The 109,682-nt window shown below is 39.0% G+C and overlaps 4 protein-coding genes across 4 annotated transcripts; all 4 read left to right on the top strand.

The window, feature by feature from the left end:
• Positions 1-1,804: 1,804 nt before the first annotated feature.
• LOC115623978 (protein couch potato) lies at positions 1,805-81,672 on the top strand (the record flags this gene model as incomplete). Its single annotated transcript, XM_030518549.1, is given in 12 exon segments — positions 1,805-1,867; positions 4,136-4,254; positions 7,313-8,081; positions 8,163-8,837; positions 76,685-76,762; positions 76,833-76,886; positions 76,949-77,011; positions 78,339-78,483; positions 79,346-79,548; positions 80,162-80,514; positions 80,961-80,998; positions 81,206-81,672. Coding segments are annotated over 12 exon segments (3,027 nt in total), but the record flags the coding sequence as incomplete, so codon positions are not given.
• An 11,545-nt stretch (positions 81,673-93,217) lies between these two features.
• LOC115623899 (plancitoxin-1) lies at positions 93,218-94,860 on the top strand. The gene is made up of 2 exons (XM_030518453.1): positions 93,218-93,341; positions 93,779-94,860. The coding sequence occupies exons 1-2, from the start codon at positions 93,235-93,237 to the stop codon at positions 94,770-94,772; spliced, it is 1,101 nt and encodes a 366-aa protein (XP_030374313.1). The 5' UTR covers positions 93,218-93,234; the 3' UTR covers positions 94,773-94,860.
• Positions 94,861-95,240: 380 nt separating this feature from the next.
• On the top strand, positions 95,241-96,776 carry LOC115623657 (SPRY domain-containing protein 7). The gene is made up of 3 exons (XM_030518114.1): positions 95,241-95,451; positions 95,508-96,098; positions 96,154-96,776. The coding sequence occupies exons 1-3, from the start codon at positions 95,343-95,345 to the stop codon at positions 96,249-96,251; spliced, it is 798 nt and encodes a 265-aa protein (XP_030373974.1). The 5' UTR covers positions 95,241-95,342; the 3' UTR covers positions 96,252-96,776.
• Positions 96,777-97,102: 326 nt separating this feature from the next.
• LOC115623656 (tubulin alpha-1 chain) lies at positions 97,103-99,327 on the top strand. The gene is made up of 3 exons (XM_030518113.1): positions 97,103-97,458; positions 97,522-97,825; positions 97,884-99,327. The coding sequence occupies exons 1-3, from the start codon at positions 97,233-97,235 to the stop codon at positions 98,710-98,712; spliced, it is 1,359 nt and encodes a 452-aa protein (XP_030373973.1). The 5' UTR covers positions 97,103-97,232; the 3' UTR covers positions 98,713-99,327.
• Positions 99,328-109,682: the final 10,355 nt, after the last annotated feature.

Raw genomic sequence — 109,682 nt, 5'->3', positions numbered from 1 at the left:
TATATATATATATATATATATATATATATATATATATATATATATATATATATATATATATATATGTGTGTGTGTGGCGCTACATGGCGTATGATGGATTTATGTTTAAGTTGCGTGCAAGCAACTTAATGGATTTTGTAATTTTCAAAAAAATACCGTCGACTGAAAACGAAACGAAAGGCAGGCAGGCAGGCAGGCAGGCAAGGCAAGGCAAGGCATGTTGTTAGAAGGCACTACAAAACAAAACTACAGTCATTTGAAAATGCTACAAACAAACACATACATACTCTTACTCTACATAGACACAGTTACCTTGCGCCAAAAGAACTGGAGCATGCCAAGTTATAAAAATTGTTGCCTGAGCATCATAATATTTTATACATATGTACATATTACAACTCGTGGGGATGACAGCAAGCAGCTGAAGCTGCCGCTAATATTCATGCCCCTCTATATACCATACATACTGTATTTTTATACATATGTAACCAGCAACAAAAAAGTTAAAAATGCAAAACAAACAGACAAGCGAACAGCAAAGCAACCGAACAAACTGAGACGCTTCGCAATTTTCTGCCAAGAACTTAACTTTTTGCACATCTCACATCAAAGTCAGCAGCACAAGACAGTCTGACTGTTGGCTTGCTGGCTGTTCTTATTAAATATTAATTATGATATGTACAATAGCAGCAGCAGCATCAGCAGCCGCAGCAGCACAGCCACACCACCAGCAGCAACAGCAGTAATAACAGTAACAACAACAACAACAAAACAGCAACAGCAGTTGCACAAGTTATGGCCAAAACCACTTTCGGCACTTGGCAGAACAGCCACTAGGCGTGTGCGCTTTCTGCTTCAGTCTACAAGTTTTTATTTTTATTATTATAATATTATTCTTTTTTTTTTTTGTTTTGCGAGCGCATCTCACACGCCCAACGACAAATTTGGATGGGACTGCTGAGCAGGCAGACAACTTTAGAAGTACAGTGTGTTCTCTATAAATGAATTTCAATTTAAAGTGTTACCAGGTTTCTTGAAAATATTTCGAAACGAGTTTGATTCAAACTTATGCTTCTCACTAAAAAAGCCAGATTTATAAATAGAAAAAGGTTGCATTAAAAACTAAAAATAATTTCAACTCTTCATTTCAAATTCGGGCTTAATATTCAAATTTTATTCTCTACTTTGCATAGACTTCTGAGTTTCAAGGCTTGAAAAATATTTTATTTCTTGAAAATCCAGGCATATATTTTACCAGATAAACCATAACCATAAATATTTCTCTTTACAACTTGTAATGCAAAATGCTTCCAAATGAATTAAAAACTCACGCTTAGTGACAAATGAAGTAGATGTTTTCCTTTCAAATACTTATGAATTTTATTCCCTACTTTGCATAGAGTTCCAAGTTTCAAATATATTTTATTTCTTGAAAATCCAGGCATGAATTTTAGATAGTCTCCACTGCTAGATAAACCATTAATTTCAGACGCCATTAATCATGTGTTTTAATGCCAAAATTACCAAAAGTGGAACGGTTATAAAAAGTGTATGACCAATAAATTATCTTCAAATAAGATGCTGAGAGTTGCTCATTTGCTGCTCTCCAGAAACGAATTGTATGATCATCGCTCAAAACGAGAGTACGCATTTGTTGCGCTACTTTATGGCGCCTGATTAAGTTGTCTATCTAAAGCACATACTGTATCTTATTTGCGCTGCTCTCTATCTGTATCTGAGTGCCAAGTTTATGGTTGTCATTGTCGTCGGTGCGGCATTAATTTCGCTTGAGTTGCAATAAGACATGGGGGCTGCTAAGAATGCGAAATCATATGCAGGGCAGCGTAGCGCATCGCATCGCGAGCACGTGGGTGGGCTTCGGGTATTCTGGCCATATAAATGGCATATCTTGTAGCTACTTATGCGTTGCATCCAGTGCGCTCGCAATTAGCAATGCAAAATCTTAAATGAGCGCCATCTACAGCTGTCAGCACACACACACACATACACACAGACACACATAGATACACACAAATCTTGGAATCATCTTTGTTTTTATGGCCGAGTCGGGTTTAGTCTCGCTCGTCATTTCTAACTCATAACTCGTTTTTACTAAACTTGGGCAGCAGGCAAAAAGATGCGAGTGATGAGAACGTGTGTCCACGTGATCGTGGGCGTGCATCGATTAGCATTTGTCTACACACACACACACACACACACACTCACACACAGACACTCACACACAGAGATTGTTGGCATACAAAAATAACAACAACTATAGCTTTGGGCTGCCACTTGTTAATTTGCATACTTGTTGGTGGTGGCGGCGGCAGCTCGCTTGCAAATTATTTTAAATGCTTTGTATTGCTCTTGCAGCGCACATGGGCGGGACTCGGCGAGTTTTATGCTCAATTGCCAGCTAATCGGCCATAGCGCATAAGGTCAAAAGCACCAAACAGTGCTACAATATCTAATCTACTCGAAGATTAATACACTTTAAAAACGTCTTGGCATTCAGTTGCTGTTCGATTTTTCTTCAATTTTCATTTAAATTAAAGCCAACGCAAATCAAACTCCAATCCGTTTTAATACCGATTTTGGAAGAGCTTAGAAGTTTTGGTAAATATAAAATAAACGACAATTCCATGCAGTTCGTAATTAATACTGTTTAATAATGGATGTGGATATTTCACAAAAAAAAGTCTGCAAACTCTTAAAAGCTAACTAATCAGATTTGAACAATCGATAAAACCTGATGTTTTTAATACGATTCTGAAATCAAGCATGTAAGCCTGGTTTTAAACATTTCAACTATCAACCACTCTCCATAAAAACTTCAGAAATTAGACCAAAAAATCTGAGAACTGAGTCTGAACATTTATTTCTTAAAATCCTCATCCGACCATCGTTTTGAAATCGCCCATGTCGTGGACTCAGCTTATCTGTTTCGCAATTGGCCTGAGAAGTGAGAAACACTTTTTTGGGTTAGTGTACTTGTATGAGTAGGTATGGCAACAATGAAACGTGATCCGATCAACACGCCCTGCCAGCTTTTTGCCTTAGCTGCGACCCATTGCGAATCGGGTCAAATACATTATACGTATACTGCATACAAGTAGAAGACCATAGAAGCCCATTTGCATGATTTTTGTTTTCGTTCGTTTTCGCCGCGAGCCAAATTTAACTTGAAAGTTAACAATGAATGGCAGGCAGCGCCCAGCCAGCCGGCTTAGGCTGAAAAATGGGCTTGTAGGTTTGCTCTAAATTCATTTTTGGATTTTCGGCTGCCTAATTAGGCGCACACATTTCCGCACTCTGGGCCCCCAGAGGAGAGGGAAGAGGTCGGGGCTACAAATATATGCAGATAGATCGCTCGCCAGTCTAAAATTAAAACGTATTTGCCATTATAATAATTACATTTAATTATATTTTTATTGCAGCAACAGCAGCAACAACAGCAACAGATTAAGGCAGAGAGCAAAAAAAAAAGACAGAAACGCGCCCAACAACTTCCGTTGTAAATTTTGTTTAGAAAATAACGAATACAAATGGAAATTGTTTAGAAAAATAAGCAGCGAGCCAAGTTGGGATCCGCGGCACTGAGCAGAGCTCAGCAAAGCGTGCGGGAAATTCATTAGCGATATTTATGACTGGTTGCCATTGTTGTTGTTGTTGTTGCAGTAAACTTTTTCAATTTTTTTTCTGACTAATTTCCCATTTGTGTGTGTGTGTGTGTGTAAGCGTGGCAGACTGGCATTGTCATTATAGCGCTGACAGGGCGGGCATTGTATACAGAAATTGTTGCTGTCATTTGTAACTTACTCTTTGTACATAATATTTTGTACAAACTTGCATCAAAGTGAGTCAAAACACACACACACACACACTTTGTGGCTTTATCTGGCTTTTTATAAAGCGCGCTCATCAAATTTGAAAAACTTGTAGCATTAACTGAAAAAATGCAGTGCTTTTTAATATTTTTTTATTGTTAGAGAAATTGGTAGAGCATTGTTCCCTGCACGCGAGATATAATGCTATTTACGTATTTGTGGCTTCAAGCTAGAAGGGAGAGTAGGAGGAATGATCTACTTCTCGGACCAGGGGCATATGGTTCTCTTGATTCACTTAATTTAAGGTGGAAATCATAGCGATATCCAATAATTGTACAGATACCGAATACCTCCTCACATGGAAGATCTACTTCAGTGTGGGCGAGCACAGTCGCTCTGGCCATCTCAACTCCTTTCAAAAATTGTAAACCTTGATTATAGTATTCTTTATAAGAACTTCAAAAGACCTGATTGCAATCGATCTGCTATGATATATTTATATATAAATTACAATGCAGTAGCATTATTTTTCTAAGGCTAAGTAATATATGCATTTTATTTTAATCAATACAGACTTATCAGTGGTGGACTAATAATATATATACGCGTCTTAGTTCGATTATGTATTTATTGTTTATTTTAATTATATTTTCTTATTATAGTTTCTTATGAAATGATGTAACGCTGATTTTCCATCTCAATCTCTGACTAATAAGCTCGCTATAAGTATAATCACACATAGAGTTACATAAAGCTGTTATATTCGATGATTAATGTGGTTTTTATCCTCAAATTTTATAGTTTCGATGCCATTTAAAGCGTCAAGTTATAGGAATAATAAAAACTGCCCCCAATTTGTGCTCATAGTTTGGGGTGCGGCAACAAGTTAATTGTTAAATGCAAATCAATTAAATTTGCACATTAAATAGATATTTGCCCGCAAACACATGTATGCACACACGGACCAATTAATCTAGGCCACAACTTTGGGCTATAAATCTCACTTGGCCAACACAATGGCGTCAAATACAAAGGCGCATATTTAAATGCGAACATGATATGCCGAACGCGCCATGAATGTTTTATGCATGCCACCCCCCCAGCCGCCTTTCGCCTTGCCAGTCTTCTGCTCATAATTTCTATTAATTATAAATCATTTGGGATTAGACGAAGCGTGCTGCTGCTACGGCTCGGGCAGGAGTTCGGGTGGGAGCGAATTATTGCCGTGGCATATTAATTTTGAATTATGATTAAACTTTGCTGCCGCTGTGTAATTAGATGTGTTGGGGGGCCGAGCTGGGCCTACTTTCAGATTTTCCATAGACAGACTGCTATTGCACAATTGGTTTGCTTTCAACTTACTTATCTATGCATATCAGCAGTCACATTATAGAGGGACTGCATCAAATGCGGCATCCTGCTTCAAATTTAACAGGAGACTTACAGATATATGTTTGAGGCTCTTTTACCATATTTCAAGAACCATGTTAGACTGTGTTGCATTTTAAAAGGCCAGGCTTTTCTAGTAACCGCTTTATAGGAAGCCCACCTTCTAATGAAAATAACAAATTGTTTTACTGCTCACATAAATTATGAGTAGATGAGGTTTGAAAAATTGAGGAGCTGTCATTATTTTATGTAATTATTTATGCACAATTTGTTTATCCTGCACTCATCCACTTTCGCTGGAAAATGGCTAAAGGCTCGCAAAGTGCCTGCGAAGCGGGTCTGATTTACTTTGCAGCTGATGGCTGTGCCAAAAACTTTGTTTATTGTTTGTGCGAGTATTGTTTGCTCTTGGCTTCTAAACACTTACGAACAGAAATGAATGCTATCGTTTGCATAATTTGTCATATGAAAAGTGTGGATATCTATCTATCGCATCTTACAGATACAATTCACACGCGGCACATTTATTCTTCACATATTGAGGTGATGCCGATAGCATCGCAACGCAACAGAACGGAGCTGCCTTCGCGTCCTTCGTGTGCAACAGGGCGCCAGCATGATTTCCATATATGTACATAAATATACTCGTACATATGTATACTCTCGTATGTGGATATATGTATCTTTCCGATCTGAACTTTTGCTGCGCTTGCCTTTAGTTATGTGCATATTTTTTGGGCAATGCTATCCAGCTCTGTGGCTTCCCAGCTCTTTCTCTCTGTCTCGCTTTTGTCTGTTTGGCTTATAATAAAATTTCAGTTTGTTGTCAGTTCAATTTGCAAGCTTTTCTTGTCTTACATACTCCTATATATGTATATATATTTATACTTATAGATATGTTTGTGTATTGGCTTTGTGTATTTTCGTTTGTTTGCCTTACGGTTTTGTGTACTCAGATTTTTTTCGCTTCTCGTTGCTACTACTGTTCAGATTTAGTTGACTGCGTAATGGAGTTGTGAAGATTCCTTGCGATAGCCACATACATATTCATATAGACGCTTGGTGTAGCCAGCCATTAGGTGGCATGCAGTGTAAAAAAGTTCAATGCCTTGCACAAAACATGACCCACTCAATTAACATTTTTGTTTATGTTTCTCCTCTTAGAATTTCTTCTTGGAATTTTGCTTACATTCTGTTTACGTTTTATGTTCCATCTGTGCCACAATTTGCCGCTCAAATTTCTTTTACTGCCTTTGCCAGGAATGTTTGCTTTTGATTTATGTAACATTCTGAAAAATTTGAGCGCACACTACGTGACAAAATTATATTGATGGGCTACATTTTGTGGAAAACACCTAAATTGTTGAGCATGAGATGAATGACAAAACAAATACATATGTTGATTAATTTTGTAAGCATTGAATAAATGAAGCCAGCAAAATTGTGCAAACTTTTGAGAAAAGGCTGCGATCCATATAAATCAAACAATACCTTTGAATATTGCCTCGCCCAATCTCTTCAAATATTGAAGTTATTATACAATGCGAAAATCGAGTTATGCTCTCCATTATTGTTTCTTCTATTAGCTTAGTACGAGTACTTAGATTGCCTACTGTGATACACGCATATGCTCGATTGGCTTCTCTCTATAGACGCACACACATGCATATCTGTCTGCCTTCTTTCCGTCTGTATATATATATATATATATATATATATATATATATATATATATATATATATATATATGTTATGCATATCATTTGTCTGCTCCATGTTGCTGCCGTGCTGTGCAAACATTTGCATTATGTTAAATAAACTCGCAAGTATTTTGACAATATCGAAATATTATTTGCATATTCCACATTTTCACAACAATAATTCAAACACAGTGCAAATATTTGCTGAAATTTACGCTCAAATGTGCGGCGGCGGTTTGTTGGGGATGAGTAGGAAAACACTCTGGAAACCATGCATTGAATTTATAATTCACAGCAGGTTTTATCGACATATTTATGTTGATTTTAGGTAATAAAATGTTCTAATAAAAATGTATTATTTTTTGTGTCTTTGCAGTATTATTGAACCGCAAGCATAGCTACCAACCCTCAGCAATTGCTCGGCAGCCCTCACCTGCTCACCATAGCTGACCAGACGCCGTCGTTGTCGCCTCATTTCTTGCTGCCAGCAACATTGACAACCAACAACAGCAACATCATTATTAACCACAATATCAACGGCCACAACATAAACACCCGACTAGCGACCGGCGTGCACACTCCCCCCCAGCAGCAAGTGTTTGAAAAAGCCATCACCATTTCGTCGATTGCGATTAAACGCAGGCCGACGCTGCCGCAAACGCCAGCGAGTGCCCCACAGGTGTTGTCGCCCAAACGCCAGTGCGCCGCTGCCGTCTCAGTGCTGCCCGCGGTTACTCCGGGCGCCGTTGCACATCTGCAATACGAGTACGCTAGCTCCCCGGCCGCCGCCGCCGCTGCTGCAGCCGCCGCCGCAGCAGCTCTTAAGGGACATCAGCTGAGCTTCAATCCGACAGCAGCTGCTGCCGCCCAATTGGCCGCTGCCGCTCATCACGCTGCACATCCCACATCGCAGTTGGCCGCCGCCGTAGCCGCACATCACCAACACCAACAGCAACAACAGCAACAGCAGCAGCAAGCCGTCGTTGCCGCCTACACAGTGCACCAGCAACAACAGTCGACAGCGTCTCACCTCCACACGTCACAGCAGCAGCATCACCAGCAACAGCAACAGCAGCAACAACATCAGCAGCAGCAACAGCGTCTGGCACAGTACAATCAAGCGGCCGCTGCCGCTGCTCTGCTCAATCAGCATCTGCATAACGCCAGCGGAGGAGCCGTTGCTCATCCCGCCGCCGCCGCCGCAGCTGCGGCCGCTGCAGCAGCCGCTGCCGCTGCCCATCAGCAACACGTTGCAGTTTTACAGCAACAGCATCCTACACATTTTGTTAGCAGCGCGCCACAGACGCCTCAATCAGCCTATAGCGGCTATCAGCTGCGACACGCCCACTACGCTCCACAACAGCAGCAACAGCAGCATATATTGTTGAGCAGCAGCAGTAGCAATAGCAGTAACAAGCACACCGGCAACTGCAGCAACAGCAATAACAGTAGCAACAGCAACAACTCAGCGCCCTCGGCTAACAGCAGCGTGCCTGTGGCCAATAATATAACAGCAGTTACCGCAGCACCAACAGCAATAACAACAAGTGTAGGAGCAGAAGCAACAACAACTGCAGCAGCAACCACAACTGCATTGACCGTTGCGACCACACCAACGGCCACAGCAGTCACAGCCGCTGCCGCCACAGGGAGCAGCAACAACAACTCACCAAATAGCTCGCTGCACGAGTCGCACGAATCGAACTCCTCGTCCGCATCGACAACACCCTCGCCGGCAGGCAGTGTGAGCGCCATTGCGGCCACACCCGCTAGCGACAGCAACAATAACAGCAGCAGCAACAACAACACAACCGGCAACAGCAACGCCACAGCCATAATGGAGAATCAAATGGCTTTGGCCCCCCTGGGACTGTCACAGAGCATGGACTCCGTGAACACGGCCAGCAATGAAGAAGAGGTGAGTCCAACTACCAGTTCAAAATGTTCTTTCAAAATTCTATGCGGTTGGCATGGACAAGAAGGAAGGAAAAGGAATTTTAAAAATATTTGGGGTGTTTTAGCCACACTGGATTAGTTTGTCGCTAAAAACTATGCTATACTTTTTCATATTCGAAGCAGCCAGCAACCAACAAATGGCAATCAATTGGGATAGACATGAAAACAAATAAATCCGAAGGCTGCAAAAGTTGTGGACAATAGTCAGAAAGTTTGGCAATAGCACACCCGAAGCAATAATCAAAAGTTTTCATTTTTCGATTAAAAAATGTACAGATAATTGAACGGACAACAAAAGCTTAGAGCTGCTGAAGAGAGAAGAATAAGTCAAGGCATTGCTTACTAAAAAAGCTTTATATTTTAATTTTTGAAAAAAAAAAATTATAAATAACAGTGCCACATAACTTCGATAGTGAAATTGACTTTCTCACGAGCAGTCGACTAAGGAACTTTTGAATATTTAATTTACGTTTTTGAATATTCAGTTAAAATTCCTGAAAGCAACATTCTTGTTGCCAACCCCCTCTTAAAGGTAAATGTATTATTCTAAGGAACAGTTCTTATACATAGTAATAGGGCTGGCATTTCTTCACAAAAGTCGTAATATTTTAAATTTTTCCCCCAACTAGTCTGTGAATTTCAAAATGAAAAATTAAACAAAATTTATTTAACAAAAAAGTTTGAATAATGTTAACAAACGCTTTTGTTCTGCCTTCTTTCATGTATGTACATATATTCACGTAGTAAGAGTACAGCTATAAGGAGCTTATATTCACTCCCTCCCCTGCCTTTTAGCTAAATTGGAGCAATTCTGCGTACAAGTTCCACAAGCAACAAAATTATAATTGAAGGGCGTTTGAACATGAAATCTTTAAGTATTCTGCACACACACACACGCACGCACACAAGTGACGCAGGAGGTTGGAGTTTATTTATGTTAAATTTGTTGTATAAACAATGTCTTGCATATCAATAAACATTCCACATTCGCCATTCACCATTCAAGAAGGTGCAAGTTTCGGGCCGACATGTGGCATAAAAATCAAAATTCAACAGCGAATGGCAGCTCGCAAATCAGAGCCATAGCCATAACCGTAGCTGTATAATCAAGGCAAACATAAGTATTTATGATCGATATGTCGAGTGTGTATATTTACATGTGCACTAACACAAATACAAATTTACTCACACACACACACACACACACTGGGTTGGATGTCAAGAAGCATGCGCTACATCAACTCGCCGCTCGAGCGTGTGAGCTTTTGTGAACAGCTTTTGTTTTTGTGCGCCACCATTTTTGGGGGTTTATGAAAATATAAACCAAGAGCGATACGGGGGCAGGTCCACCCTCTCCACCACTCCACCACTCCACCCTCCATACTCTGCCCACTCTAAGCCTCCCCGTCTTACTCAGTCGGGCAACATCTCTGGGTTTGTTTGTATAAGTGGCATGTGCATCAACAAGCTCGAGGGTGTGGATGCTGCAGCAGTCGCGCCCTACTCATACACACATGTGTGCGAGTGTGTGTGTGTGTGTTTAGGTATAACCCACCCGCTGCTGCCGCCTGCTACTTTTGATTATGCGCCTTGTCTTATGCTACACATATTTCATGCTGCTTCTTTTCATATTTTCTCGCCACTTATACGCAACGTTTTTCTTCTGCAGTTGCGGCCTCTGCCAGCTCTGCTTTCGTGCCCTTTCCCTCAAGCTGTAGGCCCCATGCAGTGCTTAATCCGCCGGCACGTGCAGCGCGCCAGATTTCTGCCGCCCCATGCCCCCCGTTGTTGCAGCGTCTGCTGCTTCTACTGCTTCTGCCTGCATATGCAGGCATGCGTGTTAATTTGAACAGGGTGCCAAGAAAAACAGAGCAAATTTAAGTAAACCGCATCGAGTTTATTTAAATTTATTAGCGAATTAGTTGGCTCGTATTTTGATTGCGAAAAATTCGCAAGTAAAGCTTTAAACAGATATTTCCAATTGTTCGAAACGTTGGATGATTGCGATTTATGTCACCCTATAATAAACCATATATGCATATAGATATGAGCATATGTTTGTACTACATACAACCGAGTTGTTATTTGTTTGTTTGTGTCTGTGTTCATGTCAAGTGGTACGTGGCCTTTCTTAACCAGAACATTTTCCTCGGCTGCCGCTGCTGCAGCTGCTGGTGGTTCCACTTCTTCTCTATCATGTGCTCTTTGGCACAAATCCTACCGAAGCGTTAAATTTGATTTCATCCTTGCCTGCAGAATTCCTTTTGCATTCGTTTTTCCTTCTTCACTCGTCCTTGCTACAATCTTGCTCTTTTTTATTGTATGTTTTGCATTTATGAGCGCGTGATTTTGTAAAATTTATTTTAAAGTCATCTTAATGGCCAGAGTCCCCCCAGCCCACAGCCTTGCCTGCCTCGCCAATTTACATGCTTGTGTACTCGCTTGTGTACCTGCCTGCAACCATTTATCCTCTGGCATTTCGCCATTTTGGTAACATTTATTACCACTGTACTTACTTAGTTGCGAGCCCCGAAAAAGCAGAGAGAGTTGCGAAATTTACGCGATGGCATTTTTCAAAAAAGGAGAAACTGTTTCTTCATGAAACGAAACGAAATGAAATGAATTGGATATATGCATAAGTAAAAGTTGGAGCAGAGTGAGCCAAAAAGGCAACAACCTTGGCTGCTTTACATTTATTTATCATCATCCCTTATGCTGTGTGCTTCCGACGAGCGATGAATAAAACGCATTAAAACGGCGCCTCTTCTCAACCAAACCGAACCAAGCCCAGCCCAGCCCAGTCCAACCCGTCAACTCCCCAAAGCCTGTGCCCGATGCCTTTGGCTCATATGAATGCGCATTAAAAATGCATCAATCACGTGCCTCCAGTTTTGCTGCAGAGGAAGCAGCTTTGGCCAACAAAGCAAAATTGCGAAAGGGTGAAGAATGCATATGAGATATATTTTGATGGCGCAAAATATGCGAAAGGCGCGCAAAGGTGTAGCGAAACTTAAATTAATCAAAATAAATATAAAACGAGACAGCAAGAGACAGCTATATACATATATGTAAATACCTAGACAGAGAGAGAGAGAGAGAGAGAGAGAGAGCGAGGGAGATCAAGAGTCAGAGTCAGGCAATCACAGTTTTCCTGAACTGCAGCAGCAACTTCATTTGTATTTATGAGTGGGCCTTCAACTCTTTCCTAAAGTGGTGCACTCTGTCTCCCTCACTCCAGCGCTCTTCCTCTTCGGTTACCTGCTGTCACTGCATGTCGTTGCATGTCGCCGTGCTTGTGTGTTTTCGTTTGTTGCATGTGTGACAGGCTGCATGAATTATTGATAAGTCAATTAAAAAAGTATGACAGCAACTGATGGCAGTTAAATATTTTACCACGCGCCCAGGCACAGGCAGCCTCCAGAGAGCAAAAAACTGGGGAAGAAAGGCCGGACAAGCAGCAAGAAGTAGCAACAGAAGCAGCAACAGAAGCAGCAGCCTGCCAGCAGCATTTGCTGCCATATTGCATTTCCATTTAAACGCTTTATGCTCACAGCAAACGCAAACAACAACAACAACAGCAGCATGGCATGGCCAATTTCTTGAGCAACAGCTGCCTGGCCAAAAGCGACAACTGACCAACACACTTATGTATGTATGTATGTATGTGCGTGTGTGTGTGTATATACGCACAGCTTAGTTTCGCTTTGATGCAAAATGGCAGCCGCAGTCGCTTTGGGCGACAAGGAGGCCAAGCGAGGTCGAGCGAGTCAAGTGTGTGCAACCTGCCATGTAACAGTGTGTGACACGCACAACAGCGCACACACACACGCGCACACACAAATACATGTATGCATGTGTGTAGTGTATATTTGATTTTATCAAACTGTAACAAAGCAGCCGCTTGGCATCAACTTTGAAACTGCTGTTGCAGTTCAGGCACGAAATGCAAGCCCAGAAAGTTGTGGCAGCACGTCGCCAGGTCCATGATCGTACGGCTTAATGCCTTATATCAATGCACTGTGGAGCATTAGCACCGATTTTAAAAAAATATTATATGCAATCAGAAAAACAAAAACAACGGTTCGATCGATTTATGGTGTAATTGACTTTTTCTTTCTTCAATTAACAATAAACGAAATATATATTGCGCTAAAATACCATTTAACAATAATGATTAACAATATTAATAGTTGTAGAAACGGCATTAAACATTTATATATAAAATCTCTGATCTGTTGATTGTTGTGTGAGTATAAAAACATACAAAAAGAACTTTGAAACACTAGTTCTGAATAGAATTGGAATAAATTGCAAAACAAAGTTGTTTCTGTTCCGAGTATTTCCATTAGTTTTCTACATAACTTTGAATATTTTTTGCTGAAACTAAACTAAAAAGCCTGTTCAACAAAAATTTAAGTGATTTGTATTTTTTCGAGAAATTAGTTGACTCATCGTATCTATTCGTTTTAGTAACAGTTCAACTAGAAGGCTGCATACATTTTCCATTATAATTAGTTTCAATTTTAATGAAGGACACATTTTTGCCTGCTGTTAATAAAATAGTTATTTTCCCCATAGTGCAAGGCGTAAAAATATAGCAAAAGCATATTTAAAATAAACTTAATAAAAGTTGAAACTACTGTGCTGCCTGGCCCTGCGTTTAAGCGTTGCGCACAATTAAACTTTTAACTTTTTGTCGAGTTTTTGGAAAAGAATTTGCCTCGACCTCTGATGCACACACATTTATTTCTGCTGATTTTTTTTTTTTTTCCTTTTTTTGGTTGTCATGTTCTGCAGTTGGCGGAAATTGCCATGTGCCAAAATGGCGAGTTAAAGGTTGGGGGTGGCGGAAGCTGTCAGTTTGGGTGAGTCTCTCTCTCTCTTTCTCTTTAACTCATTGTTGGAGTCCCGACGTGACAGTTTTTGGTTACAGCCTGTCGTCGTTCCCTGTTGTGGCAAGTTGCAGTTGCAATTTTCAGTTTTCTTTTTGACATTTCTCTGTTGTTTGTAGTAAGTGTTGCTGTTTTTGTTGTTGTTGCTGCTGCCCCCATCATGCAAATAAAATAATGGCCAAAGTATAAAAGTTGACTTTTGTGTCAGGACGCTGCAAGCCACAAACAGTTGGTTTAAACAAACAAACAAACAAATAACAAAAGTGCATCAAAAGTTTGCATAACGTAAGGAAAACTTGTTGTAGGGTATTGTTTTTGCACTTACTATTGTTATTGTAGATGCTGCTGCCTCGGCCTGTTAACTGTTGCGTTTTCAAGTTACATCTTTGCAATTGAACATTAAATATATATATAGTATATATATAAATATATTCCTGATGCTCATCTATAATTTGGGGAATATTTCACAACATGCAGCTCAATATTCATTCACGTTCCTCTTCGTCGCATGTCAACATCCTTATTTTCTATTTTATATTTCGCCTGCTTGCATAAAATTGTTTTGCAATATTTATATCTGCCCTGCCTTGACATTTGCCTGGCTGCTGGGCGTTATAAATAAACAAAGAAGGTCCAAAGAGAAAGACAACGAATGTGCGGCGAAATGAAAGCAAAAATAGAAAACCAACTCTGACCCAATGAATTTCTAAACAACTTTTGTCCCCAGCGTAAGCACCAGACTACAAGTATGTGTGAATGGTAGGCGGGAGCATACATTTAAAGTTCCCTACAGTTTTTATTTTTCAACTACCTACTTAGTTAGTTGATTCCATTATATAACATCACTGCAGTAATTTCAATAAAAATATTAGGCAACTAATGCAGATAAAGAAAAGATTTATACATACGAGTATATGGAACTAAATAGTATTTGATTGGTAAGATTTATACACTTCATATACTTGTATGTAAGTATTTGAAGTTAATTTATTTTCTACAGATTTTCCAGTTACGTAAAACAATATATTAGCAATAAGTTGCAATATACTGCCTTCTCAGATATTTAATTTAATAACTTAGGGGCTGAAACTTTTTCAAAAACATAAAATTTATATGCCATCAGTCTTTGTGTCTACTTCACAACTACTTTCTCAAGTAAATTGTGCAAAGGGGCTTCAAATTTTTTGGAACTGCAGGGTTCTGCTGTGTGGGTTGTTGCTTCGTTTGTTTGCCAGCACATCCGACGCGGCCACTAAGTGAAATGTCAACTGAATATATTTGCTTACATACATATATTTGTGTTTATGTGTGTGAGTGTGCGTGTGTGTGTGTTTTTTTTGTAGTTTGGCTTAACCATTTGCGCGTTGTCCTTGCCACAAGGCAGACCAAAACTCAAAGGAGGCAACTTCGTAGCAACTTCTGTTGCCAACCTCAAATGTCAAATAGTGTGTGACAAGGCTTTTAAGCCAGTTGCTAGACTGCAGCTTACAAATTGCTTTACGTGGCTAAACGTCGGTTCCGTTCATTCCAATCAGTTGCCTGCGGCACAAAATGCTTGCATAAATTTCAAAAATAGGAAAGTCAAGTAAAAAGAATAGAAAGCAACACAGAAACTTTCAACTTGACACATAATGGCAACAATGTCCATTTGCACTTAAGGCCAAGCATTGCGATCGAAAAGCAACGAAAGGCGGAAATGCTTGAGCCACAGTTGAGCGCCATTAGCCACAGAAAAGGCCAGCCAGCGTCCAAGTGGCAGCCATTCGAGTTGTTCGAGTTGGCGATGGTGTGCAGCGATAAGCGTTAAGGGGCGAAGGTGTGCCTTGCTCTTAACACCTTCACTCTACACTGCTGGCAGCATTGTCTGCGCTTAATTCAATTTTGCCCAAGACAATTTTCGAGCTAAATGAAATTATTAAAAGGTTCGCGCAGATCCAGTGAGTTCAAGATGTTATCGGAAATAATTTGTGTAGTTAGTAAGTTGATTGTTATGCAGGAATTAAATTGCCATAAAGGAAATTGTGGTCGTTGAACGGATAAAGTGTGCAAATTGCTGGCAATAAGTGAAGAACTAAGCTAACTTTTGTGTGCAGTTCATCAACAGTACTATAATGCCAGTTAAGGTACTCTTTCTATGCAGTTGTCATTTGAACACCAATTAATGAACACCAAGAGACAGAAACTGGCTGTCTATCGGGCTTAACACCGCCTACACCTCTCTCGGCGCATCTCATTATGCATTTAACACGCATTAACCTGCCACGTGCTGCGTGTAATGCAATTAAAAATATTAAAACATAAATTACGTGCGTAAATAATGCAGAAATTAATAGGTTCTGTTTGTCTCGTTGACTGTCTGGACGGGTGGGACGACGCGACCACGCCCTCCAATTTTTAATGCACAGCCAGTGAGCGCAGTCATAACTTTTAATTACCAATGTGCACATTTTGCACGACCGCAGCGTCCACGTCCGCGTCCGCGTCCGCGACAGCTGCAGTTTAATTTCGTCTGTTCTGTGGCTCTGCGGCAGGTGTAATGTCTGTGGAGGAAAGAGCTGCATACCTAGAGGCGTCGCCAGAGAGCAGAGAGCAGCAGCAGAGGCATCATTAATTTCCCTTGACCTCGTTTTACTCAACCGTCCATCCCTTCCTCCTTCTCCTATACCTCTCGGTGCACGCTGTTAATGCACTTCGACGCGTTTTCTTTGCCAGCTCGGCGTGTTAAATTTTTCATTCCCCCCTCCGCCACATCCGCACAAATAATCCTTTGGCGGAAAGCCTTCACGCTTGATGGGCTCAGTGAGATGGCATGTCAAAATCATCGACATGACGCGGCTGTTGCTTTTGTCTTTTAATTTGAGTCACTGCCTCGACACAAGCTCCTTTCCTTCCTCCATCAGCATTTACTTCCCTTCTCCATTCCTCTCCATCCTCATGCCAGAAACCTCAGCACACATTTAAAGCTCATTAGGTGTTGTTAATCTCTATGGCTAGCATGTTGCTGTGGCTGTTTATGACGCACCATAAAATTGGCAACTGCCGTGAAATAGCAAAAACATGCAAACTGTTCATAAATAACAGAAGAACAGAAAATCTAGACCCGCACAGCAGGCGAGTCGTCAGAGCTTTGGGTCAATTTTAGTCCGCTATGGCACATGCGATAATTAAAAATGCTGCTCACTTTAATTAGATGTCGGGCTTGGTGTTTATTCTTGATGCCTGCAAGCCATAAACATTTTTACGCAATTATTTCCATCTCCAGGGAAGGCAGCAGTGTTATTCTTAATATGTACCTCCAGAGACCTATTAACGAACTCTTACAAAAGACATTTCTCGAGTGCTTATTATACAGCTGATTGAACTAAGATGATTATTAAAAAGCATCCACTTTAAAGAAATTTGTTAGAATATCCCAGAAATTATGACAGCTTTTTTAGAAAAAGTATATTACAACAGCTTTCAAACAAACACTCTACGTTTCAGAAAAACGGCAATTTAAGAAATTATTGTTTTCCAAAATGTTGTATTCAAAAACTAATTGTTGCCGTTTATTTTCATATATTTTTCGTTACAAATTATTCAGCCCTGGTCGCCGTTTCCGTTTTGGTCGCCTGTTTGTATGCAATGCGACATCGCCCGCTGCTGTCCACAGCCTTTTTTATGATTATTATAACGTTTTTGTTGTCTCCTTTTTTGGCATTTAATGTTTGGGTGCCAATGGAGGGAGAGGAGAAGAAAAAACTCAGCACCAACTTTATGAACGGTAAATTTTGTGTTGCCACATTGCCATTGTTGCCATTTCCTTTCCATGCCTTTCCATGCCTTTCCATGCCGCTGTTGCCGTTGTTGCTGCTTGAGCCTTGTGTTGTGTCATCATCGACACGCAAGTCAAACAAATCACCAAACAAATAAGTGGGGGGCAGGTACACACAAACAAAAACACACACAAAAACACTCGTACATACAAAAGTTGGAGGTAGTTAAAAAAAAAGAGCGGAAGAGGAGACATGGCCAGCTTGCCTAATAAACATTTGGCCAGAAGCGTCGACAACATTCGGACCCGTGCAAACATGAATTCGTGACCAAACGCTGTTGCTTGCTCAGTTTTTGCTCGCCACAGTTTATAGTCCTGCAGCACCCCGCGCCGCTCCCCCCTCCCAACAGCCGCCTATTTTTTACGTGGAATAATTGAAGTTTTATTTGAGTTGTTGCGCTTTTGTTGTTATTGTTGGTGTTGGTGTTGTTGGGGCAGCAAACATGCCCGAAACTTGGGCGCAAGTTTCACTGAAGTTTTTCACAGCATTCGTGTTGGCTGGTTTGTGTGTTCTTGTTGTTGTTGTGCAGGAAAAAAAGGTTAAAGTTAATTAAATATTTATAGTTGAATGGCCGTCGGAGCGTTCTATCAATTGAAAATTTATAAGCAGGCACAAACGCAGCCCCTGACCCTGGTCCTCTCTCTCCACCTCTCCTGTAACTGTGGCTGAAATTTAATTTACGCTTGCGGTTGATTTTGTTTTTATTTATTTTCACTCAAATTGTAAATTCCGTAAATTACGTGCGGCCAACACTCACGCACACACACACACACAAACACAGATCGTGATGGGCGAGTGGCAAATAAAAGTAGGCAACAACAATTTTATGGGCGCGACAAGCAACCAACAACCAAAACGAATCCTCTGCCGCACGCCCATCATCAGGCACGGCAGCTAATGTGCTAAACATGTTGCTCGTAATGCGGCAGCGACACGCAACATACGCAACAAACGAACGTCCAAGACAAACGACAATGCCGCATGCCACATGTGACTGCCACAACGACATACAGTGTGATATTTTCAGGTAACCATTTGGAAGGATATAATAATAATTTTAAAACCATTTTGGCGTCCATTTTAATTGCCCGTAAAAATTAGATGCTCCTAAATCTTTTTAATGGTAGACATGCAGATGCATTTAATATTGAATTGATTGTTTCAATATTGATTTCTAAAAGTAAGCTTTCTATTTTTCCTTTAATGATGAGACGCGATCGATATGGTTCCTTCCAGTCACTGAGTGACATAAACTATAGCATACTTTTAAGGTACGCTCTTCTGTTCTATATGGGCTAGCACTTTTTAAATACAGACTAAAAAGTCGGCTACTCATTTATATGTATTAGTCCAAAATTGAATAAAACTGAACAAATTAAATATCGTCTGATAACATTAGCAGTGTTTATGGTGTATAAAAATGAGTTTTTTGTGTACTTTGCTTTCCAAATTAGCACACTGTGCACTTGCTGGAGAGGAGATAGTTGTTCTAGCTTCCTTGGCATTTGTCAGTCGGCGCAGATTTTGGCATTCTTGTCTCCGTGTTTACACAGGTCCTCTGAGAGACCGATTTTGACGCCTCCGTCGTGCATGTTTCTTATTGCGGTGTACACTTAGAGACGTTCATTAGTGAGAGTCGCACCCCCTTGTGTCCTGCCACAGAAACCAAAGTGTTGCTGTCCATCATAATTAGGCATTGGTCCCACTGCTTCGAATGCCCAAAACGTCAGTTTACACATGTGTATGATTATACTAGTATTATATGTAGGTATGCAGTGCTCTGACTTTTGTTTACTTTGACAAATCGTGCGCGTTTCGTGTGGGCGTCTGCACATTTTCGTCTCAACATTTTGTATTGTAGAAGCGCTGGGACATGAAATTTTGTTGACAGGGCACATATGTACGCATGTTTATTGTAGATGTATGTATGTGTGAGTATGGTTGCTAGGGCCTGATGCGCAGTTATTCAATTTCGGCTTACATTCAGCAATCACAATCACAATTGCCAATAGCCGAAAGCCGCTGGCCTTGCCAGAAATTATCCCACAGCTATGCGCAGGTAACAAACACCAATCATAAAATATTAAATTCGCACACACGAATGGACAGAACTACACCCATAATATAGTATATACACTCAACGCCCCGCACTGCGTTTGTGACTACACCTACCTAGCAACGAGGGAAGTTTAAAGACATTCGACTTCTGTTTGTGGTCTGCTAAATATTCCTTTTCCCCAAGATACAATATGCTCGTATTATATAAATGTTTATTAGAAAATGCACTTGAAAATAGTACTTACCTAAGCCAAGCCGGGAATGATATTTCGTTACTCCTTTAAGACTGCCAGCAGCATACAGTCACCTGCAAGAAATAGAAGACATAGAGTTCTTAAATGATAAGTCACAGTCCATCGATAGTACACAGTTTTTACAACAACAAAATTTGCATCAAAATGTGTAAAAATGTCAGATCTATTACAACACGTTGAAACAGCCCTCGTGAATAAATAAACAAACGCCAACACACACATACACGTGCAGGTACACACAATTCTCACACTATCGCGCGTTCGCTCAATTTAAGCGGAAACAGGAAATCAACTTTAGGGCGCTTTTGTTTATGGAATTTTTTGTTTGCAGTTAGTAGAGGCCAAAACCAATGCACTCCATACACAACAGCTACAGCTACAGCAACAGCAACAACTACTAGTACAGAAATAACAAAAGCAGTAGTCGCAGCAACAACAGCAACAATAACAGTGCAGCTAAAAAAATATAGCATAGCTTTGGGCGAGCGCCCATATCGCTCGCATTCAGAGAGTTTTCTCGACGCGGCACTGCTCGGCCGCGGCTCGGCTCGGCTCCACTCGTTTCGACTCTAGTATGTTTTGCTTTGCTTTACTTACTTATTTTTCTTTTTATTTGTTTAGCATGCGATTTTTCGCGCTTCAGCAGTGCGTGAGGTTTTTATTTTGGGCAACAACTTTTGATGTTTTATGCAAGAGGCATTCCCCCTCCTCTGCCTGCTGCTTAACACTCCTGTGGGAGCACACAGCGTCATCAATAATGATGTATGTATGTGCGTGAAATTTAAGCTGCCTAGAATGTTTAAAGCAGAACACCCGTGGCCATATTTTTCATCATGCCAGTGCCATTAAATTCAGAATTGAGAACGGTACTCGCTCATTAAACGCAAATTAAACTTCAGCATCGATTTAAGAGCTGTTCATCAAATTGCCCATTGGCGGCTGGTCGACCCAAGCCCTGATCCATAAGCTCTGAGCTCTGAACTGTGAAGTGCTCATGGAAACGCACTCCTTAGTACGAGGAGAGAACTCGTAGTACCTATAATTCATTTCTCCAAAGTGTTCATAGTTCATTTACCTGCTCCACTTCTCTTCGCCATAGTGACGACCAATGAGTTGCCTGCAACTTTTTGCCTCTGCCTTCATTGTCGTTGTTGTTGTTGCTGTCGATGCTGCTTCTGCTGCTGCTGCTGTTAATGCAGCCACAAAAACTTCCTTGAAACGTGAGGATGTTGGGAGCAGGCAGCACAACAAAGAGCAAAAAGAAAAAAACACAAATGGTCAAAAACCATTGAGGCATGATTTTAATAGCTAGGAACATGAAGCAATGAGTGCGCAAAAGTAAAAGGCTTGCGAGGCTCTTTAGCCCCAGCGCCCAGAATAAAGCTCTACCTCACAGTATATATATATATATATATATATATATATATATATGTGGGCAGTAGTGTGTGGACGTTGGGGGATCAGTGAGAGACCGTCGTCGGACGCGTTGAGCAATTCATTTAATTTGCGTTGCATGCAACTTGCTGAGGGCTAAAAGCAGTTGCTATGTTGGGACGGGCTGGGCAGGGCTGGTTGAAAAAGCGAGCGCTTTGGGCATTTAGCTGGCACACTGCACAATGGGTGAAGCTGAAAGGCATTGTAAAAAATTTGAAAAGCTTTAAGCCATTCCAGAATGCACAAGTGTATGAGAATTCACAGCTTAAGTCTTTCCCCTCCACCACTTTCTGGATCCAACCAGTTTTGCACCAAAAAATATAAAGAAATAGAGACAAAGGAAAGGAAATGTATTTAAGTTTAAACATTAAATTCTTAAATCTTAAAATATTTCGTTTCAAAATCGTAAATCAGTTCTTTATTAGAAATGCTTGGGACTATCAAGCCAAGTCCAAACCAATTTAAATGGTATTTTGATTGATTTTTTCCTATAAAGGACATTCAGACATTTCTGCTTTGTTATCAATATTTTCTATTTGAAATGTAGCTTTCACAATAAAAATAAATAATAGCCTCTTCTCTCGATTCTCTTGCCTTTTGTCCCATGTATTAAAATATTACCCAAGTACTTCCGGCTATATCAATAGCAACATCTCCACTGTGCCAGTAACAAAACGCATGTCGTTATGAGTCTAATGTAGCCAACGGCATCGCCTCCGCCACCACCCACTTACTCACCACCAAGACTTGTCTGGAGCTTTTCTTTGCATCCTTTCTTCTTTTTCTTTTTTGCGTTCAACATAAACATAATTTTCTTTTCCGCCCATTTACACGACAAAAGGCGACTGCCAATCCACCCAACTCACAGAAAAAAAGGGCTACAGACCAGGCAGTAAATAAAAAAGAGTCTTTGCCAATCGACAGGAGGCAGAGGCGTGCAAGGCGCCATTGCTCCTCGATTCTGTAAATATGCATAAAGCCGAGCATTGTGGGCAAATAAAAGGGCAAGCATGTAGTCCTTTGTATTGGCAGTCATTAGGATGGAGAAAAAGGTATCGGAGTAAATAGGTTTGTGGGTGTTGGTAGCGTTAAATAATTGTGCTGGTCAACATGGGGTTAAGTATTGCAGCTAGCTGAGTCTTTTGTGTGTGTGGGTGCCTGTATCTGTTGATTCAGCAGTTCTCTGCTCATCGTAATACATTCTGAGCTACTTTATTGGTAGTCCATAACCTTGAGTCATTAATCAGTAAAGGAACTGAAACTGAAAGCTTACAGGAGTTGAGTTCCCAGAAATGAGGCTCAAAAACAATTCCAAATAATTAGAGAAAAGTGTATGAAGAGATGCCTTAAATTTCGTAAGAAAGGCCCCATTTTGTATTAATTAAGTCAGCATTTAAGCCATTTAACTTAATAAAAGCATTATTATAAAGCCTTAGGAGCTAAAAAGAGCGTTTCTTTCATTTAGAGTGAAGAGATGTTTTCCTTTTCGTAATCTATTTTACTTTAAATGGTTTAAGTAAACAAATTGTTCATCTTCTTAACTTAAATTTTAAATACATTTGTTCATATTTAGCTGGAAATGATTGCTTCTCTGAGCAGAGTTTAATTTTGAAACAAGCGTCTTTCGATTGTTAAACTTATTGAGTTCTACTTGATTAGAATATTCAACTAACTACGTATATTTTCTTTCATTTCATTGCAGGTATGTACTTGTTCCTTATTCAAAATGAGCGAAAAAAATAAATTTATATAAGTATGTAAGTATAGACGCTGTGGCGCAGAATATAAATGAAAATAAAAACCAAATGAGCAGTCGTGCATTCGAAGCTATCAAAAAAGTCAATCAAACGTTCATTAGCAAAAACAGAAATTAGGTCATGAAATGTCCATTAAAAATCGTAGACACGCACACACACACACTCACACAGTGGTTAGTACGTATAAGTGTGCACACAAATTATATAGCTCGGCTAATGCACGATATCAGGCATACGGTCTAGTATATAATCGCAGTTAAAACGCAAATGTGAATCAAGTATGTATCCATTTCGATAGCTGTTCTCAGATAACGATAGTCGACCAGCCAGCCAGCCAGCCAGCCAGCCCGCCAGTCAGTCAACAGTTGCCGTAATTACGGTCCAAAATGTCGACATGTCGTGCCCTCTACCAGCTCGTTCCCTAGCCCCCTCCCCCCGCCCAATGCCTCCTCTCTCTTTATCGCGGACAGCATACATGCAAAAATTTTCAATTGTATTTCAAAATGCGACGATGCGTGCGACTCGCCAGTGTCCCACTAATGACGTTTAGAGAGCTAGTCGTCGTCGTTGTTGTTGTCGTCATCGACGTCGCCGTTGCCGGCGTTCGTGCAATTTGGAAACTAAATTGTTCTATTGTATTTAAGTTAATTACTCATGCTAATGCTAATTTACGTCGCAGTCGTCAGCTGAATGGATGTTGTTGTTGCACTTTTTCAGTTCAGTTCGTCGTGTTGTTGTTTCGTTTTCGCTGTTGAAAATTGTCATGGAAATTTATTTCAAACCTGCACTTTGAATTTTCGCAGTTGCTGCTCTTGTTGTTGTTTATCTAATGCTGATGTTATCATTCCTGGTGGCAATTTTGAATTGTGGTCTCATGGAAATCATTCAAATTGGTTGCGGGTGTCTCATACACATATTGATTTCTATATACAAGTAAATACATATACATACAACTAAATACGGTGTATGTCATTAAAATGTGTTCTGTACTATAAAGGTTTCATTAAACAGAAAGACAATCATGCTGCCGTTGAACCTTATTTGACTATCCAAAGCATTTTCTCTCTAGTTTGTCTTAATAGAGCAATTTATATTTATTTGAATTTTATTTATGAATTAACTTAACAAAAAGGCTGTTTTTCTTGTAACAAGGAGTATTTGCTGTTCACTTTTTTTAGCCCATCTCATTTAAGAATATTAAGAAACAAAAATAAATTAAATACTGTTGAAATATAATATCTGCTTCGCACTATTGTGTTCCTCGCATTTTCAGTAATTTTGTTTTAGCTTGAAAATTAGAAAAGTTGTATTAATTGAATTTCGCATGAACAGCAACTTGTTATTGAGCTTTAAATGAACCCTGGCATGCTGAAAAGTACTTTGTATCATTGCCTGATTATTATTTGCAAATTATTATTAATATAACATTTCCCCTGAATTTTCTAAAACCACAAATTGTCACAGAAATATTTCACAAAGCCAAACTTAAATTGCTTTGCGGCGTGCCCTCCCTACGATATCAGCAGCATTGACGTACTTACTTGCATGTAGCACTCCCACGAGCTCCCCCTATCTCTGCCCCTCTAGACCGCAAGGCATTATCATCGTCGAAAACAACAACAACAACAACAACAATAATATCATGCTCAAGCTCAAGCTCCTCCCATGGCGAAACAGAACAGAACAGAACTCAAACTTGGCGTAACCTTCACGGTTGGCAGCACACGTAAATGTCAGAATGTCTAAAGTTGATTGTTTTATTTACGACTCTTTTTAATGTTTGACAAATTAGTGACAGAAGCATACTAGCGCGACAGCAACAATTATGTTTGGAAACAGCAACTGAAGCAACAACTACGGGCACTTGTATCTAGAGTAAGAACAACAGCAACAACACAACTAATGGCAAATTGTAGCCCGTCCATAAGGCAAATGGCAAAAACTTGTAGTCCAAATATAATAACTTAAGCTTAAGCCGACAAGTCGTTAGTCAATATACCCTATCACCAAATTATGGGTTAGGGTTTATTGTAACCCTAAAAATTATGTGAAACTCAAGAAGGGGGTGTCGTATTATGTTTTAAACTGAATACACAAAATAAAGCAAGAATATAGTTAGGTGAAAGGGTCCCTGCTATTGAACTATAAATAATATATAAATAAAAAAATATATATAAATAAATATACGTGCGTGCTTTAGCCTTTCCGTACATACATAAATAAATTAAAAGCAATAACGTAAGAAATGTATTTATAACTATTAATTTAAAGCAACCAAAAAATTAAACAGAATTTCTTTAAAATACATTAAAATAAACTTTAAATTAAATATAGGAATAATATCTGAAGAAAGGGCAAAAACAACTTCATTCCTGCGCTTTTTTTTCAAATTATAAATTCATTATTAACTTTGTGTTGGTAAATAATTGGTTTTTTTTAGAATTTACATTTATTGCAGAAACAGCATTTGTACTTAGCCATGTACAGCTTGTCTTTGTGTCCATCCTTGAACTTAAAATATGTACTTTGTTTGTTCATTACTGTGAGGGTAGGGTATCCAGAAGTCCCTGAGTGCTGACATTAAATTCTCATTTATTTCATTGCGGTCGCATAGTTAAGGGCTCAGGTTGCTTGCCGGCTTTGTTGCCAAAGCGAGGTGACGATTACGAGCAGATCGAGAGAGCGAATGCGCTAGGAAATGGAGCTATCGGGGTCTTATGCAACAACAACAACAACAACAACAGCAACGGACAACGACAACTGTCGTTACCGCAAAACATGCAATAATTTTATTTTCATTTTTGCTCACTTCATGTCTCAAGTTACGTATGCGGCAATCGCTTCACATGCCGGGCATTGCATTGAAAGGTGGCCGGCCAGGCGGCGACCACGCCCACTGCAACTTACCGCACTACCTTACGCCCGACACTCATATTTCACTTTTGCGGCGGCACACGTGTGAATGTGTGTGTGTATGTGTGTGTGTGTGTGTACTACTTATATGTGGACAATTCTCATGCATAGGCAACAACGCGTTTTATTTTAATGAGCTAATGAAATAATAAATATTAATCAGGGGCCAATTACTCATGCATTGGTTGCTGATTGACGATTGCCGATTGATTTTGCGATTCAGCTTGCTTACGAAATTAGGCGCCTTGGCTTTTGACCGCTGCGGGTTTACGTGCAAAATTGAATAACTATTGGCAGTGGTCTGCCGCTTGAAGCGGCTCTGAAGACTAGTGAATGGCTACCCACTTGAATGCCACTCAATTCGTCCAATTGGCGAACTTGTTGTTGTTGATGTTGTTGAGCTTTAATTAAGCTAATTAATACACGACCCTGAGAGCCATGCTGCCCTGTCTGTGAGTGTGCTTGTGTGTGTGTGTGTGTGTGTGTGTGTGTGTGTGTGGGTGTGAGATTCATCATCACTTGTGAAGGCAAACGGTCCGCGCAACTGACGGCTACAACCTGTCAGTATCAGCATCAGCATCAGCGCTGCCACGCCCCTGCGCATTTCCTGTCGCATATTGTTTAATCATTTAATTACAATAAGTTTCTCGTTGTTGCAATTAACGTGCAACATACGGTCAGCATTTTTTAAACTACATATGTATGTATGTTTGAATATAATTGCTGAGCAGCTTAATTGAAAAAAAGTAACAGCAATCACAAAAAATGGCAACCGTGGCAAATACTACATATGTATATTAACTTTAAACAAATGCAGCTGCTTTCACTCAACAGCACAGAAAAAAAAAAAACAAACAACAACACAAAATACACAAATGAAAATCAGAAAACAAAAAATCTGAGATTGTTGATTATCATGTGCCAGTTCCCAAGGCTATGGGCGAATAATAGCAATAGCCCACTAGAAAATCAACAAAGAGCATTCATGTGAGCGCATTAAAATTTCATGCCAACAACAATGGCCGCCGCATAATACTCGTGAATAAAATGTAAAGAGAGAAATAATGAAATTAAATTTAACTTAACCGACAAAGTGATGAAATGAATTAGAAACAGAAATTCGCACTTAATGAACCGCACAGCGCAAAAAATTACCAAACACTTTATTTATTTAGCTATTGTATAGTTTAAATGGTGCAAATGCCTTTACTGTCATTTCAAAACCACCTCAATTGCCAAATTTTGCAAATCAAATAACGTTTCCATTGTTTTATTCGTTTCATTCTGCCATCGGTTTGCAATGCGAGCAAACGAAATTGCGCAAAGTGGTTAAAAATATTAGTCAGTTGAACAATTTTGAATTGTGGATTGTAGTTGGTTTTGATTGTTTAAACTCGCACAAATGGCAATTTTCTGCAAAACAAATAGCCCGAATTTTTGTGGCAACTAAGTTTAACAAATACGTTAGATTGTTCAGAAAATAATTAAAATACTTGTATACCAGGTGGAAGGCGAGCCATGTGCCAAAGGTTTAAATGGCCAGTAAATTTGTTAGAAAACAACCACCGCTTAAAGCATGAAGTTCTAATACAAGAAAGGCCGCATCGAAACGCATTTGATTAATATTCATTTAATTATAAATTTTTATGCTCCATTTGCTAACTTAATCGCAAAAGTTATTGGCAGTGACTAAAATAACTCTGCCTATCAGTGATTCAGATATCTTTAAAGGAGTTTATTTAGACGTTTATTATGCAGCTAAAATCTGGTAGATCTTTTGATTACAAAACTTACTCAGTTTTCTTTTAAAATTGTCATTTAAAATTGTGCTCCCCATTCCATTCCTTTAATTCATTTTATTTATTATTCAATCAATGTCTTTAAATATTAATAATTAAATTCTATAAAATCTCATGCTCTTTACAAGAAAGTGTCTGAAAAAGCTATCGTAGTTGTTCTATTTAAGCAATTTATTTGATATTCTGTTTACAAAACCTTGCATTTTCTTTATACAATGAAGTGGCTGTTTTTCTTCGTTTCTTGAACCCAAGCCCTTCACACAATTAAACTTGCACAGTAATTCGTTGATTGGTTTGGCAATTTAACTTGAATTTGATTTATTTATGTACAATATTTTGAGACATCTCGCATGCTTCTCTCTCTCTCTCTCAGCTGTTTGCCACAAATTATGTTTTCGACACCTTGCGGCTTGTCTTAATTTGCCAAAAAGATGCCGCAGATATAAGATGCGTGTTTTAAAGCAAAAACAGTCGTGAATCTTTTGTATTTCGGGGCGCACCAAACCTGCACGCACTAATTGTAATACTTTGTAAGCTGATTTGAATACATTTTCCCACACCACCACCCCCCGCTATCCTGCTGACATTTTACGGGGCCTCATAATGGGGCGAGTGCGCCTGAAACTTGTTGCTTATATGCCGGCACATAATTAAATATTTCATGCGAAATTTTATATAAAATTCACACGGGCGACGACCCAACGCCCATTGCCTTAGACATATACATAGTAGTCTCTTCAGCTATCTCTATGTATATCTGCTAGTACCCTCTGCACTCTGTGGGCCGCTTGGCGTGGCTGTCATTTGGTAAACAAATTACTTGCAGTCGGTAGTCGGCAGTCGGCGAAAAAGGCAGCCCGGCAGATTGCCCAGTTTTGATAAATCTTTGCAGTTTCCTACGCTCAGACACTTTCATCAAGTTTATCGCAGCAATTTCATCTCATTTCTGCCCACCAACTGACTGACTGACTAACTGACTAGCTGACTAGCTGACTGACTGTCTGACTGGGACAGTGGAAGTGAAAAGAAACCAAAGCAGGCAGAGAAAATGACGACAATCCGACTCTGGAATTCCCTGTAGCAGCCACCTCTCCTGCCATTCCTGAAATCGATTCAAAGCACATTGTAAATGCAAATTTTAAAAATGTTTGTGATAACGTTAATGGCGTACCAATCATTGCTTCGTAATATGATATAGAAAACCAGTTTTGAGAAGTCTTTAGAATATTTAATATCTATAATTACTTGTATATATGTAATATGTGTACTACATATTTTGATAAAACCTAGCACAACATATTACACTTATAATAAACTTGTTTGAGGTTTATTTGTAAACAGAAAAGTTATCATACGAAGAGTTATATGGCAGCGATACTTTCAGGTATAGGCAGGTACAGAAAATATTGGGCCTTCTTTTGATGAACTACGGATAAGCAAAGTTTACATATAGATCAAGTTTGGTGACCCTAGCTTTTATATTTCAAAAGTTTTCGATGTTCATACAAACGCACACAGGAATAAACGGACCGATGGAAGATGTGCCTCATCAAGCTCATCATACATATATACAAGTATGTAAATATATCAACATGGGCTTAGGGTATAAAAAGCCGACTGCCAACTTGTATCACAGACTTTTGGCCATAACTTGATGGCTGCTTTTTCGGCCAAGTAAGATGCCGCAGCTGCCGCTCAGCTTAGCTTGAAGCTGCCTGCCTGCCTCCAAATCATTTTCTAAATGGCCCCAGCATAAACGCAAACTTTGAGACAGTTTTTGTTAGCCTGCATACTCGTGGTCTAATCAGAAAACCATTTACTAAATGGCCCGTTAATAGCCACAATGCTTGACTTTTGTGTGTGAGGTATGGGGTGTAAGGCGGATTGCTGCAGCATGTAATGTGAGCTTTAAGATAGCAGCTGTTCAGGAACTTAAGTGGTGGTGTAAGGCACAAATTAACGAGAGGGCCAACTTTCGAAGCCAATTTTGTTGCAGCTTGCGCGTTGATGCAAAACTAATTTATCAGAAATAATTTGTCGGTTACAATAAATCCAAAAGTAAAAAGGTCTTCTATACCTAAATCCCTTTTCAAGGCTTCTCACTAATCGGCACTCTAAAGATGCCTGTCAACACACACTCCACATTCTACACTCCACACATGCGGCACAAAATTTCGAAATTTTACCTTTAGCTTTAGCTAAGCTGACAACCCAAAAAGTGGCGAGGCTTAAACGCAAAAAGACGCAACAAAACTTGGTAAAAAGCTCATTAAAATCACGACGCAATGGCTGCCGCAAACTCTCAGCCTCCCCACCCTGCTGCTCCCAGACCTTCACCCACACATCCCCCCACCACTGCTCTCTGTGATGTTGAGATAATTTGCTAGCAAATGTGGTTACATCATTAGCGTGTTTGCCAGCATGTGTGAGCGAAGCATCTGCTCCTCTTTGCTGGGGCAGCAGTAATAAATTTATTAGCGCAGCCTCCTTCCTTTGCTGGCATCTTCTGAGTTTATGGAATGTTTCTACATATATACATATATATTCTGGATAAGGTACCACATACTACGCGAAGTCGGTCTCAAATGATGCATAGCGCCCCCATGTAAATGGCAACATTTTGCTCAACAGCGAGCGAGCTCTGGTAAATAGAATACGTCCAACAAAAGACGCCCAAACACACACACACCTACAGGGTGCGGCATCTTTTATGTCGGTATGTGGACGTTGAATATCTTTGAAAATAAACAACCGATTTTCAAGTACTTGTATGAGATATTTTTATTTAATTTGGTTCTGTACAATTTCTTGAACTGAGGTTTTCAACACTGGTCTACTCAAGTCAATCGGTTCACCAATGATACGTTGTTCGGTGTTTGCATGCCGACATGGAAGATGGCGCACCCTGTATGTATCCCTAATAAGAGCAGACACCCACTTGTGCAGCAGCCCACAACACAAGAGTTCCTTGAACTTGACGCCTTGTTTTCCTTAGACAAATTATTTAGCGGCACACAGCTCGTAGATCTTTCACCTGACTGCCTGGCTGGATGGCAGCTCTGCTTCCCCATCACTCACTCGCCCAATGAAATATATTAAAACTGACATTTTAATGAGCTTTATGATATTAATCTTTGTCGGCGACATGTGCCGCTGCCACTGTCCCATCCTCGAGTCACCACCACACCATCTGCCTCGCCTGGTCTTGGCACACTTGACAAGTTGTAGACGCCAGCATCGCATCCAGCATCCAGTCGCTTCTCTACTTGTGCCCCAGCGTTTATTTACTTTACGCTTGTCTTCTGTAATTACAGCGTGGAATTTGGCTGCATTAAAAAGCAATTAGAAAATAGCTGTGATTGCAATTGAGCCGCTGAAAAGAGTCATTGCAGTCACTTTAATATTAAATGGAGACTGCTGTGGCGGCTGCTTAAAGAGCCCCGCTCGTCATTTCATCTATGAAATTAATTTTGAGCAACATTCTCCATCAAGCTCATCAGAAGTTGGCGGCATCCTCGTCGCCATCGTCGCATTGTCGCCACTAATGGGAACTTTTGCGTAATGTGTCAGCAGACCATAAAAAAAACGCAGGGCTCTGCAATTATATGTATGTAGTTATAGCGACGAGGGTAGCTCAATGAGTATCTTACATACAAGTCTTAAATGGAGTAACTAAACTGACGCCTGAAAATATATTAATACACGACTTTCAGAGCAGGTCCTACTATACATCTTGTAGTGTCAAAGACCATCAAATCGCAACAATTGACAAACAGATCACTACACATTCAAGCAGATTAAAAAGGAGTCTCATTTACATACTATTTCAATTATTTTGAAATATAGTATATTAGTTAGGCACTCCCCTAAGGCACACAATTGTTTTTAAAAGTAGTTTAAATTGTGGAAAATCTTGTCCACTTAAAGAAACTAAAATAATATTAAAAGATTTCAAATATATTTCTAATACAAAGTCTTTTAAAACTGTTTGTATGATAATTGCTCTTTAGTTAGTTTTCTTTACTAGTTAAACTGACTCCGCTAATTAATACATATGTTACGCTTATACTGCATTTTCCCGGCAAACTGTTAGTGGCAGCCCTTTACCCACTTCCCTACTTTCCTCCTTTGCCGCCTTCAACATGAGTGGCACTTTTTCAACGCGATGCGGCAATGTGGCGCTGTGGCGAACGGCTTTGGGGTTAAAGTTTGTTGCAGGGTCACGCTGTGGCGTGTCTGCCTATGCGTTTCCCGCCCCCCTTCCCCCTGCACTCCTTTACACTGTGTCTGCAGCGTCGCGCCGCTTTAGCCAGCCAAGGTAAGTGATGCGCATTAAAACAACTTCATTATAGTCATCATCGTCGCCGGTTTACTGGTAATTAAGGCTTATAGAAACCATTTTTGACCCAAAAACTACGGCCATGCCGACCACGTTCCATTTTGCATTCAGACTGCGGCTACCTGGTGATAATGACATTTATGCTGATGCCACACAAGCATGACTGCGCGCTTAAATTGATTAATTAGTGACTAGAAAGGGTTAAGATTGTGTCCGTAAGATGTTGTGGAGACCGCAGCTCGATATTATTTACTTGTGTCCCAGACAAATGGCCGCATAAACGAACAGATACAGAGCACATAACTAATAATCACAATAAAAGCATTACGTATACGCCTTGTATGCCACTTGTAGCAAAACGCCAGCATAAATATTCATTTTACCAAGCACACTCCAAATAAATTATGTATGGTAGCTCTCTCTCTCTCTCTCTCTCTCTTTCTCTGTGTTTGTGTGTGTTTGTGTAGCAACCATTTTGCCACTTTAATAGCCACAAATACATCATGACTTTTCATAAGCGTCTGCCACTTGAAGCAGCTTCAGCAACACCATCCACAGTCAGTTTCCTCTCGCCACTAGCTGTTTTTCTTAGCGCCAGCCAAGGACATGGCGACGCTTTTCCTTTACCGCCTGCTGTTATTTTTCCCCTCCTCTTCTCTCTGCTTTCCTTATTCCCACCCACTGCCCACTGTGCACTGCGCCCTCTTGAGCAACGCGTCGACGACTCGTCATATTTATGAGGCCAGCGTTTAAGCCATTTAGGCTGTCAGCGTCTCGAGCAATGTGCAACATAAACGATACATTTAAGCGCTAAATGTCTTGTATTTTTCAATAAACGCCTCTTTAATGCAGCTAACAATGCCAGATAATATTTAATGGCTCCCCGAAGTTTAAATGCCCTTTCCTGACACATTTTTCTCAAAAAATTAAGCAAGTATATCACAAGTTCTGGGACCTTCATCTGCTTAATTATTTGTATGATATGTGTACGAGAATGTCATTGTGTAAAATGGAAAATAAAAATGAGAAATAAAACAAATCGCTGGCAACATCAACTTGCCAGTCGCACAACCAATTACAGCTCCAACTTTTGCCGGCAACATGTGTCAAGTACATTTATTTAATTACTGTAATTCGTTAGGCAACAGGCAGGCAGGCGGGCAGTGGTTGGCTGGTTGGTTAGTTACAACAATACACATGCCACATGCGAGCGCCCACAAAAGTTTTCTATAAAATGTCTCAGAACTTATTAGAAGTGGTATTAAAAGTGAGCTAAGTAGTGCCGAGTGCCCTGCAAACCGACAACAGAACAGCAAATGCAACAAACTGTGACTCTGCAACTCTGACTCTGAATGTGACGCTCACGGCTCCGCCGACTGTGACTTTAACGCAGAAATGGCATTAACATTTAAATAGAAAATAATGCAGACAACAAATCAGCAGCAGCAGCAACGACAACAATAACAGCTGCGGTGGACGCGAGCGGAAGTGGGGGCTAACGAGAAATGTATGGTTCATGCATGCCGTGGCATGGCGAACAAAATTGCTATGAATTTTTCATAAGTCAAAGTGAAATACGCGACTGGCGGAGCATTTAATTCGATGCACGTACGCAAAGCAGCAATAGGAAACACAACAACAACAACAACAATAACAAGAGCAACAACAACAACAACAATAACAAGAGCAACAACAACAAGAATGGCAGGATAAACAACAACGGCAGCTTGATAAATGCAGAGCAGCAGCTCGATGCGACGCCGTTTCAAACCGTCCTATAAATAATTTAGACTGCTGGCGAAAAAAGAACTAAATTATGAAATTCAAATGGCAATTCAATTTAGTTATCCCTCCAATAAGTCGGTTTTATTAAAAGGAATAACCGACACTGTTCCTTGTAACATTCTGCACTTTGTGTGTGAATATTGTTTTAAGCAATTTACAATTTACTTTTAAATATTTTTGTTTCAATTTACAATGCGTTCATAAAGCAAATAAATGGAGATGCGCTTGAAAATAAGGAAATTTACAATTTTTATGAGAAATAAGGTAGAATTGAGAATATATTAACAACGTTTCATTAAGCTACAACAAATATTAGAAAGTACTAATGCATTTTTATATGTTTTAAATTAATTGCTTGGCACCTATTTTCTAATACGACTTATGCTCAAAAAATGAACAGAAATCAATTAAAATGTTTACACTCTTTACACATATTAACAGAATTTATTAAATTTTAAAATATTTTTGGTAAAACGAGACAGTTTCCCAATCTTTCTTTCATCGGCAAATTCTTCTATATACTAAATTGAACTCAAGATTAATGTTCCAATCGAATACTCTGCATATAAATAAATTCACATATACTTTTTAGTATACTTTTATATTATAACAGGAATATAGTTTGTGTTCCTTAAAATGTATATACCTTCTTAATATTGCTAAATCACACTTCTAACTGCCTATAAAAATATTAATAAACCTTCCTTTTCTTGACTTTACTTAGCGTGCCTGCCAACTATATTGAAAAGCTGCGAAACTTTCTATCTATCAAGTCGTTGGGAGTAGAGTCCTTCAGACTTGCCACAAGCATTTAAAGCTGTCTGTGCGCATCCATAAATTATCTAAATCTGCATAAACAAATTAATATACATGTAGGGACTCGTGTATAGCATTAAGCGTCTTGCTAACGATGCTGATGAAAATCATACCCACCTGGATGGTTGTGCGGTTTATGGGCACGTCTGGCGCTCGTCCAGCTTTGGCAGAGATGCGCCGTTTCTGGACTTGTGGCGGGACAGCCATGAAGTGGTGCGCTGATTTAAATGCGCTTTAGGAGAAGGGCTACAAATGAGAATTTTATGAGCCGCTGGCCAAGCGACCAAAGTTGAAATGCTTTCATTTTTTTGGCTGGCATTTTGTAAGGCTCAATGCAATTGAGGGTGTGGAAGGGTTGGTTGGTTGGTTGGTTGGCTTGTCTTGTGTTGCCAACCGCACATTATGTTAATGAGCTTTTTGGCCTTTTTGCGCATGCCACGTGTTAATTATGAAGCGCAAAATGCGCGCTTGGCTCCAGCCACGGTTTGGTTTCTACGGCTCAGATTTTATTCTGCCAGATTTTCGCGCTGACTGCCTTTGTTCAACCCGTTGCCAACATCCCAGGCGACTCAAATATTTGCCGCCGCCGCACTTTTTTCCTGTGCAACAGTTTTTCTGCTAATTTTTTGCCACTGCACTGAAATGTAGGCTGACAAATTATGCGCATGAATATTTTTGCCTCGTTTTCATGTTTGGACGAGAGTCGGCTACCAACTTACCATTTGCAGGCCCACGTTGCAAGTTCAGTTCATATACTATATATGTAATGTTTTTTATTTTTTCCGCGCATGCAAATTCGCATTTGATGCCCTTTTAATGGCTAACGAAAATATGAGCGGTTTAATTATTAAAATGCTTTCATTTTGTTGCATATTTCCAGGCACTTTGCGCGTTTTATGCATTTTAAATGTTTCCGTAACTTTTTTGCTCAACAAGCCTTCGTTTGTGTGTGTTTGCGTATGTGTGTGTGCGGCTAATTAAATTAATAGCTAAAATCTGTTAACATGTTAAAGCTAACCAGGGATTTGTCATGAGGCCTTCGGGCAATTACCGCGGCTAGAGACCGCAGCAACAGTGTTTGACGAAATAAAATGTATTAACAAATTTTAAATGGCATGAACAGATTATGGTCGAGTAGAGTAGACAACACACTCAATGCCATGGATGGGAGTATGAAACTAATCTACCAGAACCATCTGGAGCAACGCTGGCCTTAAATAAAGCCACATGAAAGCCAAGTGAGAGAGAACAGCAATTACCTTTACTTTCTGTAAATTAAATTATTAAAGTTTTTAGAATTTTTAGAATAACTTAGAATACTTAAATTTATTTGTGCTTGTTACATGCTGTTAAGAAATATAATGAGAAAACAGCAGCGTTTCATAACACATTTGAGATCCAATACAACTTCAATGCTAATAAGCCAAACAATAAAGATTGTTGTGCTCTATTTCGAGGCTTTATACTCCTTTATACTCCTCCTGACAAAGCACACTTCAAGTTAACCCTTTGCTGTCGATTTATTTATCATTGTTTCCTTTTTCTTTGTGCTTCTATTTAATTGATTAACCTTTATTCAAATTTGTCGTTGGTATGAAAACAACCCATTACTTCCATCCTCAATTTCACCGTAAACATCAATTTAATAGCTCGCTTGTAGATCAAAAAGTTTTCTCAGTGTCCTTGTAATCGGTGACATTTTGTAGTTACAAGCTTTCGAGCGCCTACAGCTATGCAACACATTTTGCCCTTCTGACATTTTGGCCATAAACTAATTTAGTGGTAACCAATTCACAGCATCGGCAACAACGACAACAAATCAATGAAACATGCAGCAGCTGCTGCGGCTTTGCTGTCACTTTTGTTGTCTTTGTTGTTGTTGTTGTTTTCGTTCTCCTCTGGCTGCCTGTCAACGTCAATTTGCAAACAAAATGGCCGATGTAGCGACTGACGCAGTTCGAAGTGTGGTTTTTCTTCTTTCCTTTTTTGGCAGCATGCAACAAAATTTAGTAAACGGTGCGGCCACTGCGACAACAAACAGAATGCAAGCGCTTGGCATTCAACACAGCTGCAGTGGAGTTACCTTAAAAACAACCGCTATTTATAAGGTCTTCAAAAATGGCTAATTAACTGCTTTAATGAACGGCTTTAGTATTCAAACTAGTCAGAGTAGAGCAGAACCGAAGCAATACATATTCGTATAATTAAGATAAATTTATTAGTGTGTTGATGGTTGAGCTCACAAGAGAGTACAATTGGGCAAAGAAAGATTTGCAAACCTTTTCTGATAGTTTTGGACTTTGAAAATGTAAGCAATACATATTCGTATAATTAAGATAAATTTATTAGTGTGTTGATGGTTGAGCTCACAAGAGAGTACAATTGGGCAAAGAAAGATTTGCAAACTCTTTCTGATAGTTTTGGACTTTGTAAGGGAGTTAAAGCTTTTGGTGTTGGTTCCTATTGTTGCATTTATAAATTAACGAATGAAATAATGTTCGCCAGGAGACAGGAGAAGGAACTGGTAGCAATTCATTATTTTCATTACACGAAGGCCATAATTGATTTAACTCTTTGAATGACGAGGTGGTGTTGTAATGAGAGTGCAATTGAAAGATTATACAAAAATCAATTTCCGCTTTCATAATTATGTTATTCCTATAAAAGATAAAGCTAGAATTCAGATTATTTTAATTATCATTGTTCCGTTTAAGAGTATATTTTCTTTAAAATCGGTTTCTAAACTAATGGCAAGAAAGCGTTGTACTCCTTCATCAACATAGAAGAAGTAAGGACTTAGATAGGGAATCATCTTTAAAGGACCAGTAAAATGTAATTTCAGGAACCTCTAACATTAGCATTCAGCGCTGCAGCTCCCCCTAATCGTTCCTCTTTTAAGTTCTTCTACTGTGCCTAGATAGGCGGCAACAAAGTGCAGTATAGGTTTTAGATTGGGCGCAGGCCAATGATTTAGCTCTTGTTGTCACATGCCACTGCGAAAAGGGCACGTGACGCGACCCACACAATGGGTCATCATTAAATGATTTGCAACTGATTACGCGACTTGATGTGTGCGTGCCTGCAGCGTTCTGCGTGTTGCGTTCCGCGTGTTGCGTTCTGCGTGCTGCATTCTGCGTGCTGATCAGTGGTGGGCGTGGTGGCATGGTCAGTTCTCGCTTTAAATGCGTGTCATGCAATAACGTGGCTCCCAAACGTATGCGTATGCGTAATGTCATTAGCAAAAGGCAAAAATGTTAACAATGAGCTTGCGTGATTGCCCAACTATTATCATTGGCATCAAGGTACAAGGCATGTGGATGGAAATTGGATGGAAAGTGGCATTAATATAAAGGTAATTCTCTTGTTTCTCGCAATCGCGACCCGCAACACTCGGCTTGGATTCTGTAAGCCATTGCCATTGCCACGGCCATTTCCATTGCCTATTTGTTTTGTCAGCAATGCAAATGGCAAATTGCAAATTGCAGTCGTGCAATTTTTCAATGTCTCACTAAAAATGGCGCTTATCTCACGTGCGCACACACAGAGAATGCAGAAAACGCTGGCCGGAAAATGCATTAACACGGCATTGCTCGTTAATTTTTCAGCAGCCATTGCCGCGGCACAAAAGTCAGCTCCCAAAAAACAAAGAAGAAAAGGAAGCAGCACTGCCACTTAAATCAACAGACAATCTCCTACAAACGAATAACACCCAGTCGGGAATATCATCATAAAATTATCATTATGAAGGAGTAAAGAAGTTTAAGATTTCTGCAATTAATTATTATTAATAAGCAGAGTGTTTTAAATGCGAATAAATAAAAAAAAAGAGTTTAAAGTTTTCTTCAATTAATTATTATTAATAAGCAGAGTTTTAAATGCGAATAAATAAAAAAAAACGAGTTTAAAGTGTTCTTTAAGAACAAATATTATGAATAGAAAAAAGGCAAAAAGATGTAATAGAAATAGAAATAGAAAAACAGCAGGAAAAGAGTAGAATGTCAACAAATGCTTGCCTTTCTGCTTTCTACTTGCTTGTATTTTTTTTTATGTTTAGCAACTTTTCAATGTTGATATTGTTGGAATGGCAACTCAATAGGCAAAGAGAGCATTTACATAATTGTTGAAAAAAGAGACTTCAGTATTGGGTGCTTTTTTAACAAACGAAAAGATTCTTAGATAATTAGTTCTTACACACAACTAGATACATTATTGTGGAACGATTTGGCTCGACTGGGTTAGCACACTCCCACAGACATACATCTTCATATATGTAGAAAAATACACATACAAACAACAAAAGTGGACAACTTTCGGCAGCAGGCGCTGTCATCGTTGCCGACAGTCGGGCAGGCAGACAGTCAGGCGAAGGCGCAATCATTGCGCCAAAATACAATTGAGCGGAAGTGAACTTTAAGTAACGCACACTTAAATACACATATATACACTATATATATACGTACATGTGTAGGTATGGCAGTGCAACTCCCCACAGGCACGTGCAACTACAGCCACGGCCACCTTTGTTGCCTCACATGATTAACCAAGCGCAGATATAATTGTAATTGGTTTTTGTGCGCCGCTTTTTGGCTTTCTGCTCTTGTTCTTGTTGTTGTTAGAGAATTGCCTCTGCAATGCTTTATTATTGTCGTCGACTCGTTGTACAGTGGTTGCGGAAAGAACGACATCTGTAGAACAACGCTTTAAACGCAAAAAGCTTCAAAAGTTTCAATGTGGTGCCACACTATTTTATGTTTTATCTACCGGAGCTGCAGTTGCTGATCAAATAGGAAAAACTTTGCATTATGAAAAACATTTCCACCATTTTTGAGCTCCGTGTTTTTTTACTTCCAACTTAAATCTTGTACAACTGGTATATTCACTAAAATGACGGAGCTGCTTTAAAATCTGAGCCACTGTGCTTTTGATGCGCAGTGTTGTTACTTGATTCTATTGTGTTGCTGCTGTTGTTGCGATTATGATTGTTGCTACTTTCTTTTGTTGGCTTTCACAAAGTTGCTGTTGTTGTTTCTGCTTCCTCTAATTAAAGTTCTTGTTGCTGCTGCACAATTTTTATTGATGTTGCAGCTGTCGATTGTTAAACGAAACAACTCTTGTCGATGCCACGCAGCTTTTTTTCTCGATTTAAAAAGTAAATTTTTACTAAAAAAAAAAAGAAGAGGAAAATTGGATAATATTGCATTATTATGTTATTATAATAGGTATACAAAAAAGCTTTATTTTGTGTTTATAATTAAACTTAAAAAAATGAAAAATGATGGAAAGAGTTTATAGCAAGATTCTGTACCGAGTCTTCCAACATCTGGTTTCTGGTTTCTTAACTAATTATAATCTTCAGAAAAAAAAACACTTCAAATTACTAATTTAAAAATTCAGTTTTAGGCAAATGAATAGAAATAAGCCAGCGCTTTTATTTCTTCAACTGACAATTATTAGTTTGATTTTTTCCCAACTGCCAATGGTGTCTGGAAGAAAACAATTATTGTGTAGCAACCAGAATCATCAGCTCTAGATAATACTTAAGTTCCTGCGAAGCCAACGTTCCCTTTATGTCGATTTGAGGAATGCATCTGTTTTCATTTTCCACTTTTGCGGTGTTGGAATTGTTGTTAGTAGTATGTAGCTGCTTCATTATTTCTTGGTTATTGTTTGCTTTTGTAGTTGCAGCTACAAAAGTTGGCAATAACAACTGCCCTGTCTGTTGCTGTTGCTGTTGCTGATGCCTCTCCTGTTGTTGTTTACTGCTTCAATTGTGCGGCACATATGGCTGCCATTGGTGCTGATGTTGCTGTTATTGTTACTGTTGTTGAAACGAGTATTAGTGCCACTTGTGCCGCATTGTGTGTTGTAGCTGATGCTGCTCCTGCTGCCGCTAGCAACAGTTGTGCTCGCTTAACTCGAGGTTTTTGGCTCCTGGCTTGGGCATTTCTCGTATCTGGCATTTGCCAACATAGCCGCTTGCTGCGCACACTAATTAGCGCATATTTCACTCTCAACTTGGGCAGCAGGGCAGTCCCAGCACGAACACCACCAGCAGCAGCAGCAGCAGCAACAACAATTTCAAGTTGAAGCACACGCTTGATTTTCCTGCCATTGCGGCCGCATGGCCGTGATTTTAATTTGTTTCTTCATGTGTGTGTGTGTGTGTCGAGCGCGTGTTTGTTTTTGTAATTACAATTGCAATTATCATGGCGGCTTATTACTTACCAGAGCGGTTGTTGTAGTTGCTGCCGCTGGTTACTGCAATGCGTCGCAGTTTAATTTTGATTTGTCACTTTGCCGTATTTTGTTGCTTTTCGCTCATTTGGCCGCAAACGCAAAGCAATTTTTTGTTACTGTTACTGCTGCTGTTGCTGTGGTTGGTTTGCTTTTTGCGTTTTGTAATGGAATTTTTAATGTGCATGCATGTTGCTGCCTTCCTTTCCGCATCATCATCAGCAACATCATCATCATGCCACTCACTCGCTTACAATTTGAGTTCATTTCGTACCCTTATCAAAAGTTCCTGTGGAAAACTTATCAACGCTTATCAACACACACACTCCACACACAGCCACACTCACGGATGAAACAAAAGCGCGAGCCAGGCAATTTACAGCATTTTAACTAATGTTGCAAGAAGAGCAGGGCGTTGCCGTGAGAGGGTTAAAAAGATTGTGAAAAGTTCGTGCCGAGGTTTTCCTTCACGACTTCACAACTTTATATAAATTAAAAAAAGAAAAGGACAATTTTACAAACTTGAATACATTTTTAAAGGAATGATTTCTTTAAACAAGAAAGGCTTACAGGAATATTGTCACCATATTTAAAAAAAAAAAAAAAAAACATTTTTCGTTAGGTAGATATTTATTTGCACATAACCACCTTTTTATATTTCCTACCCACAACATGGGAAAACTCAAAAAGTTTGCTTTTCCTTTGTTAGCCTTGCCCACAAAAAAGGGCATTCTTTCATAATTCATGGACACTTCTGTCTAATTATGTATTTTATAAATAATTAACATTTGTCAGAACATAAATAAATACAATATTTTAGAGAGCTAGCCACAAAAATTAAAATGAAATGCTTTGGAAAGCACAGATAAAGAAATGTGTTTCGCGATTGTGCGTGATCGTGCTGGCATTTTTATCACGCGCTCAGCCCTAGTCTCACACACACAGTTATTCACATATGCTCCCTGTTGTCATTTTTGGCCTGACAACTTTAATGAATGGCGCCCAGTCACACGCTCGAGCATGTTTGAACACGTTTTGTCAATGACTGTTGCTCTCACCCCCTCTCCACGCACTCACTTTTTCTTCCGCTACTCGCACTGCTATTTCTCTGAAACTCTGGACACGCCTTGCATGCCAACACAAAAAGAGGGCGTGAGTGTGTGTGTGTGTGTGTGTGGGTGTGTGTGTGGGTGTGTGTGTGTGTGTATTTTACTTTGTAGCGTTACTTTATGCGCCCTTTTTATTACTTCGCATAATGAAGTGAACGCTCAGCTCACCACTACGAACCGCGACCATATTGACTTTGCCAGCAGCCTGTTCCTCCACACACACACACACACACACACACACATACATGCATAGACTCTGGCAAGCAAACAGACACGCATACTCGTGTATAGTTAAATAAAGAGGCCACAAGTTACGCATACATCGTCTCGTCTTTTGCCTTTCTGGAAAGGCAACATTTCAATCTGTACGCAGCGCCTTTTAATTACTTGCGACTTTAATATGCACACGATAAACAGGAAGTGCTCGCTGCTTAATTAGGAAAAAAATAATGACGATGCATGGCGTAAGGATTGCTGTAACGGCCATTAGAGGCTTAAAGTAATTACGACTGGGCTGGCATGTGGTTGAAATTCGATTCCAGAAAATCCAAGCCAAGAATAATTTATAAATTACAACTTTTTTGATGAGCTGACAATTTCCTTTGATTACCTAAATTAATAAAGAAACAAATGGTTTCAAACCAAGGTGTTGTATTACATAAACATTTAAAGTACGGCACAATTTTCAACCCCGATTTTAAAAGGCAATACAACAAATCCTTTAATTTTTTGACAGACTGCCTGAATTGTTTTGTGTTCAAAATGCAATTTCAATTAAAAACGTTTTAAATTTTTGCTGCAAACTGCTGTCCATTGCATTTGTTTTATTAGATTAGCAGTCGATTTGTGGGCTACAAAAAACGAGAAACACATTTTTAAAAACCCATACCGTATAATCGCATCAATTTCTCTTTTAATTAATGGCACGCATGATTTTGGATAATGGCTTTAACGCAAATTTCACAGCACATGCATTTTTCCATTAATTTAATAATCACATTTAAAATTGTAATACATGTTCGTACGTTGGACTTAGGTTGGTAAACCATTTAATTATAACATAACAATAATTTTTAATTTATTAATAAAAAGCAAATAGACTCGTACATATAAACGCTGCACTGGCATAATACTCTAATTAATTTTGCAGCAGCTTTTAGGCAAACATTTGTGTTTGTTGTTGCTGTTTTGTTTTCGCTGCAAAATTGTGCAACACTTTGAAATGCACTTTGTTTTCAGCTCTCATGACACTACAATGGAGAATATCACGCTTAATTGGCCATCCGAAACGGATGGGCGCAGCCTTGGAGCTGCTGTAGTCGCCCTATTTGGTTGGCGACAATTTAATGTTTAGGCATTTGTAGGTGCGGCAGCACCTTAATTATGGGCTTATTACAACAATAGCAGCGACAACGATTTGTTGCCAAATTATGTCACGTTGTGCTTCAGTGCTTCACGGGCATTATTATTGACGGGGCGTGCCTGTTTCCGTGCCCGATTTTATAGTGATTAGCTGCGCATCATGCGTGTCACGGTGGCAGCGCTTACAAATCTCAGTCAATTAATCTCTTTGAATGAATTGCCAGCTAATGATGCAGGCGAGCATCGATTTTCAACATTTTGCGTGCACAAAATAATAGAAACAAAATGGGCAGAGATGACAGATTTTCATTCACGCTTTACATTTCTATCCAAGTTCGACCAAAGCTTACCCACACTATAATCATTCCATTCGTAAATATGAGCAAACGAGAGACAGTTAGTCATATTCACAAATATTTCATGAAATGAATTTCAAAATGTTCCAACAAAACATCCAGCAAAAAAACAGATCAGGAACGAAATCACATTGTGGTATTCCTGTTAACTCTTTGAGCTGTGCCAGGCCTTTGAGAATTATGCTGAAACCAAAACAATATTGCAACTCCAGTTTCGTGTAACAACAGTTTTTAAAATATCAAATCAAAATGCATGTCCTACATACATATATCCAGAACAAAAAGGCGACAATTAGCAAACCTGATCCAATGAGAGTGTCCCTAGTCCCACCCATAACCGAATATAATGCTGTAGCCTGATGACATTTAATAAACTATTGTTAAGTGTGTTCGATATTAAGTTTTCAAATTCTTGAATTACTTTTTATTAAACAAGGGAATGGAAGAAATTAATAAATATTTACGACATTCAAAGATTTCAAATATTCCACATTTTATATGGGGAAACAAATGCACTTAAAAGACCAGCCTTAGGAACAAATTTGCGAGCGCATTGATTGACGCCATTGGGAGTGCATGACACATGCAGCCTAAAAATATGCAACGATCGGAATCTATATTAATATTTCATTCAGAAAATGGCGAACAAGAGGAAGCCATGACAGCTGTGTATATTTATAAATGCATGTGCATGTATGTGTGTGTTCATGGCATCAATTGGCCGGCTTAGTGCGCTGATTTAAAGCAAACACGCGAATTCCGCTCGTCAAGCCTTGGCACTGCGGTCGGTCGCCGCTTAACGCTTATGGGCAGGTTTCGAAGTGCGCCGTACAAAATTGCAGCTCTGCATGCCAAAGTGTGGGCAAATATTTGCAAACATTTTTCCAGCGCAAAAAATATTAAATATTTATTGCAAATATGTTGCGCCAGAGCAAAAATAAAGCGAACAAAAATAAGACCTTTGAGAGAGCTTTGACATTTTCAGCTCGACAGTGGATTTAAAATTTAAAACCAACATTGGCAGCCTTAAACAAGTTGCAAATCATTAATGGCACTGGATAAAGATTGGCTGCTGCTGATGCAAAGCCAACAAGTCTATGATTATAAAACTGCTCCACTTAAAGTGTTAAGTAAAGTGCTGAAGTAGCATCAGAATGTATTCTCCCAATACATACTTTATTTATACCTTCTTTTGATTATGTTGTTGATGCAGAATTTCATTATGCGAGGCAGTCTTGGGGCGGGCAAAGTGAATTAAGCGCAACCATCCGTAAGCGACGTGGCCAACACGCGAAAAGTAAGAATTATGCATTCGTTCAAGTGCCCGCCCGCCTTATAATAAATTATTCCCCAATGCACGCACAGTTCATATGACGGCCGAATAACCGAGCCAAGGTGCAAGCCGAAAGCGCAACAGGGAGAAAGGTGTGTCTGAACAAGCAGGAGAATGCATACTCTTCCAAAATTCGTAATGGCATTTAATTAGGCTGGATAAGGGGAAAAACTACTCCATTTCTATTCATTTGATCTTGTGACCATTAAAGGTGAATATTCAACTACTAAATCCATTATGAAGTGAGGGACAATTTTTAATTGATTTCATAATTGAAATAAAATACTTCAGTATTCCTAATTCTTCCATTCTGCTGATATGACAGCTTAAGCTTATTTAATATTAATGAAGAATAAAAGAACTTTCCATACTATATAGAGACCACACTTAAATCTATGGAAATATACAATGCAAATTATTTAGAATATTTTTTAAATTAAATATAAAATATATTTAATGAAATTATATATTTTATACAATAGATCTCGTGGGGAGATCCTTTGTGGGGATGTAACACTTCAACAGCATTCCTAAAGAGGTTTCAAATGAAGGAATTTAATGAATGAAATATTTCGCTTTTATTTTAAATACTAAACTACATACATATAGCAGTTATGAATAGTAAAAAACCTTTAGGAAATATACTTTAAAAAATACATTTTGCTACGAAAAGAACACAAACCAATGATTCAAACTGAATATTAGTACAAGATTAATATAAACTTGAAAGACGAATTTTATTTACATTTAAATTATTTGAAAGCAATTATTTCTTGCCACAGAGTGGACAACAGCTATATGTTTCATACTTGAAGAGTTGGGAAAATGACTTAATACATAATTTGTGCATGTTTATGGCAGATGTTCTGCCACTCCGAGTCGTTACTTGTGTGCGTTACAAGCGTAACGTGTAATTTGCTGTGCACTTTATTTTAAAGAGTGTACAAAGCAAACGAACAAACAAACAAACATACACAAGCAAATAAAGGTAAATCGAATAATAAACAGTGGCCACAGCTTGAGCCATGGTGGGGAGGGGAGAGGTGGCCAGTCGGGAGCAGGTCGAGCATGAAAACAGCGAGCCACATGCATCCTTGCCATATCCTTGGCTGTCGTGCCATGTTGTCGTGTTGTTGCCGCAGTCCTCTGGGCAGTCAACGGTATAATTTCTCATATACATGTCACGCGTGGCAACGAACCAAGCAAAATGTGTTGAGACACGACGTTCGGAACGACGACGCGACTTTGGAGATGGCAGATGGGGACGTGGGAAGGGGAATGTGGAACGCACACTGCAGATGGACCACAACTTTGGTAGTGGCAGTGGCAGTGGCAGGAACTTTGCGTGTTGTTGCATTGTTGCTGCTGTTTGTTCGTTCGTCGCGACAACGACAACGACAGCAACAACAACGTTTGGCCGTTACACAAAGTTTATGCGCCGCATTGCATAAAACACGAAATATGTTGGCCCTGTCTCTGTCTCTGTGTCTGGTTGTTGTTGTTCTTCTTGTATTTATACAACAGTTATTACCCAGGAGTTGTGCGTATATATAGGTGTGTATGCGTGTGGATTACACATGCGTCCAGAAGGTTTACACAAAATACGTGCGTACAGAGCCGCAAAAGAGCGAGCGGATTGAGCGAGTTGGCAGTCAGCGGCTGACGGAGTCGCAGGAAAAGCAACTCACATTTCCCATTAAATGCGTTGCAATCTCAGCCACGTGCACGCATTCTTTTGCGCACAGCTTAAGCACGAGCTCTGGCTGGGGAGGGTATACGAGTATATAGTATGTAGTAGAGGCAATGGTGACATTGTCAGCGAATGCCTTTCACCTGCCGCCCACTACAAAAGGCTTTCTCTCAGCTTTATTTATGGCAACTTCAACTCCCATTTGAGTCGTTTCAATGCATATGCAAAGAGGCAAGCCTTTAGATTTATGTTGAGCACAGCATTATTATCAAATAAAGAATATACGAGTACGAGTACGACTACAAGCACCAAAGGCAGTCAATTTGGACGTGTACGCGCGCCCACATTATCTATTCAAGCTTTAACTATTCTAGTTAAAAAGTGCGGCTGTTCAGGAAACTTTCTTGCATTTTAAGTGAAATGAATTTTGTTTACAACTACAAGTTGGTTTATGAAAACTAACAAAACCTTTAAAGCTATAAATTAGGGTTAGTTTTAAATAAATATAGATGAGCAGTCTGATAAGAGTTCTGACTAACAACAAATATTGAAGCTTTTGAGGTCTTAAGTATAAAAGATTAGAATCGAATCAAAGCAACCTTTATAAGTAGCAGTGGTTTTTTCTTATTTTCTTACCCCGAAAAATATAAATCAATAATAGAATAAAAATGTATGATCAGTCCTGAATGAACATTCTTTAAACTTTCAATTTGTTTGCTTGCCCACAAATATGTTTAAGATTGAAAGTGGAATGCATTTGAATGAAGGTTCTGCAGAAATATAAATCCATCTACAATGCAACCTCAACGACTTGAAGACATTATCAAATATTTGCCAGCCGAATAAAGTTAATGCCAAGAACTCTTATGTTACCTTACCAATAAATAAATAGTGCACTTCTAAGTGGCGCTCCAGCTATGCAGCATAAAACTGGATTTCGGTTCCTGAATAATTGAACTTCAATTTTAATAAACTAAGCCCACACTCTGTGCAAACAAATGTTTTCTAGTTCACTCAATTGCATTTATCGCCGGCTGGCTGGGTGGGGTGTGTTTTAGTGCTTTAGGAGCCCGCATTCGCATCCAATGTACTTAAGCTCCACAATTTATTTTACGATGCTCGGTTATGTTTCATTAGCGGCTAAAGCCCCATAAAAGCTGTAGCCACTTGTCCATTGCACAAACACTGTAAAGATTCTCTTAAAAATAAAAACATTTTCAGTCTATACTAAATGTGCCCCATTTTCTCATTCCTTTCATTGCAGGTATGTAACGGACGCAACATCAATTTCATTTATTGGCCCGGCCATCTGTAAGTCTGAGCCCCAAATTGAATTGCTCGCAATACGCGCAACACGCCAAAGTGTAAGAAAAAGAAAAGAAATGAAACGAAAGAAGCAACAACTCACAAAATGTCGCGCAATAAATTAACGCAAATTATTATTAATGCTCGAACATTTATCGCTGTCAACAGTCGTTGGTTCGGTTCGGTTCGGTTCAGCCTCAGCCCCAATAGGCAAATGTAGCGCGGAATGTGCCCAACATCCCAAAATGCGAAGAGTGTTTTACAAATCGCCGACAAGTGCTGCACATATGGCCACTGATTAATTGCAATTTGATGCTAAAAATTGCACTTGGCTTTTGGCATCAAATTGCTGGCAAGCCACACTCACACTTTATACATATATTAAGTGTGTATATAAAAGCATTCCTGCTGATAGCCTCAGCATGTGAAGAAGTTGTCAAGTGTCGGACAAACTCATGAGAACAACGCGCACAATCTTTGCCAAAATTGTAGACATTCTTTTTCTTTATTGCTGCCCTGTCTGGGCATGAAGAACAAATGTTACAAGCGTGTGCCTTGCCTTGGGGATTGGATCTCTCCCTCTCTCTCTCTCTCTCTCTCTCTCTCTCTCTCTCTCTCTGTCTCTCTCTCTGCATGACTGGCTCATGCAACATTCACATTCTATAAAAGGGAGCAGAGTGCGACTTTAAAATAATTTCAAATTTTTTGCGATCTTTAAATCGCATTTTGCCAGACAGCATTGCTTCAGAAATAAATATAAGAAATTACTGAAGTAAATATACAAATAATACACCAGGTTGGCAATGGATAACTACATAGAATGCATTGTGAAGTAAAATATGAAACAGCATGCAAATCTGTCGTTGAATTGAAATCAAGTTGAAAATATTTTTGAAAAGTAAATAAATCAAATAATTGATTCCCGATTCTAGAACACATAAAGTTACCCATCAGTTGAGACCGATTCCGTTTAAACACAAAAGCAAAGAAGTTTTATTAATGTACCTCCAATTTCAGAAGCGTTTGTTAGCACAAAAATTATCAAATTATAAAGTCGACATTAGAGGATGAAGTGCCTTTCAGAATTAGGCTCTCTTATATTTTAAAAAAAGCTGGTTAAATTTTATATAAAGACTAAAACAAAGAAAATCTCTCGTCCATTAAGGTAAATTTGTTTATTTAATTATTATTTTTTTGTTTCAACAAACAATGACTGTCGACATAGGGAAACAATATAAATGTTTTAAAATAGCACCACAAGCAAAGAAAGCCTTAGTAGGAGAAATCTAATCAAATTACAATAATGTATCATAAATACCTCCGACTCGGTGGGGAAACATTATCTGCCTTTCGGCTAGCTATACCCCGACCCGCAGCCAAGTTTGGTTTTTAAAGCAGGAAGCCGACTTTAAAAGAAATGAATTTATTACGTTTTAAAGCTTTACTTAAAATATTTATTGTTTTTTCCTAATAAAAAGCGTAACTTATTCTTACCATTCCATTCCCTTTTATAAGTAGTAAATTCAAATTCTAAATTGTTTCCTTTATACGATAAGGATACATTTTACAAATAATAATTCGTATAGCTCTAGCTGGTCATATTAACCAAAAAGTTGTCATTTGGCAACGAAAAATGGGTAAACTTAAAGCTGTTCAATAATTTATGTTCTTATGTTCTCGCTAAAAGTCATTTTTATTTCTTCGTGCGCTGCACCGCCATCAGGAAAAGAAAAATATAACATAAAACAATATGCGCCATTATAATTTTTATGCCTGTTTCGACATTTTGGATCGATCCGAGCTCTCCCAACTTTATGACAAAAAGTCGACGTTGGCCGGGCAAGCCACGTCACGTGTGCTCCACATTCGATGGCAGGCTGGCAGGCTAGCAGGCAGGCATGGTGTTTCTTGTGTTCCGGTGTTGAATACTGAACATTCCTGACATGTTTCGGCAAGTGTCGAAATTTTGTTGCGCCAACTGTTCCCACCAGCCCCCAGCTCTGACAATTCCTCGTCCATACTCACAACTAAAGACTCCCATTGATGGTAGTTACGGTACGTACGGTATCGTACGCCCGAGTTAAGCCAACTTTTTGCCGTAAACTTTTTGACGTTAGTGTTCGAGGGCTATTAAATTTTCGTGTCTACTGAATTGCTAGGAAACAGATCCGTCGAACCCCAAAGCATCGCCCACAACGTTTAAATTTTGATGTGTTTTTGGCGCTTCATGTTGGCCATTGTTTGCTATTGTTGTTGTTGTTGTTGCTGCTGTTGTTACTGTTGCTTGTACCCGTCATGTTATGGCTTGGACTTGTCATATAGTTTCTGGCACCATCATCATCGTCCTCATCATCAGCGCCTGCATCATTGACGTTGGCCCAATCAAAACAGCTTGACAACATTCCATCAATAACTTTGACGCTGACGCTGACGTCGACTTCGTTCTCCTTTTGCTCCTCCTCCTCCTCCTCAGCCAGTCGCCTCGTGCTAGTCCTCATCATCATAGCCATTGGGAGCAATGTTTAATGTTTCATGAGCAGGCGTCGCCCGTCGCTTTTTGTGGGTTAAATAAACTTTGTACCGTCGCCTGTCAGCCGGGCACAACTTTTATGTGTGGCGTTAAACAAACTCACTCACACACACACACACACGTACAAAATGACAGAAAATGGGATCGACTGCGGCGATGTGGATGACGTCCAGGGCGGCATCATGGGCTAATGACAATAGCGTGAACCGCCAGACTGCCACTTGGCGTTGGTTTGAATCTCAAGCCTTTTGTTGTGTTGTTAGCCGAGCAGGGCCAGCATCCTACATTTGTATAATGAGCACAATGGCGCGCACGTGATTGGCCTTTTCAGCACGTTCTGTTGATACTTCAGCATCGCTAGCCGGAGAGCCAATCTTTAACACCATGACCAGACTATTGAACTCGAACAGTATCAAACAAAGTATGCGGCTCTCTCCCTCTCTCTTGCTAATTACAAGTAAAAAGTGCTTCGCATGCTTACAAAATATTATTTACTGTCTGTGTTCAGTTATCAATATTGTGCAATAATGTGTAAAGAACAATTGGAAAATTTGCGAATAACCAGCAATTTCTTCCTTCCAGTTCTTCCTTTCTATGCCATTTGGCCATAGAAGTTTATGAAAAATGTTTTTGAAAACAAACAAAAATGCAAACTCTTGGACCACTGGTCCTATTTTTTTCACTTTTCATTAAATGGAATACAGCAGCTAAAAACTGTCATATTTTCAAAGTAGAAAAGTAAATTACAATTACAAAGTCACTACTAGCGAAGCATATTAATTCTGTTGATAATCCTTGAAACACAACATAAATTTCTTTAAACTATAAAGTATGAGAATGTAAAGGAAATAAAAATTTAAGTCTGAAATTTTTTTAAGAAACTCAACCTCGCAGATTCTAGCTTGATATACATATTCATATCTATGAAGACAATATTGATTGGGATTTTACTTTGTAGCTGTAGTTTATACAGTACTTTGTTCCTTTATGAAACGCTAGTGTGTTTTTTATGCAACCAGAAAACAAATAAGCAGTGCTTTAATTTATTTATTTCACTTATTTTCATTGCTTTATGTTTGGGTCCCCCCGTCATTTGAAGCTCCACACTGTTTGCCATTCCATATTTGTTTTTAGCTTTGGCTTTAGCTTTGACAGCTGCCAGATTTCAGGCCGATGTTGCAACTTCCTAAAACTTTTGGCATTTAAATTTTTGTGCAAAGCGCAACTGCCTAAAAAAGCGAAAACAAAAACATAACCAAAACTACATGGCAGCTTCAATTTGTTGTGGTTGTTGTTGTTGTTGCAGTCGGTGCGACTGCCAAAACCAATTTCAAGTTTATTTACCCAAACGAGTGGGTAGCACTTCAAAGGGCATTAGAGTCAGTTCATTGCTGTGTCGAGACCGCCGAACACTGCCCTCACTGCTTTCCTCAACCACACACATGAACTCGTAAGCTGAAACTTCTGTGCTTCCTTTTTTTTGCATCACTTCCGTTGGCAGCAGTTTTTTTTTAGAGGTAGTATGCTACACACAGTTTTGCAGCCTTTTTTCCTTCGTTCTCCGTTTTACCGAAACGGCCAACCACCAATTTCCATATGCAACCTTTGAATATTGCAGTGCCAATGTCGTTGGCCGCGACGCTGCAGCAAATACAATTTGAATTTACCTGCCCGTCGAAGCGCAAAGGACTAGTAGGAAAATTACAGCTCTAGCAACACAACTGCAGGCAAAAAACATTTCCTGATCGAATCAAAGCGCGAACGCACAAAAAAAACGCTAGAAAAATGTGGCAACAGAAGAAGCAACAGCAACAGCAACACCAAAGCGGCTGGCGCATATGAGAGGCGACAACTTTGGGGTTAGTGTCGTGGTGCAGGAGTTGGGGTTTGCGGGTCGCTTTGGTGCAGCCTTTCGTTGCGACAGTGAAGTTGATGGGTTAATGCCATTAGACGGCATTGATTTGATTGGCGTTGATGGAGAAATGCCATCAATATGCAGTGATTTGGCTAGCAGGTTGAGTGAATGAGTCAGCTGTCAAAAGCCTCCGGCACAGCGGGGGCGTATACGTAATGCGCATTAAAGTTTCTTGCCCTACTCAAGAAATTGCACTATTTGTAATAGGAATGTTCATAAACTATAGCTGTGTCTAGAAGACCAGCTATTATGTGGGAAACATTTTATATTTCTAGATGGGAAATATGTCAATTCTTGAGTTTAACACTTTTTCACTTCACTCTAGCAACAAAGCAAGGCTGAATTTTTAATCAAAAACTAAATATTACTTTGCAACGGAAATGAGAAAATACAAAAAATTCAGAGACTGTTTCCCTCACACATGTGGCACAAACGTAACTACTTTTCATACTAAACTCACTTCTGAAAATAAACAACAATTTCAAAAGAATTCTCCGTATTTCATATCAGAAAATGTCAAGCAGAGCATTTCTATTTAATTACTTGTTTAGGTAATGCTTTCATAATAAGCTTTTCACTCTAAATACAAGAGTAGAGCTGTGCAAAATGCTGTCATGATGTAAATAAAAATCACGCACGTTCACGAAACAAAGACATTTTCTGGCTTCTCTTCTTTACCATTCTTGTGTGTTTGTGATAATATTCTTTATTTTCGAATTTAAAAACTGCCATGCATCGGCTTAAAAATCGCAGTATTTTCGAATCCGAACACTATAAGAAAATACCAAATTAATGCTGGACTGTACTGCTAAATGCTTTACAAATTTTTAATTTAATATTTCAAAAAGATATTATTAAAAGAGTCAATTCCAATTCTTCAGGAACGTTTTAAAATGATTTATTCTTGTTTGTTTTCCGCGTCTGAACTAAATATTGCTAAGTAAAGTGGCGATAATTCTCGTGCAGTCGAGTTTCACGACAATTTTGCCGTACATAGCTACAGTACAATTTTTATTTACAGACTTATATAACGCATACGCCAAGAGTAGTATTTGATGTTATAGATTTAATTTTCAGCTGAAAATATTGTTCATATGCCCTGTTGCGTTTTATTTACAGACTTATATAACGCATACGCCACGAGTAGTACTTGATGTTATACATTTAATTTTCAGCTGAAAACATTGCTCATACGCCCTGTAGCGTTGTCATAGCGAACGTAGAAAAGGGGAACACTTCAACACACATTACATTCATAAAATGCTGATTTCTGTTGAATACTTAAACATCACTCATACGCACCATTGATCTGATAGGTAGGGGGTGCCACTTCAAAAGCTGCATACTGTAATTCCGATTCCGATTCCAATTCAAGTTCTAACTCATAACTCATACGCACTGTTGACCACTTATCAGCGACGCCTCCTTTAATTGGTATTGACATTATACATACGCACCATTGGCCACCAGCAGGTAAACACTTTGCAGCATCACTCATGCGCACTGTTGCAATGGCATTGTCCGTTTGCGACGGCTGCTTAGTATTTTTGCTACGCTCGGCATTAGTTTGATTTATGTATAAGCAACATCCATTAACACATCGCATCAATCCAGTCACAAATGATCCATTTTGTCATGCCGACCGCCCCACCATATCCTCCTCACTGTTAACTATACTCGCACTTCAAAGCTCATAAGCACCAACATCAATTTGTTCCAGCCTGTTGGCTAAAGAATTTAATCACATGTCAGACGGCAGTGCCGTATATTCGTATATTCCTTCATTCCTTTTGCCTGAGTATGCGTTACCATGGTCTATGCCAGGGGAAAACTGCCACTGTAGTTGGCTTGATTGATTTCAAGTGAAGAGCTCACACGCACACACATGCACACATGCACACACGCACACACACTCACACACAGCTGAGTGAGACGCCCGCAAAGTGTGAAAAATGTGAAAAATGTTTTGTCTCCCGTTTGTTCACTTTGTTTGCTGACGTACCCTGAAATTTGATAAGCTCCCTACCTATTTTTTATACGAGTATACGTGTACATAGGTAAACGTATATGCGAGTATATTTTGCTTGAATTTTCGGCTTGGGCGCCTGGTTTATTACTTGATATGATTTTGTGCTTAGTCGCGTTCACGGCTTATGCGTACACATCGAATACATATTTATTGGAGTCTGCTGTGGTTGCGGGCGTGTGATTCGAGCAAAAAGTTGCTTTCAACACGGTTTTGGTGGCGCCGAAACTTTAAAAGGAAGGTTAACATGCCACATGTGGCGTGAGTCAGTCCGTCCCCCATTGCAGTTGCCAGCTGTTGCTGCATCTGGACTGAGAAAGCTTGCTTTCTTGCCACAATATTTAGTGTTCAGACACCAAACGCAATAATGTTGCAGCACTCGCTGGCTTTACATTTATTGTTGCAAGAAACTGTGCAACGAGCGCAGCTGCTGCTTTTGACTTTTTATGCATTGTCGTCATCGTCGTCATCCCCGTCGGTTGTCCTTCAATCACGATGCGCATTATACATGTATGTGTGTGTGTGTGTTTGTGTACGTAAAAAGAGACAAGGAAAACAAAAAATGAAAGCAAAGTGTGATAAATGTCTTATGTTTTCATGTTCTTTGCTGACAACTTTTTTGTGTTGCACGCTTTAAGGCGTCTTTTGTTTTAGCAACCATTTCTTTTCTCAACTGCTGCTTTTATACGTTTTTTCAAATGCGTTTTACAAATATAAAAATCCCCTTCTTTTTAAAACGCCTCCTAGATATCTTTAACCAGCAGCAAACACAATTCTCTTGTCCTTTTCTGTCTAGAAATTTTATTTGTATCTAACTGACAATACCCAACTAGTCAGCTTTTCTTGTCTAGTTGCTGGTATGCCACGTCGATCGGGATTATTTGCCTTAGTTCTATCAACTAGTAGTTAATTTATGTGTGTATGTAAACTATTTACCTTAACATGTAGTACATTTTTTTAGAACTTGAAGAAATGTGTGACAGCTTCCCACTTATGGGCTGACTCTGATTGAAAACTACCTTTAAACATAATTTTCTACGATTTATTGGCTTCACAGTTTGTATTTCACAATATGAAATAAGTTAAAATGTAGACTCAATTGAAATGAATTCAAATAATACACATTTTCTATACAATAATTGAACCGTTTTTCGTATCAAATAGCTTAAAGAATTTATTTCTCTATCAACTCCTTAATTAAATGCAATGGATAGACGCTAAAAAAGTGCCTAAAATATGCTCGACTGTTTTATTTTCCTCTCACTTGTTTCATTTGCTTTGCATGTTGTCTGATTGTCAACGTCAACTAGACGAGAAAGAGGTGCAAAAAATGGGGAAAAACATAAAAACAAACATGACAAATCCACTTGAATGCCACCATTTGGACATAAACCTGACAGACGTTTATACTGCTGGCAATATTTGCAGGCTCTGCTCTGTTATTTTCATTGTCACTCAAAAGTTGTTGCGTGCACAAATATAACAGGAAGAAAAAAATAACTGTAGGAACTGTAAGCCTGGCAGGCAATACACATTGGGCTTGTTAAGATGGCTCCCTCCGATTCTGTATGATTCCACTTCCAATTCGCCTTATCGCATTCCCAATGGCTGCGGGCTGCCAGGCTGCAGGGCTGCTTGCCTGCCAAATTGCAGAGCATTTGTCAAAAACTATGCCGGAGCGCAGAGTCAAAATTTACTGCATCATAATTTCATTTCCGCTTGTCAAGCACACAGCTCCTCACGCTTACCTTCGGGCCGGGCCGGGCCGGGTCGGGCCTTTCCAAGTCATGAAAACTCATGATATTGATGAGAGAGGAAAGTCGAAATGCGTTCGCATTCGCGTTCACGTCTAGTAAGCAAACGTGCCAGCCCCGCCGAAAATATGTGCACAAAATTTGAGAAATAAGCCAAAAATCGCATAAAAATCAAACAAGCAATGAAGCAATAGAAGCAGGCAGGACGACGGCGAACGTAGAGCAGACGATTGCCAACAATTGCGAAGATGACGGCAGCAGAGTGTGGGGATCAGGCATAGACTAAGCGAATAGGGCCAGAGATAGCGACGGGTACAGGGGCTGGTCCATAGCCGCCGGCAGTTTACTTTGAGTCTACAATTCAAGTCCTTGCTGTGTTGAGTTCAGAGGAGTCGGTTGAGCGTCTGCTTTAAAATGCTGTTGACGTTCTACCGTGCCGCAAAGCTTTCAACGTGTTTGGCAGAGCTCGGAGCAATATACACACAACTACATACACACGTGTGTGTAAATACACGAGTATGTATGTGTCTGTCTTAAAGTATGTGTGAGTGCCTATTTTGAGACTGCAGCACGTGCCTGGCGCTTGCATTTTTCTTGCCCCAAAAATATGGGTCGCATTTTCGTTTTCTCATCATGAGAAAATCATGCTTTATTTTGTTAGCAAAAGCTACAGCAGCAGTCACAAAATTTGTGGAACCTACTTTTCATGCCTGATTTAATTTTCGGTTCATTTTTGGCTGCAGGGCCAAAATTGGCAATACAAAGCGAAGAAAATGAAGAAACAATTGCTAGCCTAAATGGAAAATAAATCATACACATGAACATGTCGGCGTAGATTGGTGTTATAAGCAACGTAACGCATCACGGCTTATCGTGACAATTTAGCAAAAGTTCGAAAACCACTGAAAATACTCGTATACCAGCCAGAGTCCCCCACACTCACTCACATGCATGGATAGGTTTGTATACTTATATCTGGCCTATCTGAAGCCGCGATAAAACCGCACAAAGCTAAGCGTCAAGCGTTGCCAATGGCGGTAGAAAACAATAAAATTGTTACAAAATGCTGCTGCAAGATAAACGAGGAAAGCGGCCAGAAAATTGAACGGCAGGAGAAAGGGGCTGTGAGTTGTGGGTTGTGGGCTGTGGCCGACTGGCAAATGCGAAGCGATAAAAAAATTGCTGCACATAAAAAGGGACGATAAAATGCGACAAACAAACAAACAAATCTTCACACATACACCCACAGATAACCGCAGAGTAAAAGCTAGAGTGCGGATTGTTAAACGCCAAGGCATTTCAGTGTTGGCGCAGCAATCACAAAGACAGTTTCTGCTATTCTTGAGATCCTGCCCCAGACGCATTGCCAACCAGCAGACAGACGGACAGACAGACATACAGACAGACGGACCGCCGACAACCAGACAGTAGAAAGATGGCTTCCTTCATCTCCTGCGAATATTTTAAAGTACTCGTAGTAGTTGTCTGAAGTAGATTTAAGTTTTAAACGTTTTGTGGCCGCACAGTTGATAGCGTATTGTCTTCAAATAATGTGCAGGCCTTAAAGGATTTTATGGTTGGATGCGAATAAAAAAACAGATGTTGATAAGAGTTAATGCCGAGTATTTGGTTTAAGATGACTTCTTTTGTGGTGAAGTGTATGTGTGTTTGTGATAATAAATCAAGAAATAGTTTTTTTATGCACGTGGAATTGAATTATATATTGTAAAACTGATTTATACAACTACCTGCCTTGCATTAAGAGCGCATTAAAGAAGCTTCATTCGTCTGGTCTCAAGTAATGCTTAACGAATTTGCCTTGGATGGCTGCAGCTCTGCAATTGACATAATTCGTCATTTCCTATTTCCTTTGGTAGCTTCGCAAATTTTACTTAAACGCTGTCAATTTTGCACGCCCTTCTTTATTCAAGATGGACATTTTTCTTTGAATTCAACATTTTCTGGCAAAACTTTGCCATTTGGCTTCATTTTTGTGCGAATTTTCCGCGCAAATTAGTTACAAACTTTTCTATTTTTCGCCTCGAGATTTTTGTGCACGGATTGTTGTTGGTGCGGCTTGCCACTACCCAGTCTATTTCTTGCTCCCTCTCCTCCCTTTCTGGGGCAACTTTATTAACACTTCTTGCTGTTGTTGGGCTGCAGCGGCGCCGCAAAGTATGCAATGAAAATGTGCGAAGTCGACTCACCATTACTAAGCATTTAAAGCTGCCGACTTTAAAGGCTGCCAAGGCTGGCGCAGCGCTCGATTAGACCAGAATGGCACTTTTAGTTGCTATTAATAGGGACGAGCGTAGCAGCGACAGTGTCACATTTGTAATGACCGACCATTTTCACACCCACTTGAGCTGCCTGTGTCAGTGGCATCGATCCACAGAACACACTCGCGCCCACATACAGGACACACATTCTAGCACATAATCCTCCTAGCTTGTCATTTACAATTAGCCGCATGACTAAAAATAGAAAAGGCGGAGGCAGCAGCGGCGTCACAACCAAATGGTGACACCATAAAGGTGGGAGGCACTGCGCGCTGATGCGTCTGTTTGCGAAGGTGGAACAAAAATGTAAAGCAAGACAAACCCATTAAAATCGAAGCACCTATAATTAATTGAAATGATACCCACATTAAGCGATTTACATACATGTGCATATCACTAGCTATTTATATTCATAGCCTCCTACCATGACTGGGCACATTGCTTGGCTTTTCATAAATAAACAACATTGGGAATGAGAAAAATTATAGCTCTGCCATAAAACGAAAATAAAAATATTTAATAACTGATGAGTTTAGAACAAATTGTTTTTTATATATTTTTGAAAGTCTTCCTCATTTTTAGAACTAGAATTAAATGTTTGCTTTCTGAACCACTGTGCCCTGAGTGGCTTACGTAGGGAGCGCATGCTTCTGGTGTGAAGCTTTGGCTAAAACGAGTTTGACAGCATGTGACAATGCTAAAGGATTTACAAACACATGCGCACGCAAAAACACACATACCCGTATGCAGAGCCATTGGCATGCATGTGAAGGAGCGCAGCCCATCATCCGCTTAACATATTTTTTCCTACACTTGGACACTGACTGGCCCCGGCTGTTGGCTCTATTCCGGCTCTAGGACACTTGGACACAAGCGTTTGAAGTGTCCTTCAGCGTGTCTATTTGGATACTTTGCATTTGCGTTTTGTTTTTTTTTTTGTGTTGTTTCGCCTTCTGTCTATCTCAGCTAGCATTTCATTTTTTTCCTCCCCTACGCCCACTACATCCTTAAATGCGCTCTATTTTTATGGCAGAGATGGCACACAATGCCACTCTGGCTAATGAAATGCAAACGCTACTGCTTCTGCTGCTGCCGCTGCTGCTGCAGACAACAGCGAAAGTGTTTGCAACTCTGTGAGTGTGTGGGAATGAATGTGCGTGAGCGTGTGCGTGCGTGTGTGTGTGCGTGGCTTGCTACAAAGCATGAACAAGCAGCAGAAAGCATTAATATTTATGTGCTGAGCTGAACTAAAGGCGCAGACATAGAAACTGTCGATGTGACGGGCCCCTAAGCTGCTGTTCTCTAACTAGCCGTGTAAATATACAGAGAGAGAAAGAAAAATAAGAAATATGCGTGGAAAAAGGGTACTAAGAACATTGTTTGAACTTTAAGGTACAAATTGTTGAAGCAAAAAATGTATGCATCTTGCAAAAAATGAATATAAAGACTTGATATTTGAAAAGACTAGTTTTAGAATTAAATATAAATCGCACAAGATATGGAGGTGATTAAAATTTGGCCATTATTTTTTCAGTGCATGTTAAATATTTGCCCATGTATTCCTGTGTATGCGTCCACAGGTTGGAGCACCATCTGTCCACGGCAAGTGGGCGAAACTTGGCAGCGACTTTTGTTAGCAACTATTTCAGTTCCCTCTCACCCTATCCCTTTCTTCATCAACTTCCCCCCCTCTACTGACAACGCTCCTAATTTATTTCAGTTGCCTGCTGGCTCTTCAACTAAAACTCACGCCTGCTTGAATGATTACTTAATTTAATGAAAAGCCAAAAACACGAAACTTTTCCTGCGCTACTTTAATTGCGCAAAGTGTGCGGCAGCGTTGCCATTTCTGCTGCTACCCTGGCAACCCTGGCACCTGCAAACTTTCGGCTGGGCAAATAAATGGCGCCAGAGTTGAAAGGTGCTGCTATAGCAATGGCGTTGGGCATTGAGATTTAGTTTGTGGGCGTTTTGCTGAAAGGGGGCTTTCAATTTGATTTGCAAATTAAATTGAAATGTTACACAAAAATAGACAGAAGGGGTCAGCCAAATGAACAAATCAGCGCTACGTCTCCAGCCGCAGATTGATTTTAATTAGTGCATTGCGTTACTCACTCATTTGTTCCACCGTATCAAGTGCATTGATTTTTTCCTTATTGTTCAAATTAAGCGTCCACTGCGAAATTAATAAAAAAGAAAATGTATTGCAGTCGTTTACAAATATTTGCGAGCATTTTTTTTTTCATTTTAATTTTCTGTACGTCCAACCATGCAAATTAATTGAAATTAATTACTTTATTTGTCACGCAAACGGCAAATTTATGCATTTTTAAATGCTTAACCAGCAACAACAATAACAATATGTTCGCTGCAGGCAAATATTTAAATTGCGTTTGCATATTCTGCGGCTTTGTCCCGCCCCCACGAAGGTTAACTTTAATGATAATGAAAGGCAATTACAATTTTGGCGTAGGTTCTGAAACTCCCTGAAAAGGCAATGAAAGGCGATTTTATAAAATAAATGTGCACATATAACTGATAATCCCGCTTCGCCGATTCCCCAAATATATTAAGGATTTTGTAGAGAGGATAAGCCTGAGTTGGGATTTATAAATAAGTCGTCAATAATCTGTGAATAAATTTGAAAATCGGCCGACTTTTAATACCAGTTTCGATATATGAATAAAAAAAATCGACTATTCGATGAATCTGGTAGCTAGAGTATTTGTCATCGACTGAAAACATAAAATAATCTTTAAGAACGACTTAAGATACTAGTGAGTTATAGTCTACTTTCTATATCATTGACATACATTTTAAGAACCAGATAAACAACTTTTTGGACCTTGCTGATTGCTCAATTTTTGAGTTATTTGTACTAGCAAAACATAAACTAAGAGTATTTCAGCTTCTACATGCTCTTAATTGAAATGTTCATTGAGTCCACGCGCTAAATATTAAAATTGCATTTCAATTTGATTCTTGTAATTAAAATTGCAAAAGCTTAAAATATGCAATCAATGCTGAAAAAAATCCAAAGCAAATAAAATTAAGGTTTCCGCTGTCAGTGGCAGGCAGCCCGACCGCAAGTCTGATACTCGAGCTCTTTAAAAGCTGTCACAAATATGCAATGCGCCCAAATTTAAAGCGCCAACCTGCAAATACGAGTATACTCGTATAGGTATAGGTATACACATGTACATACATCTGTAGCCCATCAATTTGGATTTCATTGCACAAATATCGGAACAAACAAGCGCGTAATTGAGTCTGCTGTCGTCGAATTCCGAATTCCGCTGCTGAAGTCCGTCGTTCAAATCAAATAGCATAAAATGCAGCAGCCAAGCGTCAGTATAAATAAAAATTAAGCGCACCTTCCCAAAATGAAAAGGTGTTGTGTGTTGTTGTTCTATACGTATGTGTGTGTTGTGTCGAAAAACAACATTAAAAGCAAAAGAATGGGGCAACAACTGCGACACGATGACAGTTCAGTCAATGGTCGGTGCAGCGTGCCTCGTCCACTGTCAATAGACATCAAAAATGAAAATTGTAATATCGCCAGATCAACACACGAGCATGGGGGTGTGGGGGAGAATTCCGGAAACGTTGTACAAGCGTCGCCGCCATTTTGTTGTTTTTATAAAGAGGCGAGCAAGAACTCTACAGTGAATGGTTGGATGGATGGTTGGCTGGCTGGTTGGCTGGTTGGCAGCATTGCACTTGCAACATAGTTGGCCATATTGACAGCTGCAAATTCATTAATGTCAGCCATTCAGACGGACAGACAGACAGACAGACAGCCGCCCATCTGCCCAGCCAACCAGACAGGCAGGACAGCAAAGGACATACAGACAGCACGAATGGGTATGGGGTATGGGGATGGTGCAGCTGCAGGGCCTTTTAACAATATGAACGCCAAAGGTATGCAACAAATGTAATGCTTGCGGACCCTCCAATAATGTTACTTTATTTTCCGACGCAGAATTGAGCGCCATTGTTAAATTGTTTGCATGCACCACAGGCGTGCATCGTTCCCGGGACTATCGAAACAGCTAGTATGTACATTGCCGGGGCACGTGAAGGGACTTTGTCCGTGCTGTGAGTTATCGCTGAGTGGCTGCGAACAAATGCGCGTAATGAAGTGACAGCTTTATTGACAAATAAATTCTGTTTGCCAGCACTCAGCAAAGACAAGCAAACACAACTAACACAAAGACAACAAATTGTTCAAGAAAAAAACCTGAACTGAAAATAGACATATCTTCATGCAAAACAAAAGGCTACTGCCAGTAAGTTGGACTGACTCTTTGATTATGGAAAGGTTAGAAAATACAAATTAAAGAATAATGATGAAAGCAAACTACATTTCTCCACTTCCCAATTAAAAATCGTATATTTCTTAGAATCTGTGTCTATATTGGCATTTAAAGTTCTTCTTTAAGCTTTGCTCTCACCTGAGGTAATTGAGCTGGGCAGTGTTTTTGAAAGATGCATCTTAAAAAACATATGTATTTATATATTTTGTCCCTTTTGATTTTCGTTGAGAATTCGCGTGTTCGTGTTAATATATGTTCACTGTACTTATGCAATGCTGTCATGTTGTTGTTGAGTTATTTGGCCACTGGCCAATTGCTTTGATCTTTGGCAATAAAAATAAATTGCGTAAATATAACAAATGTCGAGAGACTGACACGGCAACAGCAACTTCATTTAAAATTCAAATCAAGCCACACACACATACGAGTACCTACCTACACACATATGTATGAACACGTGCAACACACAGATACAAGCACCACAACTACAATTGACGCAACGCAATTTCAATTTTGGCCAACAATGTGCCACGTCTGATCATAAATTATGCAATAAATGTGCAGATTAAACACAAATGCAAAGCACTTAAAATGCCGAATAACTAATGCATCAAGCGACGAAACTAACGAACAAACAACAAAGTGATACAACTGTGGCAAGTGAGCCAGCCATCAATGACAATAGATAGACTGAGTGGCTGCTGCCTGAGTATCTGCCTGACTGGATTGTGGCATGTCAACGACAGCGGCGGCAAACTTTCAACAGCAGTGCAACACCCAATGGAAGTTGGCAAATTGTCATTAGCAGCGGTCGTATGTCATTGCCAGACAATTATAATTGTTTAAATATTTACACAAATCGAGAGCTTTGCAACCGAGAGCAGCTTAAAGTTGCTGAAATGTAGACCATCAGCAGCAAACTAAACAGTTGAGGCTGATTGTGTCTGGAAATGTTTTAGTAATGAAGGTCTTAAGTATTAATATAGAATAATAGCCAGTCCTTTATTATTTGCTTCAGCAGAAAAGTATGCTATAAAAACGAAGCATTTTAAAGAAGACATTGGTGGATAGAAATAAATCATAGCTTGTTTTTTTTCATCAAGGAAATGTACAATTTTATATTAATTTCCTCAGAAAAATAGTATAAATACTAGTTGAATAATAATACATTTTTGTATGTATTGAAAGAACCTTTTATTTGCAACAATTAAGGTAATTTCCAAACTTATCTCTCAATATATATCTATACAGAACTAGTACAATCCAATGGCATATCTATCAATCACTGAATAGCCAATTTATAAAGCTTCCTTATTGATTTCCGTGTTGTTTTTTGTAATGGGTTTTAAGCAGTACTTTTTGAACGTGGTTATAGATTTAAAAAAAAATTTAAATTAAAATCATCTCTGATTTCTCGCATTTTCTGACAGAACATAGGTACTTTTCTAAAGATTCAAAAACCCAAATGTGTACAAATTCTGTAAACGCCATCAATTTAACAGAGTTTAATTAATGGGTATATTAAAATGAACGTGTCCTAACTAGGAGAGCCAAACAGCTTTTCATTAAATAAAGTTTCATTTGCCATACTCATACACATAGAAACTTATACAATATTTCAACTGGCAAACTGTTTAATTAATGAGTCAACAGATTTCATTCTACCGCCATTTGAGGCTCAACAATTATGCAATTGATGTTGGGGTCAACCGTGCCCGAACTTTGGCATCAAAGCCATGGATTTGCTCGCATTTGTTGTGGGTAAATGCTATTTATGAATATTTAATGGGCGCTCTCGATGTTTTCCGCTGACACACAATCATAATTGTCAGTTCTCAATTATTAAAAATGCATTGGATGTCATGTTGGTGCGTTCGGGCACAAGGTTATACTTGTAGGTTTTTTCCGTACACAAAAAATTGTTAAAATATTTAGATGAAAAATATTTGCACATAACTTTATGGTGGCAAAGCTGGCTATACATTTTATTAACAACTCACTTTTTTTCTCTCTTTGCAGGTATGCAACAACACATTCACAATGTTTTAAAGCGCCCGGATAAGTATGCTATAGATAGGTTACGGTTTTTTCACTGCAACTCATTAAACAAGAACAACAACAAGTTTTCCGCATAGAAAAATAGAGAAATGTTGGCAGTGCAAATGTATAAAAACACGTTTTCACTTGCCACTCATTGTGAAGTGTGCGGATCAAAGTGAAAGCGAGAGAAGAAGCCAAAAGCCGCAGCGCCAACATCATTTATTTATTTACAAGGCAAGCGAGAACGGCCAACACTTGAACAAAGCCGAACAGAGCAGTGCAGAGCAGTGGAGAGCAGAGCATAGAAGAGCATAGCAGAGCTGAGTAGCGCGTTGGCTTTGCAGCTTACACAAATTTCATTTTGTGTATTTGTATAAAGCCAGCGTCGACATTCCCGTCTCCATCCCGTCCCATTCCATCACCAATACCATTACCATCGTCCTCCCCTTCGACAGACATCTCGGCAGTGTATTTAATATGCGTGCCTTGTTGTTTGGTCAATCGGAGCAGAACATACTTGCTCGTTAGTCGATGCCAAATAGAAAAGATAAGTGGAAAAGTGGTGGGTGGGGAAACGGCCAGAGAGTGTAAAAGGAAGTATGGCAAGCAAATGCTTGGCCCAAAATGTGGCACAAGTAGCAGCCAGACCCAACAAGACAAGAAACAAAATGCGCGAAAGAGATGAACGTTCGAAAAAAAGTATTTCCATGGCACGTCCCACTCTCTATGCATCTACACACATACATATATACAGAGAAATCTATTGTATGTCTGTATGCGTGTGTGTATGCCGTGATTGACCCAAAAACGCGCTGCTTCATTCCGATTTTTCTTTCGAGCTCGTCCGCTTCAATGACTACCAGCCAGCTCTTGACTCTATATCCCGGCTGCAGCTTTAGATAATTTGTTTGCACAAATTGAAAACAAAAATATGCCATAAGTTTATTGAAAATCAAGTTGCACGCAAATGCTCAAAAGCTCTAGAACCGAATCATGAAATTCAGACTGCTAGCACAACATAATATTTGAAATTGCTTTAAGCCATTGGGGAGCAAGTTTTGTAGGCCTTCGATTCAACTTGCCAAATATTACAGTGGGCCAAAGCTTAGATTGATGGGATTTTGAATGAAAATAATGGAAAAACAATTATATATTAATCTAGCTGAGAGCAACTCAAAGTATTGCCTTCCACTTTCTCGCATTCCTCTATGCAATCTATTTAATATAATTCCTGTTTCGTGCCAGTGAACATTATTTGAATGCAAATCAGCATTAAAAAGTGTTTAGTTCTATGTTCCCGCAGCCTAACTTTTATTTGTGTTTAAGAAATGTTTCATTTGGTCATTAATTTTTATAACGAATTTTTAATAATCTTGAGACACTGTTCGAATTTTTGTTTGCCAAGTTGGCTTCATTTTTGTGCTATTCGATTTGAGTTTGTGGCCAATTTTAGGACTCTCTCGAATTTGGAAATTTGATTGAAGTCTTACATTTTGCACATTTATTTTTGGAAACGCAAATTGGCTTTGATTTCGTTACCTATTTACAAATGCACTCTGCAAGCTTCTCATGGCGAGGGTATCTGATTGACAAGGGCAAAAAGCGCCAAGTTGTTATCGAGCAAGCGACTAAATATGCTAGTTAACGCCCGCACTTCAACACCTGCCCGACAGCAACCATAGCCACAACAACAAGTGTGTTGGCAACAAAAACTAGCACCACATGAGCTGCCACAGCATGCGTGGCATGCACAATGCATCCCTTGCTCGTTACCCCATCACTACCATTACATACTTTTGGCATAATAAATTAGTTAGTTGGCTCCCACCTGCCTGCAGCTCCATCCAGCATTCTGCATCCTGCATGCAACATGCAACGCGCTGTGGCAACTTCAATCTTAATTAGCCTAACGTAGTCGCTGGTGGCACAGTTGCATGCAGCGTGTGGAAGCCGGCAGCAGTCACCAGTCCACCAGCACCAACCAAATACCAACAAAATATCACGTATACGACGCATGTGCATTTTATTGAAGCTAAAAAGTTGAAAGTGTCATGTTTGGTAATGAACATCAAATGCGATGGTGGCAAGCAGAGAGGCTGAATACACAAGGGTATGTGGCAAGGACATATCGTGTAAATATATAGTATACTCCTATACACATGCATGGCCATATTAAGCATATTTGCTCTCACAAATTGCCTTAAACTTGACACACTGCTGCTAGTAGCTCTATGTGGGCTGAAACCTAAATCTAAATGAGCAGCTTGTTGACTTTCGTTTCTGGTAATTAGCAAAGTTTTGTCAGCTTCATTTGCCACACACAGTATACTCGTATGTGTGCTACAAACGACAATATTAATTAATTAATTGACAAAAAGCAATTTAAGCTGCTCCGCAATTTCCAATCCAAATCAAAATAAGCATTTGTATTAAAAGAAATCGACAGCAGAGTTAAAGTTTTGCACATTTCTGAAATTTTACCTAAGCTTTTTTTTGCGCTAATTTAAAAATTACATTTAGCTTTTTGAAGAAGATAGCACTTAAACACAGATAGGATTTCAATCGTAGGTTTAATTATGATTAATTATCAATCAGTTTCTAATTGCACTTCCACTTTGCCCTTTAAATGCACATGTCTGGTGATTGTTTTTACAGAACAAATGCATGAAGAATGCCTTTCGGAACCATGTTTTTTCAGAATCAACTATAAATGAATGATGTAGGTTTGACAAAGTACTGTTGACAAGTTTTCGGATTGAAGAAGAAGCACAATAGTCATTTCGTCCAAGGCTATATTGAGAGATTATTATCGTGTAATACAATTTAGTTAAGAAGAAATTTCTCTCTCCTCTAACTCTTTATAGCGAGTGCTGGCTGTACTCTATCTGTTCGTAGTATATCCATGCTAATAGCCATCGCTTGACTAACAATTAAACGATTGAACAACACGCACAGGTCAGTAACAAGGCCATTTAACCGCCAGTTTCGGACATATACGCCAGCCCCCTGAACTGTCGACCTTCCCAGCAGTTACGGTCTGTCACAGTTAGAAACAAAGCAACTGTTTTTCTTGCCTTTTTCTGACTTTAGTCAACGTCTAAGCGCTGAATAATGTGCGCTGTCAATTTGCTTGGCAGGCCTATAAAAAAAGGAACTAACGGACAAAAGTTTGCTATTGTCTAAGTTGGACTAAACAACAACAGCAACAAACAGTTATATATGCCCAGGCTTATTGTTTTGTCATTTTCCGTTTGTTACCTTTTGTTGCTCTTGTTGTTCTTATTGCTGTTGGTGTTGTTTTTGTTATGATTAGGGTTTTGCGCCGGAAACATTTTGCTACCTTGGCCCGAAATGTTGAATTGTTAATATTTCTTGTGTCTCATGACACGAAGGACAAACAAAACAACAAGAACAACTTACAAGTAAAACGCTGCATACGAGCATGCAAAGGACCGTTGCTTGCGTGCCGCAGCCTTGTGCCAGTTACTCGACTAACTGCAAATTAAATGTCTCTTTATAGTCCGCATGAAATGAGCCGGTAATGAAGTGCCATAATCTTGCAGCTCTGCCAACATTAATGAAGTGCATGTGAAATGTTTATAACAAATTTAAGTTTCATGCAATTATAAATCTCATAAATTACAATAATCAAGCAACACTTTTCAGCAGCTGCTCTTTGCCGTTGGCTGTTGCAGCTTTTGCCCCCCGAGCTGTCATGTTGTCCGAGTTGCTTGCTGCGCTTCTTGAAAGATTTTCCATCGCTCCCCAAACACTCCCACACTGTAAACCCTTAATAATTAACAAGCGCACAAGCAGCCGCACAGTAAACACATGACACAGACTGAACATTTTGAAATGAATATTATTCGAAATAAATAGCAGAGTTTTGTAGTTCTATCAGAATGCAAGCTTATTACCGATATTAACATTATATAGCATGTAATCAAAAAGAAAGTATTAGAAAAATATAAATAGTTTAATAATCATTAAGAAGCTCATTATCTTCTTTTTAAATCAACAAATAAATGATTAGAAAGTAAAAGTATAGCATATGAGGGGATTATTTAATAATCTTGCCTGAAGACAGAGGAGTCCTACGTCTATTCGAAGAGCTTGGCAGTAGTTATAGTTATATTAAGGACATATATATTTTTATCACCATTACTTGGAGTATAAGGGGTTTCTCTTCGCGAGTGTCCACCGTGCTCATACACATTTTCGAGTACTTATTCATCTTCGCACTCACGTCAACCCCTGGCAACTTTTTGGACGCTGGCATTTACACTAGAAAGCTAAAAAGTAAGAGACCCCTCCACCACTACCCTAAAAGTATGCAGCAGTCAACGCAAGTCATCGCTCATTTGTTATTTAATCTCTGTCCTGGCCGATCCGGTCCAGTCCGGTCTGGCTGGGCTGCAAGGCGTGTGCTCATGGCAGCGAAAGTGTTAATGAGTTTTAATTATTAAAATGTGAAATTTCTGCCATTATTAGAGCTGTTCATGTTCTTGTTATCCTTTTGCATTTTTAAAATGCCAAGCCGTGGCACGCAGCTGCCCCTAAACTTAAGAGGCGTGTTTATATTTACGAGTGAATTTTATGCAATAGCCAGCAGCGTGCAGGCATCTTAACAAGCCAGAACAACAGTCTTAAATTTCAATTCCCACCCGCGCCCACGCCCACGCCACTCACTCCAGCATAACCCTAAATGTTTGGCTGCTGCTGCTTTATCTCGTTATATAATTTTTGTTTCAAAACTGCCACCAAAATAACTGCCAACCCAACTAGCCAGCCAAAGTAACAGCAACAGCAGCAGCAACAACAACAAAAACGTCAACAATACGTAAACTACAAGCTTCACAAACTTTTGCTCTGCTTGTTGCAAGTAATTTGCAATCAAAAGTTGCATGGAAATTCCCTTTCGGTTACGTGCGCTGCGCTGCATGAGCGTGGGTCGGGATGTGGAAATTCGGGGGGCATTTTTTGGCAGCGGGCCTGCAGGAGTTATTATTGTTGTTCCTGTTTTGATCTGCGAAAGTATCTCCGAAATGTTGTTAATTTGAAAAATAAGCAGAAAAGGCACAAGCTAAACTATTTGCCAGTTTATGTTATTCTAAGCATATGGCGTAGTTTATCATCCTGAGGGTCTATCTCTATGTGCGTATGTGTATATTTAAATGCATTGTTGTTGTTTGCTTAACATTTCATTTCAAAATTTGCAGCATCCGGCCGAAAACTACATTTTTCACTGGGCGTTGATACAAAAGTCGGAATTAAAACTTTCACGTTGGCTTATTTATTATATGATTTATTTTCTTCATAAAGGCTTAACCATCATCAATCAACTTACAGTGACTTATTCGGGATTTATTTATAAAAAGTATTTAGTTTGCAAAATTAAAAAAAATAGACTGGAAAAAGACAGGAAAAAAGATTTAAATGTGTATCTTAATTCAAGATTAAAATATAAGAAGTTTGTGAGATTTTTAAATGAAACTTAAAGCTTTGAGCATGGAATAACTAGCCTAGATAATTGTCATGGCTTTCGACGCAATGCTAGCCAGATGCTAATCAAATGAGTGGCAAGCAAGCAGGAAGCCAACAGATAAGCCGAGAAAAAGGCGCTAATTAATACACAATTGTTGGCGACGCAACAACAGAAGCAAAATATTTAAAAGGACGAAGAAAACCATGCGCTGGTTGCTTCATTTGGCCAAAGAAGCCGTGGATGCAGGCTCAGAAATCCCGACAGGCAGTTAGCAGGAGCGTGGCGCGTGAGCCAAATGCCAAACAACAGATAAAGACAAGAGAAGTAAAATAAAAAAAACGAACGAAAGAATGAAAGAAAGGCGCAAAATTCAAACAAAACGATTCATTTAACTAGAGCTCTTTTTCCTCGTTGCTGCTGTTGCCGTTGTTGCTGTTTTAGTTGTTGGCATTATTGTGGCGCAGCGCAGTAGAAAGCCCGATTCGTGTTTATCTTAAGCGAAGCAGGAGAGCTAAATTGTAAACATGGCTGGCTGGATGGCTGGCTGGCTGCCACGAGTAACAATGAGGGGCCACATTTTGTATGCAAAATGCGGCAAAACATGCAATGTGAATACAAGCAGCAACAACAATTCTTCTGCCAACAACTGCCGCAGCAGCAGCAACAACAACTAAATGCATGTACATATTCTTTCATTCATTTGTTTGTTTGTTTGGTTTTTACTCATTTGTGCTCCTTAGTTCCTTGCCTACAACTGCTCGGCTTGTAGTTAACTCCAGCCGTGACAATTGTTGTTGCCGTATAGTGTCGCACCAACAACAATAATTATAAAATCCACATTTAGTTACATACAATGGCAACTTGAGTGCAGCTACAACTAACTACAAAGACATGCTGCTTCTCTCTGTTTGTCGCACACTTCAAGAGTTGTCTTTCATTTCACCCAAAGAAAAGAAAACACCACACAAATGCTGCAAAAACTACAACAACACTGCAACATTAGTCGACTGCTGCTTTGGTGGCATTTATTGTGGGGTTTAGAGTTAATTGGCGCATTCAAATACACTCCCTCCTGAATAGACTTGCATCTGGCGTTATTTCAAAGACAACATAGCGACCATTGTGTGGTTTAATTCGCTGACTTTGGCATGTTCTACAAATTAAGTTCACCCCCATTCGTTGCACAATAAATCCCACAAATAACGATAAATAATAACAACAGCAGCAACCCTGTCTAACCAGTTGCATTGCATTTCAAAAGTTAGCAATGTTTTTCACGCTGTTTGTCAGCGCATTAAATGAATGGCGATTATAGCACACCATGAGCAATTAACATCGCTAGGTCGCATCGATAATTTGATACGCTTTAGAGCAGTTAGTTATAGAGGTTGCATTAACCAATGCGATAAATATTAGTCGAGAATAGTCAGAAATCAAGATATATGTTAAGCATTCATTTTAAAAATTGTAGAGTGTTTAAAACTATCTATATCAAAATTGAATTTCATTTTATCGTTCGTTCCCTTCAACTAAATTCTTCTTCGTTTGTAAATGTATAGTTTGATAATCTTTATTTATTTGATATCCCCAAAACGGGGAAGCTTTCATAATTCTAAGTTAATTTCATTGTAGTTTTGTTATTTATCTATTTTTCCAATTAAAGTTAAATGATGAATGCCGATAGCAGAATGTATTTATAGAACTAATTACGCGTGACTCTTTGTATAAATGCCGCAAAGCGATTAAAAGTCAACAGCAAATCAGCAAATGAAACAACAACAAATGAGTTGTCGCCGATTCGAGGCGTGTAGGCGTCTCCCAAGCACTGCAACAACCAGACACACATCAAGTGCAGCACAAATGGCAAATATGTAGTTGGCTAACTAAATCGAAGCTAAGCGGTTGAGCAAAGCATGAGTCGGTTGGTGGTTGCTGTCCAGCAGTTTTTTTTTTATTCTCAAGCAATGACTTACAGATTTACTTGACTTGTTGTTCACAGTATTATTTATATTTATGTTTATGTCTGTATTTCTCTGTTTGTGCTTGTGTGTCAGCTGTTTGACAATTTACAAGCGCTTGCAATTTTACGGCACTTAAGGCCGCTGTGGCAGCCACTTGGGTGTGTGATCGTTGAGTTGGTCGGCTGATTATGATCGGTCTTTCATTATTTATTTATTTGCATATTATGCGCAAGTCTGTTTGAATGTCAGACTTAATTATTTTAAGTCAGCACTTGACGGAGTGATTTATATAGCTATGTGTTTCGGTTTCAGCATTTAATTCGAAATGGCAGCAAATAACAGAAAATGTATACTGCATTTAGGCAAACTAATAAAGCACTAAACAAATGTGAAGCTGCTAGTTATATGCACGCTATACATTGCGTATACGCAATATTTGCACATTAAAACGAAAATGAGCTTTTGGGCACGCCAGATACGAAGCCGAACACAATTAATCAAAGCTAAAGCACTGAACACTCTCTCGTTCTCTTTCTCAGTAGTATATGAGATGGCTAGAGCTAGAATATAATTACAAGTATGTATAAACAAAGTTTTACGACTAAATAAACTGTCATGTAAATGGCAACTACAAACCACACGCATATTGCGGCAAAACACAAAATTGAGAAAATGGCGACGAGCCAGCTTCCATGCGGCCCACCAGCAACTGCAACTCAACTTCTAGGTAACTCTAACATCAATAGCAACAGGAGCAAAGGCAGTGGCAGTGGCAGAAACAGCAGCGCTCAACCGCAAATGCAAACACACAGTTAGTCCCACAGACGCACACTCGCTGGCACATACTACGAGTATATAGTACATATGTGGGCGTAGTGCCACAAGCCAGACACTAACCAGTCATCCAAGTTGCAAGGCTGACCAACAAAACTAATGTTATTCCCCCAACACTGACTGCCACTACTTGTCTGACCTTTGCTGTATTTAAATGGAATTTTCGACCAGATAAACAAAAACCCGCAACCCACATACGACTCTGAACATACAAACGAATGCTAAGTAGTCCAAGTAGCAACTAAATACAGTAGAACTTCTTGGGACTACCCCCTTTTTAGAGCACCACAATGTTGGAATAATGTCAAATTAAATATGTTTACTGCAATCATTTGAATGATGCGTTTATGAAAAGAAATTTAGTTTGTGACTTACAGGTCTATTTTTCTGGAAAATGGGGACAAAAAAAATTATAGGCGGAACCAAAGTGTTTTACTTATGATTGAAATGCTGAAAACAAGTCTGTTTTAATATCTATTAATATCGAATTGGAATCCTCGTATTGGCTTATGTCCTGCTCAATAGTTGTGTTTATTTTCAAAAACGTAGCCGTTTTACTGTTTATTACGCATATAAGCACTTACAATCGCACACTCTTGGCAGTTATGTTGCTGCCCAATGCTGTATCTGTATCCGCAATGCCAAAACACAAGACAAATAAACAAGCAAACGAACAAACAAGCCAGTTGGAGCAGCACCAAGGCACAGGGCGAGCGTCGCCATGGCTGATTTGGTTTGGCTAACTGACTTTTGTGGTTGCGCCCTGCCCCTTTGTCTGCCACACGCTCTGCTCCTTAATCGACAAGGAGCCTGGGTGTGAGGGTGTGTGTGGGGGTTTTCATTGGCATTGTGCACTTGGACTTGGTATGTTGACTTGCGTTGACTGCATAACAGTCACGATCAAGTTGAGGGACATATTTTGTTGTTGTTTGTATACAGATGCTGCTTCTGCTGCTTCTGTTGCTGATGTTTGTGGTCCAGTCACAAAGTTCGTTTACACTCTGGCAGCCCAGACATAAACTAATTGCTTTTCAATGCTATTTGGGCACACGTAAAAGGATAGACGAAAAATACTCATAAAGGTAGAGCTGCTTTGCTGCTTGGGCCTAATGCCAAGCCACAAGTCATCAGACCGTTTGGGCTTAACTAATTAACCCATTTCGTATTTCTGCTCGGGTTTCGAGTCTGGTTTAACAAGCGGTTCGCTCTCTTCCGCTTATTTCGAGGCATATTGCCTGTCTAATTAGATGCGGCGTCTTTGCCAAAGTGGTTAGACGCCACATAACTGCATAAAAATGGATTTTAATTGCAAATTTAAGTGACCATGCCGTCGTCACTTGCCGCTCGTTGGTCGCTGGCTGCGATTTTCGAGTGGTGGAAACGCCCACAAAATGTCTGTCTTACTTAGCTGGCGACCATTGCTTGTGCAACATTTGAGAGCAGGCTAATTAATATTAGTGGACATTAAGCGATAGAAGCTTATGTAATGAAGTGCTCAGTGAGTGTTAACTGTTTCATTAAAATAAATACAGTACAAATGTTGAACCTAAAACAACAATGATTTGTTAGAGAAATGTCTTTAATTAGAAAGCAGCAACCTGTTCTTAAATTACTTCTTAGCCTACATTTAAACATATTTTATTGCATGTCTTGGACAAACAAATATTTCATTTGCATAATAATTATTCATTTGTAATATAACAATTGAGTAATCGAAATCCCTTCTCCAAGAGCCTCAATCGAACGACTTAATTGCGCACTTCCATTCATAAATGTAAATTTCAAGCATAGGTTTTGGCCTATTTATATTTCGAGCAACAAATTCAAAAGTTGTGTGAACATTGAACTTGTCAGCCGGCTGCAGTTTAAAGCGGCATTAGCTTTTGCAATTTTCTGCAAGCTCACATCAAAGCGTCAGTTGGATTTATTTTGTATGTATTATATTCTTCCAGTGAATGACATGTCGCGCTATTTTTATAACACACCCATACACACACGCGGCTAGATTACAAAAAGGAGATTTGACGATAGAACACGTTTTAATTTTCCACACACACACACACACATCACCCACATAAAGGTACAACATTGGCTTCGAAGCTAAAAAAAAAGTGCCAAAATAACAGCAAACCACCAACTAACACCAAAGGCAGCTTACATGCTGCTACACACACACACACACACACACAGACACATACACACTCAAAATCTCCCAGCTGACTCGTCTTTTATATTTACAACGTTCTCGCCTAGGTGTTAAAAATAAAAAATAAAAAGAACGCCACATCGCCATGCTCCCAGTTTGCTGGCATGGCGGCAAGCTCATTAACTTGCCACCAGACGCTGATACTAATGTTACCGACGTTAGTGAGGCACAGTGGGCAACAACGAAAACTAAACAAAGCATTTCATTGACCCCAAAAACTGATATTATTGAAGCCCATATTATTTCCTCATGGCCGGGAGAATATTAATGAAAAGAAGACTTTTAGTTTTCCGAACCGCAATGCGAAAGATTTTATCTTTGTTTATGGAGTGGCAAATAGACTAGTGCGCATATTTTCTAGGGAATACGTTTTGCGCACTTTGTGTCCAATTACACCACTGTGCATCCCACTGCCATGTAGCCGGGCACGTGGTTGCCGTTTCCATTTAATGAATTCAGCGTTTATGAGGCTTATTCCATTTGGTTTCATTTGCGCACACATCTAAGCAAAAAGCGTGTCTGTTGGTCTTCCAGTGTGTGCTTGTGCGTGTGTTTGCTCGTGTGTGTCTATATGTGTGTGTGTGTGTGTGTGTGTGTCAGCCACATGAACTTTGGGGTTAAAGCACATTTAAATATTTGACGTTGAAATGAGCGGTTGGCACAGAGTAAAGCAAAGAAAAGCGTCTAGGGATGCGGCTAGGAAGCGCCACGTGACAGATTTAACTTAATTACGTAATCATAGGAAATTGGTTTCTCTCCCTCACACTCAGACGACATACAACTAAAATTACTTTTGAAAGACTTTCGCTTTTTCTCGTGACAGTTTTTAGGCACTTTCCACTTCAAGATTTGTAAACTGTCAGGCGGTGTCATTTTGTTTGGCATTCCTGATCGTCTTCTAAATATCCTAATGGTTTCTAATTTATTTATATGACAAATGACAAACAAATGTATACGGCTTTTGTCCAAAATGCTGTTCAACTTAAAAATAATTATATTTAAATAAGAGCTTTCAGATGTACAGTTGACTGTAAATTAGTAGTTAATTAGTTCATTAAGGTTGAATAAATATAAATATCCTAACCAAATAGTATACTTATTACTGCGCCAATACAAATATTTATTCTCCAAATCATCAACGCAATATAAACTTTTAAGATAACATATTATTTTCAACTATTAATTCACATATGTCATTATTTTTTCCTTCAGGTGCGCACACTTTTCGTCAGCGGTTTGCCCATGGATGCAAAGCCGCGTGAGCTTTACTTGTTATTCAGAGCCTATGAGGTGAGTAATGAATGATAAACGAAATCCTTAGGCTAGATGGCTAATTAAATATTATTTTCATATATAACAGGGCTACGAAGGATCTCTACTTAAAGTCACTAGTAAAAATGGCAAAACCGCTTCGGTAAGCAAATGAAAACTAGCCTTTATTAAAAGAATCGATTAATTTAACACTTGAATTTACAGCCCGTGGGTTTTGTAACATTCCATACAAGAGCCGGTGCCGAGGCCGCTAAACAGGATTTACAGGTAACACATGCTACTCATTTCGAAAGCCTCTTATAATATAATGATTATGATAATGAAAAATTAACGTTTTGCAAGAAACTAACAACAGAGCTTGCGTGTCACATGTGGCAATATTTTCGGCGTTCCAAAAAAAGAAACACACACACGCAAATTGTAAAGCACACACCAAAATTTTGCCTGGTTTTCACAGCGAAAGAATTAGAATTACTTTGAATTTATGAATCGAATACGTCGAACAAAAGTAGGCAGCGCAGAGCTGCGAGCTATCCTTACAAATATCACCAAAATATATAAAACATCTACAACAACAAAACACCCGGCAGCAGTTACACCAATACAACTATAACTACAACAACAATAAGATGTACACGCATCAAATGTTACACGTGCTTGCATTTGAAGTTCACCCCAAAAACAAAACCAACAAAAGAAAAACCGCATTATTTATAAATCGATTGTTTTATTTTGGTATTGCATCTATATCTACTCGCTCTCTACTCTGTCTCTCTCTCTCTCTCTCTCACACACACACACACACAAACACACACAATCACACACGTACCAAATTCATCACCAAAAACAATTTCAGCTTCGAAGAAACCTAGACTAGAATTGTATGGTGCATGTGAAAAAAAAAAAAACAAAAATAAAATGAAATCCCTAAGCCACATAGACAGTTCTCCCCTAACTCTTTCAGTGTCTCCCTAGCAACCTAAATCTTGGCACCTTTGTATGCCTACCAGTTCTACTTAGAAGAAAACTCGCTGCTTAGCATTATCGATTCAGTTGATTATTCACACTTTCTGCCATTTACAACATTCTGGTTTTTATTTCTCTGCATCTATTTCACACACTCAACCAAAACCACAACAACGTACACCAAATGAGAACCATCCTTGACGTAAAGCAAGCGCCGCATTGAATGTTCAGATAATAATAATAACCCCAAAAACAAATTACAAAAGGCACAAGCGTATCCAATATATGCGCACATCCAAAACTAAGTTGGTATTATGTCCCAAGAATCTCAATTTTTATCAAAGAATAGCCACAATTAATTTGTATAGCTATTTTCTCAACACTACTCGTAAATCTGTACACACACGGCATTCAATTATTTTTGGCGAATTGTTAAAAAACGAAACATTTTCAAGAAGTCTCAGAATCAATGGCAATGATAATATTTTCGAGAACAGTTCATGTGAAAGAACCAAATTGCAAACACTTTTATGTTTAAAAAAATAAATTAAAAATACAAAAAAAATAATTTTTAAAAGAAATGAAATAGAAAATACAAACCGCTGTATTTTGATCTGATCATTTACAGCAGGGTGTACGCTTCGACCCCGATATGCCCCAAACAATTCGCTTGGAATTCGCCAAGAGTAACACGAAAGTGAGCAAACCCAAACCACAGCCCAATACAGCGACAACAGCCTCACATCCTGCATTGATGCACCCACTCACTGGACGTAAGTAAAGAAAAAAAAACGAAAAAAAAACTAAAGAACTTAAAAAGAAATGCAGCTATTTTTGCTACTCTTTTCTGTTTATGTTAAATGTAGCTACATATATATTTAAGAAACAATTACTTTTAAGGGTACTACAAACCAAGAACAATGAAAGCGTACAATTATAAAGTACGTTCTGCACAACCTTTCAACACACTTACACAGACACACACACACATTCACACTATCCGACAGTTGAAAAATTGAACAAAGTTGAAAACCAATTAAGAAATCGCTTCAAGTGCACTTCTCTATATACATTTATAACTATATATAGATATATCTATATGTACGCTCGTACTAATTTTCGCTATAAATACATATATATATCTTTAGGTTTAAGAGTACCAACAACAACAACAACAAAAACTACAAGTACCCCCAAAGCAACAATATGTACTGCACTTTGCTCACTTGTAACACTTTGTTTGATTCTCACACACACACACACACATAAATATATACATATATATATATATACTCGAACACATATAGGGACACGATCCAGAAAGCTCAGTTTTCAATTGTTGTAATCTTGTAACGGTATTACCAATGAACAGCTTCTTCCAAGTGCAGTGGGAAGTTGGCAATGAAATTGCAAATCAAAACAAAAGACTTAGGCAACGAACTTGAAAAGTATTTTCATATACCATTGTTAAAATAATTTAGCCAAAACAATTTCACACACAACATTCAATCAATCAACAAACAAATAGCAACAATATTTTATTTACAAAAATGCTCAACAAAAAAATTTCACATGATTTTTCTCTATCTCTCTCCCATTTTCTCTTTCTCTCTCGTTCTTATTCCCGTAAATTAGATCTGGGCGGTCCGTTCTTTCCGGGCGGACCCGAGCTATGGCATCATCCGTTAGCCTATTCGGCTGCCGCTGCCGCTGAGCTACCCGGAGCTGCTGCACTGCAGCATGCAACTCTAGTGCATCCGGCACTGCATCCGCAGGTGCCCGTACGCTCCTATCTCTGACTAAATACAGACAAAGTTATGGAGCAGCCTATGCATCAAGTGAGTAGCCAAGCTAACCAAAACAAATTAATACCTAACTATCGTTGCTCTCGCATAACCAAAAAGGGGCGTAACATACGAAAAACAAAAAGAAAAAAAACCCATTTATCCTTTGGCTGCAGGGTAAAAAAACCAAGAATAGAAATAAGGCTCATACTAGTACTTTATTGTAAATGTGAAAATTGAACTTAATTATTTTAATTAATTTATTACTTTTTTAATAAGCATTTATTTTTAGAATTACAATAGCATAGAAGAATAGAAAGTAAGAGCAGACTTTTAATTGCCAAGAAAGAGAGCTTAGGTAAGATGTTCAGTCTTACTCCAAATACAGATGATGTTTGAAGTTGTTACACTTTAAATTATCTGCTCTGTTAAAGTTTAAACACAATTTACAATAGGAGAAAGGAGATCGTGGATCAGTGAAATAACTTGGAATAATTCTTTAACTAAGTATGGAGAGAGTTAATAACTTTTGAATAAAACTTTATCCGTCTTTAAATGGCTTAGAAATTTGGAGGAATTTATAGTGAGCTACATCCGATTTGAACGAGAGCAACGATACACTGGTTCCTATATGCTGATTTGTTTATAATGTGTTCCCTTATGCCAGACTCAAATGACAATGCCACCACATCATCAGACAACAGCTACTGCTATTCATCCAACTACCGCCATGCATATGGCGGCTGCTGCCGCTGCGGCTGCGGGCCAGGGTGGTCCGGGCGGTGGCGGTGGAGCTGCTGCGGCACCACAATCCGCTGCTGCGGCAAATGCTGCGGCCGCTGCTGCACAACATCATCATTTTTTATCCAGTCCCGCTCTGGCGAGTCCGGCCGGTTCTACAAATAATGCCACACATCCGGCTAATCCGCAAATAGCCGCCAATGCGCCCTGCTCGACGCTCTTTGTGGCCAACTTGGGTCAATTTGTGTCCGAGCACGAGCTCAAGGAGGTGTTCTCTAGGTAAATACCAGTTAGCATATTGATGATATTTTGTCACAATTATTTGAAAAGTGAACAAAAAACAAAAACATTGCAAACACATGAGTTTGAGTTGCACAAAGCAAGCCACACAATCAAAAGAAAATATTACAAGCAACTACCCAACCACTATCACCACCAATCACCAACAAATAGCCACCAACCACTGTGAGCCACTTTGTGCCATCACAATCAGCCACAAGATTTTCAAACGCACCACAAAAATTCTTCGTACTTGTATTTTAAGCAAAACACCAACTAACCAACAAAATATTTTGTGTTCTCTTTTTTTTTGTTTGTGTGACAACAATTGTATTATACATAATACTCTCTGAAAAATGACTGCCACCACTACCACAACCATATATATATATATATATATATAACGTATATATCAAAAATATATATATAATCAATACTATGCACAGTATGCCTGGCTTTTGTCGCCTACGAATGCACACAAAAGGTACGCACAATATCACAAATTCTATGCCTACTTTGTCTACTACTCTGACTTCTACAAAACCAACTTCAACTTCCTACTCCTTAACAAATACAACAACAACAACAACCAACGCGACAATGACAAATTTATTTGTCGCCCCAACACCACAACCACCACCACCACCACCACTACAACAACAACAACAATACCATCAACAACAACATGCAGCAATGGCCCCAATCAGCGGCGCAAACTCTACTACTAACAATGGCCAACATCCTGTAGCTTTCATTGAGTTCAAGGATGCTTCGAGCGCTGCACAGGCCATGCAACAACTGCAGGGCAAGTATTTGCTCTCCTCGGATCGTGGCTCCATACGCATCGAGTATGCCAAGACCAAAATGCTCAACGACATGGTCATGCTAAATGGTCACAAGCAACTCCAGCAGCAACAGCAGCAACAACAGCAACAACAGCAACAACAACATCAGCAGCAGCAACCACCAACACCACATCATTTGCTAATTTTGAATGGCGCTTATGCAACAGCAGCAACAGCAACTGCTCCAGCAACGTTGCAATCATTGGATTTGCCACCGCATCTTAGCCATGTTAATAATAGTAATTTGCTCGTCACTGCACCACCACCACCAACAACAGCAACAACAGCACCATCTAATGCACCATCAGCACCTCTAGCCGCACAAGCAGCACAGCTACAGCAATTCGCACAACAACAACAGCAGCAACACCAGCACCAGCAACAACAGCAGCAGCAGCAACAGCACCATCAGCAGCAACAACAGCAGCAACAAATGCCGCTTCAGCAGCAACATCAACATCAAACGGCAACTATTTTGGCCGCTAACTCTTCTAGCGTTGTTGTTAACTCACTACAGCACCAACTTCATCCAAATCAGCACCACCAAAATCATCTCTTTAGAGACGTATGTATTATATTAAAAGAACGGAATGTTCTGACCCCGTAGCAGCAATATAGCAAATAAAAATCTGAAAAGTTTCGGTAACTGAACTTAAGCAAATACATAAATACGAAATACTTTTTCAATCAACTGTGCATCTAGTTGGTTTGAACTAAATAAAATAGTAAGGCATGTTCATATGATTTTTAATATTTAAAACAAATAGTTTTAGTAAACTAATTTTAATAGAATTTTAAACATGGTAGAGCAAGTACTAAACGAAATTAATTTTAAACACAATTATCTTTTTTTAAATGCAACAAAATAACTAGACACTTTAAAAAAAAAAATAAATTGTGCCTCCTATGAGCCTGCAATATTCTTTGTTATTATTGATATTTTCGGTACTCTCTCTTTTTATTATACGCTTTATTTAATTAATACAAGATTACACCATATACCTGTCTTCTTCGATTCACTTCCAATTTGCTTAGTTGGTTCAAATAGTCGATATATCAATCCACAGAAAACTTTACTAATACTTTGCCATGCAAATTATATAAATTTTAAATATTTCTTTGTGTAAATTGAAATTGAAACTTTATAACTTACTTTATTGTTTTCTGATTTTAAAAATGTATTAATAAATGAAGTGAACAGCCAATTTTTGAATGGTATTATTACATTTGTATGTATTTTTAATTATAATCAGAAAAATGTCAAGCTCTTTTTGGTTTGGTGATGTTGGCCGTTTTGTTTATAAGAATCTTTGTATATTTTATACATTACATAACAAATGCTTTAGATATTTTAGTTACATATATGCTTGTTTGCTTTTTAGCTATAAGCAAGGTTAAAATATTTAAGTGCAGTTACCGAAACTACAGTGTTTTAAAATAATGTCTGTCCTGCCTCTTGCTCTTCCTCCCAATCCCTTTCATAGCTCTGTATGTAAATTAAAGGTTTGCTTAACAAAACATTGCACTACCAACTTACTTAAGCAACACACTTAACCAGTTATTTTATTTTTATGGCATTATTTAAGGCTTTCAGGCACACGAGCCGTAAGCACACACACGCACACATGTATCATGAACCCAACACGTATATTAACCCCAAATACCCTATTAAGTATTTATAAAATTGCAAATTGTTATTGTTAGACCCTTCGCAACATTCTGCATGCCTCAACAGAGTAACAGCAACAACAACAGCTATGGCGTTGGGGAAGGCAACATTTAAATACAAATTATAACAAACAAAAGTTTAGCGATGCTAAGCCCAACCTGCAACCACAACAACAACAACAGCAACAACAAAATCAACAGCAGTAGCAACAACAGCAAGTTATAGCGGCTTTACAACACTTGACTTTATGGGGCAATGCGTGCCTTACACCCACACCCACACCCACATATACACACACACATATATACGTACTCGTATATACTTATGCGGCGACTTCAACTAAGCTCCAAGTCTCTGGGCGCAGACATCCGTTAGTTAAATGGAAGCTTCCGCTTGCCACAAATGGGGGCACGGCACCCACTGCCGCTTCCGTTACAATTTTTCATCGCTGTTAAGTATGTGAGCGTGCGTGCGTGAGTTTTTAGGTGTGTTTCTGCGCACGTTTCACAAATAGTATAGAAAATAAAGAAACAAATTTATTTTTCAATTTCTCAAGAAAAGGCAGCCGCATTCAGGGAAGCAAGACCTGATCAAAAAAGTAACTCACACGCCTGCCACATCCACCTCCAATGCACACATGCATACCCGTTCTATAGCTCAAAGCGGTTTCATTTATCTTTAAAGTTGAGTCACTAGTTTGCTGTGAGAGTAGTGTTTTGCCTCGACTCGCAAATAATTTGTACTAAAAACGTAGTGTTTGCCAAAATGTATTACCTTCTTATTTCGCTAATCTTTCACCAGACCTTTATGTTTAGTTTATAGTACAGTTTTTGGTTTTCTTTCCAAAGTAGTTCATGTCCAATTTTTAATTAAACATTGTTCAAAATTTTCCATTCACCTCTTTTCCTGTCACATTTTGAAAAGAAGAAGACCAAGAATTTTACTAACAAATGGATACCTTACCTAAAGCTGTTTTTTTTTTTTTAAATCCGGAAACTTAACGTTGGCATATGGTTTAAATCCTTTTCAATTGGGATTTCTTTTTAAGCAACTAGTTCAGCTAGCAGCTAGTTAATGTTCTCCTGGGAAGAGCAGAAACATTCCTTAGTGCTACGTACTAGTTCGAAACACCGTTGGGCCAGTTCGTAATAACGGTCGACGGACAAATAGTTTGCCATCAGGCGACCCGCTAGACGGTGAACAATTTTCACGCTGCTGCTGTAAATGAAAATTCTCTTAACTTTTTTTTTATTACGCCTGCTGTTGGGTAGTTTTTATATAGTTATTGTTGTTGTTTGCTCGTTCACTCGTTGGAAATCAATTTAAATTGCTTACAGCATGCACAGCAACGGAGAGGAGGGAGGGGAAGGCAATAATGAAAATCGCTCGTAAAAAGAATAAACCAACAAGCCGCAGGCACAAGTTTTACACTTGTATTTAATGGTAGCTCGACATGAGGGTCTAGGCAGTAATGCGAATGAAATAAATGTGAGCGTTTGAACGGGACAGTGTAATTGAGTGTGTGTGTGTGTGTGGGGTGTGTATGTGTAAGAGTGTGTGTGTATCATACGAGTATGTGTCAGTTTGTTGTACCAAAGTTTTGCATGCTGTTTACATTAAGCTTGATTTTTATGCCACGCCGGCCATAAAATGACTGAGTAAGGCAAACCAATGTTTGCCGCACTTGGAAGGATACGCAACAGGCCGCACACATATGTATATAATTTGTTTACATGTATATATAGAGTATTATGTATATGTATATATAAAATACAGGCACTCCAACCTAGTTATATGCTGACAATTTTGCAAAATTTCCTCAGAAAAAGATTGATGATTCTAGTAAAATATTTCAGCTCTTTTATCATTTTAAATAATTCTTTTATATTGAAACTATACAATATATTTAGTTTAAAAAGTGAAACCATTTTGAATTGTTTAAATGCACGAATTAATAGTTATTAATACCAACCCGATAATCTATAAAAAGAAACTTATTCAAAAGATTCTCAAGTGAAAAATGTTTAAATTGCTCCATTAAATAAAATACAATGTATATATATTTTGAGTGGGAAATGAACAAGAGCTAATGGTAATAGTTTAATACCATTTTAAGCATTTGAGCTCTGACCAATAATGATTTCTGAAAGATTTAATTTAATTTTAAGTCTGAAGTTATTTTTTAAAGCGTAGTTATTTTTGTAGAATTTAATTTATAAAAATGCTTTCAAATTAAATTTATTATATTCTTGAACACTCTTCTTGCTATTTGATTAAATTGGGTGTGATTTTATGGATTATGTAATTCTCTTAATTAAAGAAAAATAATTAATATTTGTTTTTTCAGTGAGCATACATAGCTTCAACAACAATGACAATTTTTTATAAAATAATAGTATCTTTTACCAATTCCCTTCTGCCCGTTCATCCACTAACAATGATTGCACCACACGCACCGCCCGATCTAGACACCAACTTAGATGCATCGCTTCACAATGTCATTGAAAGTACTTGATTGAGAGTGGGATTAATATATATAATGTTTTGATTATCTTGCAGAGGAGCGGGTATGGAATCAAGGCATGATTTACTCACTAAGAAACTAGAACGTGAAATGCAACAGCTGCAGCAGCAGCAACAACAACAACAGCAGCAGCAGGCGCACCACCAACAACAGCAGCCGCATCATCATGCAGCGGCAGCAGCAGCGGCGGCAGCAGCTGTGGCACATCAACAGCCACACTTTCATCACAACCACCAGCCGCACCACCAGTTGCATCACCATCACCACCACCATCATCAGCAGCAGTTCTTGATGACGCCGACAGCGACCTGACCCGGCAGCGCCAATACCCCCACGCAGCCACCACAGCAACCACCACCACACCACTATCATCATATACCAGCGGCCGGCGCTGGCATCTACTCGTACGTATTGCCAGCGCCCACCCACATGGCTGCAGCATGAGTGGTGCCCCAATGGGGCTGCGTCTACACTGGCGATCCAATTTGAGTTTGAAAAGCGCGCACAGCATAGCGCATAAGTCTCCGCATGTAACGGATGCATGCAGTGCGACATTTAGTTGTAACGGAAACAGAAAAAAAAATACAAAAAAATACAAAAAAAAAAATATATATATATATATTATTACAAATAATAATTTATATGGCAACCTAACCCAGTTTAGTAAAATTTTTGGAGTCAAAAATTAGGTACCAAACAATGTGGAGGCGTGAATTAAAAATAATAACAAACAACAAAGAAAGAAACAAAACCGTAAAACAAAGAAATTGTAGTAAAATATACAATACGATAATGAAGCTGAGAACTAAACTACAATAGTTGACAGTTAATATAAATATATATATATATACATACAGTAAATATATATAGTACATATATATAGCGAGCTGCTAAAAGTTTTAATAACATTTCGTTCGTACACTTTCTGTTGTTCATGTTTTCATATACTTCTTATACTTATATGTATGTCCAGTTGATTTTGTTTGATCGTTTTTTGTTCAGCCAGCTTTTAGTTCTTCAAACGTATGGAATTGAGAAATTTTGCATGACATCACACAAAAATTATTTCCTCGATTTCAATGTTTCCCATTCCAAAAAAAATTAAAATCATATAAATGAATGAAAAGGAAATTAAGTATATTAATTAATGAAAAACATAATTATAGCTTAACCGAATGTGCCCTTTAAATAGCTCTCTTTCTAGAATTACTTAAAGAAGACGATGATTAAAAGAAATATGCATAATATTAAATAACTAGTAAGAACAATTTTGAAATCAGTAACAAACAAAAAAAAAAATCAACAACAACGAGTCGAGGACGCTGGTCGCATTTTTACGTCGGTCGCGTCATCAAGAAATTGTGAAATTTATAGCAAGGCAAAAAAAAACTGAACGCCGGTTTCGAAAATCTATTTGTTACAAATTATAAGAAATTGTGCGCAATTTGTAATTTAAAAATTAATAATTCGAAGAGACACACAAAGTAGAGGGCAGCATGAAAACAGGTGCGCTGCTCATGCAAATGGCAGCTGAAGCAAAGACTCGAACTTATTTTTAAACTAGCACAGATCAGTGGCAACAACAGCAAACAGCAACAAAAACAACAAGAACACTCTGAAATCTAAACTCAAAACTCAAAACTTTCCGCCCAAAATGTTATTTTCTGCAAAGACTAAACACTCGAACTTGAAACTGTTAACTAAAACAACAATTTTTGCCGAGCCCGGCCAAGCCCATCCCACAACAAAAACAAAAACGAAAACACTAAAAAGATGTCTAGAAGAACAACAACTCCTACTCTCCAACTTTCCTAATAACTTTCGAAATGCTAGAACAATCAACACAATTTTCTTGCTACCAACCAACGATACAATACTGGGGGCGGGGCAGTGGGGCGGGAGTCGGCCATTGGTGCAGGCAGCGCGCAGAAAAGCAGGCAACACTTTTTACGAGTACATAAAATCAATTACATATCATCTTACGTAGCAACAACAACAACAACAACAACAGTAACAGAAACAGCAACAACAACAAAATGTAACATCATTTAAATGCATAATAATGAAAACTCTAGCTAAAGCTAAACTTACAAGCTTAAACATTGACAAAATGTTGAAAATAAAAGACAAAATAACTAAAACCTAATAATAATAATTATGAGATAACAACAACTATGAGGAAAATATAACAAATATGTAAACAAAGGCAAGGCATAGGCGTTTAAGTAGTTAAATACAACAACAACAACAACAACAGCAGCATCAGAAGCAAAAGCAGCGCGCTTTTATTTAAACTTTTACAAATGGATCGATATATTTATAAATATATACTATACACATAGATTTGTATATGTATTTGTATTTTATTTATTGGTTGCAGTTTCTCAGCATTGTTCAAACTTTAAGCATGCATAAATGTATTTTTTAAATTTACCAAAGTTGTCCTTACTACTAAATAACAATTAACAATTATTACAACTACATCATTTGTTAAATAAAACAAAAGCAACACTTATTTAAAAGCAAGCTTAGTTTAAAGTAAACAACTAGACATACCAAAGGCATATTTGAAAAACAAATAACAAAAGAAAAAACAAAACAAAAAACTAAATGGACAAAAAAATTAACGAAAAGAATGTCAGCAGGCAAAAGCGGAATGGAAAAGTATGCTGGACGTGAAACAGTCTTCAGCTGTTGAGGGAAACATTGTCTTAGTAAATGGTTCGTTTAATCTAATATCTTCAGAGTTGTTAATCATTTACGGACTGTTTGTCCATGCTTAACCATTTCGTGAGGCCCCTGACCCTCTTTCATGAAAACTATATGTTATAAATAGCAATAATAATTGGTAAATAGCATTGCCCTTAAATCATTTTTTTCTATTTTAAATACTACAAGTATATGTAGTTTTATATGATAATATCATTTCTCTTAACTTTAGTCAAATGTAAAAGCATATTCCGTCCAATTACATTTCTTACTTTCAATTCTGTTCTCTGCTCTTCTCTTGCCTACTTTCTGCCTCATCCATCATACATACATGCATACATGCATACACAATACGAGATGGCGCGTTGGTCGCTCTTTCTCAGCAATAAAACATTATCAATAAATTAAATAAATTTAGTGAACTGCACACACATGCGCGCAGCGGCGAATACAGCAAGGTGTTAGTGTTAGTAAAAGGTCTAAGAATAAAGTAAAAGACAAATTATATTGTACTAATGCATATCATTAAATTGCGCCTTTTAAACAACTACAAAACAAAAATATTTACAACTAAAGCTAAGAGTAAATAATATACATAATATAACAATTATTAAATATACAATTTACCAAAAACGAAAAATATATAGAAGCTATGCCTAACAAATATTTTCGAAACTAATTTTTAGCGCTAAGGGTTGGGAAGCATTGAGGGGTGGCACAACATCGTTTCTGTGCAAATGATGCAACAAAAGAAAAGCAATGAAAATGCATAACAATTAAGTTCCCATCATAAGCTTTGACTGTAAGACATGCGCGCGTATGTGTGTGCGTGTGTGTGTGTGTGCGAGAAATTCGTGCAATTTCGAAATATAAATACATAATATAACAACACAGAAAAGAAACAACCGACGCGCTCGCATTTCCAAATCGCAACAAAACAAACCATTCAGAGCATAAGCTGTATTTCAAAATTTCAATAATTTCGATTGAGTTCAAACACAAACACATTTTTTATAATCATCGCATACAGTACTCGTATTTGCTTCAAATATGGTGAAAACATAGCTTAAAAGACAACATGCCGTGCACTGACAAAGACAAAGAAAAGAGGCGTGGTCTATCCTAGACCCAACATACAACAGATACTATATAAGTATAACTGCCGTTGCGCTTATGTATTCACATTATTCATGCGTGTTTTATCCATTAGATCTACATTTCGTATACTTTAAAGTGCGCCTTTTTTTGCCCAACTCATACACATACATACATTTTAAATACATACTATACATACTTAGAGAGCAAGGAGTGCAAGGACTTGCATTGCGAATATCTAAGGCATTAAGTAAATGGAAAATTAGTTTATAAACGATGAATAAACTAAAAACTAAACTAAACAATATGAATTATGGGAACATTATATGAATATATATTATACATACAACATATATATATAAATACATTTTTGAAACAAACACTACAACAACAACAACAGATACATATCAGCAAAAGGAAGAGTTTTACGATAAAGCAAACGATGAGGATACATTTTACAACAATGCAAAATATTAGGCGATATGTTTTGAAGTGGTTTTCTGAATTTTTAAAGATGTAAGCGTAAAAAAGGCAAAGCAGTTACCAAAAACAAAAAAAAAACAACAACAACAAAAAATCATATTTGAACAATTCTAATAACAATGAAAAGACAGCAAGCAGCCCATATTTGGGGCAATTAGTTATAAATTGCATAGTTATAGAGTATTATACATTACAAAAATACATAGTATATGCATACTAAGTACTGGCATATATACTATATATATATATATATATATATATATATATATATATATATATATATATATATATATATATATATATATATATACACATAGGAAGAGTTCAAATGAAACAGAAATATGAAATTGACGAGTTAACGATTATGTGAAAAGATTCGGAACTTGAATGAAACAAATTGTAGAGCTCGCAGATGAATGTGTGTGCAAATTCTTTAATATTTGTTCATTTCTAATCCCACACTTGTCACCTTTATGGGTCTGCTTCATTTGGACTCTTCCCATAAACCTACATATACATACGAGTAAATATTTATAAATATATAGAGAAGCGTTGTATTTCTACTAACATACGTTTTTTACGTTTTGATGTACATTTTTTCATCCAACTTTGATTGCCTTATGTTTGCCTACCCCTTATTAAACTAAATTAAAAAAAAACTTATGAAACATTTTATTACTAATGTTTAAGTAATTTATATACTTATGTGCCCCACATTATTTAGTTGCGTTTTATGTGTAGCGTTTACTCTAGCATTTTCAATTGAATGTATTAATAAATGTAATTTGTTCGTTAAACAAAAGTCCCACAAGAACACTTCTTTTCTTTTTCAATTTCATTTCCATTTCCAACTTATACAACAATGAGGTCACGATGAAAGGCAAAAGTACGCATAAACCTTAAAGAAACGAATTTTAAATTAGTGAAAATTTTTGCAAACTTATACAAATACATATATACATGCATATATATATAATATACACATACACATATATACAAGTACACATAAGCATTGAGCAGTCGGAGATCGGTATATATGTGTGTATATTAAGATAAGTCGAGAAAAACTACAACTACAGATGCGTACTAAAAAGTAAATAGACATGCTGTAAATTTGTTTATAACATTTCACAGACAAGGAAAAGCAAGTTGGCATTATGAAATATATATATATGTACACACACATAAATGCAGACATCTATATAGCCATATAAGTAGTGAAAATTGATATTTATTATTGGCAATATCAATGGATAGGAGGAGGATGCGAAGGATGTGTAGGCGTCGTGAAATGATTAATGAAAAAATTCAAAACATATCAAACTCGTGCCCGATTAAACAAGAAAATATAGTATGTATTATATTTAATTATATGAAAGCAGCAACAAATTATGCGCAGCAATTTTCAGCATAGAAATTATATGAATAATGAAAGTAAAACCAAATATAAAAATGTAATTTTTAACAGCATATTTAAAGCGCTCTCGAAGTGACGAAATGGGCGTGTTGTGGCGTTTATTTGCGTAACGTTTTGAGGAAACTTTTATCATTACAATTAACAAGCTAATTAAATCAATAAAAGCAACAATTTTAAGCAAACTACAACAAATTGCAAATATGTATTTTGAGGCTCATTTATTCGAACACAAAATGTTTTAACGAACGTTTCATTTTCAAACAAATTGAACAAGTTTTGCTAATATTGTAAAAAAAAATTGATTTTCAACAACAACAAAAAAAAGAGCGCAAGCTAAGAAAAAAATAGCTAAATATTATTATGAACTTATTATGAAACGGAAACAAAACGTATATATATATACATCTATAGATATATATATACATATATATAATATAAATATCAGCCTTGTTCTTTATATATATTTGGGAAAAGAAAAAACAAAACAAACAAAAACATACAATATATTAATAAATTATTAACTGCTATATTATAAAAGAAAAGTAAATGAAAACAACCAAAAAAAAAAAAACAAAAAACAATTAATACATAAATATTTAGCGAAAATATTGTATTGTGAGTTTAAATGTATTGTTGCATACGAAACAAAAAATTTACGGTAAAGCTATAGCAAAGAACAACAAAAACCACAACACCAACAACAAGAGATTGGCATTTTAGAAAACCAAGACCAGCTGAACACTAAAGAAAAAAAAAGCAAATTAATTAACAATAACGCAGACGAAGCGTCAAAAACAAACAAAAAACAAAAACAAATAGAAGTCGTGAATATATTTCAGATCATTACGAATGTAAGGAACAACAACAACAACAACCAGCGAACAACAAGTGAAATATTAAACACGCAAAATTATTTCAATTACATAATATCAGACACAACTTATTATTGTACTACAACAACAAATAAAACATATGAAAAAAATTCCAAAAAAAATACAAACAAAAACAAATAAATTTAATACAACATTTGATAATATTTGCCGCAGAGAAGCAGCGCAGTAGGCGTCGCAGCAGGCAGCGCAGCACAGCGTAGGCGCCACTTTATATAGTACTTACAAGAGGCCCGTAGGGTTGGCCGTTTGGGCAGGGCGGGTGCAATAATAACAACCACAACAAGAACAACAACAAATAATAATAATAACAATACAAATAATAAATAAAAACTTTAACAATTGTTTTGTGTAATTGTAACAAGCAAAGCGTTTCTTTTATTCTGTTTGAAAACCCCTCCCCTCCTCTCCCCTCGCCAACGTTCATGGCTTTCCTGAAATCGGATGAGCGATGTGCTATATTTTATTATTAATTGCGACTACGAGGGTCGGTTGAAGCGCTTACAGCATGAGAGAAAACTGCACTGATAACAAAAAGGCGGCTCGAAATTTCTATACATTTTAAAATGTGCGTCACTTTAAGAAGAGAAATTTAACTTGAATTCAATCGAAAGGATAGACACAAGTATTTCCATCTGGATTTATGTATTCAATAAAGCCAAAAACTGGGACTCTAAAAATTCCGTAGCTTCTACGTGAAAAACAGTTCAACAAAATTGTTTGCTAATCAGCTATACTGCGTATATATATACCTTTCCTCGTTCATATATATTATGTGTACTTATACACATATATTTGAGATCTTACTTGAAGCTGATTAACAATGTGAAACCTGAGCTCGGCGTGCAAAAACGGGTCTCTCTTACAAATATTTACCCTCGCATTAGAACCAAACCCTACACACAGTAGAGAGTGTCTGTGTCAGTCGCTACCTGAGGCTTTGATTGTCTACCTGTACATCAATGGCAAGAGTATTTAAGTCGGTTTTAGACACCCTGTATGCTCTAGCGATGCTGCGACAACGCCTAATGAGCAAAGTACGCACTCGAAACAGTTGAAGTGCGGCCGAGAGAGGCAACAGTTGTATAATGCGCTGGATCTTCATTTTTCCCATCTTGCTAGCTGTTGGAGGAGCTCAAGCACAGTCCGCCAACAAGGTGTCCTGCAAGGATGAGCAAGGCAATGATGTAGATTGGTAAGTTATAGTATATATTAGGGAGGGGCAACTATTTGAAGTGGACCCAAATGTGTTATCAGTTTGTTTCTTAACAAGAGAAGAGGTGGGAGGCAGAAGAGACTGAGAAAGGTCTATAAATAAGTCCAAACAAAGACCCAACATTAAACTATAATATAAATCGCATGAAGCTAAAGATTGTGAAGGTGAAATGGAACTCAATCTCTGGAAGAACTGACTAGAATATTTCAAGTTGAAAGTTTTGAAGTTAATTATAGTCGCATACTGTAGTTTGTCTATTCCCAGATAGGTATTCCAAATCGGTCGATTGTTTTAATGATACGTTCGTCTTCTCCGCTCTATCAATGTATGAGTTGCTGCTTGTTTATAATTCAGCTACAAGCTTCGACATCTGAACAAACTCTGCGATTATTTGTGGTTTGCCTTCCTTTTTTCAGGTGGTACATTTATAAGCTGCCCAAGCACTTTAATTTGGCCAGCGGTGCAGGTGGACAGGATATTTCGGGTTTGCGCTACCTTTATGTGACCAGCGGCAGCTATGACAACTGGCAGCTATCCGGGCGACGCATTGGAGATCCCGACTCCCTAACAGCCCGCACTCTGAGCCCCCTCTTCCGCGACGAGCGTAACGTTCTACTGGCCGCCTACAATGACGAATTCCCCAATGGCACCGTTTCCGTGACGGGTGGTCATGCGAAGGGTGTAGTGGCGACTGATGGACAGACAGGTGTATGGCTGGTCCATTCGGTGCCCAAGTTTCCCACAATACCCGAGTACAGTTATCCCACAAGTGGCGAACAGTATGCGCAAAGTTTTCTTTGCCTAACACTTGATGCGGCGGGTGTGGAGAAAGTGGGAGAGATACTGGTCTATAATGAGCCGCACTTCTATTACGAACGCAATCCCTTCCACCACACGGCCGATGAGCAGTTCCCCAGCCTGGAACGAGCTCTCCGCCATCAATGGCGCACACAGGAACCATATCAGAAGGATATCGAGCTGCAGACCTTGGGAGGCAAAGAGTTTCGTGTATTTGGCAAGAGTCCTCGTGCCAATGTGGAGCTCTATGCAGATGTTGTGGCCCCGGCGTTGGATGTGAATCTTTTCGTGGAGGCTTGGCGGGATGGTGCTGGAAATTTGCCCAACAGTTGCAGTGCCTCCGACAAAGTCTACAATGTGGAGGAAATTTCAAGTCCAGAGCTTTCTGTGGACTTCAAGACCACACACGATCACTCCAAATGGGCCGTCTCGGAAGAGAAGGGCATAAAGGTGCATCGTTGGCGTATTGGTGGGACGGATTGGACCTGTGTTGGAGACATTAATCGCCAGCAGACTCAACTAAAACGCGGTGGAGGCACTGTTTGCCACAAGAGCTCAACAATAGCCGGCCTATATCGCAAACTTGTCGCTAACTATGACAAATGTAATTGAATTATAAATCTACCGAAAATAGAGTTCTGAATGCGAATTTAATGAATAATAAACGATTACATCAATAATAAATAGTAAAAATATTAAATATTACTAAATATTACTATTAAAAATAGTAAATTAACTTATTTAGCTCTCTATTTAAATTGGTGAATCCTATAGATATACTTTATAAAAAAGATGCATGTTATTAGTATTTTCTGATCCGAGAGAGAGTTTGTAAAAACTTGTGTTGCTCTTCAGATGATAATTCGGGCATTTACAAATCAACCTATATTTCGCAACTTGATATTTTTCAACATATTCTCAAATGGCAAATATATCTTACAGATACTTTTCAAAATTTACCGCAAAATTTATATAAACGCCACCTAGCGCTCATTGTGCTGCAACAAGATGGCGTCACTGCGCATAGCGGATTCTTCTGGCGAGGCAAATGAACAGCTGTTTTGCGAACACAGCGAAGGCCACAAACCAGAAGAAGGAGATTAGACAACGCGACTAGGACGAAAAATCAAAGCCTAGCGAATTCTTCACAATCCCAAGACATTCCAAATTTTCGGCCTCATTATGTTTTGCTGCCTACGCACCTGCCTTAATGGCGGGCAGCTGCGTAAGCCCACAATGGCGGCAAATCGTCACCGAGAGCCCGAAATCCACTTGGACGCTGCGCATATGGGTAAGTCTGGCAGAGAGCAGCTAGCAGACTGATTCAAAATCACCTTAAATCTGCAGGACCCGACGTTATATTGCTGTCGAATCAACTGCGGGTCACCGGCACCGGTGGGGTACTAGCCACCGCACCTTTAGTGCAATCGAAATCATATTTCGAGGTGAAAATCCAACAGAGCGGTAGCTGGTCCATTGGTCTGGCCACGCGTCAGGCTGATTTAGCGCACAAAGTAGGAGGCAGCGACCGGGAGTCCTGGTGTCTGTCGTCGGACAATGCCACACGCCACAATGATGAGGAGCATCGTCCAGTGGTGGCACCCTGCACGCAACCGCCGGCCGGTAAATCAACATCAGCCATTACCACCAGCGCCAATGGTATTCTGAACAATAGTGCTGCGGCTGCAGCCGGTCTTATTGCCATAGAGGATCTACAGGAGGACCTATTGATGACCACCGGCAGCAGCAATCCAGCGCCTGAATCTGGCGACCTCAGTGATGCTCTCCTATCGGCACCACAGCGCAGCTTTCCCGACGAGGGCGACATTGTGGGCGTGGCCTTCGATCATGTCGAATTGAATTTCTATTTCAATGGCAAGAACCTGGAGGTGCCGTTCAGAAATGTGAAAGGCGCCGCTGTGTTTCCAGTTATTTACGGTAAGAAATTGAAAGTCCTATTGCCTGTTTGAGGCTTACCTTTTGCTCTTTGCAGTTGGAAATGGCGCCATTTTGGACATTATTCTAGACAATTTCACATACGGCCCACCATCAGGTTTCGAACGCATATTGCTAGAACAATCCTTGCTCTAAAGCCCAGATAGACACACGTAAAGCGTTCCTCGTAATAGGTTTTAAAGTAAACAAATATCGAAACATTTCTAGTCCGGCATCCCAAAAGTATTTTTTGTGTAAGGGTAAGGAGATAAAGGGTTTTCCGTGTATACATCTCTTTATATACAATACGATATGTTTGTAAATTATTTATGAGAAATTTAACTGAATTCGCGACTGCTTTGTATTATACACATTCAAAAGTATTTCCAAGTAGATTATCAAAGCACAGATCTTATATGCTTAGTGTCTTACATTCCTATTCATACAGCACTAACGGCAACAAACTAACCAAAGTTATTGAATAAACTACATTTTAGCTTGAAAAGAAATTACTTTTTAAATCTACATATAGATTTAGAAAATGCTCCCTACACTGCAAGATATCTAGATGAAAAAGATATAAGTACTTATCGCACCCATTTGTGAGCATAGTTAGGACAATTAATTGCACTTTTTCTCCATTTAGGTTTGGTAAAAATAATTGCAAGTGTGCCGGAATATTATATTGTATTTATATGTATATTTATTTACAGCTGTTTGGCACTTCATTTTCATTATATTTATACTACGTATTTATGCACTAAAACGCAATTGTATCTATGTATATTGAACTGTATCTAACGCTTGCAAAACTGACGACATAATCCGTTTACGGACAATAATTGATGTTTGTAAAGTGTCTACGTAATTAACCGATAAAAGACCATATAGAAGACAAACTTTATAGCTGGCCCCAAATAAGAATTGTTAATCTGTCAACAAACAAGCATACAAAAAATGGCGTTTGCTGTAATATTTCAAAAATATATGAACAAAATTGATTGAACTTTCTGTATGTATATATATATATTTAACTTTCGGCATTAATACCAAAAATTGTAAGTGGAAAAGCACATCCACGTAGATGTCGAACTGCTGCCGTGCAGTGTTCGTTGAGCAAGCCAAGGCCGGCGCTACATGGCCGGGAGAGGCGAGATCATACAGATTCACATTGGCCAGGCGGGTGTACAGATAGCAAATGCTTGCTGGGAGTTGTATTGCCTCGAACATGGCATACTGGCGGACGGCAGACTTATGCAGAAGCCCTGCGATGACTCCTTCCTCACGTTCTTTGAGTTCACGAGTCAGCAATCGTGCGTGCAGCCGCGTCTCGTAATGATTGACACGGAACCGACAGTTATAGGTGGGTGGTTAGAGCAACAGTGGAAGTCACTGAAATTTAAACCAACTATCCACCAACTTACAGATGAGATACGCACGGGTGCGTATCGTAATCTCTTCCACCCGGACACTCTAATATCTGGCAAGGACGATAGTGGCAGTAATTTTGCTCGCGGCTATAACCTGATGGCCAGTGAGCTGCTGGAGCGGGCCATGAATGCCATACGCCGCGTGGCCGATCGCTGTCGCAGTCTGCGCGGCTTTCTCGTCATTCGGGCTATAGGCGGGGGCACTGGTTCCGGCTTGGGGACTCGCATTATGGAAAAGCTAGTGGAGGAATTTGGACGCAAGATTACGGTCATTGAGTTTCTCGTCTACCCCTCGCCCTCGTATGTATATTTTCACCATTTTCTGGGCTACTCCAGAAGCTAATACTTTAATGTTCAGCATTTCACCGGTAATTGTGGAGCCCTACAATGCACTGCTAGCCACGCACTTCTCGATGGACTGCGCCGATGTCTCGTTTATTGTGGATAACGAAGCGTTGTACGATATTTGCGCCAATACTCTGAATGTACCTGCGCCCACCTATACAAATCTGAATCGTATTATCGGTCAAGTGGTGTCCGGCTTCACCGCCACGCAGCGCTTCTCGGGCCATCCAAATGTTAGCTTCCAGGAGCTGCAAACAAACCTGGTGCCCTATCCACGCATCCACTACCCGCTCATCAATTACGCGCCCCTCGTACCCATCACACACTCCATGTACGTCAATATGTCGACGGCCCAGTTGACCGGCCAGTGTTTCCAAATGAGCAATCAAATGGTGCGCTGCAATCCCGCACACGGCAAGTACATGGCCTGCGTGTTGCTCTATCGCGGCGAAATTGCACCGAACGAGATCAACACGGCACTGGAGAGTATCAGACGGGCCAAGGCCTTTCGTTTCGTCGATTGGTCGCCGACAGGCTTCAAAATAGGCGTGTCCCACATGCCGCCGGTGTACGTGCCCAGCGGCGATCTGGCGCCCACAAGTCGCGCCTGCGTCGCCATCTCGAACAATACCAACATACGCATCGCCTGGTGTCGTCTGGTCAACAAGTTCGACAAGCTGTACCAGAGGCGCGCCTTCGTCTATCACTATGTGGGCGAGGGTCTCGAGGAGGGCAACTTCAGCGAGGCGTCCGAGAATATATGTCAGCTGGTACATGATTATCTTGAGGTGGATGCCTCCGGCGACGCCACGCGCCAGGGCTCGGATAACGAAGGCGACTGAGAGAGAATTGTAACCCATAGCTATACATACATAGCTATAGCGTGTTGTATGCATCATCATGTTTTCGCAACCTTCATCCACCTGGCCACATTACAGTTTCTTTTTCGGGATCACTTTGAATAAAATGCAAAATCGATTTGTTCGGTAATTGCAGCAATTGCGCTCGAAATGACTTCATCATCCCATAAGTAACCGCTTAGGGGCCCTGCGCTCAAAACAACTTCCCACTATGTGACGCGATGTCCAAATTAAGTATTTATGGCTCGCAAAAACAAACATCGGCATCTCCCGCACATCGTGCAGACCGAGAGCCGGCAATTTTCGTTGCTTGACCCCAACCAGCGTCGCTTCACTGAAGCCTATAATTAAAATGATCACAGTCAAGGGTTTAGCACGTACCGAGGCAAAAGTCGCGCTTATCGCGATGCCAAAAGGCAGTTACAGGACAAGATCCTCTCAAACTTAATGATGGTTGCATGAAGTAATGCGTGATTGCGAAGAATTGAAAAAGCGGTTGCGATTATTCAAACGAAAGTGCCCGAGACAAGGAGAGCCTTTAACAAGAGGACCAAGTAGTAATATCTGAAAAATCATTAAAAAATCAATAGTAATCCATCGAAACTCTTTAAGCTTTAGGGAGGGATTATAATATGAAGGGATACACATAATACACAGTAACAGCTGAGTCTGTTTAAACTGATGTTGATCATCGTTAAGGAAAGAGCTATGCAGATCTTTACTTAGACAAGCTAGGGAGTCTTTGGATCCTAACCTCATCTCACCTCGTTTATAGCTGAGTATTACCGAGATGGTTTCCGTGCCAGGATTGTCCTCTCAAACCAATAGTTCAAAATAATTGAAATAAAGAAACTTTGCTTTAGTCAGATAAATAGTGTACATTTCATTCTTTTCCAACAAATGACATTTTCGTGGCAATCCTATCCGTCAAAGATTCTCTTCAGCTCCCTCTTCAAACGATGATCTACAATTTTGTAAGACAGTTTGGAAGTGCACTTACAGATCTGAGGTGTAGTTTTCGCTCACGATCGCATCTCCAACTTTCAGACACGCTTAACATGCGTTTATCGATGGGACCAACTGGTGATGCGCCGCCCTCCCCCTCCCTTCGTCGACATATCTTAGCTTATCAGTTTGTTGGTTTGCTGCATCCTTTCCGTTGCTTCCCTCGAAGTTCTTATTATTTTTGTGAGCATTATCATTAATGGACCCTTCTGCAATTCTTTTGTCTTGCTAATCTTAAATTTTATACGCTCTGTGTTGGGGCAGCGTGAGAAACGCTGCGTGTGTTCCACCAACCAACTGAAGGCACAAAAACAACAACAACCACAGCAACAAAGTGTTAATGAGCTAAAGGAAATGCGAAATGGCAAATGGGAATGACGCCTTCAAGGCTCCACCAAATGAAGTTGTTAGAGTTGTGCGAAAATTGGTTTATTTAGCTAATAAAGCAATTTTTGTCTGCGTGGAGAGTTTCGGTATCTGACAGTTAGAAGTCGAGCCTTTAGCAAAGGCCAAAAGATGTAGAGGTAGTGGAATATCTAGTTAGGTTTCTGACTAACATGACCTTCTTTATTTATGTACTAGTCCGTGGGAAATGTGCGCGCGTACCGACACCGCGGGCCGATTTATGTTTACGAGTATGTGCCCAGTATGTGCCAGCGAGCACCCGCAACTAAAGAGCCACTAAAGAAAAAAATTAAACAAGCTTCGAGTGAATTAATAAAAAGCGCCAAGCGAGGCGGCCACGCATTAAACGACACACAATGCATGGCCACATGTGGCCGCCTCGTCCACCACAACCAATAGATGCCACAATGATGAAACCACAACTGACCAAAAGACGACTCCACGGCATAACACAACACAACCCAGCACAGCGCAGCTCAACTACGCCAAACTTAAGCCGAGGGCAAGCATTTTGGAATTGCAATTTTCGACTTCATTTCCAAGCGACCTGGACGTACTCGTGCGTCGTTTGGTTGCCCCGTCTTTGGCCCATTCGTTGCATTGTGCGCAGCCCGGCAACACCTACCAAACACAAATGTAACCTGCCACAGGGGGCTGCGGCTGGGGGTGGGGGGAGCGCTCAGTGCAAACGCAGCAAGTGTTTCGATTTATGTTTTTGCGCCTGCGCGCAGTCAAAACACGCCTCGCTCCACCACAGTCGTCCACACTGTCCACACAGTCTCGATCGCATTCACAGTCGCTGCATTTTGCTTTTTGCTTTCTGGTCTCTGCTCTTGGACAGCGTTTCACTGCTGGCGTTTTCATTCAAAATGTTTAACTATGCACGGTCTGTCAGTCTGTATGTCTGTGTGTCTCTCTGTCTGTCCATCTGTCTGTCCATCTGTCTGTCCATCTGTCTGTCCATCTGTCTGTTTGGCTAAGCGAGCGAGCGACCACTTGTTGCTCTTTTATTCATTCAATTTGTCAGTTTTGCACTCGCACAAAACAGCCGAGTCTGCCATCGCTTGGGCATTGGGAGAGGCAAGCTGTGGCAAGGCAGCCCCAAAGTCAAAAGGTTATCGCCACACTTGCAACATTTTTACAGCCTCATCATCATCATAAGCCCGAGCCAATGCTAGCCTCAACTTCAAGTGCAACATGATGCCGCAGTCGTGCGCCTCACTCCATGTTTACATGGCAAAATTATTAGTGGTAATATTTGTGAAATATTTGTTTTCTAATCTGTAAACACCAATCATATTAGCAATTTGAATATGACAGCCGCCGCAGATGCAGCAGCCTCGGCAGCCTCGGCAGCCCCAGCAGCTCCAGCAGCAGCAACAAACAGTTACAGACCTTGTTGTGTTTCTTGGCTGTATTACAGTCGAACCTTTTTGTAGCGAATTAACTCTGGGAGATATATGAGATAGTTGGCTGTGGGGCCACAATTAATTTCCCAGCAAGAGATAGTCGTTTAAGAGCACCACTCTCTCCTTTTCAGTGGACTTAATAAACCGATCGATATAATACACACCACAAGTAAATGGTTCAGATATTTTAGAAAGGTTTACGATGAAGTGGAAATTGGTTTAAGGAATGGTTATAAACTAACGTAATTAAACAACGTGCCAAGGTTGTTCCTTCTAGCTGTTATGTCTATAAAGTAATCGAAGTTCATACAGACGGACAAACGATCAGATGGACGTACACTCATTACACAAATTGGTCTTCTTTTGGGAAGGAAATTTATTTCCTCAGCTCACATCCAAATACTTTCGATTATGTCTACTGTAAAGAAATATTACTGTACGAGCCTGTGGCCAGAGTTGGGTGGGTGGGTAGGTGGGGCGTGAGTTATTATCTATTCAATTGTTGCGTTTGGCTGCTTCCTAGCATTTCTGCATTTCCTCGAGCGCATTGCAGACTTTGTTGCTACGAGTATATTGTGTTGTTTTCTTCCCATTTTATATCTCATATTTTTCGAGACTAGCTAAATTAATTGGCTAATGTCGCTTGCGGTTTTATTGAAATAAGCGCCCCAAACGCTCGCCGCCTGTGTAAATGATGAGCATTAGTTGGTGTTGGCCTTTATGATAAATGCATTCGCCAAGACTCGTTAGCGAACACTTAAAGACACCACTCTCTGGCTGACTGACTGATGCATGGCAGCCATTAGCAAGCCAATTGACATACTCTTGACAGACGCAGCGAACGTCAGGCAAATGACTGGTTAAGTGCATGGAATTTATCATAGGCCATCACTGGGTTCGGTGCTGGCCAAAAATGGCACAAATAACGACATAATTTGGAGAGCAAAAAGAAACAAAAACACCAACAACAACAACAACTAAAGAGAGTGGATGAGAGAGAGAGAGAGAGAGAGATGCAGAGTCATAGACCCAGACCCAGACGCTGGCGATGTCGATGGCGACGCGTATGCAAATGGGCGCCCAAAAATGGTTGTAAAATCGTTAGGCCACTTTGGCTCTTTGACTGACTGACTTGACTTGGATAAGCATCGTTGCATGTTGTTGTAGTTGCTGTTGTAGCTGCTGTTGTAGTTGTTGTTGATGCTGGTGCACTTTGTTTATAAATAATTCAATTAGCAATACAGCAATGCAAAATTAGTAGCTACATTTGTAGCACATGCCACATGCCACTCACAATTGCCGCAATCTGGCAGCCTTTGATCTCGACTTGCCCGGTGGCCTCAAACTTAACGCATGACATCATATGGAACATAATAGAATAACACCACTTCCACTAAATATCGAAGCTAATGTACTCTCTAAGATAAACACAAATGACGAGTGATTTCCATACAACTGTGTTGAGGAGACAGGAGTAACATTGTAAGATATCCCAGACACCATAGAGGTATTATTGTAAATATATCATGACTATTCATAGCTACATGTCAAAAGCCAGCCCTTTGTGGTTTAAAGCTATATGTTATAGTTATTGAATTTTTGTGTTCGAATATTTGGCTATTAAAATATTCTTTTTATGCTCTTTTGAACAAATTATTTGGCTTTACAAAGGAAAGAAAGCTGAAAAGCTGATTGAACTTTTCAGAAAAGACTAATTGTCAAGTGCTTTTAGTACGAATTATGAATCCAACACTGCTTGTTGAGAGAAAAATAAAGACTGTTTTCAAAGACTTCAACAAATACGAGTAACATCTATCCTTTATCCTTATTTTATTTTTGTGCCTTTTGTGGCTTCTTCTGTTAAATAAAAGTTTATTTTCGTTTTCAATAAGTTATTGTAGCTTTACAAAACGAAATTATAAAGATAACAGTGCAGCACAATCCATGAGGGGTATTCTTTAAGGATAGTTGTAACAAAATGCAGAAATAATACGCAGTCTCGTTAAACCAGAAAGCATGTACAAGACCGTTTTAATTAAATAGAGATAGATTGGCAATTATTTGACTTGTCTGATTCCTAGTTTATACAAATATTTCATTCACATGGACTGTTAATTAGAAACTTGCTTTACCAAAAATAATAATCAATTTATTCATTGATTCCAATTTAATTTATTAAACCAAAGACGTATTAGGATTTTTTAACAAATTAAAAATATACCTGCTTCCGCTTTGTTTCACAACAATTTAACTACTCCCCAACAGTAAGGGTATTTGCAAATAAGTATCTTAAATGCCAGTCGCCAATAGTTGTGTCTTAAAGTGGCCAACGGCTAGATCAAATGCATTTTTTAGCGTGACAGCAATTTGTTTATAAAAATATCAAAAGAGTGCAAACAAAAACAAAACAAGTAAAAAAGCTAAAGTCGGGTGTCCCGACTTTGAAATACTCTGTACATATGTGTACAATAATTATAGAAAATAAAAAAATTAAGAAAATAAAAAAAAAAATTTGATCGATTTTACCTCTCTCGGTATTCGAACTCACGTAAAGGGTGTATAATTGCACATTTACATAGCAATTGCGTCTGTGTGAGTGTATGTATGCCTATGCGCATCTATTCCTGTCTGTGTAAGCATTTTCGCAGTCAACCAAACAGCAACATCAACAACAGCCGCGGGCAGCGCTTGAGCAGCACTGCAGCAGCGCTGCATCAGCAAATATATTTATGGCTATAACTTCTTGTTAAATCGGTCTATCATAATGAAATTTGGCATACGGACACATAATAACCAACTGGGGGTATTTCCAAAATTTTAGTTCGAAATTCCAAGAATTACGGGAGTTACGATTTGCGGGGTAGAGGGGGGAGGGAGGGGAATTCCAAAATATACATTTTCTGCGTATTCACATAAGGCATCTTGGACTAAAATTTGGTGTTCCTAGGTCTTATAGTCTCCGAGATATAGGCGATTATACGAATGGAAAATCGGGAAAACCCCCATAGGGGGGAAGTGGGGGGGAAAATCAAAAAAATAAAACAAACTCGTATAGAATACACACATAACGCATCTTTGTGCAAAATTTGGTGTCTCTATCTCTTATAGTCTCTGAGATCCAGGTGTTCATACGGACGGACAGACGGACAGACGGACAGACGGACAGACGGACAGACAGACAGGGCTAGATCGACTCGTCTCGTCATGCTGATCAAGAATATATATACTTTGTGGGGTCTGCCACGCCTCCTTCTGCCTGTTACATTTTTCAGCTCCCGCAAACCTAATATACTCTTGTACATTTCATGTACAGAGTATAAAAATTATAAATGAAAAATATCAACACAATAATGGTGAACTTGAAATGCTCAGAGTATTGAAATTCCATATTAGAAGCAATGCTGCGCCGTTTTTGCATGCTCTGGGCCATGGCTAGATGGCATGGTAATTACCCCACAGCCCGTTTTGGCGCGCCTCGCCGTAATTTGAGCAACAAAAAAGTCAAATTTTGCACCAGACACAATTAATCAGAGAGGGGGCAGCCGGCTTGGGGGCGTGTGGGGGAACTTATGCTTACTGTCAAGCCTGCACAGCCTGCGAAGTCGTGCCAAATGCTTTTTGTCTTAATGATCTGGCCAACAGTCATCAGCGACAACAACGTGAGCCGCATGTTGCGCAAATATGGCACGAAAAACAAGCGCAGTGCTGCGTTGCCGAAGTCAGTTCAAAGTTCAAAGTGGTGCGGCTAATGTCTCACTTATGGCCATAAGTTTCAGTTTTGCGGCAATGCGTGAGAATGCTTCAATCTTTGTCGAGCGTCCACCGTCATGTTACCAGCACCTGGTCTAATCGACAATCTGAATAGCAGCAATAAAAAAACTTTCTAAATAAGAATATTAAGTCAAAAGATTATAAAAACAACCAGCTGATTCAAATATTTCTCTAAAACATTTAAAAGAAATTAGAATTACCTCCATTGAATAACTTCTTCTTATATTTTTCCAAACCATCAAAGTATAAAAAGCATTCCAAAAATTATTTGGAACTAATATATTGATATTCTATTTAAAGAAGTTAGAATTACATTCCACCTAACAGAATTTTTCAATACTTTTGAGGGATAACTGATTATACTATCAACTGCATCTATTAATAACTTTCTAATGATCAAGTTGTACTTAATACAAAAGTAGAAGAGCTCGAATAATCTTTGAAAGACTTGCTCTTCTTTTAAATTGTTTAACTCGTAATCTCTACAATTGATACTTAAAAGTGTTTTCTTCTTACTGTAAGCAGAAATTATATTCAGCTTGTTTTCTAATTTATACTTCTACTACTTATTACTTTTAATTTCAATATAGTTACAATTTTTTTGAACCAGAAACTGCATTACATAAGAGCTTTTTAGATATATATATAAAAGTATCTTATGTTGTAATTATTATTGGCAAAGAATTTCAACCTTGAAAAGGACTTAACATTTTCTCAAGTTATGCCAATATTTGTTGTTTTCTGCTAAATTCCACTACAGCACTAGCTTAATTTGTTCACATTTTTTCATAATTTAATTACTTAATGTGCATTTAGTGATACGAGGTTAGGAAATGACTTAAATGTTTGTGCATACAAGTACATTTCTACAATCTGTGCCTAGATCTTGATGGATCACATGGCAAAGCATTTTGATGTCTGTGCTTTAAGTTATCGCCCAAGTGCCGCTGATCGCTCACAGCATGTACGCAAAAGCCGTTAATTTGCGTTAAATGGCGGTGCTAGCTGCATTATTTTCCAGCCATAGACGTAATAACTGGCCATGTCCATATTGACAGCATTGGCAACAACATAGCTCGGGCATTAATCTCTGCGGAAGTGCGCGCAATGGTCTCACATTTTTGGCAGCAATCTTTGGAGCAATGGCAGCAGCAACAGTCGTCGCCATAGTAGCCGTTGGCCTAATCCATTTTAACGCCTGACGAGGCGTCATAAACACGCTTTTAAAAAATCATTTTACGCGGTGCAGGAAAAAAACATAATGAACACTAAATAATTAAACTGAACTGCAACGAATGCATCGTACTCTTTAAGTTTGCTCTTTAAAAATATTCTTGAGACTTTCAGAAAATATTTAAAGCATTTCCAGACTCTCAATACTACCCGAAATAAAAAAGATAAGCTTCTTAAAGCAAAAGATTAGACAATAACTTGATACACATATTAGATATGGTTATAGATTGAGCATTAAATTTAAAGTAGTTAAAAAACAATGCAGAATACTTGTAGTTTTAATGAAGAAAGAATCTTTAACTATCCAAAAATGATTATCACTTTTGACAGAAGAAAAATCGGGCTTTTTTAAATATTTAAAGCATTTTCAAAACATTCTAAAACTTTACCAGGAAAGTTCCCAAAATATAAACAAATAAATTAATCATTAAAAATACATATTGTTCGGCATATTGCAATATAGTGTATCCGATTTTTTTTGAAATAATAAAATAAAAAGTTAAGTTCCAAACCGTTTTGTTTACATCAAATTTCTCAAAGCTCGACTATATTTTCATTTGATTTTAAAAAATTAAAACTTATTAAAAAAATTAAATTTTTTAAAAACGTTTTGAACTTCTTGAAGAACGCACAACCTAAGCAGAAGAGGATTCAAAATATAAGAATAAATAATAAAGCGTCCCAATAAGTATATACATTTTAATTAAAATATATATCTGGAGAAAGTGAATTAAATTACACCATGTTTCAAAAGAAATGCCATAAGAAAATCAACTTCAAGAACGTATTGTAGTCACAGATACATACTTCAAGAACGTATTGTAGTCACAGATACATATGTATATGCATTTCCACAGAAACGTCGCAAACACCATGGCGTATTTATTACATCTATTGGACTTTGAAGAGTGTGGCAAACATTTAAAACATTGCAAAGTGTTACAATTTCCATTAGTTACAGTTATTTGGCGAGCTGGAGTTGGAAGCTGAAACTGTGGCCAGTGGCGCAATGGCCTGCATACAATTATCAGTGCGGCGTGTGGTCAGCGGTGTGTGTGTGTTTGTGTGTGTGTGTTGATTACGATGATGGATTATAACACCTTGCACAGGTGTTGGACGCCTGGCTGGCAACTAACAGGCAGCCTTGTTGGCCAACCAATCAAGCCCAAAAGGCAGCCAATTAAACGCCTAGACTATTGCTCGCATTGCTACTCAATTGGGGCTATTCCTGCCCCGCCAGTGCCGCCTGCCCAAAAGCCAAAGAGTCCATAAATGAGCAATTTGTGCGCCCCAGCGGCGCCTGTAAAACAAACAACTTTATGCTCAAGTGCCATATCGATAATAAAGCATCTTTGGGCGACTGCACTTAAACAAATAAGACGCGCCACTTGAACTTGGCCTGAAGTGGTGCGCCCCGGCTTAGAATGTACTATATGTAGAATTCTGCATTGTTTTTCTTGCTCTTTGCAGGCCCTGCAGCCGCAGATCGCTGGTCACGTTTTAGTCATTTAAATTGAAAAACTTGCAGCAGTGGCAAACAGATGCTGATGCTGCTTGCTGTTCTGCTAAATTATGCACGAATCGAGAGCAGCGCGCTGAACTAAAAATTAATTTAACAGCTTGACAGGATTATGCGCAGTGCTCTGATAGAGCCGTTAAAAAGCCCAGCTCTGATGTGCACTCTAAATGCGAGGTGTTACAAATCCAATGGCGTGGCCAATGGCTGCGGACAAGCGGCTGCCTTCGCCAACAGCCAACAGCCAACATCCAACAAAATGGACTTCACTTCCAGCAATTTGTCACAAGTCAAAATCAAAAATATTCTGAACTTGTGGACAGTGGAATATGAGAGGCATGTTGATGGATGAAAAATGTCAATGTATTGGTTCTGGCCTATAAACCGGATTATTTAAAGCGACCTTGCTTAGGTATTCAACGAAAATAGGTAATGTAGTGGCCGAAGAAAAGTGAACTCCTAATCATATTACAATAATAATTAAAATCTATTCTTACATGAATTTGCAAAGCTACATACAAGTACGTCTTCAAAAATCAATTCAAACATAACAGTCATAGCATGCATATTCAATTAATTTTCAAAAAAAAAATAAAATAATTAAGAGCAAATAAAAAGCGCACAAAACGAGCTTTTTATAAGGAAATTGAACGTATTCTATGATTTATTTCGCTTGAAGATCAGTTCAGACACCTTGCAAAAACACATGTTTCAATTAAAGAAAAAAGCAAGCATTTTTGGTAAATAAGTGTGATAATTAAATAGAATTTTGTCGAAACGAGCACTCCTCGTAGACAATAAATCGTAATCATTTCAGAAATGAGAATATCACAAACATTTCTTCTTCCTTTACACCAATCTTTAGATCAATACATGCTTTATAATATGAAATTAGATTATCTTACAAGCATTTCATCATTTTGTCTTTAATTTAGACACTTGGAATACAAATTTGTCATACTGTGCGTTGAATGAAGGGCCAGCAGGGCCCCTACTTGTACAAAAACAATGAAAGCTGAGCATTCCTTTGCCTGTCATACCGCAACTAATGTGCCACAAGCGTGCTTAGCTACTTGCCACCACTTGGACCCGAACACGTGCCCAGCGGCACCGACACCAGCACCAGCACAGGTGCTTCTGCAATGGACGCTAATTGAGCGGCGTCGCGGCCTAAATGCGTCGTCTATGACAAACACAAATGCCTAAGACCAAGATCAAGTCCAAGTCCACGACCAGCTTCAGCTCCGGCTCCGGCTGCAGACTGTTTGCCTTTGCCGCCGCTTAAGTCGGCTTAACGATCATTGACCAAGTCATTTGGTTCAGCAGCAGCAGAAGCAGCCGCAAAAAAAGAAGAAAAGTCAACGTGAATATGCAAATATGCCGACATCGCTTAGCGAACTTAGTACCGACTACTGTTTGCGTCCCCAAGCTGCAGCCAAAGACAAGCGCGTGCGATTAATCAATGATAAATCCGAAATAGATAAATGACGCCACAAAAATGTCAATTGCCCGACGGTTGCTGTTCGTTGCGACGCCAGCGCGCCAGCGGGCCAGCGGTTGCGAATTTGTGTGGTCCAGTTGCTGATCACCTGCTCCATTCAATGGTGGGGGGT

This window comes from Scaptodrosophila lebanonensis, unplaced genomic scaffold (genome assembly GCF_003285725.1).
Source record: "Scaptodrosophila lebanonensis strain 11010-0011.00,11010-0021.00 unplaced genomic scaffold, SlebRS2 tig00000053-arrow-pilon, whole genome shotgun sequence".
Lineage (NCBI taxonomy): Eukaryota > Metazoa > Arthropoda > Insecta > Diptera > Drosophilidae > Scaptodrosophila > Scaptodrosophila lebanonensis.
Note: the sequence above shows the minus strand (reverse complement) of the source record. Positions and strands in the feature narration are given on the sequence as shown.

What these genes read in the sequence shown, in the direction of transcription:
- LOC115623899 (XM_030518453.1), top strand. Translation starts at nt 93,235, where the DNA reads ATGCGCTGGATCTTCATTTTTCCCATCTTGCTAGCTGTTGGAGGAGCT. An exon ending in CAAGGCAATGATGTAGATTG is followed by an intron (nt 93,342 to 93,778) that starts GTAAGTTATAGT and finishes TCCTTTTTTCAG; the next exon opens with GTGGTACATTTATAAGCTGC.
- LOC115623657 (XM_030518114.1), top strand. Translation starts at nt 95,343, where the DNA reads ATGTTTTGCTGCCTACGCACCTGCCTTAATGGCGGGCAGCTGCGTAAG. An exon ending in CTTGGACGCTGCGCATATGG is followed by an intron (nt 95,452 to 95,507) that starts GTAAGTCTGGCA and finishes TTAAATCTGCAG; the next exon opens with GACCCGACGTTATATTGCTG. An exon ending in TGTGTTTCCAGTTATTTACG is followed by an intron (nt 96,099 to 96,153) that starts GTAAGAAATTGA and finishes TGCTCTTTGCAG; the next exon opens with TTGGAAATGGCGCCATTTTG.
- LOC115623656 (XM_030518113.1), top strand. Translation starts at nt 97,233, where the DNA reads ATGGCCGGGAGAGGCGAGATCATACAGATTCACATTGGCCAGGCGGGT. An exon ending in CACGGAACCGACAGTTATAG is followed by an intron (nt 97,459 to 97,521) that starts GTGGGTGGTTAG and finishes ACCAACTTACAG; the next exon opens with ATGAGATACGCACGGGTGCG. An exon ending in CTCGTCTACCCCTCGCCCTC is followed by an intron (nt 97,826 to 97,883) that starts GTATGTATATTT and finishes TTTAATGTTCAG; the next exon opens with CATTTCACCGGTAATTGTGG.